Raw genomic sequence first — 143,471 nt, 5'->3', positions numbered from 1 at the left:
GAGTGGACGGAAAAAAAGCCATGCTGATCAGTGGAAATTTACTGATTTAGGCAGCAAATGGAGGGCAAAGACCGTAACGTTTTTTTGGCAGTTGTCTCTGAGGGCTCGAAGAAAAACGTAAATCGATTGTGACGATTTACCCATAGCCGTTCTAGATGTAACTGAGCATAGTAGCAAACGGTTTGCGCCTGCAAATGGGGAAGCGTAACATTTTTTACCGATTTGCTCTACTTTTGAATGAAATCTTAAAACTGAATAATCAATAAAGAGGGTTTAAAAATCATCAAATTTCTGGTCGATTTAATCGAATTAGGTTTATTTGCAAATCCAACTTGATGTTGACGACAATAAAAGAATGCCATTCTCAAAGCTCTAGTTTTATAAAATAACTGTCCGGCATCGATTTTTTCCCTTCAACATAGCCTTAACGTAGCCTTAAAGTTTAATTAATTTAAAGTCATGCCGATTTTGATGCGATTTTTGTGCATTGGTGAATAAAATTCGCCGGCGGGGGTCGGTAACAGGGGGGGTAGGTTACAATTCGGAAGCGCCTTGACCGTTTTCCACCAAACTTGACACACATGTTTCTTGATATAAGGGAATCAGCACTGGGGGGTTGACACAAGGATGGAGGGGGGAAGGTTCAAATAAGTGGAAGGGGTTGCGTTTCTCTTGCATTCAGACCGACTGCAGTTGCACTGGTGGCTAAGAGACAAGATAGTTAAGAGGAGGGGAGGGGTAATGAAGGATGGGATCCACTGAGGAAGGAAATACGGAGAAAAGGCTTTGTTTTTCTTTCGTTAGAGGAATTTCCAGAGATCAAACAGGTACATAATTAGCCAAGCAGCCATAACTCTGGAACGTCTGTTGAACAAATGCTTTTGACATAAAAGAATCAGCGCAGGGGGTCGACAAAAGAGAAAGACGGTCTCTTAAAAGTGATGTACAAGTGACTGAAAAAAGACAAAGGGGCCCCGAGTAAGATCAAGCAGTCAGCTAGTAATTCATAAATACTGATGCTTCAGACAATTTTTTCTCCTAATTTGAAATGCTACATTGACTAATGTATTGTCCTAATGCATGCATAATGTAACTAATGCATTGTGTTTAGAGCAGGGTGTCATTTTCTATTGACAGATAAAACAAATTTAATCAATAGAACACCAAACAGTATCGCAACATAACATTTGAATTTGCATTCTACAAAATTTGCATTCATTTTTTATCCCGCCCGGTTATGGATCCTCTCGGATTTGATTACGAAATCATCTCCACTATTCTATTTAATGCAGAAACTGATCCGTTTACTTTGCTTTGCATAACCAGCCAGCGCAGTGCAGGGTAGTGATGCATCATCATCCCACATCAGCTGGATAATTTATTCTGTTTTAGTGTCACCAGCGAACCAGCGTTCACGGAATGGCATAATTAAATAACACACCTTGTAAAAAGCAGGAAATTGCTTTTCCGTAAAATATTCACTTTGAGGAACAACATCCGACTAGTGTGATCTAATGTAATCGCAAAAACGGCACCAGAAAGCAAGGATAAAGAAAAACTGTACCGAGTGCCAGACAAGCTTCCATGCTGGTGCTGTACCGTATACGGGGAGATTGCACTAATACACACGCAAACGTTGTTGGGTGGTAAAAACCCAACTCAACCCTTTAAACCCGCAAACAAAAAAAAAATAAACTCACCAGATCCCGGTGCAACTCCTTGCTGATGTGCGGTGTGAGCTTCATCAAGCCGATAAATATGAAAAACAACCCGAGCAGAATGGATAGACTCTTCAGCACTATCGAGCCCATCCGCTGGGTGTTCTGGATGCTGGAGGGTGTCGTCGTTTGTGGGGCACCGGCGGTCGTCATGGCGGCTTCTCGTGAGTAACAGCGAACTAGCAAGCAAGAGAGCAGTAGGACTTGGTCTAGTAGAACCAAGTGAGGAAAAAAACACTTTTTACTGTTTTGTAACGTTTTTCTTTGCTGTTTGAATTTTTCGTTCAATTAAACTAGAGATCACAGAGAAGTAGGTGCCCTCGGCATTGCCTTTTTTCTTTCTTTCTTCTTGCAAACAGATCCAGTCATGCACCCATCATTTCGACACTTTCATCCTTCTACTGCACATGATTTGCGACTTCTCCGTGTCGGCTGATCGATTTTCCTCTCGTTATTTATTTTTAATCTTTTGCCCCACTTGAACACTTGTGAAATTAATCTCAACAGAGGCCAATATCACAACACTTACATTCAATGCCGGGAGAATGATCCCGTTATAATTATAGACACGTTTTGCGGCACAGAAACTTTTTTCGAAACAGCTGAGGAAACAATTTTGAAGAATGGACACTTTTTTCTCGACACTACACGTAAAAAATCGATATCCTAAACACTTTTATGCTACAGACCGAAGTCTTTTTCTTCCATCTACGCGCAACACGAGGGGAAGCAGCTGAAGATTGTATCCTGTCTGGTTTGGCTAGCAGGGTGACACTGTGAAAAAAAGCTATCTTGATTCTTGATTCTACGAGGAGGAGGCAGGCTTTTATCGTTTTGGTTTGGTTTGGCCGTAACGCTGCGACCAACAACCACTCGACCGGTCGTGTTTCTCGTTCCGAACTTTACATCACACTGACCGATGCGATCGGCTCGGCTCAGCAGACGATAGCCTGCCGAAAGAGAATGTACAGTGCAGCAGCAGTGCGCCCCATGAATGGGTGGCAATTTTCCTCCCACTTGCTGAGGCGTGCTGGCGAGCAGAGAAGATTTTCCTTCGTGACGCGAGCATGATGTGATGGGAGAGAAAGCGTGTTGATGTGTGCGTGTGTGCCACCCTAAATTGACGGTAACGGTTGTTTAAAATTTCCGATTATTCTTCCCAAGTCCGATGTCCTGTGCGTCCAAGTCCAAGTGTGTGCGTGTGAGGCCCGTATGAGTCAAGCAGCAAGAAAATCGAAAATAGGAATCCAGTGCTAGGTTGCTAACTAACTGAACGAAAGAAAGCTTGAATAATTAACGAAACAATGTTGTACAGTCAAAGCGCTGCAGCAGCTTTGAAAGCTTTTATGCTTTGTAGGGCTTTCAGGTTTCCGTTACGTATTTCTTGTTATTTGACGTGTACAATTTTCAGCTGATGGTACTGTAGGACCATTTTACAATGAACTATTTTCCGTTTATTCAAAAAAAATCACTAACAAGCAGCGCCATAGCGTGGCACAGTGGTCCAAAAGGGCGATAAGCGGAACTTTTTTCCTAATGTCTTTTGATTTCATTTTATCTTTTATGGTCTTCAGCACTTTTGTTCGTATGAATATCCCCCTTAATCTGAAACTGTCACAAGTTAGTAATTGCTTTCAATAATCGCCTAGAACCATATGCTCTTGTAAAATGCAATCAACATACGCTAAATATGAAAAACTTGTTTTTAAAGAATTTCCGAAGAAAGTGCTCTATAGCTCTGCACTCGATAAAGATAGAAATGTCATTTCATAAGCTAATTTGTTTACCTTTATATTTGCTATAACTTTGCCGAAGAAACCATGTGTCTATCTACGAACACAAAAAAATGGTCGTGTATCGAGCCTTTAGCGAACGCGAAACACATAAAACGTATGTTTGCCGTACTCTCATTTGGGTGGTTAAGGACAAGCAGAACCCATACAAGTTTATAATACTCGTCTTAAGCTTTAAGATGTAGTGCTGATTTCATAAATCCGCTTGCCCCATTTTACCCCATGAGCTAGTGAAGCTATGGAAAGCTTGAATATGCGATAACTCAGCAAGTAAAGGTCCAAGAGATTTGCAGTCTTCTGCAAAAACTTGTATTTTGAGAGCTTCGATAATTACCTAGAATATTGTATTCTTGTAAAATCCAACTAAGAAAAGCTAAGTATGAAAATTCAATCAGAAGTTTCAAATAATATGCCCTATAGTTCAGCACTCGATAAAGATAGAAATTTTATTTTTTCAAAAAAGTTGCTTGTTTTTACAATATTTACAACTTTGCCGAAGAAACTATGTCTATATTTCCTAACACAAAAAAGTTATTTTTTTATTTTCATTATAGTAAGTGACGATTAACTTTTAACAGCTTTTGATTAAATATTCATACAAACGAAAGTGCTGAAGACCATAAATGGTAAAATGCAAACAAAAGACACTAGGAAAAAACTTCCACTTTTCGCCCTTTTGGACTACTGTGCGTGGGGTTGACCAGACTGGCCCCCGCCCAGAGCGCTAGCTCTTGGGGCGCCAAAAAAGGCCTGCATTTTAGTAAAGCATTAGCAACAACATATGAATTAGAAAACTGGACTGGTTGTAGCGATTTTTCATGCCACATAGTCAATTAATTTGCATGCAACAGTCATCACGAAAACAGCCAAACAACTACGCTCGATGCTTTGTTCGTACTGCCAGTTCCATCCCGATACGAAAAAGTTGAGCACTTTTTAACTGCTGAATACAGCCAATCTGGCATTTACAACATCGTCTCCCGCGAGAAAGGCGAAAGCGTAGAAGGGAAGCCTGATTCGGGCCGCCCGATAGTGCAGCGCGACCGTAACGTGCAGCAGAAGCTAAAGATGAAGACCGAGAACAAGCTGGTCTCATCGTCCCTTGCCTTCCGTTCCTGGCTGGAAGGTTAGAGCAACCGGAAGTTGCCGCCTTCATCGAAAAGTTTCGTGGAAGGAGTTTTTTAGTCAAACCTGGCCTTGGCCCATCATGCCAAGAGATCAACAGAGGAAATGAACTGGCTGAAGTTAAACGTTGTACCGGCGGCATCCAACTGCGACTAACAGAAAATTTTTGGGCGAAGCTCGAACGGAGCATTTACTCCAATAATTTTGTGGCCAAAACGGAGAAGGCGCTGATCGCCAAAGTCACGAAAGAGTGGAATACTATGCCTACGTCTATCTTTTGATCGGTCATAGCGAAGGTTTCGGTGAACCTCTGTAAAGTCACTTGGTACGGCGTCGAAGTATTTTTATGAAAGGCCTAATAATCCTACGTTTATTAAGCCTTCTATAAAAATCCTTCGATGCCCTGCCAGGGGGCTTTGCAGCGGTTCACCGAAACCTTCGCTATGGCCGATCAAAAGATAAACGTTTGGCTAGGAAAATTAGTTTCATTGGATTGTCTTTTGTATTTTCTTTTATTGCCATCGGAAATTAGATCATTTTTCCAATACATACGTTAAGTGTAGTGAAGTATTGAATAAGGGGTGGATACGAAAAAATGATAAACCTAGAAGAAAGACTGATTTAGGAAACGAGGGGGCGCCAAATTGGGTTTCCGCCAAGGGCACCACAATGTCACGGTACGGCTCTGCTAACGAGGGCGAACTTTTTCGGCACTACTCGACCAATTTGAACAATACAAGAATTGGATGAAAAAATTTAACATGCCGTAAAAATTATATTTTGTGGCTCTCGTGAACAGAAGAAATGTATTCAAAACCCTGAATTAATCCACAAAACCTGGTGTGACCTGGCCTTTCTAGTGCAAAAATAATAGTTTTTCATTTCTCAGTATATGAATATCTATTAATATTAAGTTGACTATATTTTAAAATCTATCAAAATTCTTACTAGACAATAAAATTTACCAGAAATCACTGCATGGAGTAACTATATTTGGAAAATGAAATAGAAATTTGGAAAACGAAAAAAATCAAAGAAATAGTGCGAAAGCAGCGCCATAAACATGCTTGAGGATGGGGGAAAATGATCGTTTTGTCCAGCGCTAGTCTTTTTTTGCTTGCATAAGTAGTCCCGTATGCATTAAATTTGTTTGAAATTTGTATAATCAAAAAAGTACAAGGGTCCGTGCCTAGCGGCACGGGTGCAAGCTTGACGTAGGACTACGAATGTAGAGCAATTCGTCTCTCAATGCTAAAGCCGGTGATTTTTGTACGAATTTCATATATAGATGCCCAAGTTGTGCATTAAAGGATTATGTTCTTACATGTGAGAAAGTCATAGTATCAACTCTTCATCTATTTTAAATGGTGGACCTGAAAAGGTCCGTTTGTTAATTTCGAATTCTCAAATTTCTGACTCGTGGTGTCCATTGTCTACTTTCGTCCATCAGATAGGTTATTGGTGTGTGGATTAATGGTGGGAATACCGTTTACCGGACAAACGCTACTGGTAGGACCTGTAATCAAGATAGACTTTTATGTTTATGATGTTATGTGTCTCTAACCAAAGCCGCTGACAATGTTTTAAATAAAAACTTTAAAATGATGCCGCGGATGCGACTCGAAAGCTGCCTGCCCGATGTGTCGCCAACCAAAGCCGCTGACCGAAAGACGATGCGCAGCAAAAGGCAAGCAGGAGCAATGTTTCAAATACATATGTTTCCTGCCGATGTGTCGCGACCGAATGACGATGCGCAGTAAAAGGCATAGCAACCAAAATCATATCGTTCGCTGGCGGATGAGTCGATCTTGATGGATTCTTCGGTTTGTTGGCGTCTCGCTTCGTGAATTGGGATGTCTTCGTTGCCTTATCCGGGGAAGCAGCAACAGCTAGGGCGAAATTAAATACAATCATAAGGGAGCTTAACCCGTAGCTCATCTCTTACAGGTTTCTGTCATCCGTGCTAGGGAAGCATTGACGTGGGAAGACGAAAAAATGAAAATAATGAAATGATGAATAGTCGTTTAATATTTTCTCAATTATTAAACGTCTGTTAGGGAAACATCTAATCAACTGTGTTGTAGGATTTTTTGAAAAATTTCCAATCGTTTGATACCAATATTTCTAGAATCTATTGACGGATGACTGAGTTATAACCGTGCAAACTATAACCACTTTTCGTTACATGTTTCCTTTTCGTTTTTCTAAAGTGCACCGCCATATAGATAGAATAGAAATCAAGGACGTACCTAGTCCTACGACAAAATCAACTCGGCATTTTCAACCCTATAAGTCATATATGCTCAACCTTTCGTTAATCGCACCATTCGATTCATGGGCTAAAACAGAATTCACTCAAATACTAACGCCACTTGGTTAAAAATTTATGGAACTTTATCCGATTGAAAGATCTTGGTCTACTAATCAATTCGTCGCCAATTCGTTAAGCGTCTCGACACATGCAAGTCGGTTTCAACTTGGTCGAGCCACCTAGTACGTTGGGTGTCTCTATTGCTGGTGCCGGTGGGCTTCTTAACGAGAACGGATTTCACTGCACAGTCGCCCGGCATCCAGGCTTGTTATTTCCTCACTCATTGTGCAAAAAGTGCAACTTTTTTTGTTCCACACAATGAGCAGAACTGCTTTCAGAAATGAGAAGTAAATCCACACAATGAGAAACAGACTAAACACAATGAGAAAAACTGACGTGCAGAAAAATTTCTTAATGCGCTCTTTAAATGAGCAACTTTCGGTTTTGCTCCCGGTCCTCTCGGTAGCTACAGCAGTAAACCTGGAAACAAAACAACCGGTGCGCGTACAACAGCTATAGACTCAGAGGCGTCAAGACAATCAAAAGTCGTTATATTTTGAATCTTAGCGGAGAATTGCCTTTGTTTATAATGGGACTTTCCTGTTGGTACGCGTCAAGAAGCAAATGTATGGGAATTCAAATGTTGCCATATCTAAATAACATTTTTCGCACTGTTGCCGTTGTGACATGCCTAACCATATAATGCAGTTGCGTTCACGGGCAGCCAAACTCAACTGAATATACTAAATGTAAGAATCATGATTCAACTGCATTAATGGATTATTATTTTTCTGATGGCAATGACCGCTACTGACAATCGTCGTTTTTTCTCAACGCACTACCCATGTTAAAACTACCCGTAGTTGTCATACGTCAGCGCATCGCATCAACTTATTCAAAGTGTATTAACATTCTCCTCAATGAGTAGCACAGTGTGCGGTTGCTCATACAACTGCGTTCAGCAAGAAAGAGCACAGTTAAAATGAAACGGAGCAGAATAAATCGCGTTGAAGACTGAGCACAGTTTGAATTTTTCTCTTCTCTTTTTTTCTTCTGAGGAGGTGCCATCCATGCCGGCATCCATGCGGTTTGGCCGGCCCATCGTAGTTTCCCAACTTTCGGCATGTGAACGTTGTCTTCTGTAAGCAAAGTTACTGTCTCAAGTCCGTAGAGAACTACCGGTCTAATTAGTGATTTGTACATCGTCAGCTTTGTCAGGATTGTACATTGTAATACGAAGCTTCTTGCTCGTATTATTGTATCAACCACTTCATCGCCGTTTATAGTCATTGTCTGTGGGAAGCAAACATTACCTTCTCTGGAGCCTCTTCCTACCATATATTGCGTTTTTCGACACATTGATTTTTACCACTTTCTCCTAGCCTCCGTTTTAGTCTGGTGTAGATTGCCTCCGCCGTCCCAGGGTTCCTAGTAATGATGTTAAAGTCGTCTGCGAAGGTTAGGAATTGGCTATTCTTGCTGAAGATCGGTCCTCTCGGACCGGATCACACCCTCAATAGCGATATTGAATAACATACCGCAACCCTCTGCGCATTTCGAAAGGACTCGAGAATGCCCACGAAACGCACACGTAGCACGTCACTCGCTCCAGAGTAGCTTTGATCAGCCGCGTCAGTTCGTCCGGAAACCCGTATTCGTGCATTATCTGCCATAGCTGCTCTCGTTCAACTGTATCGTATGCTGCCCTGAAATCCACGAAAATATGATGTGTAAGCACGTTGAATACTCAAGATTTCTGGAGGATTTGTTGGACGAACTTGGTTACTTTCAGGATATCGAATTCGTCTAGGTTCAGTGTTTAAATAATAATATCGATCAAAGTTTGCACTTTCGAAATTTTATAAAATTGTTTGCCTTCAGGACTTCAATTTGGTTCAGGATTACTGGTAATGAATAATTTCTGTCCTGTTGGAAAGCAAGGGTTTGGTCACTTTTTTTAGAATCGACACAAACGAGCAAAAGAGTGCTTCCATGTGATTGACTGATTCGTTCGTTTTCGACAATGCCTACTTTTTATGCTTTTTTCAATAGTGATTTGCAAGTTATCTTTATATTTACAATATTAATCAATTTTTATAAAAATTTCGGATCGATTGATGCAAATTTCTCTAAAATCCATTGAAAAATGCGTGCAAATCATAACCATTTTTCGTTACATGCTCATCTCTCGAACTTTTAAAGTGCATCCCAATATAGAAAACAAAAACGTAGTTCTACGTTAAAATTTGATCCATAGTAGCACGGGCCCCCATAAAGCCCTAAGCCTGATACTGCCCTACGAATTCTCTTGCTATTAGGGATAGACGACGCAACAAAATCTGGGAGAGCACCTTGTAGGCAGTGTTGACCAACGTGATGCCGCGGTAATTACAACAATCTAGCCGATCGCCTTTTTTGTAGATAGGACTGCCCACACCTTCCATCCATTCCTCCGGTAGTTTCTCCTTCTCCCAAATCCTTGAAATTATTCAGTGAAGTGCCGTTGCTAGCGGTTCTTGGCCAGTTCTGCCGGGAGTCGGTACTTTACGACGGTTCTATTAAGGTGTTTGGCCCTCAGCGTCATTTGACAGTAAACCCATGGGAAAACTGTCGGAATAACACTGACGGCCACGTTGACGCAGCATTCTGTTTGGCCCTTTACTCTTCAGTTGACTTATATCTCGCCGGATCTATTCGAGATCGGATACCGGCACGCTGTTATCATTTTTAGGCACTCCTAAATTAACTTCTGTTGCGTCTCATCTGTTCTAACGCCGTTGAGTTATATCGTAGTACTGCTTCCACCTGCCGACTACCTGACGTTCGTTTGCGATTTGATTTCTTAAGGTGAAACGGTACTGAATCCAACGTGGCCGAATCGATGGCACTTATATCCTCACATGAACGCCATTTTTCGGCCATGTTGGGATTCAGTACCGTATCACCTTAACTCGTCCCTACATATGTCACGTTTCGCTGAGTAGCCCTTACAAGTTTGTTTTACCAGGCTCTTTTTTTTCTTCTTCATCGCTTGTTCTCCCTCAAACCAATCATTGCGAGCGTTCTGGATTCGCTTACCTAGCTGCGGGGCGGCCTCATTGAGGGCCAAGCGTATCCTATTCCATTCGCCTTCGAGAGTCGAAACATCTAGCTCCAGAGCTTTATTCAGTACGCGCCCGTAGTTCTCGGCATATTTGCCGAATGTTTAACCAAGGAGGGCGACTTTGTCGCGAGGTATAAATCGTCGATAGTATTAAGTGCACATGTACTGCTAATCCGAGTCGATATCCGCATCCTGTAGGGAAAGTACGTTGGTGATGTTCGAGAAAAACCGGCAATCGATAAGAATATGGTCGATTTTGGTTCGAAGTTCGTTGGTCAGGTGAACTCCAGGTGGCTTTGTGGATATCTTTGTGAGGAAAGAAAGTGCTTCTGAACACCAAGCCTCGGGAAGCTGCAAAGTTGATGCATCGCTGGCCGTTATCGTTCGTGTTCGTGTGCAGGCTATGGGGCCCGATCACCGGTCTTCCGGTGATTGACATTGCTTCCCTGTCGACCAGGGCGTTCATATCCCCGATGGCGATCTTGATGTCCCGTCTTGAGCAGCTGTCGTACGTTGCCTCCAGCTGCGCATAAACCGCTTCCTTCACGTCGTCGGGCCTACCTTCGTATGGACAGTGCACGTTTATGATGGCGTAGTCGAAGAAACGGCTTTTTATCCTCAACACGCACATCCTTTCATTGATGGTGAATCACGATCCAACGAAACCTACCTTACTAACAAAATTCAACTCCTTCCTGTAATCTTTGCGGGGATGCAGAGGTTAACACGGTCCCCAAAACAACAAAGATTACACTAACATTCCTCCACCTGATTGCAAGGACGTGGCCGGCACAATTATTGATCCTTTTCTTCATTTATCGAGTCACTGAATTTTGCACAGTGATAATGACCGGTCACTCCCAACCCCATTCGTTTGATTCATTGTGAAAATTCACTGATTCGGATCAATCACTGAGTGCAACCATTGATATGTGCAATCAGTCTAAGCTAAGCTAAGCTAACATGCACATCCTTTCATTGATGGCTTTCCAGTCCATTACGCGATCCTACATTTTGCCCGAACGTAATAAAACTTTCTGGTTTTAGTTTCAAAGTCACCTGCGTAACCAAGAAGTTTGCTACCTTTACTGGAAATCAAACCTTTCGTTTCAATATCTAATAGACATAAGCATGCGGGATAAGCTGCCTGCTTGTCTCGATCCTCGCTGCGATTCGAACGTATGGTATCCTATAGCCTTTCCTAACCGAGATTCGAACATACAATTAGCCTCAATGCCAATCTTCCTCCGTCTATTGCAGTCAAACCACCTGTTTACTAACCGGGACGACGAAGCTATGCAGGCACTTGCTACTTACAAGGTACTGCACGTAACATTGTTCGTCCCGCCAGTTCTATTTCCATAACATAATTGGATATTCGATTGTTATTCGGCGATTATTTCATGTAACTTTGCCCTTCAGGATATTACTCATTCGAATTACGTTATCTACTACTGTTATTTTTTACATACGACGGCCGGGACGAACTTTCTTTCTTGGGAACAATACCAGGAAGTTTTATTTTCAATTACCGTTTTCGCGGCCTTACAAATTCCACAAAGCACGTATTAGAAGAGCTCGTTAGCTGCATTTTATCATATTTGTACTTATGTAAATGCAGCATTCCTAGTTTCCCTAGTTTTTGTAAGGTTTACAATGTACTCGTTATGGTGTGCATATAGCTGATGGTTAATACCACTTTCGGATGTCGAGATCTTTTAAATAATATTCACGGATCACTTTCCTCACTGCACTAGAAATTGGTTTTACTTTTCTATTATTTGACAGGCATAATATACACACTTTTTCTGATATACTCATGATTATCCATGTTTATCGATTGTATGTGACAATTCGCACCAGTTTCGTAATAACTACGCATAGTAGACATGGCTGAAATTCAATGCTTGCTATTAGCATTTAATTTAATTTATATGAGCAATCCGCCATTAAAACTTTAAAAGGACAACTCGAAAAATTGTACAACCATTTATTTTTTTAATATGACTCAGAGGTGTAGTATGATGGCTTATTTTCGAATCAAATAATTCAAGCCACGCTTTTTTGTTTATAAAACTTTTATTCTATTTGTGTCGATTTTCTGCTGTTTTGGAATGTAATTTTACATTGTGTGCATTCGGAAAGACCTCCATGTCTATTCGGTAGAAAATTGTCGGCTTAAACCAGTTCTCAGCTCACCCGTTATGTTTGTAGAGATATGTAGTTAGTGGTAGTCTTATCAATCGAGCTTGGTCTCATCGAGGGAGGGACATGGTCACGTTTGGACGGAACTATACTATTATATTCCAGATATTCGCAATACTTAGTCATGTGTTAAAATTACGATTTCGATTCATTAAATTATAATGACATTCTGCTTTGCTAACAAAGTTTATCCTTATTTAATTTTGTCCTATAGTCTAATAGATTAGAGATTCGGCTCTCCATTCAAATCTTCTGTATAACCGCTCGCTAGCTCTACGCTAATGTTCTGTATGTTACATTCGTTTGAACAAAATACAACTTATTTACTTCGCCCTTGTTTACCGATTGTTGGAATGTTTCATCTCTTTAAACTTTGCCCTTAGGGATCTAATCCCGCTCAGCAATATAATTTAATCTAGAAATTGCTTTCGAATAAATTGTTCCATTACGCAAGCACACATGGCAGGGAAAGACCTACTTGTATTCTAATAAGAATTTGACCCTAAGGTACGTACTGTGTTTCATTTTTCTTCGTTACCCTAACTTGTTTTGTCGTTGTGATTCGTGTAAAGGGCGTGGCCAAAATTTATTTTATCGGAAAAGGACATATCACGAAGGGGTGATTGTCAGCCTAGAATATTGCCGCTAGCAGCGTGATTAACAGCAAGAAGCTCGAGGCGGTTATCGCGCTAGCATCGCCTCCGTAGTAATTTTGCCCGCACGCCGGTGGACACACCGGAATGACGGATTCGAACAGCTCGACCCGGGCTTCGGCTTGGCCAAGTTTGTTCGTTGCCCGGCAGTAGTAATCACCGTACTGCCGCTTCTCAATCGTAATGACACGCAGGGTGGTATCGGTGAATTCGTCCGCCGTGGCAAACAGCGAGATACCGTAGTGCTGATTGTTGGACAGCTGCACATCCTCCTTCACCCAAACGATCGCCGGCGACGGGTAGGCTTCCACGTGACACTCCAAGTCCATATCGTACTGCAGGGCCTGACTGAGCCGGGGTCTCGGAACGGTGATTACCGGGGCGAATTCGACCTCCAGATTGATGTTACGCCGGTCGCCCTTGCTGACGCCGTTGTCGGCCACGCAGTAGTACGTACCGCGGTCTTCCTTCTTGACGGAGTTGATCTTCAGTATGTTTCCGGTGTAGATTGCACCACCTGTGATAGGGAGAGAGAAAAAGGAAAAATTGAAATTAGAATTTATGGCACTGCCAGCACAAGACAGATAGAGGCGTCACATGGTGGATGCATGAATTTAGAGTAGAGCGCTTCCGGTTGCCCTGTTTTGCTTAGAAAAGGAAACGATTTTGCGGTCAAATGCATTCGTAAGCGATTTGTCAGGAAACAAATTCGACGGTCGTTGGAACCCGTCGTATAGATAGTGATAGAGTAGAGACCCTTTTCCTGTTGTGCCCGAGAAAAGGTGAAATGTTTTATTGTCCTTCGAGCAATGGGGTGAAATGTGTGCCTATGCATAAAATTTATATACATTTTATTGTTTTCTTGCTTTTGTAACAGTTGCTAGCAATTTGTTATGGTGATATGACGGCAATTATTTTAAACTGAAGTTTGAAGTTGGGGATGTTGAACTGGAATAAATTTAAATAAATCATTTTGATGTGTGTACGCGCATATTTGTATAAGTTCATACAAGTTAAATATAGCAGTATACTGCAATTTTTCTTAGTTACTGCACCCTTCTGGACTACACCTAATTGGTAAATAAATCCGATACCTCAGGTGTACGGGAGCCTGCCGACTAACATTGTAAAATAAATAAATTTAAAAATATGTAGGGTAGACGCTCCAACAACTAAAACGCAAGAATTCCGAACTATTCATGTCTGACGCGAGCAAACAAAATAGAAAGAAAAACAGCAGGTATTGTTGTCATGGTGATATTACAAACTACAGTAACTTGCCGAATTTTAGTTATTCAACACAAAGGCAGGTTCTTAAAGGGATCAAAATTGATTAAACCGAATATAAATGAATCATGCTGTTCAACTAATGCTCCCAACGCCTAACGATGAAATGGCCAAAAAATACCAACGTCTATTCACATTATTCCTCAGCCTCGCCTTTACAAAAGTGTTTCACTAAGAGTGCTAAGCGTTTAGTGCAATGAACGAAAGTTGACTTTATTTGATAGCAAATTAATACTAATTTCAATAAGATTAGTTAATTATTATTGAATTTCTGTAAGAAAATCTATAAGAATTCTCACTAGCGTGCCCACACATAAGCAAAAAGTGGGGTACCCGGTCAGAAATTTTTCACCCCCCATTCGTAATATCCGGTACTTCCGAAAATCCGGATTTACTAAATCTCCCACTCTGCTAAGTTCTCCATACCACGTCTTTGAACCTTACGGTCCGCAGTTCATACGTCCACCTGTCATACTCTCCTATCCCATCCCTTGATTACAGACCTCACGATGCCTCGCTTCAAGCTCTTCCGATTTTTACCGTCAACCACGAAAACTAAGTCGCCGTTTGTATCGGCACAGGTCACCGTTCCCCTTAGAAAGTAATTTGGGGTCAGCGCCTGCGTTTCCAATGAATCTCGCGGTAGGTAGGTTAGCGGGCGCGTATTGATCATATCACAGCCGCTTCCGCAAGAATTGTCGCCAGAATCTCCTCGGTCAGCCTCCTTTTATTGTTCAGTGCTTGCATTGCTTTCTTTACCGATCGTACCATGCGTTCCCAGATGCCACCCATATGAGGCGTTCCAGGAGGATTGAAGTATCAAGCGATACAAGGACTTGCCATACTTTGGGAGACATTCTCGGCGATCTAGGAAGGCACTCATTCACTTTGCACCATATGCATTCATCAGCTACCTTCTACACGCTGATTTGGAATGAGGAACCGCTGTCTCATTTTGTTGAAGACCGTTTCCAAGTTTGCGTCCCCGAACTGTTCATGGTAGTGTTGAATTAACCGCTGTATGATCACGTGTGATCGCGATAGGATGGTTGGATAGTTTTTGTTGAAAGGGAGTTCCTCGGAATTCATCGTCTATCACTGATGAACTCTTGTATATGCGACTATTCTTCTTGACCTTCTCTAATGGCTGCCCAGGTTGGCGTTGTAGAACGTTCATGATAATGCTCACTTCATACGAAAAACTGTCTCGTAGCCCATGATGCACTAGGATTTTTTCTGCTCGCTTGAGATCATCTTGCTTGAGGGGGGTTTGCACGGTTCCAGTTGGTGATCCCGCCGCATTATTTCTTAAATCAGTGCTCGTTCCAGGTATATTACTTTTACGTATTCGCCCCTTATCCAATACTTGGATGCACTTGACGTATGTATTGAAAAAATGAATTGATTTTGGATGGCGATGAAAAAAATTTGTAAGATAATTCAATGTAAAAAATTTGTTTCAAATTCTACGTTTATCAAGCCTTCTATAAAAATGCTTCGACGCCTTTGCCAGGTGGCTTTACAGCTATTCACCGGAATCTTCGCTATGGCCTATCAAAAGATAGACGTCGGCATATTATTCAACTCTTTAATGGCCTTGGCGATCAAGTCTTTCTCCGTTTTGGCCATAAAAGTATTGAAGCAAATGCTCCGTTTGAGGTTAGCCCTAAAATTTACTATTTAACGCAATTCGGGACGTTGGAAGAGCTGGTGATCATCGGTACAACCTTTATCTTCAGCCGGTTCATTTCCCCTTAAAGATCTCTTGGTTTGATGCACCTAGGCCAGGTCCGGCCAAAAGACCACATTCTTTGCGCGATACCTTTTATTGAAGGCAGCAATTTCCGGTAGGTACTTCATACTGTATCTTCGCATATCCTCGTTCACCGTAAACCTTGAACGAAATAACAGCGACTTGAACATTCTCTTCTCTCTGATCGTCAGCCACAGAACGATCTTCTTCGGGAACTTGGGGTGGAAGATATACTCGACGTCATCACTTACCTTTTTGGTGGGGGACGTACAATACTCGGTCTTTTGCCAGTCGTTGCATCCCGCGTGAAATAGTTTTCGTTGCGCATTATGACCACGACATCGTGCTTCGCCGGAAAGATGTTTTGCACCAGCACGCAGCACCTTCAGCCGTTCTCTGGGCGACTACCTGCTACTTAGACACGGCCAGCCTTGACTTACGCTTCAGCATAAAAATGTCCGTTCTGGTCAAGTACTTCTTTACCGTTTAGCCGGTTTCTCTGACCTCCCAGCCCAAGCCGCGGAACGATGAGGCCACCTTGCTCTCGGTCTTCATCTTTAGCTTCTGCTGTACGGTCGCGCAGGACTATCGAGCGGCCGGATCCAGGGTTCCGTACAGCACTTTCGCTTTCGCACGAACAAAGCATCGAGCGTAGTTCCCAAGTAGCACACGTTGTCACAATTGAGTCGCAGCGGCTGATATGCGACAAATTTAAATGTAAAACTTCGGTTACAGTAACCTAAAATATAACAGTTGTGTAACCGAAATAGCGCAACTTATGTAACTAAATATGGTTACATTAACAGTTACTCAATAACCAATATGTAACATGTATAGTTACAAAATGGTTACTATTGAAGTTACACATAAACTATAAATTGACTTTCAATTGGTGGCAAATTAGTTATCTTGAAACTTTTATTGCATAGCGAAAACAATGCAGCAGGTTTATTATTTCAATCTATGGCTGTCAACGTCAAGCAGTAAATTCAACTGTTGAATATAGAAGAGTGTATAAATTTCGCTTGTTATTTCAACACAAATTTTAGTGCCGTTTCAAATTTATGGTGAAATTCATTATTCTAGCTTTGAAAAAATTACGCGCTCTTATTTAATCTAGCTTTTCGTTACTTACTTCTTAGAAAAATTGATTTTTTGTAAAACAAATATGTACAAATATAAAAAATTTAATTTTAATTTTCTGATTTTTAAATTTATATGATTTTTAAATAATGAATTAGTGTAGCATTAAAAACAAATTGTTTTCGCTATCACTTAGGAAAATTCATAGCCATTTTGCCTTTGGTTTTAACTACTACACCATCGTCCTTGAAGTTTTGTATCGTTTTCGGCATATTGCATTAAATGATTTTAAGCAGACATTGTTCATAGATATCGGGAAAAGGTGTTTTTTAGTTATTGTTGTGAAAAGAAAGTGTTAATTTAAAGAATAGTTTCACTTTGAATAAAACAGTTTACCAGCAGTGTTAATCATAGAAGGTTACATTTCAGTTACATTCTAGTTGCACGTAACCTTAGCCTTCGACCTGGTTACGCTATCCGTTACGGCAACCAATATTAAATCTGTTGTGGTCACTTATTTCTTATGTCGTCATTTCTAAGTTACACTGTAACCTATTTTCATTGCCGGTTTCGTTCCGATGTAACTTGATCGTTTTGACGTTTGAGAATAATCAAAATTTGTTTATTTAATACCAATGCCTGTGCGGAGAAAATTCCAAGTACCATCAATTAAGTAAATAAACGCATTTACAAGAGCATTTTACAACCCGTGTACCAATTGTTTATCTTTACCATTAGTAAAATTCTTGAGATCTAGTTTTTGCTTAATCCGTTGTGTTTACAAGGAACAGTGAACAAGTTGTTGCGAAAATGTTACTAGCCGACTATTTTTGACTTCGTAACTGCTCGTAACGGAAAATTAACTGTTTTGCGACCTAGCAAGTTGATGACAGTTTGGAAAAAGGTTTCATTTGTGTCACTTGATAACTAATTGGTAACTCGTAACTGAAACGTGACTGTTTTGCGACGACCAAGTTGTTGACAGTTCGAAAAAAAGGTTTCAATTTGGTCATTTGGTAACTACCTGGTAACTTTTTGAGATTTTTGTCACTAGAAAACTTAAAAGTAACTATTTTTAATTTTATGTAACCTAACTCGTTACAAGTATCCTAAATGTAACTGCTGTGCAACCTTTTTGTATTTTTTTATTTTTATGATTAGTTACAAGTGCTACTTGGGATTGTCTGATGGTTTTCACCCTGGCTGCTGCATGCAAATCAACTGATAACGTGGCATGAAAATTCGCTAAAATCAGAATAGTTTTTAATGCTTTACAGTTTTTAATGCTTTAATGCAGGCATTTTTTGGTGTCCCTAAGAGCTTGCGTCCTTGGCAGGGCAGGCCAGCCTGGCCAACCGCACGCTACGGCGCTGGGTACAGGAGCTCCGATTCCTTGAACCCTACGGCATCGCTTTGAAGCGGCGGGCCCGTCGTCAGTACGTCCGCTACGTTGTTGAGTTTAGTCGGTATCCACCGCCAATCTGATACCCTAATGAGCTCTAGAATTTCTCCAACGCGGAATGCAAAGTCAGAGAACTTAAACTTATTAATAAACTTTAACCGTTATTCTTATTAGGGTTTTTTTCTAATTCCAGTCGTAGTAAGGAAAGCCACTCTAATTTTCGTCATTTCTAAGGTGGATTTAATGAATAATCCAAAAGCTCTGCTGCTGATTTGACTCAAACACACTTACCATCCGATCCGTACCCTTTTAATTCACTAAAAAGCGATTAATAAAGCATTTGATTGAATTTACGCAACTGACTTTATATCTTAAATTCGTTGTACCGTTGTAAAATCCGTCAATCAAAATTTTTCATCGTCCGAACTAAAAATCACAATAATGGCCACGAAGCTAGCGCGCATGTATATGTGTAGGACAGCATGACAAATGTTATTCTGCAAAATTTTGTGTGCAGAATAACAACATTGCGTTGCGTGAGTTATTTTCATTTTATGAATGACGGAAATTGAAACGATTAGTCGACATTTTCTTCTTCGTCGCACGAAAAAACGTTGGAAATTTGGCTGCTAGGAATTCTTTAATGAAAAAAAAGTATTTAAATAGATCTCAGCTCACTTTGATTGATCGCGTATGAGCAGCAACAAACTAAAATATTAGGGAATAACTAATTTTGCATTGTGTGTCATAAAAATCGCTGATATTTTTAATAATTTGTGTTGGATAGGACGGAAATAGGCAATTACGACGAAGCAGCAACATATACCCTAAATAGATTTGATTTTGTTTACTTTTAGTAGCATTGAAGTGCCAAACCAAACATTCGGTTAGAGTTATGATGTTTGGCACTTGTTTTCATTGATGTTGGTGTTAAAATCAGTACCGAACTATTGGTATTTTGAAGGATCAAGTGCTTCACTAGGTGAAGGCCAACTTCTCTGAGGATCAATACGTTATCCTACAACAGGATGGAGCGCCATGTCACGTCAAACTTGACGTTGGATTATTCGATTTGGGCGTATATTGAAGCATAACCTGGCTAAGCATTTCACTCTGATGTGAAGACCCTGAAGTCTGTCGTAACGTGCACATGGCACTTGATGTCGGAGGTCTATATGTTCGAAAAGCGTGTTCTTACTTCCCATGGAACCCGATGAATTAATGGGTTGGTGTTCTGCCAATCACCCATTCAAGTTTACTTTTCGTAAATTGACTTTAACAATGGGCAAAATGGGGCAAGGGGAGTAATGCAAAGCAAAAGAAAGGAATGAGTTTTAAATTACAGAAGAATTTCAAACGATATTTTCTATTGATGAAAAACACAGTGCAGAATTATGATTATTACAAACTTCACACCTCGAGTTACACTTGATACATCGGAAACGTTCCTATAATGTCTTATAGATAGTAGAATTAGTTGTACGCTGTGGCATGCGAATGCTGATAAATGCCAGCAACGTGCTAAAATCAGTACTGAGTAGGAAATTACGATTTACTTTATGATTTATAGCGTTCTGTTCACTAAGATAACCTTGTTGTATTGACGCCATTGACGTTTACTACCTTACGATATAATATTTTAACGTGATCTCATTTGAAGAGAACCGTTTATTTTTCAATGACTCTGCTGATGTCACGGAAAAATAACAGTCACGAACCGCAAGCCTTGCATTTTCAAGCCTTGACTTACATGAGTCACTAGTAATGTCATATTTGCAATAACGTGATTCCTGTGATGATGGCAAGAAATCTCGAGAGCAAAATAAGGAGGCATAAAATATTGTTTATTGACTTATGATATGATATATGACGTATTCGGTCCAGCCGGAGAAGACCTTGAAGACGCTGAACATGTTGCCTGGCCAAAAAAGGCTCACAACGAAGACAGTTTCGATTCGAAGGGTGTCATTCGTGAGAAATTTGTGATATAAAGTAGTCAGACTCAGACGGTTATTACAACTCAGGTATCGTGAATTATTTGTGGATTGACCTTCGAGCTTGACTAGAGTACCGAGTCCGGTAAGGTAATTAACCGATAATGTGCCAGCAAGCAAACCAAAAAACATCGTTAAATTTTTGGCCGAAAAAGGAGTCGTAGAGTATTCACCATATCAGGCAGCGGGTCAAAACATTGAGGTATCTCCATTGCTATCGTGCAGAGGGGCGCGACCAAGACCGGTTAACGATTACAGAGATGACAACCATTAACTTACTTTGTACTTACGAGCCTGAAACTTGCCTGTTTCAAACTCTCGGTTGCCACTTAGCCCGCATGTGAAGAAATTTGCATCAACCTGATAGGTCTGCCAATGTGCTAATTTTTCTACTGTTTAATACGGACAATAAAGTCTTTCACAAAAATAAAGTAAAAAATACAATGAAGTTATTTATGACTCTCAGTGTTGACAACTGATTTATTTTCTGCGCCTACTACCTTGGTTTTTAGCCTAAATGTAAATTCATCGCCAATTTCATCGCAAACATACAACAGTGTTCATTCAAACAATCTAAGATCATTTCTATATTTTATCCTGCAAACAAACCGGCATGAATTTTTCTTGGAAAACGTTACTAATTTCCAGTAGGAAGGTACGTACTTACTTCGAGGTTATCCTGACTGTGTACACAACAACCGCTAGACATACTCAACCCATTCAACCGTAACGCCATCCTCCTTCCCCTCCTGTTATTATTTCATATGCATGACGAACGACGAAAGGAACGTTTGAGTTGAGTGGGTTGGGTCGTCACGTCACGAGGCACGTTTCACACATTCCTAACCGACACTGCAGAAACTCGCTGATGTGTGTGCACCGCTACCTAGTACTGATGATGGATGCCAAACCTTCTTCAACCGCGTGGAACGATGCAATGATTGTAACAACCATATTGCGAGTGAAAAGGATACTCCGTACCTACCTATTGGTGGTTGGTGAGGAGCAGACAGACAAACCAAGCGCGATGGTTTCTACCAGGACCAGGAATGTAGGTAGGTACGTGGTAATTTATGGGTGCACACGCAAACACGGCCGGCGAGTTGCTGTTTATTTTCATCGGTTTCCGGGGCTTTTTGGTGGCTGGCTGGCACAATGTCGAATGGCAAGAGCCGGCCGGTCGGCCGGCTTTGATAACAGAATATTTCCGGAAAGGTGCAGAAAGAATGTGACGAAAGCTAATTTAAAACACGCTACCACCCTACGCATTCAGCCACTCCAGGTCCGCAGGGGCACACCCCGATCGAAGTCAGTTCACTTTCAAAAACCACTTACACGCGGGAGTAGCAAGCACTAATTTTCTCTATTGTCCTGTTGGAAGCTTTCACAGTTCGAACCGTATGGTTGCCTATACATATTGCCACCGGCCGGCCGGCCGGGGAACGGGTGTGACGTGATCTGTTTCCAAACACATCACATTGTAGTTTAGTTTGCTGATGTAGAGTGGATCTAATCGTGAGGGATCACAATATACCGATTATAATCACTATAATTTATCTGTTCCCATTTTGCCGATCCCGGGTGATTTTTTTGTGCTGCGAAAACTTTTAAATAGGCATAAAATTAATGCTCGACAATACATAGCTGCAGATGTTTGGGACCATCCGTCCTCTCTGATGATCTTCGCAATATCGTCTCGCAGTGTAGGGCAGGGCGCAGAGCCGTTCCGACATAAATGGGCCACGAAGGGCGCTCGCACAGTTTTTGTGGCTGAGGTTACGCTCTAAGTAGATTAACTCGATGCTCAAAGGACTGCATAGAAAAATAAATCAGGAAATGGGAAATGAAGCAGGCTTTTTCAGTGGAAAGATCGGAGATGCATTTCGGTGTTCAACGGGATGGTTTTTTTTTTCAACCGTCTGCCTGATTTAGTGAGAAGAGCGACTGGGTTGGGCGCATATGCCGAAGGTCCACTTCCATACTGTCAATTAAGGCACCAAGTGGATTATGTCACATGTCTTTCGACCAGCCTATTTAATCCCGTTTGAGTTTTGTCGGATTATCGACATTGAGAAAAGATTAGCAGAATTTCAAACAGCGCAACCCCAATGCACTGTTTTGTAGTTCGTCTTAAGAATTTCTTAAATATTTGCCGCAAATTTTGTCCTAAATGTGCGAATAAAACCCCTCATTGTAAAAGGTGCTAATCAGCATGATTCGTCACATCGCAGCGCAGTTTGAAAGTATGTTAATTACTGAGCAAGCACCACTGCTACAGCAAGGACACACCGAGGGACCCTTCCCAAACAAATTCAATTGAAAGGATCCTGCTTCGAGCAGCACATTTTCCTCTTGCTCTCATTGCAATGTAACCAATATGCTTCAGTGAAATCACGAGAGACGATTTGAAACCTGGCAATTAGCAATGGATGAACTAGTTTTGATTGAGTGGAAACGGCTTCACATCGTGATGACGGCTGCAATAAGGGAGGAGCTGCTGCTACTTGATGTTGCCGTGTAGAGTAGAGTAGCTTCCTTGATGTTTTACCCCTTCGAACTTGAATTCGAAGCGGACCGAACGGCGGCGACGGCGGCTGCTATTACAGGGATAAGAGCACGTCGTAAATGAGTACTTCCGGTCGGTGAAATTAGCCATTCATACGGCAATCAATATGTTGCATTCAGCATAGGGAGCAGTTCACTCAATATGTCATTTTAGGTCTTTACGTATGAGCATGAAATAGATTTGAACACTAAACTATGACATAATGTGAAGATTGTAGAAATATTTACATCGATTTTGTAATCTAATGTAATCTGTAAGAAAATCAACTACAACTATAAAAATTCAACAAAAGATGGTTCAAGCTTAAACCACCTCTATGTTTTATGACTTTACTCTAAATGTGGCACTCTAGTACGGTTGGAACTGGTAATTCCATCGGTTACCACGGTTACCACCAAGCAATAATGAACGGGGACCTACATGAACTCCCCAAAAGCTACTACGCTCTGGAACAGTCGGTGGTAGAGATACCATCGGAGGACAGACGTGCCCGGGAGATTTTCGAACGGACAACCCACATACGAGTAGGTGAACGTTTCGAAACCGGTCTGCTGTTCAAATCAGATGCAGAGGGAGGATCCTTTTGGCTGCAGCGGAAGAGCTGACCGGATTTTCACCCTTCGAGGTCTGGTATCTTCCACTCAGTTTTGTACAAAACCCCAAAAAACCTGATAAGGTACGCTTGGTAAGCACGAACAAAATTGTGCACGGAGGAGCTGAAGATATTGCCAATATATGAAACGGGATGCTTTGTCACCTTTTAAGAAGAGTTCTGTTGGAGCGGTAAGCTGGCGTAAACACTACGTGATTGGTGGAATCATTACCCAAGCAGCAAAAGTTTTATTACGTTCCTCTAGTTGGGTTGGTAAATGGCTGGATAATGCGTAACATCGGTTCCTCACGTACCTGCAAGTATAAAATAGTGCCCCATAGCGGTGCTTATCTTCTTATCCAGTAATAAAGCAACCTTAACGGAGATCGGGTAACCAATCCCGGTGGAAACTCATATCGTATACAGACAGGGAAGGAGGCAATTGTGCGGATGCTGAGCGTAACAACGGGGAAACGCCTTGGAGCCTTCGAGGGCTCGACGATTCCTCAGCCAAGTTCGGAGCCGGATTCGGAGCAGCAAACGACAGCTTCTGATCCGAAACAGACCCAGGTCGGAAGGGACAAAATGTATACACCGGTGATAAGGCCCCATAGCTTGTAAACCGATACGAACTATAACGACCAACGATGTATAAACTTCGCAGTTTCCTGAGGCCTGATGATCCGAAGCACCTTTTCCCACGCAAAGATATCGTTGGGGGCGCCTATCGTTGGGGCTGGCACCTCTTCCTCGTTTGTTGCGCTTCGAAATCGCTTTCCCCGCCGCCATGGTTCTCTGCCTGGGCGCCATTCAGGTGTTCGTCGAAGTGCGGCTTCCACCTATCGGTCACCTCTCGATCGTCCGTCAGAATACTGCCAGTCTTATCCCGACACATTTCGGCTCACGGCACAAAGCATTTGCGGGATCCGTTCAGTTTCTTATAGAACTTTCACGTTTCCTGAGAACGATGCAGCCGCTCCAACTCTGCATATTTCTGCTCTTCCAGGTAGCGCTTTTTCTCCCGAAAGATTTGGTTTCTCTGCATCTTCTTCTGTTTGTGTCTTTCCATGTTCTGACGTGTGGCACTGCGCATCTTGGTGCAGTGTTCTCCTCATCCATCACCCTCCTACATTCATCGTCAAACCAACCGTTCCGCTGATTCCGGGCCACATGCCCGATGGAGCTCTCCGCTACACTGCTGATGGCTGTTTTGATAGTGTTCCAACAATCCTCGAGAGGGGCTTCGTCCAGCCCGTCCTCTTCCGGCAGCGCAGCTTCGAGTGAATGCGCGTAGTTTGCGGCGACGTCTGGCTGCTTCAGCCGCGCGAAATCTAACCGAGGCTAGCGTCGGTACCGAATGTTGTTCACAATGTAGAGTCTTGGGCGCATCTTCACCATCACTAGGTAGTGGTCCGAGTCAACGTTAGCGCTTCGATAGGGTCTGACGTCGATAATGTCTGAGAAGTACGGACTGTCGATGAAAACGTGGTCGATCTGTGATTCTGTCTGATTTGGTACTTGTGATGGAATCTGTGCTGGAAAAAGGTACTACGTACGGCCATGTTCTTGGAGGCGGCAAAGTCGATAAGTCTTATGCCCATTTCACTGAATTTTGAAACGGTTGTTCTTTTACAATTGACGAAGGGACGGTAGAAGAAAGTAATGAAATTTAGAATGAAGGAGAAAGATCGGAAAGGAGAGAGGGGGGTAGTTATCAGTAGCTATGCTTAAGAAGTAGTTGTTGTGACTCCTACCTTTTGTCCAACGCTGAAAGGTGCATGGGTCGAACCAAGCTATAATCTGGGATTATAGTATTGTCCCACTCTGTTTGGATACTATAAATACCTTTGTTTCATTATTTCTATCGTCGCCTCCGTCGATTGTAAAAACTACCGGTTAAAATAAGTTAATTAAATGCATGACCTCATTATAAAGATCAAGACAAAAATATGATGTTGGACGGTAAGTATTTTGAAGTGAAAACAATTTGGGGCTTCCTCTTTACCCAAGTATACTTTTAAAGTGTAAAATTTAATTGTAATCTGAAGAAAAAATAAGGTGTACTCTGCAACAGAAGATAATTGATTGCGTTTCTCTAAAAATATACTTTGAAAGGGCGTGGTTGAATATACCGGGCAGAGGAAAATGAAAGTTCAATTATTAAGAGCCAGCGCTACAAGCCTGTTGAACCTAACACTATTTTTCAACCGATTATCGAGCGTACGACGGCAGACTTGTTAGATCAGGTTAGCTTGGGGGCTGACTATAAAATTGAAAATATTATCGACGAATTTGTTGTTGTACTAAGCAATATTTTTCCTTCGCTTATGAGCTCAAACCGTTGTACTGTGGTCTCCCTAACTGTAAAAAAACAGATCGGGTGCAACCACCCGAGTAATGCTAATGTTACGACGAAGAGCTCCAGTAGTAGTTGGCGGCATAACTCTTCCTGTTACTCAATCAAAATGTAAATGTCCCTTTCACCAGACCGCAGAAATTGCCTTAGCACCCTTCGGGTTTGATAACCCCACTGACTGTCTCCAGCAGCGCTACGGTTGCATTGGATAAAAACCCCAAAAGCAATGATCTAGTAATTTCACGCTCCCTCGCGCAAATAATTTTGAAGATTAACTTTTACAACCACCACAAATGACTGTCCCATACCCATTCCATACCACTGCCACCGCCGGAGGGTGCGATCGAGTCTCGTCTGCGCTAATTAGAGGCAATCTAAATTGTTCGGCGAACTAGACTGCGGCTAGAGTTGTTAACTTTTTTTTCGCCGGTTTTCTTACCACTAGATAAATGTAGAAAAAAAGAAATAAATTCGTCGATCGCGTGACTAATCTCGCACGCATCAAATAACTGAATAGTGGGTGGTTTGTCACAGAACAGAATAGAACATGCATATAGTTCGTGTCATAAACTACCCCGCGAGACCGTACCTACTAATGCGTATATGTGTCTAGTCCTGTCGGCGCCGTGACAAACGAGGACCCGGAGGGTTTCGGTACTGCCGGCCGGCTCCACAAGAAAGGGCGTCGTAATATGCACTCCTTAGGTTAGGTTCACTCCCCGTTCTTTATATATTTTATGGCACCATCCATATGCCAAAACAAAACAGTTGCCAATGGTTTCACTGGTTTAGGTTAGGTTTTGCCTTTTGGTCAAGCAAGCAGCGTGTGCTGCTGAAAACAGAACGAACTCCCACAAAGGAGAAATATGTTAATTTGTTTGTTTGATAGACAGCAACCGAATGCAGGCGAATAAATACCGTAAAAGTTAAACAATAACAATCATCATATCGAAGCATTTAATGCGGACGGAAAGGTTGTAAACTTGTCGCTGGTTGATATTACGTCATGAAAAGAAATGAGCAAATCAACTGTCATATCACAGACACAGAAGGGAGTTGGTGCGCGCACTGTTCTAGGGTCTCTCGGTAGAGGGTTTTTAGATTGCGGTTTGCTAATCGCTCCGATGCGATGATGGGATGGCCGAAGTTTGCGGTACGCGGAAACCGGTCGTTTCCCTTCGGCAATTTAAATATAAAACATAACTCCAGCTGAATGATATCTGGTAGGTACTGTAAAGGTGTAGGAAATGAAATGGGAAAAAGGTAGAATAGCTTTCGTCCAATTAACGGAGCATTGTGTGTTTTTCAATGTCATAATTTCTTTCTTACTCGTCTGAGAGTGTACTACGGCCGTTTAGGGCGTCGATATATGTATAACGACGTATGATTCCGAAGGTAGAAAATGAAATATGGAAGAGCGTGCCGGGTAGAAAGAGGGGAATTTCACACTACGGTGATAACGAACAACTGCTTTAGAAAAAAGTTTTAGATAAAAGACCCATCATTGTTTACTCTTTGCCTACGGACATAATGATCGAATCTCGCCAAATCATTCATCAAAAAAGTGCAGCTGAAAATCGAAAAAACCCTTGAAATAATATTTGGACGAAACTAATGCGTATTTTTTTAAAGTGAACTCAGCGGAGCGATTTGTGTCAATGTTTTTTTTTTCGATGCAAAAGCAATGAAATAGAAATTCACAAACCCGTGACCAATTCTGTCTGGAAGGTGATGGGATAAAAGTTCACTTGGATAAAACAGGATAAATTAAAAAACTGTGCAATCATTTGTTGAACGTATTCCAGAAACTACTGTTTACACACGCTTATTTGATGAAGACATCGTCAGAACCGGCATCCAATGCTGTGTAGCTGCGAATTAGCGAGTGTTTACTGTACGAAATGAGCAAAATAACGCAAGCGTTCGCTTTGTTGAATTACTCGGTCGACCCAAAATTAGAATACAATGAAAATGAATGAGAAAATTTCCAGCTCTGCCACTGGCATAGAATGGTGGTGGCGTAGTAGGCTTGCGTGATTCATGCGGGCCTACAAACGTGCATCCGAACTTCGTTGTTTTCTACCGTCAAACGTCAAACCACCTAATCGATCAGCAGCAGAGTTCTAGTGAGTGACTGTCTGCTGGAAATCGGATTGTATGATTAACAATAAAAATAGGAGAAAAGCCGATTTAATCTAAAATATTCACGTAAACTATAGCTTGATTCAAAAAGGACGTGTCGTCCAGTGTCGAAATTACATTTTATAACCTCTCGATTAAAGTGGTTGGTTGTAAACAACCACCAGAAAGGTGAGAAAAATGTGCTTGTAAAGATAACCTCAAACGACGCACTGCACCTAGCCGGCTGCAAGCCAATGGCCTTTCCTCTACGGAGAGGAATACGGAAAGCTACAATTAATAACCATTTAGTGTAATTTGAATAAATTCAACCTGTCAGAACGGTGAGATAATCATTTGCGTTTCCTCCATGGCAGGTTTTATACCTGCCCAGCGAGAGACGCGCATTAGTTAAGGCTAAAGGTGCAGTTTAGAATTTTATTGTGCAACGAAGAAGACCCTAATGTTCTCTTCCATCGGTTGGGATTAAAATGTTCCGTAGAAAATAAGGGACATCCCGACGACGAGCTGCTGCTAGACAAAAACCCATGTCTTGTCAGGTCCTGCATCGAAGCCAATCCCGCTAAAACCACACGTTACGCAAGGTGGAACCGGACTGCAATCCATCTGGCATCTGACGTGGCAATTTCGTTAGGCTATTTTCTCTTGTTGTTTTTAGAAGATAAACTGCTATGTATAAAAGAGAAATGTGAAATAACAAATGGATAAATAATCGATGCGAGGAGGATGAAGCAATACAGCAAGTTATACTTCACACGGCTCGACCTGGCCCAACGGGCCGACGAAGGTCTTTAAGCAAATGTCGTACCTTTCGCCTTGGAAAGGATAGCCTTTCATTATGTCGTAAAGGTACCTGTGCCTGGATGCCGGTTATCTTTACACGGTGAAACAAACAAAGGAGGGTTCTAGCAAACAAGAAGAAAAGCTAGATGAGTTATAGCGGCAGGAATGCAGTTCAAAATCAATTGTTTATTTCTAATTTCCTAAGGAAAGTAGCAAAGTACCAATATGATGTATTCGATGCTCTGGGAGTTGTTGTTATTGATAGCATAAAATGTTGTTACCACTTAAACTGCCAGCTGTTTTTATGATGGGAAGGGGATCATCACTTCAAACGGCCAGCGGTTAAATAGCAGCAGCGAGAAAAACGTCACAAATGGAAGCATAATTTAATTGCCTCAATTAATGACTGCTTCTGACTGTCGAACACTCCAGATGACTGCGCAGCGCCGTTTGTTTGTCGAATTGGTTCATTAAAAATAAATTTACAAACAAAAAGCAAAAAGGGAAAATACAGTTCTCGATAGCTTTAGGTTGGCGGAAATACGACTTTAGATAATAATTGGAAACAAATACACTGCGTAAGCGATATGATAAATGAAATGATACTAAATGTAAGAAAAAAATTACTTAAATTCGTAAAAATATACGATTCCCACTGCTGAACAATTTGCTGATTCCCTTGCCTCAAGAACATGCATGCCAAGTTTGATGAAGAATGATCCAAGCGTTACGAAGTTATGGCGAATGTATGTATGATCCTCTATAATTTGCAACGTTTGGACGGGTTTTCATCCAGCCCATAGGCCATTGGATAGCATTTTTGCTTGCTTCTATCTCTTGGGCCTAAGCCTAAAGAACCAATTTATCACCTGGAATTTAAATTTTATTTGGTCATAAAAAAGTACGCACCACCAATATTGTGAGTGCGCAACGCCGCCTACTGCATACGAATAGTTTCCTCGCCATCAAACTGTAGCGAAGTGTCAAAACAAATTGTTTGTTATTGATTATTCATTACTGATGCACGTTTTAATCCGGAGCAATCGCAACAAAGCAAATTTATGAAGATATGCGTAAACTCGTTTCTCGAATAGAGAAATTGCTCGAAGATATGAAAATAGTGAGGCTGGAGTACGAAAAATATGCAAAAAAATTACGTACTAACTTAAAGAGCTTGGAAGCGTGAAAGACCGGACTGGAAGCGGAAGAAAGCAGAGGATTACAACCAGTGATGATTGCCGAATTCGTCGAGAAGTGGCTACAGATTCGTTCCCCATCAACCGTGTAGTTCTAGGAAATACAAAATTAAACATTACCGAACGAACTTTACGTAGAAGACAGCAGCAAATGGGTTTTAAAAATGGATTTGCCCAGAAATCAGGAATCATCAAATCATATCATATCAAATGAAATGAAGTTCCATAATCACACTCACAAAGATCACAAGAGTAATACTCTGCACGTTGAATAGTGGCCGTATGATAATTGAGTTTACAGTGGCCAGTTAATGCTCTAACAAGAATCTTGATATTTTGCTTAGAAAATTTTAATAAATTCTCTGAAAACGCTAAGTTAGGCTCTGCCAAAAATACTTTAGTTTGACGACATGTTTCAGAATTTTGCCAACAATAGGAGGTGTGTTCAGCTGAAGCCCAGCAGCGAATCTTTTGCTTCCAACAGCATCCAACAGCAGAAAGTAGGCAAAGCTGGTTCCGGACCAATGAAGTCGATTTCTACTCCGGCTCTTGCTAGTTCGTCAGCCAATTCATTTCTAGATATACCAGAATGACCAGGAACCCATAAAAGGTAAACAGCTAAATGCTAGATGCCTAAAACTTCTAGTTGAGTGCGACATTCAACTACAGTTTTCGATTTCGAATTTGTCGCATTTAGTGCTTTGATAGCAGCCTGACTGTCAGAACAGAAATAAATTCTTTCAGTAGATGGAACTCCATGGTTTTGTTCTGCTTCTAGTATAGAATTGAAAGATACGTTATCGAAAGCTCCTTCGATATCGAGAAATACTCCTAAACAGGAGTTTTTGTGAGAAAATGCTTTCTCGATCTTGTACACAACATTATGTAACAGAGTTACAGTAGATTTTCCACGTTGACATGCATGTTGCATATCACGAAGTGGATAATCACTCAAACTAACATCACGAATATGGTGATCAATTATGTTCTACAGTTTTGAGGAGAAAAGAACTCAAACTGATAGACCTAAAACTTTTCGCTTCTTCATAAGACGCGCGACCACCCTTGGGGATGAATTTCACAACTATTTCCCGCCACGGTGTCGGGATATAACCAGTGGCAAAACTGGATGTAGGTAATAATCTTTTTCAAAACATGTTTGAAATGTTCATACCCTTTCTGAAGTAAAGCAGGGAAAATTCCGTCTTTTCCAGGAGTTTTATACGGAGCAAAACTCTCGATTGCCCATTTAATCGATTCAGTTGTTACGAGTTTCCTGGGCTAATACCCAAGACTCGTAGTTTGCTGAAAAGACTTCACAATCAATCGTTGGAGTTGGCTCCGCACAACCTGGAAAATGAGTGTCAAACACTTAAGTACTTCATCTTTATCCGATGAGTATTCACCACTAGCAGTTTTTAGTGGATTTACATTAAAATTCTTTGTCTTGGAGAGAATTTTATTAATTCTAGATGCTTTGTTTGTAGTCGAGACATTAGAGCATAGGTTTTCCCACCCAGTTCTCTCAGAGGCCTGTAGCGCTTTTTTGTAAGCTTTGCGAGCTAACTTGTAGGCATCCTGGCATCCTGAATATACAAAAACGGAATTACGCACAGCAAATCAACGAAGCTCTTTTAAATGTTCAAGAGGGTATTCTAGAAATGCGGATCCTTACGTTTTCCCAGGCAGATATTAAAAGTGCGATATATAAATTAAAATCATCGTGGCAACCTGGACCAGATGGTGATCCGCCTATTATTTTCAAGAAATGTTATGATGCTTTCTGTGCACCTCTCACTGCTATCTGCAATCAGTCTAAATCGCAATCGACGTTTACAGATGTTTGGAAGGAGTCCATCTTATTTCCGGTATATAAAAAAGGGTATCGTGCGTGGCGACGTGACCAACTACCGTGGAATTACCTCCTTGAGCAGTGGCTCTAAACTACTTGAGATTCTTGTGAGATTCTACTCTGAACGATCTACTATCACTAATCTGGTAGAGTTTACATCATACTGCATACTAAACCTTGAAAATGATGTTCAAATCGACCCAGTATATACGGATCTGAAAGCTGCCTTCGACCGTGTGGATCACAACCTGCTTTTAGCCAAAATAGAACACATGGGTGCGGCATCAAATTTTGTAAACTGGTTAAAGTCATACCTGGTTAATCGTCGTCTCTCGGTAAAACTAGGCGTTGTCTCCTTTAGCGAGTTTTGTAATCATTCTGGCGTTCCACAAGGAAGCAACCTCGGACCGTTATTGTTTCCTTATTCTTTAACGACGTTTGTGCTGTACTTCCACGAGGATCCAGATTGCTGGATGCTGATGGTCTTAAAATGTTTGTGCCGGTAAAATCTATTGAAGACTGCTGTGAACTATACAAACTAATCGACATTTTTGCGGACTGGACTCGCAAGAAAAAACCCATTATATGGAACTAACTCTACAGCAACAAAGTACTGGACAGATGATATGTAATCAAAGGCTTGAGAGTTTTTCTCGATACGAGCCTCTGTTTTCGGGAACACTAATCATATATAATCTCTGAAGCCAATCAAAATTTGGGCTTCATATTTAGGGTGTCCAAAGAATTTAGAGAATCATATTGCTTACGTGCCTTGTACTTCTCTATTGTGCGTTCAATCCTAGAGTATGCTGCTGTAGTTTGGATTGGAGCCCCTACACTGGAATTTAGAAACTGGAATTTGGTACTACACTTATAGTACATTAGTAATGTAGTAATGTAAAGTTTTATTCATGTAGACGTTGTGGTCAGATGAATTAATGTTAATAAATGTAAATGTAAGTAGGATCGTTGCACTAGCTCCGTAACTGTCCTGTATTCTAATAGCCGGCTGTGAAGCCTGTCGATAAAGTAGGGTCAAGTCTTAGAAAGATGTTTAAGCTCAAAGCTTTGCTTTCATATGGAGAACAGCAAGTAGCCCCAAAAGCGGAAAACCCTCGAAAATGTATAAAACTATCCGCAACCAATAAGAAAAAGATTATAGAAAAGTTTAAAAATCAAATATCGACTTAATTTACCACTTTGAAAAAACGGATGCAAATGTCATTACTTTTAGTTTAAGTTTAAGTTCCTAGTGCCACTTAAGAATTTGAGATCATAATAAGTCGATCATTTTTATCGGAAACTTAACCATCAAACATGATTCAGCCACAGTCAGAGAAGTCAGCTAATGTTGTCAACGGTGATCGCGATTGTTTGACAAAAATCGCTGTGCGGATGAAATTGGAGCCGCTTCACTGCAATGAGATGGTCGGTGCAAGCACAGTGCTCCAATTACCCAGCAGCAGTTGTACCAGCTCCCAGTTTGATCACGCGATTGAACTAGTAGGGTAGAAGTACCAGTATATTGTCTTCAATCCAGAACGGAGAGCCTGTCGTACAAAGACAGTCTTCGCATAGAAACGATATACAGGTGTGATTTAATTGCAGCAGTCGATTCTAATATTGTGAATGATGAAAATTACTTACAGCCGAGGACCGAACCGAGTCCCAGAAAATTTACAGATTACATGCGGCCCTTTGTCCAAGCTGAGTACCATTTCAGAGTGCCACAGAGAACCAGGCGAGTCATTGACCCAGTACGTGTGCTGCGCTGATTGTTGACTAGTTCCGTCCGTCCCTCTGCTCGAAGCACTGTGCTCTGGCGTTGGCCATAGAGGGAGCAACCGAACGATCGTAACTTACTAATGGCTGTTTGCGATTGGAAACACGCTTTGGTCGATCATGTACGACTATTATAACTAGAATAGGCACATGATCTCGATTATGCTTTGCCCCAACTTCGCATTGTATCTGCGGTGAACGCTCCGAGTCTCCGTCCGACCATTGTAATCCGAAGATGCCACAAAGCTTTTCCAGCTATCCAAGTAGCCTAGGCTATCTGATGTGCCGTTATCGCTTATACATAATATTTTTGACTGCTCGGAAGAAGAATGTTGTTTATGACATTGGATGACTGGAAAACCATTGCATACATCATCCATGTAGGCTGTTAATAATGGGCTATTACTCGCCTGCGTACAAATAACATCTAGAATTAAATTGTGGGTAGATTGACCAAAACACATTATTATAAATCGGTGGTAAATTTTCAAAATGTAAAAAAAAATCACTTTTTTAATCAAAAATAAAATACACTTTTTTGGAGAATTCTATAATAGAAATCTGATTTCACGCGACGATAATCGTGTGGAATTTACAAGCTGGGGATTATTAGTTTACACCCAAAAAAGGTGATAACCTTCTTTGAACCTCCACGAATTCGACTTGCATACACATTTTATATACCACTGTGTTATTTCTACACCTCTGCCAACGCAAACCTAGCCTAGGTGATAAATTTCATCTGTCCGTTCTTTTTTTCCATCAGAATTATAATTCTAACTTTCACCTTCACACCTAGCCAGCCAGCCCCATGATACGAGTAGTGGTCCTACAACACACCTACAATCAAACCGGCTAATGGCAGCCTTTTCGTTCGCCGTTATTCTCCTCCTGCACGCCATGCCAGGCCACGCCACGCGAGGCAAAGCAGCCGGTTCGTGACGTCCACCAGAACAGAACCAAAACGCGGCATTTATAACAGACCTTTACCGGCGGAGGAGGCCTTCGAGGCCTTTTCTTTCCATGCAAGGGCACAAACCACAACAAGATGATGACGGAAATCGGAGAAATATTCTGGTTTTCTAGTCGACCCGCTTAGCAGCAGATCGGCGGCAGCAGCAGCAACAGGCAGGCAGCATAGTAGTAAAGGAATTACGTTGAATGCAAAACCGGTTCCGTGCCCAATGATGCAGGCCGTCGTACGGTCAAGCGGTTGGTTTTATGTGCGCACCAGTACTGGTACCGTGGACTGTTACCTATATGCTCAGCTCGTATATTGTTGCATTTTCATGACTAAGCCCCAACAGAAAGGGGTCTCACTGCTGTTTCTAGGAACGGCAAAACATAATATTCTACAGCGGTTCTTTTACCTTTGTTTGGATGTAAAAATAAGCTTTACGAAGAAGATGGTCGTTACATTTTATTCATGTACGAATAATTTACTATTCAGTAAAACTTGATGCCAAACCCCATGTTTCTTAATTTCAAACTTTGAATATCTAGATCAAAACTGTCTCTTTAAAAGAATTGTAAGCATAATCAACAGACTAATCTGCAAATGGTCGGTGTTAAATCGGACCGTGAGTTAACAACAACAAACGATCAAGAATTTTCTAAGCTACATTTTACTCCAATCAGATTACATAACCCAACAAACACCGAAGCTGAATTAAAATGCTACTGATTTGGTCACAGCTAATTTAACTCTGAATACAGGTGGTAGACGCTGAATAAGTTTAAGCAAAGGCCTATGTATTCTATAAGTGATTAAGCAGCCAACGAATGCGCTGTAAATCAGCTGCTTCACATAATAGTGTCACAAGCAGATCAGGTGCATCTTCAACCTCTCCACAACCCGTCAATATTCTTGATAATTGTGCTATACTAGCTGAATAAACGATTTGCCATCTTAATAAACAGCCCTCCCTCGAATCATTTATGCGCTGATTAAATATTTTAGCAGCCATTATTCAGCCACAGCTGAATATGCATCGAATAAAATTTATGTAAACAATTCTACAATACTTATTCAGCCGAAATTGAAGAACTCATACAACCTATTTCGTTTGAGGCAGAAAAAACACTTGTTAAGCAATTATATCGCCCTTTATATAACCTTTGTGCGCCTTGTTTCCAGCTTTGCGCAAATTGGTTATTTAAAAACGCGCAAAGGCCTCTATTAAGCTCCATTGCAGCTTCGAAAGCAGTTATTGGCAAGCCCAAAGCTTGATAAAATCACCCAATTAACATGCTTAGTAGCTGAAAAACGGATTATATTTCTAAAATTAAACCATAGTTCAGCCACAGGTAGAATAAATTCAGCTATAAAAGCTTTTGATCAGCCTGAAATTGTTACTTGGATAACTGCTTAATAGAGGCTTTTGTCTGTTTTTAAATAACCAATTTGCGCAATGCTGTCAATTTTATTTTTAGAACGAGAAATAGTTTTGCAATGCTTTTTCAGTCGCTTAATACACGTCTCATTAACTTTTATGCAGCCAAAAAATAATCTATTTTTAGATTTCAAAAATGGAACGCGTCATATTTATTTTGCTTTGGCGTCATAAGCTATATTTTAAATTTCGAATAACTTGCAAGCTAATTAAAAATGCAAGTCGTCGTCTTTCGGGAATTGAACCGCCATCTTCTGAAATTAAAAATTTTCCAATTAAATTCTGCTATGTATTGGTTGCTATTGCTATTTATTCGTGACAGATACGTAATTCGCCTACAACATGCAGGCTTCATCAGTGTCTGTTTTTGAAAAATCTTGTACACTGGATCGCCCTAAACCAACTCGTTAACAGCAAGAGCAATTGCTGTTTACGAGTTGGTTTAAGGCTATCCAAGCTGCATAAAGTAAGCACTCAAATGGTGTTTGACCAAGCGATGTTTAAGTTTTTCCAAACCAGATTTCCTCCAAAGCTGAGCGGATTTTTCTGACAACAATAAACAATAAACAATAAACATAGAACCGTTTTACGGTTGCTTAAAGGTGTTAAAGTGGTTTTATAAACCAGTACAGCAGTGGTGCCCAGGCATAGGCATGGTGCGGGCCAAATCAGATCGCCCAAGAATGCCGCGGGCCGCAATAACCTCTGTGCAGTGTACCATGTGTTCCAGTGCATAACAAAATGTAAAATATGCGACAACAAAAACCAGTTTCTAGAAATCACCCCAAGATTTAAACCGGAAAGCATTCCAATTCACAACATTCACGAGGCATTACAACTAAACTGAGTGACTACTATGTCATCAAAAAATTTTCTCATAAGTCTACCATCTCTCAAATCAGTCCGCGGGCCGCACGAATCATCCTGAAGGGCCACATGCGGCCCGCGGGCCGCGGTTTGGCCATCACTGCAGTAGAGGCTTTCATTAGGCTCACAGCTTTCAAACTACTTTAAAGCTGCTTAAGGGTGTAAAAGTGGCTTTACAAACTAATATCAAGCTTTCATTCGATTCACAGCACACATACTGTCAGATCATAGAGTTTCGCAATTCGACTGGCAGCGAAAATATATGTCAGTTATCGACATTATCGGTTGCTTCAAGTGGTAAGATATTTTCACTGTCTGTTCTGCAGATGCAGATGGGGCGGATCATACGATGAGTGCTTATGGATCAGAAGATGGCGGTTCAATTCCCGAAAGATGACGACATGCAATTTTAATCAGCTTGCATATACGAATTCAAGTTATTCAAAATTTAAAACATAGCTACGACGCCATAGCAAAATAAATATGACGCGTTCTATTCTTTTTTAAATTTAAAAATAGATTATTTTTTGGCTGCATAAAGGTTGATGAGACGTTGGTTAAGCCACTGAAAAAGCATTGCAAACTATTTCTCGTTCTAAAAATAGAATTGACAGCATTGCGCAAATTGGTTATTTAATACACGCAAAAACCTCTATTAAGCTTAATTGCAGCTTTGAAAACAACTACCCAAGTAACAATTCCAGGCTGATCAGACGTTTTTTAGCTCAATTTATTCCACCTGTGGCCGAAATATGGTTTAGTATTAGAAATATAAACCTTTTTTCAGCTCTTAAACATCTAAGTCAAGCTTCGGGCTTGCTAATAGCTGCTTTGAAGCTGTAATGTAGCTTAATAGAGAGTTTTGCGCGCTTTTAACTAACATATTTGCGTAAAGCTGGAAGCACAGAGGCGATATAACTACTTAACAAGTGTTTTTCCGCCTCGAATAAAATAGGTTGTTTAAGTTCTCCAATTTCGGCTGAATAAGTATTGTACAGTTGTTTATATAAATTTTATTCGATGCATATTCAGCTATGGCTGAATAATTATGGCTGCTAAAATGTTTATTCAGCGCATAAATGTTTCTTGGGAAATGTTGCAACCAGCCAGAGGTAAAAGATGCTATCGAACGATTAATATCTGTAAACTATACAGAGTAGTAAACTTTAAGTTCGTTTTTCTCGAAATCAGAATTTTGTCACTTGGTTCGGTCTGACTTAACACCGACCAAATAAAAGTAGTTGAAAGTAGTATCGAAACATATCGCCAGAAGTCATCCACAGGGATGACTTTGAAGCAACAAAAAATTACGATTTTACTTTGAAAACTCCAATGCTTTGCATCGATAGATCGGTTAACAGTTTGAGCAGCATCAGACTACCAAGTGGGAGGATGGTGGCGGTTGGAAACGTGGCACAGCAGATCTGAAGAAGGCCATCGGGGCGGTAGTTCGAACGGCAGGACCAATTGAAGCGTGAAAGATAAAAGCTTAGATTTGTTTTATGCCAAAAAATATCACGTTCAGTACAACATGTGTACCAAGTTCGAAAGCCCCGAACCGGAATAACGAATAGAACACATTGGCCAAAACTCGCGCAAGAAAGCTGTACAGGAAGTAGCCTACAAAACCATTCTGCATTTCACATTGCGATGGATAAATAAACCTGGATCAAGGCCGACACTAGACACATCCCGACACAGGCAACGTTACTACCTCTAAATTTGTAGTTCTCTAGTATGTTCTGTAGTATGGAAGAAGCCACTGCGTGACAGTCTACTTATTGTATTTATCAAAATGGGCCCGGACAAGTTGCCTAGTTGTTTGCATCAATCGATTGTTAAGATTTGGGATACTGAACGACTGCCGGAGGAGTGAAAAGCCGGGATTATTTACCCTATCTACTTGAAAGGCGATAAGCTCCATCGATTGTCGCCAATAGCCTATAGATTCGTGGGAAGTTATCAGGCCGGCCTTAGGGAGGGTCGGTCTGCAACGAACCAAATTTTCTTCTACCAGAAATGCCGTAAATTCCGAGTTCAATGCCCAAGCAACACACTTTTGGCACTTTAAGTTGAAGAAACTTATTTACGACTGAAATTGGTTCTAAATCAGTTGCCACAACTGCTTTATAACAACTGTGCTAGTAGGGTGTATAAATTGACAAAAGCTATGAATCTTGGACAAAAACGACTTTTCAGGGAAGTGCCTACAATGAACGAATCCAGTGCTGTGTGAAAATATTAGATGGATTGCCGGACTGTCGGCGAATTTTACAGGGGACTTCGACAGGGAGATAATGGCCTTTCAGACCTGCTATTCAACATTGCGCTTGAAGGTGTTACATATAAGAAGAGTTGCGATATTGACATGCGGGGCAGGATTTTTAATAAATCCAGTCATTTTGTCTGTTTTGTCGACAACGTGGATACTGTAGGATTAGGTCTACAGTGCACCAAATTTAAGGATATGCTATTGAATTAAACTCCCCAAACGCCGCACTGTGGGATGAAACCCAAATCTAGGTGGACAAAAGTAATAACGCTAAAACCGTTAGTCCTAGGTATATAGTATATTCGGAGTAAATTTGTTATTTTAACTTCCGCATTTTTTGGTTCACATGACATTAGGATGACCATCATAGTAAGCGAGTGCATAATATAAACTTTTTTATGGCTTAAGATAGCTGAATAAAATGTTTAGCAAAGTTAAAGAACATTAAATTTTAAGTAACTTTGCTGAAGAAATGAAAGTTCTATCTCTTATGGTTGATGGGTTGGAGCTATTTGAAGTTTTTTGGTCGGGGTGGACCTATAAAATCCGTTTTTCCTTTATATATTCTTTCGTGTTTATTTCTCTCAAATCATGTCTTCTGAGCACTTTCACACGCCTGGAAAACGCACATTTTGTTTGAAGGAATCAAGTTGCTATCTCCTTCGGTTCCGAAGCTACAGGCATTTTTGCTAAAAAAAATGGTTTTTTTTTCAAATGTCAATAACGTGAAAACTGCTCAAAAGCAGCAAATCAAATTTTGTATAAATGTTTAGTAATATATTGGCCTCCGAAATTAAATGAGATCACATCGGTCCAGGTCGGCCCTTTTTTGCTAGACCGTATTGAATATTGAAGTAAAAATTACCGTTTTACTTACCAAAATCACAATTTTTACGTAAATAGAATGGATTAAAAAAGCGAAAATAAGTCTAAATGCTTGTTTTTATCTTAATTATCTGTATTCAGCTTTTAACTTAGGGGATGTGAATGCTTTAACGTTAATTAACTGTGGTCGCCGAAAATATAACAATAATTCTCGTTGAAACCGGGCTACTACTGACACGTAGTCTTCAAATATTGAAATTTTTGTACTTGATTGGTTGAAAATTATTAAAAAATGAGAATTAAACAGAAGAGGCACAGGAAGCAATTACCAAGATATATAGGCAAGTTAGAGAAAGACATACACATAAGTTCTCGAGAGATAACAACTATTAATTTAGTGAGTATACAGTACTCGCATTTGTTAAAAGCAAACATTAGAGGTATTCCAGTTTTTAAGAAACTTAAATCGGCCTGAGAAGTTATACCATTATTAATTTATATTTACTTGATTAAGATAAATACAATCATTTAGGCTTATTTTCGTTTTTTTTAAACCATTCTATTTACGTAAAAATGGTGATTTTGGTAAGTAAAACGGTAATTTTTACTTCAATATTCCATACGATCTAGCAAAGAAGGGCCGACCTGGACCGATGTGATCTCAATTAATTTCGGAGGCCAATATATTACTAAACATCTATACATAATTTGAATTACTGCTTTTGAGCAGTTTTTACGTTATTGACATTTGAAACGAACATTTTTGTTTGGAAAAAATGTCTGTAGCTTCGGAACCGAAGGAGATAGCAACTTGATTCCTTCAAACAAAATGTGCGTTTTCCATGCGTGTGAAAGTGCTCAGAAGACATGATTTGTGAGAAATAAACACGAAAGAAGATATAAAGAAAAAACGCTAATTTTAGGTTCGCTCTGACCAAAAAACTTTAAATAACTCCAGCCCATCAACCATAAGAGATAGAACTTTCATTTCTTTAACAAAGTTACTTAAAATTTAATGTTCTTTGACTTTGCTGAACATTTTATTCAGCTAACTTAAGCCATAAAAATGTTTATATTTTGCACTCGCTTACTACGATAGTCACAATGCTGAAGAGTCGTCGAATTAATAGTACAAATTTTTGCGAAACTATCCAAAGGAATGGGAGATTCTCTTCGTTCCTCCTCCTTTTAATCTGTTGCCGACGTCATTAACTAGATAGTTAATAAGAAAACTTACATTGAAATGCAATTATGTTGCCGTGATAATTGGAAGAGAGGGACACCAAAGAGAGTCTCTCCATATTTCTTGGATCCTTTTGAAAAGATACGCGAGGATTGTCCAATATGGACTTAACATTTGCGTATGTCGCCTTGGTTACCTTTTTCACAACATAAACAAATTGCTTTCGGGTCTATTCAAATTAATTTTGACCATCATTGCAAGTGCACTGGAGTGATAAAATTGTTAGATTACATTATTGTTTGTGCAAACTTCAGCTTTCCCGTTCATAATAACAAGGTTCGTATCCTGATGTTATTGAAGTCACTGCTTTATTCGTAAAACTTTTTATTTAGAAAAAGATTAATTACCATTTAAGATATCTTATATTATTATTAGAACAATTGGAATTTTAGTTTTTTCGAATAACAAAAAAAAACTGGATAAATTTATGTTTGTCATTATTCTGGTAGGTAGCTGTTTTTAAGATAAATTATTTATTCTGTTTACACCATGGATTGCTTAGTTCACACGCCACAATTTCCATAGTTTTAAAGATTTCGGTGTAATTTTTTACGTTTATTTCTTATCAACATTAAAAAATCGATTGATTGGTCAAACTTAAAATGTAAAAAAAAAGATTTCATCAATAATTTCTACTAAGTTTAACATAATTTTTAACCATCCAAAATGTTTTTTAGTTGTTCAAACACAAGAAAAAGTGCAATGTTTAATAAAATATTGACAAAAATGTTCTCATTCTGAGAAGCAAACAGCACAACCATACCAAAACCATGTTCCCGTCAACAGACTGACTCAACCAAAAAAAAACTAAAGGTATACATCCACATGGGATGTACAAAAAGTTAGCGTAGGACCACTTATAACTAGTTTATCAATTTAATAGAACTTAGAATTTTTCGATTCCTATTTGGTTAGTGGGCTGCCAGTTCAACGATCATCTCACTGCATTTTGCAAGTTTGTTATGCAACAACAGTGCTACCGAAAGTTTGCAGACTTATTAACAGTTAATTGATGTGACTAAGTAATTGTAACGTCCATAATCAGTTCCGCGATAAAAGAGTTAGCAGGCATGATCAAGTATGATTGCCCGCTTGCTGTGTTGCATTCAACTATTTGAAATAACCGTGACAGTGCGCAAATTTTATAATTCAGTACTCAAGTTTTCGCACGAGACTTCAATTTTGATTCAATTGTAATAGAATATCGTTCCAAACTGTTGAACGTAAGTGCAATGGTTGCAGTTTACGAACACATTTTACGTTCAGGACATCGAATTCGTTCAGGTTTCAGTTTGGGGCGGAGAGGTTCTGTCACTATTTTCAATAAAGAAAACGTCCCAGACTTGGGATGCAAAAATTCGTATCTTTCGAATTGGTTGAGAAATGATCGAGTTATTAGCGGTCAAAACCTATCATTTTTAGTGACGCAAGCATTTCTAGATTTTTCGAAACGACTCCTCTACCTTCGCTACCTTCCAGTAAGACGTAGTCCTACGACAAAAAAATACACATTTGAACGCTCGCGTGTGTATGAATCATTGCGCATACATCGCTCGTTGCTTGCTGCTCGCTACCTCAGCGAATGGGAATGATTCAACGACTCATCAACGCTTCTCAATTAAAGCCACTTTGGTGTGGTGGAGCTTGGCTTTTGTTCTGTACCCTTTTCGCAGTTTCTCTATCTCTCTCGGTCTTGCTCCCTCCAAATTGGGCTGCCTTGCCTGTCTGTCGCATTGGTTCACGTACAGACAGATCAAAGCAGAAATGGATTGCTATCTTGTGGGTACTGGTATTCTGGGTTGGGTAACGTAGTCGGATGGGAAAAAGAAGCTTCGTACTGACCTGTTGGCAAGATAGCGTTGTTCTCCCGACGCCAGGTAATCTGTGGTGGCGGGTAACCGGACGCGTAGCAATCCATTTGCACCGATTGGCCTTCCGAGACAACCAGCGACTGGGTTGAATTGTCGGAAATAATCGGTGGTCGCCGGACCTGCAATTCGACGTCAGCCGTAATCTTGTTGGTCACCGACAGGACTACCTGGCACTGGTAAATGCCGGCGTCGGTCTCCTGTATGTCCTTAATCTGCAGGATGTAGCTGGACGATGACGGATCGTAGCGTAATGCAAAGCGGGAATCTTTCAGAACCAGGGCACTACCGGTCGAGAGGAAAACAACATCTGACCGATCGCGACCAGTTTTGATCCAGTGAACGGAATATTCTTTGGCATATTGGACAGAGCACTCCAGCTCCACCGTTCCACCGATATCCTTGATCTGTTCCTGCGTAATGTACGAAATCGAAGGGGTTCTTTGGGCGACGCAAACAAGTGGCAGCAGCACACTTGCCAACGCGTACAAATTGATTTTCAAACGATTCATTTTCACTTCACTTCTAAACTATTTTCTACATGCAAAATCTATCCTAGCTATTTAAACCACAAACTCTTCAATTCTTCAGATCAGTGTTACTTAAATGGAAAACTAGTGCTTATTCAACACGCACCACACCCTAGTTGGGTCGCTCATAGGGGGACCAGCTCTCCACAGCTTTATTCAAGTGTACAACTCGCAACCTCACGACACCACCGGAGCTCCGCAGCTAAACAATCCGAACGACACGAACTACGAACAGCTAATGACGGCACTATAAAACCACTACCAGCAGATCGGTGCTGGTGCTCGTCGCATCGCAAAAGCGGTATGTTTGGTCACTTCGCATACACTCGCACGCAAACATGTCCAAAAGCCTTTCCAGTGCGGATAAGTCGGATAAGTGGTTGCTGAGTGCGAGAGAATATATATACACGACTATGAACGATGAAAAAGAATGGAAGATAACGAACAGCAAAAGGCTTTCTACATTTCGCGGCCATTGCATCACATTGCATGCTGGTTGCGCGCTGGCGAAAACTTGCACGATACGATGCGCATGTAGCATACATGCGGGGGAATGGTTGTGAGCTTTTGAACAGAAGTTTTTTTCCATGAGCCAGTCGGTGCAAGTGAGAATGCGACTGTCTGCTGTAGGATGTCGATTATTTACCGAAAATAGAATTCCTCGACTGGCAGGTTGTTGCAGGTGTATTTTAAAATTATAAATTTTCCAACCTTTTGAACCTAGTTTTGAACGCGGTGAAAACCATCGCCAGAATAGTCGAAAGCGCTAATGTCGTTTATTTTATGCTGGTCAAAATTGATGCAGTTTTGATTCCCGAAGGTAATGTTTACTTTGTTAGGTGTAATTCGCAGTGTTGAAACCTCCCATATATTTATTTAAAATAGATCCGAAAACAGACAATAATGAAGCCTGCAAGTCATAGGCGAAATATGCCTGTCGTAAAAAATGGAATTGAATCATGAAAAAGTTTTCTTTCATTAAACAGATATAGCGCAATTTATCTCCCATTCTTAGCGATTCATCTCCCATACGAATTTGTCGCCTTCCACTCCAGTCAGACGAACGACGCCAATCGCATGAGGAATTTTCCTTACATTTCTTCAAATTGTCTTGAAGTTCTTGTTCTTCTTGAGTTTTCTTCTCTCTCTATCTCTCTCTCTTTCTCTCTCTCTCTCTCTGTTATTCGTCTCCTTTTTGGTTTGACTTGTTATCTGTTCTGTCCTGACCTTCATTAGTCTCGTTTTCTTTTCCTGTCCCATTTTTCGCCTTTTCCAATTCTAATGTTCCTTTTGGTTTTGATTTTCTGCTCCGTTTTTCGCATTTGTTCCACCGTTTTTCTTCGCTTTCAGGCCCGTTTTTCCTCTGTCTTCTCGTTTTCTGACCCGTTTCGTCTTTTTTGCATTTTCGGTCCCGGCTTTCGCCTTTTATCCGTTTCAATTCTTTTTCCATTTTTTCGTTTTTATCTGTTCCGTTCTGTTTCGCATTTTGTCCTGCTTTTCGCCCTTTCCTGTAACGTTCTGTTTTTCTTTGCCTTTATCCGTTTTGATTTCTATTTCCATTTCTTCTTTTCTGTTTTCGTTTCTCAATTATCCTTCTTTTGTATTTCCACTTTTCTTCTTTCTTTTAGGGGTTTCTCCTTTTCGGTCCAGTTTGTCCTCATTTTCTCTATCGTATTTATCTTGAATAGACCAAAAAATACTTACATTTTCCGAAGAAAGTGCTTGCTCAATGCTGTTTGGTTCATGAGTTATGAATTTTTGAATCATCTAAATATTCGGGAAAACCGAGGTGAATCTCGGCTGCCTGATCTCAAAATCGAGCTTTTGGGCAGACGGCGGAGCCACACGACCTTGTTAATAGGTAAGTATAAAATAAGTTATTTTAATTATTTTTTTCGTTTTAGCTTATGGAGCACCTCCTGCTATATAGTGAAAACTTTGGCCAATACGATTGTTAATACAGTACCCCCCTCGCTAATCCGACACCCAATAATTCGACGTCTCGATAGTACGGATCTCGCTAATCCGGAAAATTCCGAATTAAAAAGCATTGTACATTGTACTTACTTCATTCAACCGAACACTGCCTTTAATAGGGGTCTTCATTTGGGTCAAGATGTTACTCATTCCAACTACAACTAAATGGAAAGGGTAAATGGTGCTCCTTATAACTGCGTTTAATTTTGCCTGGAGCTCCATTTTTCATCCGTCTTTTCAAAAGATTAACGGCCTTGCGCTTATTTCTAAGCTAAACAAGAATTTAAAGGTATTTTATAGAATAAATTGAGTATTTCTTAGTTCAACACAAATTTATTGCGTATTTGCGACACTTTTTTCGGAAATTTTCGGAGTTGTTTACGTCTGGATGTAAACAACACGACATTTCAAAACCCCACTGACGTTAGTTTGACTGCCGGATTATCGAGTCAAAATTCGTTAATCCGGCCATGAATTTGTCGGATTAGCGTGGTGGTACTGTACTGCACATGGATATTGGAAACCAGAAGAAAAAATTAAACTAATTATTAGAAGCACTTATGGAAACTAAAAGGACGCAACTCTATTCCATTCGAAGGACTGCTGGTGAGATTGTTCTATTTTTACCCATATACAGCAAAGTTTTGTTAATTGGGCGGTTCGTTAATTGGGTGTTCGCTGATTGGGCTATGTGACAACTTGAATGTCAAAATTGTACGGAATTTTCGAGTTTAGAAATTTCTAACAACTGTCCGTCAGCCCAATTAGCGAATCAGCTGGAGTGCAGTCGTGTCCCAATTAACGAATTCAGGCTGTATATCACATTTCATAAATAAACTAGAATCGGGAAGAGAGACGGACCATCAGAGCACTTGTTTAAAGCGGTGGGCCTAGGGAGAGTGGAACAGTCAACTTTCTAGGGTTAATCTTGGCCCGATTAACAACACATCGTGGATAATGAACGGACTCTTCTCCCCACCTGCTGGAGTCATTCTGTGTTATTCGTGTAAAAAACCGCGTAAATTCCGAAATTCGCGTGAAAAAAACCGCGTAAATTCCGAAATTCGCGTAAAAAAAACCGCGTAAATTCCGAAATTCACGTAAAAAACCGCGTAAAAAGCGACTTCAGAGTATTTCGTACTCTGCTGTTACCAAAAATTTTATCCACTTTTATTGTCAATTGCAAGGAAAATTGTACCATCCAAAGTGCGATATCGCTCATAAAAGTGCTATTTTGCATTAAATCGTTTCGGTTTCTTCGGCGCACTTTTTCGTTATCTTCCAAGCAATAAGTGCGTCGAACGTACCGAAACGATTTAATGCAAAATAGCACTTTTATTAGCGATATCGCACTTTGGGTGGTAAAATTTTCCTTGCAATTGACAATATCTTCGTGTTAATATTGCTGTTGTAGTTGAAAGCCGTAATAATCGACGTGCGACATTTGGTTTTCACAGTTAAAACGTTGGGTAAAATTTTACCGAACTCTGCGCATCCAAACGTTCGGTAAAAATGTCGGTGGAGCCAATCGATGTTTACGGATCATTAGTAATGTTTGGCATCATAAAAGATTTTTCCGAACGTTCTGCTGCTCCGAGTTCGGTAAAATTTACCAGTAGAACAAGCCAGTCGAATCTCGGCTGGGACGTGCCGCTATGGAGTCAGTAGGATGGATTTGCTTTGCTTTGTGTGTCGCAACTACGTCGCACGTGGTGCGCTGTGATTGCACTACATTGATGCGCTATACAGCGCACCACGTGCGATGTAGTTGCGACACACAGAACAAAAATAAAATCGAGTGTCGCACGTCGATTATTACGGTTTTCAACTGCAACAGCAATATTTCTGAGAACGCCAATCACTTTTTTAGGGGGTAAGACGTCATTTTCTTACAATATTGTTTTTCTTCCACACCTGCGCTTGTATTCATTGAACTGTCATCCTCCAGTCCTGTCAAAAATAAAAACAAGTTGAACAAAAGAAACATCAGCCAGCCAGCACTTCGACAAGTCGGAAAAGTTAAAAAATGGTCAACACCAGATGAGTAATCGAATACCTATTCCTGCGATGATAAGTGGCGTTATTGTACTATTTTAATAAGTGTTGTGTTTTCGTCGTTTTATTTCGAATGGTCAATTTTGTAGCAGCACGCACAGAAATCGTCATCAATCTGTACCGCACTCAATCCGAATTTGTTTACGAAATCAAAACATTTTTTGTAATTTAATCACAGTCGTGAGGAACCAAGTTCCAGCCTAGCCCGAACCAAAAATGACGCGAAAGCGTACGTCGAAGGAACCGCTCGTTCACAGAGCGGCAGTTTCTCCGTTTGAAGACGATAGCGATAATGTCAGTCGTGATACTAATTACTATCAGACTTCAAACCGTCGTCGATCAAACGCCAACGTAGGCATCGGTCTGCAGTGCAGCCACAGATTGCCCATTAATTTGAATTTGTATAATCTGAGTGTCGTTCTTCTAGGATGAGCTATCCGTAAATTTAACTCCGTCTGAGGAGGAGGACGACGACGACGACGAGCCATTATTCTGCGTTGGACCTAATAATAAGGAAAAGTCCAAGTATGAGGTGAGTGAGTGCAGCTGCATTTGCACGATGCATTTAGTTCGCGAGGTTAGGTTTATAAGAGATGGATTGCATCAGCTTCTGCGTATGAAAAACAAACATACGGCTCTGCCGAAACTAGATGTGCCCCGCGATAAACCGATTCAAGCAACCAAATAAAGGGCTAGTAGTAAAACGCAAGGTTCGTGACGAACTAATACTCTCTCCTAGTTAAGTACCAACTAGTGTGTACTGATCGACTGGAATTCGTCGAAGAGAGCATTGGATGAGTCAGCCGGTTAGAACTGATTTTCCTATAAAGTCAATGTAAACCACATTCAACAGAACTGATAAGGCGCGCGCGAGTCGAATCGACGTTCGCCTCACGCCTTTTCAGTTCTAGTTATAGCGTTCGTCGTCGCGCAATGTCTTATCGGACGCTGAGCGTAGAAACATCTGACGCGCAAGAGGTTTCCAAACAGGGGATTGAGAAAATATAGCACTTTCTAATTTTGATGCATTTTCTTTTTTTTTTCGCGTTTCACAGAGTCTCGATTATGATGTGTGCGAAAATGTCCTATGGCAGCAGGAGCATGGTAAAATCGAGCCGTGGTTCACCGTGCGGAAGGACTTTGCCCGCTGGATAATCTCGCTGCAGATCGGCGTCGTCACGGCGCTGGTAGCTTGTGGCATCAATATCGTTATAGACGAACTGTCCCGAATTAAGTATACGTTTCTGAAGCAAACGGTCGATCAGAATATCATAAGTGGGGACCTTAGCATTCCGTACCTCTACTGGGCACTAACCAATGTGGTGCCGGTTGTAATTGGAGCGACGTTGGTAGCGTACGTTGAACCGGTAGCGGGTGGAAGTGGCATACCGCAGGTGAAATGCTATTTAAATGGAGTTAAAATTCCTCGAATTGTAAGGATTAAAACATTGGCTGTGAAAGCGGTGGGAGTAGCCACGTCCGTTGTTGGAGGTCTAGCCGGTGGTAAGGAAGGACCCATGATTCACAGTGGCGCAGTGATAGCTGCCGGCTTATCGCAAGGAAAAAGTACAACTTTCCGCCGGGATTTTCGTATCTTTCGATACTTTCGTGACGATCACGAGAAACGGGACTTCGTGGTCGGTGGGGCGGCTGCTGGCGTTGCGGCAGCTTTCGGTGCCCCAATAGGAGGAATTCTGTTTTCGTTGGAGGAAGCGGCCAGCTTTTGGAATCAGGCGCTAATTTGGCGAACCTTCTTTGCCTCCATCATTAGTTCGTTCACCCTCAATCTGGTCCTGTCGGCGTACAATGGTCTGAGCAGCTTCCGCTATCGAGGTTTGTTCAATTTGGGAGAGTTCGAGCCGCTTTCGTTCGAGTACTTTGAATTGCCGATATTTATGCTGATGGGGGTCTTCGGTGGACTTTCCGGAGCTTTCTGGAACTGTACTAACACGCGAATTAACATTTTTCGAGCACGTTTTATACAGTACCGATGGGCAAAGGTGCTGGAGGCAGCCTTTGTTGCAACTGCCGTAGCAACGTGCGGTTGTGCAATGGCTTATTCGATCAATGACTGCAGACCGTTGGGTAATGATCCGACGGAGACACCGGTCCAGTTGTACTGTGAGGATAATGAGTATAACGCAGCTGCTGCGCTGTGGTTTCAAACGCCGGAGGCGACCGTAAAAGCACTGTTCCACGACCCACCCGGATCGCACAATATTCTAACGTTGGCTGTATTCGTCCCGATTTACTATGCATTGTCCTGCGTAACGTACGGTTTGAGTGTTTCGCTGGGTATTTTTATACCTACGTTATTGGTTGGTGCCGCTTGGGGTCGACTGGCGGCTACCTTTGTCGTGCTGGCGTTCCCCTCATCGAGTGTAAGTCTCATTTTAGACCATAATAGTTCCATTCTCACAATATTTTCTAATGGCACAGGTCTTTATGAGCCCCGGCAAATACGCACTGATCGGCGCAGCCGCTCAGCTGGGAGGAACGGTACGAATGACGCTCAGTTTGACAGTCATAATCCTGGAAACTACCGGCAATATTAGCTTCGTATTACCCATTATCGTTACGTTGATGTCGGCCAAATGGTGCGGTGATTATTTCAATGAGGGTATCTACGATACCCAGATTAAAACATCCAAAGTTCCTATGCTGCCGTGGCATGTGGAGCCTGCGCTGGAGCAAAGCTTTGCTCACAACATTATGAACAAACCGGTGGTTTGCGTACGAAGAAAGGAGAAGATCAAGTACATTATTGATATTTTGCAAAATACCACCTACAACGGATTCCCTGTCGTAGAAGATGATAATAAGGTATGAGTTTTGTCGAAAAGCGATTTAAATGGGTACCTAATAATGAAGGACTTATCAATTTTAGCACACCCGTGAAAATGGCAAGTTGATCGGTATTATATTGCGATCTCAGCTGGTGGTAATATTAAATCGAAGCTTTTTCGAGGAAACCAAACGCCATTGGCAGAATTCAATCACAATTGAAGACTTTCGCAAGGAATATCCGCGCTATCCTAGTATTAAGGTGATTGGTTGTTGCATTTCTACTAGAATCCCATACTTAACACATATCTTATTTAATTTTATAGGATATTCACATAAGCGACGATAAAACTATCGCAAATTGCACTGTCGACATGACAATTTTTATGAACCCATCTCCGCACAGTGTCAATCCGGAGACGTCGGTACCGCGCCTGTTCCAGCGATTCCGCGCCCTAGGCCTGCGCCACCTAGTGGTGGTAACGCTGGAGAACCGCGTTCGCGGTATCATCACACGAAAGGACTTTCTAAGAGATCTTTGATCAAATCAAAATGGATCGCGGTCATTTTATTTGCTCTTTTATTTGTGCCGTTTTAAGGTAAGCTACTTAGGAGAGAACCCAAGCAGCATGCGATGAATTTTTACATATTGAAAATAAGTATTGTTTAGTATTAAAGAGTCTCACTCAAAGAAGACGCCCATCATATTAGTCGATCGCTTGAAGAATGCTCCATTCGTGCCGGCAGCAACTTGCTTTCGCTTTCGAACCGTTGCGAGAATCTTTTCCACCACAAAAACGCCCGCGGAAACGCCGAAGCCCCAACCGAGTAGCATCAGTGCCGGCCAAACATCGACAATCGAAACCGGGATGAAGCTACTTCCACCGGTGCACTTCGGTTTCCGCGTGTAGAGCATCGAATGTTCCCGATCTTGGATGCCGAATTCACGCAAACGGAACAAACCCAACCGGACGATTTCGCGGAAGGGCGAATTTTTCTTCACCGCATAGTACGGATCGATTATGTTGAGATACTCTATCTCCTGTAGGCCGCACTTTTCATCCTCCTGGTAGGTCTCGCTGATGACCTTGAAACGATAGAAGAAAAAAGCTGCCTAAACGGACTTTTGTCGGTTCTACAGGTATTCTAACTTAGTGGAAAAGCAAAGCCTAGGTGCTACAATCCGGTTGACTAACAGTCTCTCCCAGATGACTGGTTTGTTAGACCAGCGGCGTACCTCGAGGCCATCCGGGAGGTTTCTTTACTAGAGTGCAGCTACTAAAAAGTCTAGCGGTGTAACTACTTACTCTCCCTATTCTTCTTGGTAATTTGTTCGACTCTGAAACTGGTGAGAACCAGAACAAACGATACATTTACGAAACCAAAAAAAATTAAACCAAATGGAAATGACATAAATGAACCACATAATGGGATTGAATTTTAATTTCTCGTCATCTATTATAGTAGATCGTAGTTGGCATTTGTCATACGTAACAACTGTCTTGCTTAAATTGTGCTTAACAACGTGTTCGTATCTGTATCCGACGGCTCATGATGGTTCGCAAAATGGCAGAAGTACAAACAATTAGTGAGAAGTTCCGCATCAAGAGGCGCAGCGTGGTTTTGAGCATCAAGGAAGAGGCACAAATTGTTGAAGATTTCGTGAAATCGGCCGGTGATACGCAAATACAACATGCCGGTCGACCGCATATGACATACGACTGGCTTCTTTGACCAGTATCGTACCCCGATGCTTACTGGATAGAAAAGGTAATAAAGAGCAAATAACCTTCAGGCCATGCTGTAATGCACATAGGTCATTCATAAGGCCCAGACACAATGCATACGAACTTTACTGCGTTGCGGCAATTTGACAGTTTTTCCATGGGTTTTCTGCCAAATTTCCGCAACGTAGTAAAATCCGTATGCATTGTGTCTGGGCCTATACTACCACTCATAATGATGAGAATATCGAAGAGAACGTATGTGTGCTACCAGCACTTCCCATGGACCTTTCCCCACTGTGTTCCTCCCTCCGGGCACTACCGCGATACTGCATCCTATGAATCAAAATATTCAAATGTTGAAAACCAATCTGTCGTCCCGGCGAATTTGACGACAACATCAAGCGCATCAATGTCTTACTTTTTTTAAGTGGCTTACCGTCCTAAGACAAAGCCTGCTGAACAAGGTTTCTCCATACAACTCGGTTGTGGGCTACCGCTTTTCAATTCCTTGGACATCGAGTATTCTCCGCCAGATCTTGCTCCACCTAGTCGACCATTTGCCCGCTGCGCTCCTGGTCGTCTTGTTCCTACCGGATTTGAGACGAACACCGTCTTTGCAAGGTAGTTGTCCGGCATTCGTGTTCGTAGAAATGCTGCTTCTACTTATCGGTCACCTCACGATCGTCCATCAGAATACTACCATTCTTATCCCGACTCCCGTTTGCTGTCAATTGTTCTTGTGAATTGTGAAAATTATTCAATCATTCAATGAATCAGGTCATTGATGATTTTGGACCTTTAAAGTAATTAAACTATAGATGGGTGTACTGCCAATACGGAGAGAATAAGTCATCAAGCGTTCCTGATATGTATTACTAGCCATAAAATAGTTACCAGCACCATTAGCGGATGTCGATAGGCTTAAAGCTAGCAATTCAGTCGTTCACACGGAAGCAGCTCTTGCATACTAGGCGTCCTGCCATGAAACACCTGAAACCCAGCTTTCGGAGGAGTCTTCAATGCGTCATTGTCAAATTCAACCGGAAGAGTTATTTAGTGGTGGTGCCTAATGATCCTCCTCAGGTTAACGAAGTTGCCCCAGTTCAAGGATATGGAAATCTACATTGGTTCTGGCCCAGTCGATACACCAACAGATTGCAACGGGGTGACAGTTGGATGTGTTGGTGGCGGTGATAACCAGAATAATCCGTTCAGCTCCTTAATTTGTGTGAGGCAAATTCAGTGTGCCAACGGTATGTGCAGCCGAAAGCTTGTATCGCTTTTGTGTTCCTCTTCCTGCAATCATCAGATCGATCCGTTTCGAGGAGCTCTCTTTGCGAACAACATTCGACGTCAAAGTCAACTCAAACGGCTCCGGTAGGGGAAGGGCGGTAAAGACGGACACTGCGGGAAAGACGGACACTTGTCATATTTCATAAACAATAATTTTTTGAAGCAAATCAATGATGGGAAATGTTTCTATAGACTGAATTAACACTTTTGAATTAAACTGCTGATTTTTAGCAGCGCAGCTGTCAAATTTATAAGCAAAACAAAGAAAAAATACGTATATACGCTTACCGATGTAATTTTGTGTGTGATGAAAATAGCTACTAAATCGTTAAAAAATAACATAATCATGCTAAACAGACGACATTCCGTTAGTTTGATCCTTCACTGAATATCCATTGGAAACCTGGTAAATTTTTGAATATTCAGTAAAAAGTTATTGAAGTTTGAACAAATGATATCCAAGTCGGGAAAGACGGACACCCAAAGGTAGGGAAAGGCGGACACACAGATTTTGAACCCATTTTGCCCAACAACTATTTAACATTGCAAATACTTAAATATTTTATAAGTAAAAGTAACCAGAAGTCATATAGCAGTTGGAATAGGCCAACTTTTAGAAACGATTAATTCGTCACCAATTAAAATATTGAAGGGAACCATTTTATTTTCTCGCTCAAAGGGGGGATCGGGAAGGGGGTTTTCCCAAACCAATTCTTTCCTAAATACATGATGAAATATGTTAATCTTCCTTAATACTGATAATTCGACGACGCGTGACACCTTTTTGCGAGTGTCCGTCTTTCCCGCCCTTGCGCAGAAACTCTGATTTATACATGATGTTTATAATATTAAAAAAAGCATAAATTTTGGAAGAAATTTTCCAGCGCACGTTGTAACTTTATTAGACAGAGACTTAAAGGTTCAGTTTGTGCGAAAATTGCGATCAATACAGTTATATTTGAGTAGATATTGAGTCTTTACCTTAAGGTGTCCGTCTTTACCGCCCTTCCCCTACACCGTCGACTCCGAGACTATGCGCAACATCGGACTCTACTAAAGTAAGAGACGAATCTTCATCGAGAAAGGCAAATGTATCGAAGCTGCGAGTCCCGTGATAAAGCGTTATCGGCGCTATGCGAAACAAGATGGACTTCACTGTAGCGCAATGAGCTTGGCACTCTGCTTGCACAACATTCGCGGACTGCTCTCGATGTAGTAGCGGATGGTGACGAGCCCGACATTCTCCAACATTGCAGTGGTATCTCGATCGGCAGGCCCAATTGCCGTGGTCAAACAGGCACACTTCGCACAGTTTGAACTGTTCTGCTGCTTTTAGGCGGTCGCTGATACACATTTGTTTAAACTGCTCGCAATTGTGTACTCGGTGGTCAAGCTTCAAACAAATCGGGCACGGTTTCCTAGGCGAAGATTCATATATCGGAACGGTGCTCTCGTTATGGGCATGAACGTAAGCTTTCTGGTTCTGCTTCCCCTTTTCCAGCTGATCACTCCCCTTGGGCTGTATAAGGGTTGTAACTTCGCTGGCCTCCTCCACCAACTGGTCCATAAACTCCCCAAACTCCTTCAGCGACGGCTACGTGAATGCTCGTTTGTATCGCACCCACTCGAGCTTGATAGTAACGGGTAGTCTTTCTACGAGCTCCTCCAGTAGTGTCGGGTTGTTCAAATGACTACGCAGGCTCGCCGCCTCAAGATGATCACACAACTGTTGAACAGCCATGCCGAAGTGGATTAGGGTATCAAGCCGTTCGGGTTTCGGCGCCTCCAAACGCCGTACTTTTCCCAAAAGGTTCCTCACCAGTAATTCCGGCCTACCGTACAACCGCCGAAGTGTTTCTATTACCGACGACGCCGCGGTAGGAAACATCAGTTTTGTAACTACCGCATCTCGAGCCGGACCTCGAAGACATTCTCTCAGACGAACGATATTCTCCACTGGCGAATATCTCTGATATCTCCGGATTAGGCTTGGAAAATCTTGGTTCCGGCAGTGCTCTCGCTTGATTCAAATCGTTGGCCCGATCTTCGTGTTCTCTGATTGAGTTTTCCGAAATTGACCATTCTACTGTACCCCTGCGAATAGAACCGCTTCGAGAATGTTGATTATTTAGCCATTCTCGCGCCTTTGATCTCCCATTAGAGGAGATGCACTGCGAATGAACGTCGTCTTCGACCAATTGTTGCTCTAAATCCTGCTTTTCCTCCAGAAATTTTTCGTGTATTTCCAGCCTTTTTCTGGCTGTAGCATTCTCGTGCTCTTCTATCTTTTTCTCCTTCTGCAATCGCTGTTTTTCCTTCTCCAATCCTTTTTGCTGCAACTCTAGCTTCTGCTCTTCAATCTTTCTTTTCTCCTCTAACCGCTGCAGGGCTAACTGCGCTAGAGCTCGAGAGCTGGAAGTACTTGATTTCGCAGATCCCCCCAAGGTATTCGCTCGTTTCTGGTGCGCTGGATGTTTCTTAGGAGTGCCAAGATCGGCCGAAGACGCACCACCCAACGGTAAACGCTTCGCAATATCGCCGGTCCTTGGTACCTTCTCACTAGAGGTACCGCATCGTCAGACGCCAGTGCCGTAGCACGCGATGTGCCACAATCGCCAGAAACTTCGCCACCGGGCGGTAAACCTCCGGCAAAACAACTGGAAGTCAGCGGCTTACTTTTGCTTTTACCATCGCTAGTCATCCGCCCGTTCCTTGAACTGGATACGCCTGCAATTTCATTCGATTTTTCCAAACCCTGGCTGCTAGTAACAGCTTCACTGCTTTGGAGAACACCGGATTCATGAATTTGCACACTAATGGAACAAACGATGGAACAAACAGGAAATACCGGTGAGACAGTTTTGGTTTCTTTGTTTGTCATGAAGTTCATTGGAAACAATAACTTAAATGATTTTGCTTTCTACAAGAACATTTTGTTATCTATCTGCTTTTTCGTCATCCAGTAATTTCATTATACAGTAATTTTTGTTACTTTATTAAGTAATACGAATAATCTATACTATTTACTACATCTTTGGTAGTTGGGATGTTTCATCTATTTGCAGAGAGCGAAATAAAGCGCTGGCCTATTGCAGCCGGACTTTTGGCCTAAATGCTATAAGTTCATCCTCGAGGGTCCGAAGTTTATTTAATCTTTACTAGCTGAATACTCCCAACGAAACAAAGCTTAATAATTTATCAGAAACGGTTGGTACGAGACGTCCCCGTTTCTTTTTTCCCTGCTAATTCTGAAATATATGTATGTATGAATAACTTATTCACACAAGATACATATCACAGAATCGTCTTTGCGGCAATAATTCATAGTTGGCCTGGCCGATTTAACATTTGCGATGTATCTTGGATGTTTTCCAAATGTTAATACAGACAAGAAAATAATTTAAAATATTTCTATCATTAGAAAAAATTAAAATTATTTTCAGGAATCCTTTATTGTGGCTGTGATGGTATTAATAAGAAGAGTAAGAATAAGATAAGAAAGATTTGGTTTCGCTGCATCTTCTGTTTGTGTCTTTCCACGCTCTGATGTGTGGCACTGCGCATCTTGGCCACCCGCGCAGCGTTCTCCTCATCTATCACCCTCCTACATTCATCGTCAAACCAATCGTTCCGCTGATTCCGGGCCACATGCCCGATGGAGCGAATGGCTGTTTCAACAGTCCTCGAAAGGGGCTTCGTTCAGCTCGTTCTCTTCCGGCAGCGCAGCTTCGAGTGAGTGCGCGTAGTTTGCAGTGACGTTCGGCTGCTTCAGCCGCACGAGATCTAATCGAGGATGGCGTCGGTACCGAATGTTGTTCACAACGGAGAGTTTTGGGCGCATCTTAACCATCACTAAATAGGTAGTGGTCCGAGTCAACGTTAGCGTTTCGACAGGATCTGACGTCGATAATGTCTGAGAAGTGCCGACAGTCGATCAAAACGTGGTCGATCTGTTATTGTATCTGACTTGGTGACCTCCAGGTGTATTTGTATAGGAGTGCTGGAAGAAGGCACTACGTATGGCCATGTTCTTGAAGGCGACAAAGTCGATAAGTCTTAGGCCCATTTCATTAGTCAGCTGGTGAGCGCTGACCCCCCAGATTACCGGCTTGTATTCCTCCTGCTGACCGACCTGAGCATTGAAATTCCCGATGACGATCTTCTTAATGTCATGTTTTGGGCGGCGGTTGTATTCACTCTCCAACTGCGCGTAGAATTCATCCTTGTCGTCATCGGGACTTCTGAGGTGAGGGCTGTGCACGTTGATGATGCTTATATTGAAGAACCGGCCCTTGATTCTCAGCCTGCACATTCGAGGATTGATTGGCCACCATCCAATCACCCGTTTCCGCATCTCGCCCATCATCACTATGAAAGCTGTATTAAGCTCGTGTGTGTTGCCGCAGCTCTCAGCTTTGCTCAGCACAGCTATGAACCACTGTAGGGTCTTGTCGTGTCCGTCGGTTATTTCCAACCGAGCCCTCCGGAATACGGAACAACGTCCGTCAAAGTCTACGTTCGTCCAAAAACTGACTCTTGTTTAGAGTATGCTATATCTTGCCACAGTATGCGTAACTCTCCTATTGAACGACACATTTCTCTCCTTATCTCTTAACGTTCGTATGACGGTATTCTTCCTATGCAAGGGATTTCAGTTACACTCAAGTAAATAATTCAGTTTCATCTAACTCGGCTCGTTCCCTACATTCACCCCCTCTTCTACTCTTCTGATAAATTATCAAAAAAAAACTCATGGCCGTTATCATTTTTGACAACATCATCATTTTCGTCATTATCACTATCAATTTCGTCATTACCGTTGTCATTTTCATTATTACCATCATCATTTTCGTCATTACCATCATTATTTGCATGTTTACTATTTTTTTCTTCATTACCATCATCAACATAATTACAATTATCAACATCATTAAAATGTTCAAAATCATCATCATCTACGCCATCAAAATAATCAAATAGTCAACATCATCCACGACACCAAAATCATCAGAAAGATCAAAATTATCATTATCCATGTCACTAAAACTAACATTAAAATGACCAAATCGTCAATGTCATCTACATAATTTTCGATATTGCCGTCATCATTTTCGTCATTATCGTTATCATTTGCATCATAACTATGATTTTCATCATTGCCGTTGTCATTTCCATCATTACTATTGCTATTTTGACATTACCATCGTCATTTTCGTTATTAGCATCATCGCTTTATCATCACCTTCATCAGTTTCGACATTACAATCATCACTTTCATCAGATTCGTCATTGCCATCGTCATTTTCGTCATTATTATTATTATTTTCATCATTGCAATCATCATATACGTCAGATTCGTCAACATAATCATTTTCTTTATTTTCATCATCATTTTCGTCATTACTATGATCATTTTCCTCATTGCAATCCTCAATTTCAACATCACCATAATCAGTTTCGTTATTACCATCAATATTTCCGTCATTACCATCATCAGTTTACTACCTCTGTGGGGGACCATCGCACACTAGCGATCTTCTACAGCCTTCCCAGAGGCGATCAAACTACGCATACCAGCGTGTTTCAGTAAACCATTCTGCCTTCCCAGAGGCACGCGAATCATACTCGCAAATCACACACGCAAGCATGTGCAAAAAAAAACAGCCCTCACAGAGGCAGTTCCGAAGACAACCAGATGCGCACAAGCATCTTTTCGCGCACACCAGCGTATTCCAATAAAGTAAGACGCACACAAGCGAGTTACTAAAAGTCCCTCTCAGGGGAGCTATCGTACACAAACGATTTCGCACAGCCTTCCCAGAGGCGATCAAACTACGCATACCAGCGTGTTTCAGTGTTTCTGCCTTCCCGGAGATACGCAATCACACACGCAAAAAACACATATGTTCAAAAAACAGCCTTCACAGAGGCAGTTCAGAAAACAGCCAGATGCGCACAAGCATCTTTTTTAATTATCTCGAACAGGCGTTTGCCAGACGCCACTATCATATTCAACTTAACATACTCACAATTTGGAAGCACTACGCCAATGTCGTGTCCGTCGGTTATTTCCAACCGAGCCCTCCGGAATACGGAACAACGTCCGTCAAAGTCTACGTTCGTCCAAAACCTGACTCTTGTTTAGAGTATGTTATATCTTGCCACAGTATGCGTAACTCTCCTATTGAACGACACATTTCTCTCCTTGTCTCTTAACGTTCGTATGACGGTATTCTTCCTATGCAAGGGATTTCAGTTACACTCAAGTAAATAATTCAGTTTCATCTAACTCGGCTCGTTCCCTACATTCACCCCCTCTTCTACTCTTCTGATAAATTATCAAAAAAAAAAAAACTCATGGCCGTTATCATTTTTGACAACATCATCATTTTCGTCATTATCACTATCAATTTCGTCATTACCATTGTCATTTTCATTATTACCATCATCATTTTCGTCATTACCATCATTATTTGCATGTTTACTATTTTTTTTCTTCATTACCATCATCAACATAATTACAATTATCAACATCATTAAAATGTTCAAAATCATCATCATCTACGCCATCAAAATAATCAAATAGTCAACATCATCCACGACACCAAAATCATCAGAAAGATCAAAATTATCATTATCCATGTCACTAAAACTAACATTAAAATGACCAAATCGTCAATGTCATCTACATAATTTTCGATATTACCGTCATCATTTTCGTCATTATCGTTATCATTTGCATCATAACTATGATTTTCATCATTGCCGTTGTCATTTCCATCATTACTATTGCTATTTTGACATTACCATCGTCATTTTCGTTATTAGCATCATCGCTTTATCATCACCTTCATCAGTTTCGACATTACAATCATCACTTTCATCAGATTCGTCATTGCCATCGTCATTTTCGTCATTATTATTATTATTTTCATCATTGCAATCATCATATACGTCAGATTCGTCAACATAATCATTTTCTTTATTTTCATCATCATTTTCGTCATTACTATGATCATTTTCCTCATTGCAATCCTCAATTTCAACATCACCATAATCAGTTTCGTTATTACCATCAATATTTCCGTCATTACAATCATCAGTTTACTACCTCTGTGGGGGACCATCGCACACTAGCGATCTTCTACAGCCTTCCCAGAGGCGATCAAACTACGCATACCAGCGTGTTTCAGTAAACCATTCTGCCTTCCCGGAGATACGCAATCACACACGCAAAAAACACATATGTTCAAAAAACAGCCTTCACAGAGGCAGTTCAGAAAACAGCCAGATGCGCACAAGCATCTTTTTTAATTATCTCGAACAGGCGTTTGCCAGACGCCACTATCATATTCAACTTAACATACTCACAATTTGGAAGCACTACGCCAATGTCGTGTCCGTCGGTTATTTCCAACCGAGCCCTCCGGAATACGGAACAACGTCCGTCAAAGTCTACGTTCGTCCAAAACCTGACTCTTGTTTAGAGTATGCTATATCTTGCCACAGTATGCGTAACTCTCCTATTGAACGACACATTTCTCTCCTTATCTCTTAACGTTCGTATGACGGTATTCTTCCTATGCAAGGGATTTCAGTTACACTCAAGTAAATAATTCAGTTTCATCTAACTCGGCTCGTTCCCTACAGGTCTATTTTATGCCTACACGTGCACAAGGCACCGACGGTACGCATTATTCAGCCGTTTACCAGCTTGTACTCCAAGTTAAGAGCGGCTTATGACAGTTAAACGTAGGCAATCCAGTCCGCGCCACTCCAAATCTAGCTAAATCTAGGACCACATGTTCCGGCGTTTCTTCAGTGTCTACACACTTTAAGCAAAACGGCGATGTTGCGTCCATGTTCAAACAGAAATTACGTCAGGTAGAAATTCACCTCTCCATGGTTTCTATTCATCTAAATTGGCAGATCTGGAATGAGCTTTGGGTCCATCCTCCTTTATCCGGTATATTCCATTCTTGTTGTTACTTCGCCATGGATTCAATTCTAGCAGTTTTTCGATTTCCACGAGTCTCCTTTGTAAGTTATAGGTTAGCCTCAGCCGCGAGCGTTGCTGAGACTCCCTGAAACAAGCCTCAGGTTCAGCACGCTTATCCTGGGTTTTCGCGCAAAACCCGGGAAATGCCTGAAATAGCCGATGGAAAACTCCCGATCTAACCTATCTAACCTGTACCTTTCTTCGACGGGGCCCCGTTTCTTCACAATCGCAGCCTTCACCACCGTTTCCGGTTTCCACCAAACGCTGTTGCACGTGATCGCCGCTTCCGGCCTGGTTGTACGTAGATCTTGTCCACCAGCGGCTCTTACTGCTTCTTCTGCGCGGATAAAAGGTCACTCTAACGTCTTGGTGCACGGCCTTTACCGATCCGCCAAAGAATTGTTGGCTACACCGAAGATTTAGTGGTTGAATTTAAACGAACACTGCGGGGTTCTGTGATCCTAAAGTCACACATTCAATGCTATTGTTTCACAGCACTTTTAATAGTATATCTAATTTTCAGCTTTGTGCTGATACTAAGGCACTATATAATCGACCGTTCAGTTAGAGGTCCTCTTTAGCAATGCTTTCCGAAATTTGAACATTTCTCCATAAATAAGCAGTTTGTGACCCGTCATTGCCCTATGCCAGCGGCCAAAGCCCTTGCCAAGCACATAGACAAACCTTCCACCCGATCGTTTATATCTATTAATCTGACACGAGTCCTGTCATCCGCGCGGCCCCCAAATTGGTCTGTTTTCCTCTGGTGGTAGGATATGGTAGGTGGCAGGCTGCGTACTTAGGGTTGATTGGATAATTGTTAGATTCTTATGTGGGTGGCGTTGGGTGGTACACAGAGAATAACCATTTACTATGAACAAACATTTCCTATTTTTCCTTTTACATACGATTTAAACGAATGATAATCACATAAAATCTTATAAACCTTCTAAGCGAAGGCTGCCAACGTTTACACCTTTTACTTATAGCATTCGCTAGCCTCCACCTGATACCAATTGGAATCATTCCGGCGATTACACTGCTTCATATGAGATAGTTCTGTATATGCTTGCGATTCGCGTAGCCATGAGCCATTTGTTCAGTCTTGATCTGTTCCGCTGTTTTTCCTATTACAGCATACATTTTTCCTCGTGCACTACCTGCACGATAGTAGACCTCACGATATGAAAGACGCGCTGCTGGAGGCACCGTACGACAGCTACGCTTGGATCCTACCCAAGTAACAATTTGGGTTTTATTACACTCTTATGATGGTATTTAAGACCAAAATTGGTCATGAAAACCGCCATAAAATACAATAAAACTCACATTGTTGCTTGGGTATAAACAGCACTACCAACGATGTATAAACTTCGCATCTTTCCAAGGTGTGGGGATCCGAAGCACCTCTTTCCCACGCAAAGGTATCTACCACCTGGAGCCACTTGGAGATCACCTGACCGGTACAATGAAACAGATTGATTGAACGACTATTCTGAACCAATGATACGCGCAAGTTTTACGAGAACGACGAACCAAACTCTTAAAGGCTACGCACCGAAACCTGATATGTGTAGAGACGAGTGAGGGAATCTGACCATCCATGAGCGCAAAGTGGTCGACAGGTGGAAGCAGTTCTTTGACGAACACCTTAATAGTGAAATTGCAGAATAGGACAGAACGGAAGTTAACTAAGGAGTCCCCATAGAAGACAGTAATGTCCCAGCATCTGGTCTCCACGAAGTCAAACGAGAAATCGGGTTGTGACCGCCTACCAGCAAAGCTTTATAAACAGACCGAAAACGCTGAAAATGGCTCTACACTGGATTATTTCCAAGATTTAGAAGGAGGAGAAGCTACCGGAGGAATGAATGCAAAGAGGGGTTTGTCGCATCTGTCGGCAGGCTTTATGGGCTCGCGCCACTACGGATGCAGTTTTTATCATCCGACAGATCTTGCACAAATGTTGAGAGTGCAATGTGCCCACGCACCACATCTTTATTGACTTCGAAGTAGCATACGTTACAGTCGATCGCGACCAGCTATGATGGATAAACATGAGCACGCTTTCCCGGATAAACTGACGGGACTGATCTCAGCTACATTCAATCAAGTGAGAATCGAAGCTCTGACGAGCGGGCATCGAAACGAGAGGCACGATTTTATAAAGAAATTAATGGACTTAAAACTGTGACGCTGCTCACAGAGGACATACGCGCCATTGCTGTGTTCAAGCGAAAAGTGCTGCGGAGTACAAACGGGAAGCGGAGAATGGCGCAGCCATCTGTACTACAACCTGTAGCTACTACTTGAAGTAGTTGGCGAAAGTTAGTAGGTTATGGTGGGCCTGCCAAGTGGCAAAGATACCGAACCATCGTGTGGCGAAGTCTGCAAATTGGGTCACAAGATTACAATCTTCCAATTTAGTTGCATACGTTCACTTGTGCAGTTTGTAAACTATGGCATTGGCATTGGTGCTCTTCTAACATTAAAAAAAGATAATTACCTTATAACAAACCCCAAGTTCAACATGAAATGCATACAGGCCTTTGCGTATTTTTTCAACTCCCTTCTCCAGTGGAATAAACGTATCTTCTCGATCCTTCATTTTTCGATCGAATATCGCCTTCCTGATCGGTTCCGTCTCATGCTATCATTACCAATAAAAAATAAGATGATTTGTTCTGTTAAGTATTAACTTATTAAACCCACCGTAAAATAGTACTTGTTATAAACGGTATCCTGCGCTCCGGTCGCCAGCCGAGAGTTAAGAAGATCCTGCAACGTTCGAATCTTACTCGACGGTGACTGAATCAGTGCTACGATATTGGCCGAGTAGCTGGCATACAGAAACATGAGCACGATCAGGCTGAGCAGGATGAGACACCTGGCCGGTAGTGATTTTGGTTCCAGGTATGAACCCTGCTGGCAGGAAGCTCCAAACATGTTCATGATCGTATCGAGCAGATTTGGTCGCACGTGGCTTCCGTAGCGAACAGTGGTGTAACTGAATTCGACCAGCATTATGACCAGGAGAAGAACAGCCGACAGGAAAATGAAGCTTATAATGCAAAGCCAAACGGATCGCTTGAAGGGTAGCAGAAAAACGTTATCCGTGATGGAGAGTTTAGGTGAGCGAAAGATGAACTTAGCCCTGGTTGGAGTGGTCATTGAAAGATAATCAATCTCCTTGATTCTGTCGGCCGTTAGGAACAGAGCGGTCCCACCGAGATCGGCCTGATCGCTCTGTAGTTCACCAATCATTCCGCTAAAGTGTCCGGTTTGTGAGTTTCGGTAGCCCCAGGAGTTAACGTAACTGAATTGTACGGTCGCATTGAGGCTCTGCACCAGGTACAGAGTCAGGAAGTAATTCTTTTTCGTGATGGTGTCCACTTGCTTCTCACGGTAATCGGCGAGATGATTTATCGTGTCGTTGTTAGTTATCACCAGTGATGCTCTCAGTTTGAAACGATTCAAGTTCTGTCGTCGGTTAGCAGTAACCGAGTTTGTTCGTAGTTTCACTACCATTCCTCGGCGCCAATACCCGAAGGGTTGTTCTTCAACTACATCGGAATTCGATGAGTAGCGATAAACTAAAATCGAAGCAAATAAACTCTGAATTCATACGAAAAATGTGCTCCAAATGGGTTACCTTGCATAATTGAAAACTCATTCGCTTTCTTTGCTGCGCAAATGTAGTAAATCTCATTGCTGATTAAAATTTGAAGATCACTCAAAAAGAGCAACATTTGTATACAATCTGAATTTTTACTGTTCACAAGGATCCATTTCACGCGGTAGTACAGCATCTGACCGGAATCCTTCAGCAGTTGCTTGGTTCTAGAGCAAGAAGCATCAACTACGATCATATTTTGCTGCTGATTGTGATCATTCCAAGGTAAACTTGTTGGCTGCTCCTCGCTGAAACGTATCTGTCGATGAGTACCAATTTCACGGAGAAATTGTAACTTTTCAGTTACATTCCAACAAGTCGGTGCAGTTACGCGCACCGGATACTGAAGGCAGTGGATCAAATCGGCAATGACTGGGAATAGTTGGCCATCACAGCCGAAGGGCACCACTATGAAAACCACAAAAGCTAGCACTTTGAACCGCATTCCTTTGGAGAATGTTTTGGGCCTTTCAAGTACCTCTATTTTATATTCGAATGCATTCTCTGAATTCCAGAAATGCTGAGGAATTCCGTGCATGCCGATGAAGAGTTCGGTTCTTAAATTATGAATCTTGAAATTCTTCAAAGCTGAATACAATATCTTAAAGGGTTGAGTAAGTTTTCTTCGTACAGCCGGTGGGATCGCAACCTATCATTAACTGAAGCAGCAGTCGCGCTGAACGGATGAAGACCAAAGTGCATGTCATGTCCATACATTTTACCAATTCGTGACGAGACATTGCGCAATACAGCAGCTCACTCGATCGGAACTGACCATCCTTGACCATCCATCTGGTGGGAGGGTAAGCCACGACCTCATTAGAAATTCTTTCCGACAAATATCCGACGATGATTCTCGGGGAAAACAGTCTAGTAAATCATTTATCAGCCAGCACGGGCGGCGGCAGAATCTGTGTATGAAATCATGCCCAATTAGACTTGATAATGAAGTTGGAGTCGCGTCTAGAAACAAAGCTTGGCCACACAGTGCTGCAGCACTGTGACCGGATCGGGGGTGGGTTACAATAAAGCGGTTACAATCAAAACATACAATCAGTTGAATCATTCATTGGCATGAAATTGCATACGCCTCTCATTCGCTGATGACGAACGTAACAAAAAGGCAACCATTAGCATAAAAGCGCAAACTGGCTCAAATATTTTTAATAATGCAGCTTTAATTGTCTCAATTGATTATCTGTACAAATACCTATTTACATTTCTAGAGATCAAAATGATCTACTTTCCGCAAAGCACCTACTGCACTAACCTAGAACAAAACACGTAAATAAACTGAAGCGGAACAATTTTAGTATTTTACCTCATATGAAATAATTTTTTATCTGTTGTTTAAAATGGCTTAGCGACATAAACCTGCACATTTAACAAAAAACTCACATAATTTATGAAATATCTTGTCACATTTTGTTAACCAGAAACGTGCATTGGACGGATTGCTTTGATGTTTTAGTTTCTATTGACGGACTCTCGATTGGATTTTTTCAGGATACAAGAATTAACCCTTAATTAAAGGCAGGCCTCAGCGTAATTTAGCAATTATAGAACTGAAGGAATAAAGCCGTGTAAATTTTTGACATAGTTTATCACAATTTAATACAAATGTTTATGCAGGTAGCAGTCAACAGAGAGGGTAGCTAGTTAATACCCCACAGCTGCTGCTCTGTTTATAGCGATGAATCGATAGTGATGATGATGCGCTAATCAACCCTATAGGTACTAAAGCTGCCCAGAGCTTATTAATACGACCCCTTGGCGGGGGTTTCGACGCAGTTCTGAAACAGAAACCTTTGAGCGAACAACGAACAACAACGTCGCGCGCGTTCCGGGCTCTCCATACGCAATACGCAAACGGTTACATTACAACACAATCATGTTTCGCGGCACGCGACGGATTTCGGAATACTCGTTACTGATCGTACTTGTGCTATCCATCCTGGATTCGAATCACGGATTAAAACTAGCCCGAGCGTTGACGGACGACGTCGAGTTCATCACACCCAGCGCCATTGGACCACCGGCCTTCGGGCCGCTAGGACCACGTGGTTTTCGGGGAATAGAAATTTTACCCAGAGTAAGATTTAGTGCTTAATTCGGAGTGATTGTCGCCCATGACAAGAGGCGGATATTATCTAAGCCTTCAACTAGTCTACTAGCTTAAAGTTTGTGTACCTTCGAATCTGATTAGGTATATGATTGCCTGCCCTGGTATTGACTGTTGCCTAACGAGGCGCTGGGAAAATCTTGCAATGCATGCATTGTTCTCCAACTTGGCTTTAGGTATCGTGCGTAACTGATCAGACATCAATGTCGTTTTCAGGGAAAACGGAACTGAACTGAAGTGGTTTCCTCTCCGTGTAGTACAAGTACAAGTTCAAGTGCATTTTGTTTGCACCTTTGAAGTTCGGGAAATGCTTGTGAGGCACTTGAATACGCAAATTTCTCGAACCAGCAAAAAAGTCCAGGATCTACAGACTTTAAAAAAAGCACCGAAGTCGGCAAAATTTTGCCGAGCTTTGGATGCCCCAACCGAACGCTCGCCTGTACAAATCTCGGCAGATTTGACGAGTTTTTAAAGTATGTAACAAAACGTCTTTTTAACGTTCAAACACGCGTAATTGATCTCTGGGACATAAAGAGCAGTTTTTATGCTCAAAACAAAAGTTAACTTTTGTTTTGACCATAAAAACTGCTTTTCAGAGACGCGTCTTTGAATCTTAAAGGCCTCATAAACTGACATTTTGGCGATAAGCGTAATCTGCACTAGTAATTTAATCTCAAAGTTTAAACACATTAACAATAAGTTTATTCGAATCTCAAAACTAGTCAGTAATGCTACTATTCATTCGATCGAATGAGGGAGATATTCTCAAATTCGCTTGTAAAATTACATGAGCTGCTGACTCGATCGAATCAGATTCGAGCGAAAATAAGCGTTGGGTGACGTTCGTTTACGTTCCCGTCATAGGATAAAACAGCATTAGATAGAACTAACTATGGTATTTATGGATTGTCTCTTCATTACCGACAAAAAATAACGTACAGTCAGTCCACAATCATCGGTCACACACAATTATGGGTCATTCTGTTTCTGTTTCTGTTTGCAGCACAAGGTGGGGCAGTTAGAGCCAAGTCTGTCCAGGGCTGAGATAAGGTGGTTGTGATAATGTTAAAAGAATCCGTGCGGATTACGCTAGCTCCATAATGTATTGGTGATTATGGATTAATGGGCGGAAGAAGAGTGACAGAACTTGGCTTGATATAATTGTGTGCTTGGTCAATATAGCATAAGATGGCTTGTACTTATCTTGTTTTCTCCTTCCTTTGTTTGTTTCCTCATCTTGTTCGTAGTCAATCTTGATTAAACCTGAAGCAGGCTCCACGCCGGCCGTCCTCTCCATCGTTGTCACCAGTGTGGTCATCTGTGGCTGGTCTCTTGCCTCCCCTCACAGCAACATTATTGTTGCCGTGAGAAGAAGCGATAGAGATCAGGCAGAAAAGAAAAGAAAAGAAAAGAGGAATTTTTTAGTCAACATGTTGATTGCAATTTTCAAGTTAGTAATATCACGAGAATTCTATGTCTGTCCATCACCTATGCTACTACCGACTAACTACTCGCTAGGCTGGACGCTACTCATCTCCCAAATACCCATGTCATCACGATTGACCCAGCGCGGTTCCACAACCTATGCTCATTAAAAGCCACAGCCGCCTCTTTATCTCCCATCTTTGCAGTATTGTAGCTGATGGCGTAAATTTTCGAATATTTTGTGCGGAATATTATTCAAGAGCAATATTATCGCTCAGAACTATCGAAAAACTACTTGAACTTCCGAAAAATAGAGCAGATGCGATGTAATGGGGACTGGTACTCGCTCGTATTATTCCCGGTGGCATTAATTGCATATTTGTAGCGGTAGTCAACCGATTTGTCGGTATGCTCTTTAGACCGTGGTCAATTGAAATGATTCTGTAACTAAGAAGGGATGAGGTGGATCAAAAAGAACTTCACTTGGAGATATGTATATATGCCGTGTTAGGTCTTAAGTGCAAGCTGTCACTAAAGCAAGACTTAATAAGATGTTAACGACGTTGATAATTCTGTGAGGATGGTATTGAATCGAAAAATAAATCCTCATACCACGGCCATATATTATGTACTATGACCCCATTTTAGGAAGTGGAAATGATTGAGGACAGCCCTTCGTTATCGCTTGAATCAGCCAGAGAATCGAATACCTGTTTTTACTTGAAGAAGTTTTAACTCTAAAAAGATTTAGTTAGAAATGGAATTTCAGTTGAAGTCTGCCAGCATTGGGCAATGGACAGAACAAGATATATATCGAGGCTATAAATCTTTTCGAGTGATCCACTAAGTCCGACCGCGACGACAGCCGCAAGAATGGAGAGGAGCAGGCCGCCGGTGAGTTGCCACCGTTCGACTTGATGGACTCTCCGACAGAGGCTCATCAGCATTAGGAAGGCCCTTGGGAGACAAACAGCGTCATACATGATCATTTTATGTTGTTAGTTGAATACCGTTAACGCGGTTAGTCACAAGACATGCAAATCATTCTAATAAAGGAGGGAAATAAAATAAAATAAAAAAAAAAAAAATTATAATTACATCCAAAACAATACAATAGAGGTGACAGTAACAGCAACGATAGCAATATTAGTAATAATAGTAATAGCATAGGAAACTGATACAGGAAACACAGCTACTGACTATAACTTCCTGCCCATTAATAATTGTAATTTGGCAGCATAGGTATAAGAATTTCCGACTCATCATAGAACACTCAAACATATATTCATTCGTACCTATACACCCATGCACACTCATACATGCATACACATGTATACATGTACGTGTGTGTATATTTTCAGTGCTGTGCTGTCCATAATCGCATAACAGCCACAAATTCTATGGCAATCTCATAGAAAATGTCTCGATTACGCAAATAAAGACATCACATCATTTTTGAACACTCGTTCGTTCTAACTAGCGATACATTTTAATTTTCATGAGTAAGTCAAAATCTCATGAATGGTGGGTAGGATTTGGTTTCAGTTTTCTAGAGAAATTTCTGTGCATACCAGCAATTCATCTAGGGAACCGAGTAAGCCCTCCCGGTGCTTCGGCCCAAACGGATTGAATTTAAAATCAAATCCGTTCGATTTCGCTCCATTCCGCTTTACGAGCTAAATTATACACATAAAGCTAAATTATGCAATACTACATACTACACATATATCCAACTTAAACTATAAACATTCTACATGCGGAACTAAGAATTTTTAGGTCGTTTGGCCGAAGTACGCGTCAAACCACCTACCCATGGGAGGGGGTCACACACAATTATGGGTCATTGTAGATTTATTTGCCAATTAAGGTGTGAATATTATACTAATTGATTGACAAAATTATTACTCATAAGTAGCACTAATAATTTGATCAATCATTAGGTGATATTCAAACGGAAATTAGCAGCTAAAGCAAAAATGATCCACAATTGTGTGTGACCCATGATTGTGGACTGACTGTAACAAAACACAATTTTTTTCCAAAATCAGAGTACCTCTTAATATTCCTACCAGTTTGGAATATGACGACGAAAATCTGTTGATCGGTCAAAGTAAAAAGCAATGCTACTATAGGTATTCCGCTTTTGAAACTTGACCCTCTGTTTTTATTCTACAGACTTCGCAGTCAGCTGTTAAAATACAGGAGAATTGCGGGGCTAGTGCTACGAATCAATTGAATCTAATAGTCCCAGCTTAGATTCGAATATACGAGAGGACAGTCCAGTTATAGCATTGAGAGGATGGTTGGACAATCAAGGCTACCAGTCAAAATTTTGTGAGCCGTTTGAGCCATTGTTTGCTTTCGTCGTGGTTCGAGTGTAGCAATACCTAACAGGAGGCAAAAATTAGCGTATGGTGGCAAATTGCCGGGGTTTCTCCATGGCCGTGTACGGGATATCCTACGAATAAACTGTTTCTGTATGCGCCCAATTTCGCAATACGGGTCCCACACAACGCAGGCTGTCTCTAGCATTGAACGCACCAACAAGCTCACCAATTCTCAGAATTAAACCAAGTTGCCGATATGCTTTGTTGACAATCATAGAATAGTGTTGCCTAAACGTTAATTGAGCATCCAGTACAACTCCGAGATCACAGATCACATCGCAGCGTTGAACCATTTCCCATTAATACGACAGTCAAACATTAAGGGCTGTTTTTTACGATGGAAGCTAATTTCAGTACACTTCATCAGTCAGAAAACAAATCGATCAGCGTTGGAAGTCTAGTGCAATCGTCGTACGAAGTAATAAGCTTATAAATCTTGGAGTCATCCGCATATAATAATCGTGTGCCAAGTGGTGATAGTTTAGTAATTTCGTTGATAAATAGCGAAAATAGTAAGGGTCTCAAGATACTGCCTTGAGGAACTCCTGAATTGTTACTAAACCAAGTAAATTGAAATATACTCAACTTTACAGCAATTTTACGGTTGTGTAGATAGATTTCTGGAAAATTTGGAACATTGAGCCCGCCTGGCACCGCCCTACGAACATCTCTTGCTATTGGAGATTGACGACGTATTAAGATCTGGGCAAACAGCTTGTAGGCAACGTTGGTAATTATGGCATTACAGCCGTTCGGCCTTTTTATAGATAGGACAAATTACGTCTTTCATCTACTCTTCCCGTAGTTTCCCTTCCTTCCAAATGATGTAAATTATTCAGAAAAGTGCTGTTGCTAGGAGTTTCTTAGCATTCTTTTAGTGTTCTGCCGGAAGTCAATCCTTTCCGGCTGCTTTATTAATCTTCAGTTGTTTGATTTTTCACCTTCGTAATCGAGAACCGAAACGCTATAATCGTTTGTGGGCACTGCTAGGTTAACTTGCGAGTCGTCTCCTTCTGTTATGTCGCCCTTGAGATGCTAATCGAAGAACTGTGATATGTGATGCTTGGGCAAATTGTATTTCTGCAACATTTCCGCTAGATCCGTCAGTTGGTAAAAATTTGATTCGAGAAAGCGCGAGCACCCATATAACTTAATTACTTCCTTATTGGTCCATATCCGCCGGAACAAAGGTATAAAATCAGAGATCTCCTCTGTCGACGCTTACCCGTCATGGCTCTTGTCCATTAATTTAAACTTTTGTAGTCGTAGGTTTAGCAGCGTCGCCATGAGCCTCCGGGTCTTCGTTGTCCTTTTTCAGTTCAGTCGTTTTTTCAGTCGAGTGCTAAATCTGTTTCGTTCGTGCCTCTCCTCAAGTTGTTCCGATCCACAGATATAACGGTTAAGTTGAAAATTCGGGTTTCGGCATACCAAAACCTGGTTTGAACGGCAAATGTAACGCAGATTTGCAAAAGCGCCTCTGGCTGGTCATAAAACGAAGCCGAACGGATAATGGACAATTCCAGCACTTGATGACATTCCTTCTGCTCTATTGAAAAAAATGCTGTGATGCACTGAAATCGCAAAACACAACGCAATAGCTAAAAGTTCCCTGAAACCTGGAAATCGTCGTATATATTTACTGTGTTTTTAAAACGCAACAAGCAGAATGTGAAGCACTATCACGGAATAACTGTCTTGTGCGGTTGCTCAAAAATTATTTATTTATTTATATTTTATTTGATACATTCATCTGACAATGTCTTAATGAAGGTCATACAAACTCTTACAAAGCATCAATTCTTGACAATTTTTTAACAAAAATTCGAGAAGGCTCTCCAAATTTGTGCAGTTCTTCAACCCGAGTGAACATCCGGATGCATGACGTCACTGGTTCGTGGTACCCAAACGTGGTTCGGTGGAATTCCGTGTGCAATAAAGCCGTAGTTCGCAGAGATCTTTGAGATGCTCGAAAATTCACTTTTGAAAGCAGCGTCGGCAAATCAATGTCGTTGTTCAAAATTTTTGCTACAAACGTCGCCTGCTGAACTTTTCTGCGCCGTTCTAGTGTGTCCAAACCAAGCAGAAGACAACGTTCACGATAAGGAGGAAGATTCCCTGGGTCTCTCCAAGGCAACTCTCTGAGGGCAATACGGATAAATCGTCTTTGGATGCGTTCGATTCTTAGAATCCAGGTGAGCTGGTGTGGTTGCCAAATTACGCAGGCGTTTTCAAGCAAAGGACGGACTAGTGCACAGTATAAAGATTTCAAGCAGTGAGGGTCCTTAAAATCTCTTCCGATTTTGGAGATAAATCCTAGCTTTGGAAACAATAGCAGAACGGTGAGCGTTAAACATAAGTTTGGAGTCGAGTAAGATGCCGAGGTCGTAAACTTGCTCTACCCTCCGGAGAGTATTTCCATTTATAGTGTAGTCAAAGATGATAGGGTTTTGAGTGCGATGAAACGTTATTACCTCACATTTTGCTGTGCTCACTAACAAGTAGTTGATCTTACACCAATTCATGAAGCCACCTAACAAATTTTTAGAGCCGACGACAGTCGTCGATGGAGCGCACGGTAAGAAACAGTTTAAGATCGTCAGCGTAGATAAGTGCGCATCCGGTTTCTAGTAGCATAACTACATCGTTGAAAAACAATATGAACAGCAAGGGTCCCATATTGCTTCCTTGAGGAACACCAGACTTATGAAACAGTAGATTCTAACTTGACTTGCAAGACTCTATCGCGTAAATATGATTCAAGCCAAGCCAATAGCTGCTCTAAGGCTCCCAAACGATGCAATTTCCGTAGAAGGATGCGATGATCGATCCGGTCGAATGCAGCTTTTATGTCAGTGTAAACTGCGTCGACTTGTGCTTTTTCTTCAAGTTGCGTGATGCAGAAGGAGGTAAAGTCGAATAAGTTGTAGGAAACCGATCGGCCAGGCATGAACGCGTGCTGGTGGGCTGATATATAATTTTTGGTACGGTTAACCATGGCAGTTCCTAACATTCCGACGATCGCCACTCTTATGAACGGGAAACATAAAGGATCGTTTCCAAATGCTAGGAAATTTTCCTTGTGCAAAAGACTTGTTGAAAATACAACAAAGTGGTACGGATAACTCAAATGCGCAGCGACAAAAATAGCGGCTGGGATTCCATCAGGTCCGGGGGAAAATGATCGCTTCAATCTACGAGCTGCTTCAACAATCATCACTGGAGTAATTTCGAAAGTGTCGAGGTCGACGCGTCCTTCGGGAACGTTCCCTGCAGCCAAACCAGCCTTCTGCGTCGAAGGCGAACTCATTTGCAAATAATAAGAAGGATGCAAACATTTCGCAGGAGTATGTAGTGGAAAACGATTCTGAGCCATCAAGATATGCGTTGGCGGGAATAGAATTGCATTTGCGTTTCGAATTTCGAACGTTTTAAGCCTCGTAAACGATTAATACCCAGGGCGGTGTGGAACGTTGCTTAACAAAAGGCAAATTTGATTGAAGCCACCGGTTAATAGTGTCACAGAATAAATTGACCATGTCATCCACTTCGCTCATTTCAAGAAGATTCTCTTAAGTAAATATTCCGAGAACAATCTATTTTGCGGTAGTTTAATTTTCGTCGTTCCTTTTCTGAAGGTGTATGATTCGCGGGTCGGTCATTTAAATCGGGTAACGAAATCAATAATGGGGGGTGATGAGAGTCAACAGGAAGTAATGGTGCAACGCACTCGTCAATGGGTATAATGTGGTCAACAGAATAAAAAACTAAATCAAGAACCCTTCCGAGATGATTACGTTTCAAGTTGGCTTGTTGGAGGTTGAGGAAATCCATTCCGCCAACTAAAACCGCACTCGCAGTGGGAAGTTCCGATGTATTAGTATGATTTATCATGTCATCATTGTATTCCCAAACAATGCGCGGTTGATTATAATCACCGCAAATGAGTATAGCATCAGTTGAGGGTTTTTTTTTCGCACAATTTACGAATAGAAGAAACGTGCGATTCAATAACAACAGGATCCTGGCTTTTGTCGGGAGGAATGTACACAGCACCAAATAAAATTTTCAACCCATGAATATTCACGGTAATACAGACTTGCTCTAACCTACTTGCTTGTGCTGACGTGAGGGCAACGTAAGGGTGCTGCCGGGCGACAGCGATCAATACACCTCCAAAGCTCCGCTTATCACTATTACGGGACGAACGGTCGCAGCGAAAAACGTTGAACCTTTCGCCGAACAGCTGCACAGAGTTAATGGAGTCGTTGAGTCCGGTTTCCGTCAATATGATGACATCAAAACAGCAATCACGAGAAGCCAAGAAGATATCGTCCACTTTCGTCCTCAATCCCCTAACGTTCTGATAATAGACGACGATATCGTTGGAATACGGGTCACAGTACTGTAACATAGAATTACTGTACACAGCGGGAACGTTGCCACCGTCCACCAAACATCGCGTTGTATTTAATTCATTGCAACAGCATCCTCCATTCGTGAAGCAACAGGTTCCAGGCGCGAGTCCAAGTTTTTTGACTGATCAAATGCAAACTATCGTCTATGATCGACTGTTGTTTTGTGCAAACAACTATATTCTTACGTCGTCACATGGTTTTTATCCTGGCCGTTTTATTTAAACCAATTTATTGAAATTTATATCGTTGCGTCTGTCTACGATGGAACAGGGCAACCAAATCGACGCCATTTACAATGATTTGAAAATAGCATTTGATCGAGTCGACCATCAAATTCTTTTAGCCAAACTTGACACATTGGGAATTTTATCCAGCACGCTTTCATGACTAAGCTCTAATCTTCGTAAACACATAATTGCCGTTAAACTCGGTTCACGGTGGTATAACTTGCATGTGTCATTAGTTATTCTAATTGTACACGATCTCTATCCTCGTTCTGATGTATGCCAGGATCGTGGTCAACTGTTTCCATGCTCGTCGGTATTTGGCTAAGCTCACCCTAGGGACAATGTTTAGCTTTTTTTTTCTTTCCATGACTTGTTCGCATTCCCCGTCAATCCATTCATTTCGGCAACTTACGGGTTGTTCTGTTGCCAGATGTTTAACCGAGCACTTGACAACTTTTCGTTAACCGACCTCCAATCTCTCACGCATTCCTGCATTCTGGCCAACACGACAACCGTTCCCAGCTCGTTGGTAGTGTCACGCTCGAGTTAAACTGGACCTTTACTGCCTTGCAATAGATTACCTGCAGAGCAACGATGCCGCCCGCTTCGGATCATACAGTGGCATGGGTCACTCCTACCATGGATACTAGACTTACTTCCGTACTTTAGCAGCCGAGAGCCGGGGTGGCTCTTGCCGTATCAAGAATTCCTCTCCATTGTACTTGGTCCGGGGCTACTCGTCGCCAATTCATTGCACATCTCGACACACGCAAGTCGGCTTCAACCTGGTCGAGCCATCTAGCACGTTGGGCCCCTCTATTCCTGGTGCCTGGTGGGGTTCTTGAAGAGAACGGATTTCACTGCAGTCGTCCGGCATCCTCGCGACGTGGTCGGCCTATCGTAGTCTCTCCACTTTCGCCAGGTGTACGATGTGGATCTCTCCAAATAGTTTATTTGTTTATTTATTTGTATTTGTTCATCTGACCTCTGCGGGTCTCAATGAAACTTGGGAGTGGGGAAAAGCCCTCTTGAGATCGACCCTCAAGTGCGCGTAAAAACCCCACTATCTTTTGACACTATTACAAATCTGACGTACATACTACATACAATTAAAATATTAACTTGGTACAACTTAGCTTAACATTGACACATTTCTAACTTAGCATATTACATTATTTGCCTCAGTCTATTTTTAAAACTATACCTCGATAAATCGAAGTCAAACAATTCAAATACGTTATTAAAGACGGCACACATCGCCCTAAGGGTTTCGTTTTGGCCATAATCTGTGCGGTGGAATGAAAGGCGCAGGAAATCACCGGATCTTAGGTTTCTGGAGAGCACATTCAAATCGATTTCGGATAGTATATTGGGAGCATCTATTTCTCCAGTTGATAGCTTTCCCACGAAAATTGATTGAAAAATATTTCGCCTCTTTGCCAGTGTGTCGATTCCGAGCAGTCGACAACGGTCAGCATAAGACGGCAAATGGTTGGGGTTTTGCCACGGTAAAAACCTCAGAGCGGAACGTAGGAATCTGGCATGTACTGCTTCAATCCGGTTGCTCCAAATTTCGGTATACGGACTCCATATTATGGCCGATGTCTCCAGAATGGAGCGGACAAGTGAGGAGTACAATGACCGCAGGCAAAACGGGTCGGTAAATTCTCTGGCAATCCTTATAATAAAACCAAGGTTTCTATTAGCACGTGCTATGATATGAGAATAGTGATGTTTAAAGTAGAGTTGGGAGTCTAGTAATACACCAAGGTCCTTAATGTGACTCTTTCAAGCATTTCTCCAGATATTGTATAGTTAAACAATATCGGAGTTTTCTTACGTGTGAAAGAAATTACGGAACATTTTGACACACTAATACAGGGTGGCAACTCGAAACGCAAAATAAAATTCCCTGATTTTTCCAGGGTTTTCCAGGTGTGCTTAATAAAATTCCAGGTTTCATATTGCGATATAATTTTAACTAGAAACGTCTTTCGCTCATTCATATTTGAATTATTTTTCAATCAACGAGGAAGTGAGAAAAATTGTCCGAAATTTTCTCGTTTAACTTACTTCTATCTGTGCTTTCACATCCCGTATCTTCTACTAGAGCATTAGTAGCTGCTGTTCCTCTGCAATCTTGTTGTTACGAATTTCGTTGTCTTGAATGACTATTGAATGTACGTTTCTTGCTTTCAATACAAGAGTCTTTAAAATGTTTTTCGACATTCTGAAATGACTTACATTTTCACGATCAAGTGGTTTCGGGCCCTATTCTCACAGTCATCTCACCTAACCTCACTTCTTTTACGTGCCCTATTCTCACAGTCACCCTTACCTCACCTTACAGGTCACCCAGGTGAGCGGAGCGACCCAAGTGACTCTCAGAATAGCAAATTGTCACCTTACCCAAAAAATTTCATACCTGACGAAGTGGCTTAAATTTCTCTTCTTCGACTCTAAAATAAAGGTTAATGTGAAAGTTTTACATTTTTTCCGTGTGCCAATCATCCTGCTAGAACTGTCAAGAACCACTCTCGTATATTTTCCCCATACAACGAGTTTTAACCCAACCTACCGAAATGGAGAAAGTTCCCCACTTACTCTATTTCCCTAGGCGGGTTCTTCAATTACACTCCGCGCGTGAGTTCCTTATTCGTGCCCAAGCGGATGGTGAAAAATTGATAAACAAAATTGATTGCGGAGAGTGTCGCTCGCACTCTTATCTTCTCGCAGCACCGAATTCTTTAGCGCCCCTTGCGGCTAACTCTAGAACCCGCCGTGGTGCTTTTTTACGCGAAAATGTTCATATGTTTGATTTTCGTTGTCCGAGTCACAAGTCATGCGGAAAAAGCTGTTTAATCGAGGTTGTGTTTAATTATAGTTTCGCTGCGTGCCCTTGGTAAACTGGGCCGCGCTTTCTAAGAAATAGTTTCGCTACTAATATCACCGTTGGCCGTTCTACTTTCTGACCAACGCGCCTTATTTTACTTTACATGTGTTGATCGGCTTTTACTTCTCTGGATCCAAAACAGATTCTAAAATTCGTACACCCGTATTTCGGTTACAACTTGTAATCTTCATCAGCTAGTTTAAGGACTGCCGTACCGTGAGACAGTGGAATTTCTCCTATATTTTTTTGATTCATTCAGATCATTTTATATTCCCTGACAATTCCAGGTTTTACAGGTTTTTTCAGGTAGTTACCACCCTGTAATAGTCAATAAGTTTCGCAAGCACCAGTCAGAGAAAGAATCCAAGAATCGTTGCAGTTCAATGCAGTCCGTCATAATTTGGACGACAAGAAATAATTTAAGATCGTCAGCGTTAATGAGTTTACAACCAGGCGGGATGATAAAGCTGGTGTTGAGGCTCCGAGACGTTCAATTTTAGCTACTAAAATAGTGCCTGTAGCTCGCGATTCTTACGCCACTCTTTCTTACAACGCTTTCCGTTTGTGCTCTACCAAAAATAGTCCGCAACACCTTTCGTTCAAATACGGCTAGTACATGTATGTCTTCCATAAGCAAAGTCACTGTCTCAAGTCCGTAGAGGACTACCGGTCTGATTGGCGTTTTGAACATCGCCAGCTTTGTGCGGCGGCGTATGCTTCTTGATCGAAGCGTCTTGCGGTCCTTGCGGAAGGAAAAGTAGACTCGGATACTAGACGTAAACGCTCACTAGGATAAGCAAATCTTGTTCCACTTTGCTGTGGAATCTTCGTCAAGAGCCGCCTCTGACTCTGGGAACAGAGGCTCAAGGACAGCAAGGCTATAACTTGCTTCAACACTCAACACGAGGTTACCCGTATCCCGGCTGGTACCACAAGAAAGTAGGTATGGGAGTTTCTGTAACTTAAGTGGAGGTACACAGCGAGTTCTCAGGTTACACAGCTACCGGTTTTCAAATCATGCTAGTAGTCGGTCAAGAGCAAGAAAATTAACTGACTAGGTTAGTCGAACAATCATTCCGCACTGCACTTCATAAAGAAATTCTTTTGAGGGGTAAAAAACTGAGAAAGACAAACATTGTAAGCAGTTCAGTAGTCATGTCCATGGGCCGACAGATAAAGGAATACTATCAGGGGTAAAACTTTATGCGCTAATCGTTTAAGTTTAACTCGTTTAAGGCAATTTTTAATATCGATTAATTTAAAAGTGAATACGTTTCTTTTCGCACAACAGCCGGAACCATCGTGGAAGGCAGGTGCCACCCTGGTAGCGGACAACCCGGAACAGCAAATAATGGGAACGATCTCGTTCCGGCAGTGGGCCCCGGGTCACATCGAGACAAACATCAATGCCACCGGTTTACCGGTGGGTAAACACGCCGTACACGTGCACGCTTTCGGCGACATGCGCGAGGGTTGTAAATCAACCGGACCGCACTTCCGCAGCAGTATTGTGAGTGAAAGAAGTTTCTCCGTGGATTCATGTTTACTCAAGTGTTTTTAAACCACAGATCGGTAACATTGAGGTCAAGGAGGACGGCAATGCGATGATTGATTTCCCCAGTCCGTACGTCAACCTGTTCGGTTTCGCTGGCATTGTCGGTCGGTCCATCGTGGTCCACGAGAAGGCTTCGGAAATCTACCGGTTCCCGGACCTTTCGATCAACAACCCGGTGTCGTTCCAGGGCGAAGAGGACACGGTCGGGGCAAGGATTGCCTGTGGGATTATAACGATTTTGGACAATGTATCTTAGATCCAGCTATCTTGTACGCAATGTATTATTTTCTAGTTGTGATATGGAAACCTCTATTGATTAATAAAAGATTCGAAAGTCAGTCAACAATAATTTCAAACCCCACAGTTTTACGTCTCATCAAGCACAAGCAATTTGTATTAAATTTAATAATACCTCTGAGAAAATGACTCAATTTCCAGTCGTTTCAATTGTAAGATATTATCATCAGTCCATATAAAAACGCGGTAAGCCCTTATGCTTTAGGTCAGTTCTTAGTGAAAAGCCCAACATGTTGAACTTCATACGAATGGTACTCACCGTTTTGATTGCAGTTTCTTCTGTCCAGGGGGACTCCGCCGCACTGATATTGGATTTGTTGCTTCATTGGAAACAGCCATTGCAGGTTGAGTTGAACACATGCTGGACTGCTGGAAAACTTCACAACTTCATGGAAATTGCTGCTGCTAGTAATAAAGTACATTTCCATACACGGAACTCGGTGGTTGGTAATCTAGAACATCGATCAATGGTTGTATGGGACTTGAACTGTTATGATCTTAAGCACGTTGTGAATAGTTTTCTTCCAAAAATTCGGCACATCCTGTTCAGTGATGCAAATAGCTTTAACTTTAATGGTTCAATGTTAAACTCAACAAACATCAATGATGTGACTTACGTGGGAAGGCTCAACGACCATGGAAAATATGTCATAAAGAAAATCTACAAAAAGTTAGCATCCAAACAATGTGCTGAAAGAATCGTTGGTTATTGGCAAAATAAATTATTTTTTCCTCGATCAGCTATTATGGAATCAGCGATAGATTTGAATCTTCAGGGAATCACACTAAAGGCTGCCATCGTCTGCAGCAGCTCTGAACATAACACAACAACAATGGTTAACGTCGCTCTAACGGACAGTTTGATCCGTTTGTTGAATGCTACGGTCAGCTACCATTGTGTCGACGATTGGGACACTGGAATACGACGCGGTCTGGAAAACGGCACGCTCGATCTAGGAGTATCACCAAGTTATATGACGGCGAAACGTCTGAGGCAAGTACAGTTCGTCACCATGACGGCGCCGCTGAGATACGCGTTCATATTCCGCTCGCCCAAACTTTCCTACACGGGCAATGTTTTCATCCTCTCGTTTCACAAGCACGTCTGGCTGTCCACCATCGGGATTATGTTGCTTGGAAGCTTTCTACAGTTAGTGATAAATCACGTGGATGAAACAGTTTCTGTTAAGCCCAGCTCCGACGACGAAACGAACAAGCTGGAAGGCATTAGCGGAGCGTTGTTGAACATGATAAGCATAGCCGCCCAGCAAGAGGCACTCGCTCGGTTGAAATCTTTATCCTCCCGGACGCTGAACATCATTATGCTAATCAGTCTGATGGCACTGTACATTTGCTTTTCCGCCAACATTGTAGCGTTGATTCAGTCACCTTCGCGCGAAATTCGCACCGTGGAAGATCTGCTGCATTCCGGCGTACAGCTGGCAGCGCAAAACAGTTCCATCAATCGCATTTTTATGCCCGTAAGTACCGTTACTTTTTTTGGAAGTTTTGACCTGACGTCATTTTTCGATGCAGAACCAAACGGATTCGGTACGGAGAGAAGTGTATGCCAGAATAAGGGAATCGAAGGCGTTCCTACCGGTGGCTGCCGGAGCTGAGCGAATACGGCAGGGACTGTTCGCGTTTCACGCGGATTCAAATCTCGTTTACCGTTACATGCTGGAACATTTTCAGGAGGAAGAAAAGTGCAACCTACAGACGATTCGATACCTTGAACCGCTGGATGGATATTTTTCAATTGGAAAGGATTCGCCCTTGCTAGAGCATGTGAAAATTGGGTATCTTTTTTTTCGGTTGGGGGAGAAAGGAAATCTGTCAACTTATTTAAATACTTCATTTTAGGATGATTAAACTGCAAGAGTTCGGAATGCAAGAGAGAGCCATAGCTGCTCATTACACAGGAAGTCCACCGTGCATTGGCGACAGTGTTTTCGATCCGGTTTCCATAATAGACGCACTGTTTGCCGTGCAATTGATGGCATTTTCACTGGTTTTGGCTGCTGTAATTCTCGTACTGGAGAGAACCTTGAAACGTTATCGCGTGCAACAGTTGCTGCTGACAAAACTTGATGCTTTCGTCAAACGGTGCCTAATTCGAATCCGCGATATTTGGGCAGGGTGGCGTCATCTCTAGAAAAACGTTATCATGGACCTTTTGTATAAATCTGATTTTAATAATTGTCTGCAGACTAAAAGGCAATATAAAAATATTAGTGACGCTTCTTTTCTCTTGCTTTCGGTTGTTAATTTTTCATGGCTTTTAGCAGTTTTATTGCCTTCTGATTAACGCTGAAAATAGTTAAAATTTGTATGTTAAACTCTACACTGCGTTTTAAGCAGGCAATTCTAAGGATTAAGGAATATACAACCGATAGTTTGCTGTGCTTGGAGAGCATACAATTCAATAGGTTCACTAAGTCAGGTGTTGTACACGTGTCAGAGAAATAATAAAGTCAAATGTGATCATTCTGTGGTTACATCCTTTGTTCGGCAAGTTTATGTACTGGCAAATGGCTTTCACGAACCTTCGACGAGCGTGTCCATGTTTTCCTTGTTTTCGTCGCAATCTGCTTCGGTTCCAGCCTGTAAGAAGTCGTTAACGGTCACGGTTTGTATTAGTATTTTGATTTACATTTACATTGATTGTTTAAACCAAGCGGAGCAAGCCCGGAGGAAGTGCAAAAGCGGAGCAAGTGGCGAACTGACGAATCCCAGACAAATGAAATTTCTCGATACGATTTTCAGCAACAGAATAATTTATTCGCAAATATAAATACGGGTTTGCTTTTGAAAAATTTTGAATGACAAATTTGTCTAGCGACTAGCTCGCCTAGCCTGCCGGCTGGCAGAAGCCGGCCGACATCCCACGGGACACGATTGATTTTGCACACTACTACGACGAGCTGCTCGACCGAAAAACCTCCTGGGGAAGAACACGTAGCTGGTAGACCGGGCCATCGTAACGTACGGTGCTCTCGCCTCCGGGGTCATCTGCCGCCATTGCGCAGCTCCCTGCCGCACTATTTCCACTGCTGCCATTGCGCAGTGCTGGCTTCTGAACTGCCGCAGAAAGTTGAGGTATGGGTTACGGGTTTTCTTTCCACCGGAACAGGTTCGCTGGGCTGCGGTCCCCGTTGGACACACGCATTTCGAATCCATATTGATAATTCTCGAGCTTGAATAAGGGTTTACTTTTGATCCGACAAGGTTCGAAAGTTGAATGATAGCTTTTTTTTCTAATTCGTATCTTGTTAGTGACATTGCTAACTAGATTGCACCAAAAATGGTTTTTCGCTAAAGTTTTTTTTTCTTGCTAATTTTCAAGTTCGTGGTCTGATTCTAGTAAGTTTAGCACCTACAATAGTAACTTATCAATAACGATACTATGGCGAGAAAATAGTTTTGTGACAAACGGCTCTTAGCAAGTGTAGTTTTAGATGCTGACCTCCGTAAATCCCTGAGAAATTGAAGCCCTTTCATCAATCCTTACTAAACATGCAGTTTCGAGGGATGATCAAACACAAGCGAGAAATATAACAATCGCGGGCTGTGAGGGTCCGTGAAGTTCTCCGTTGTCCGCATGATAAGCCGGCAAACACCGTTTTCCAGGAATTACCACAAGATTAAAACCGGAAAGCATTCAGATTCACAACGTGCACGAGGCGTTACGACTAAAGTGACTGACACATGTGTCTTCAAAAAATTTACTCATAAGTCCACCATCCCTCAAATCAAGTCCGCGGGCCGCACGAATCATCTCGAAGGGCCGTTTGCCCATCACTGTTATAGAGCATTTTAACAATTACAAAATAATTTCTGAAATCCAGAAGTCAGCAGTTTGTAATTCATTCTGGTACCTATTCAAATCCAGTTATAAATTAAATTTCAATTTTAGTTTCAAATTCAATTTTAATTTCAAGCCCAGTTTCAACTGAGTTATGACCGCAAGAACTGCACAAGTTCCTGATTTATGACCGCAAAATTCGGTTTTACTGGATATTTCCCTAATTTAAAAATTCTTGTTCATAGCGCAAACAGTTTCTTATGAAAATTTAAATAAATTTGCTTAGCATATTCACCATAGAGGCATGGGATCAGTCCATCTCCTCTGCTGCTCGCCAGAAAAAGAAGCATGCAAGGAAAAAATGAGACAGAAGGAAAAAACGGAAAAGAGCACGTCGCGTGTGGTAGAAGAAAAACTAGAATGAAAACAACAGTAAAACGAAAGAAAAAACGCGACAATAATAGGCAAAAACAAGGAGACTGGACCGAAAAAAGGGCAGAGAAAGAAGAAAAATGTGCGAAAAGAAAGAAAAATTAAGAAAACGAAAAAGAAAATGGACAGAAAAGAAGAAAAAACGGGATGAAAAAAAAGGAGCAAACGAAAAAGAGAAATTCAGGAGAAACGAGAATGGAAAAAGAAGATGATTGAAACAAATGAGAGGGAAAACGGAACAGACGAAAACGAAAAAATGGAAAAGGAGTTAGAAAGGGAAAAAAAGACGAAACAAGACTAAAAATGACAAGAACCGAACAGGAAAAGAAAAAAAACGAGGAAACATCGGGATAGAAAGAGAAGAAAGAGGAACAGCGAACAGATAAACAGGAGAAAAGGAAAGGACAACAGGGTAAGTAGAGGGAAGGTACAGAAAAAGAAAAAAAAGTGGGCCAAAAAAGGTGGGAAAACGAGAGAGGGAGAAAATGAGACAAGGGAATACTGAACAGAAAACAAGAGAAACCAAAAAGGAAAATCGTGAGAATGAAAAAAGGGAAACCGATAGTAGAAACGATGAAAACGGGAAGGAGATCGAACGGCGTATAAAAGGAGATATATGGGACATAAAACGGGAAAGAGAGAGAAAAAGAAGAACTGTAATTTTCCAAAACAAAAACTGAAAACAGGAGAGAAAAAGAGGAAACCTATGAGATAAAAAGGAAAAACCGGAGAGCAAAGGGAATTGAAGGAGCCCAAGATAGAATAAATGTGGTAGAAAAAGAGAAACTGGGCATCTAAAAGAGGAAAAACAGAACAAAGACGAAAAACGAGAAAAAAGCAGATCCGCATTGATCACAATTCTCCTGCTTGTAAAATATTCTGTTAGAGCATCCAGACTGTGCAGAGTCTGAATTACAGCCACATAGAATCCCCCTAGTCTTGATTGTTTAGCCAACTGAATACGACTGACTGTGCTGAGCAGTCAGGTCTTTGAACGCGGTCGGAATCTAGACGACATTGATGATTGCTGACACGACGATGCACCGAACTGTTTAGACAGTTCATCGCGTCGGCAGCCCCCCAGTGTACCGCTGCCGAGATGGTATATAGCGCGAAGCATGTTCTGATGCTGGGATAAGCGATATTCTGTACGAGGGGCATTCCCCCCACACAGACCTCTCTGAAGCTTGCATGTTGGGGCACGTACGACGCGACCCGCGTACATGATTGCTGGGTCGTCCGCACACTGAAACAATACACAACCGTCTGGGAGTGGAGAAATGTCAGATGTGTAAATGAAATACAGAATGGACCCAGATACTTCCTTGAGACACACCTGCAGGGATGTTAAATGTTTGCGAGCAGAAACATTCAGATACCTGGAATGCTCTGCCAGACGGATAGCTCTTGACAACACATTATCGAATGCCTTTTCGATATCAATGAACGCTAATGCTGGCGTCTTGGATGCCGACTTATTTTGCTGGATAATGTTGGCAACTTGATGGAGTTGATGGATGGTGGACCTTCCCTTGCGAAACCAATACTGTTCCTCTGGGAAAACGCCATTCTCATCACATCAGCGAACGAAAGGTGCCGGCTTTGCATTGACTTCTCAAACAGCTTAAGGCCCAGACACAATGCATACGGATTTTACTACGTTGCGACAATTTGACAGTTTTTCCATGGGTTTTCAAGTTTTAATTTTAATTTATTTCACCATCTTCGACTACGTCGAACAGATTGTTTACTTAATAAGTAATTTAAGCTTCGGATTCGATTACTAAACACATTTCTAGACAGAGTAAAATCGAATACATTACAAACGTCGTTGAAGGAACGCAAGCAGACATTAAAACAATTATTCACACCATAATTTGTTCTGTAGAATTGGACGGCCAATAACGGTGGATTCCGAAGCCGACGAGGAGGTATCTGGTACAGGAGCTCCGGGCAATCCACATTGATTGCCTGTTATAAGGTCGAATATAAATAGACGCTGCTGTTTGACGTGCCGAACTGCGAGTGTATCCAGGCTAATCAGTTGACAACGGTCTATGCAATTGGGAAGATTGACTGGATCATTCCACGGTAGCTGACGTAAGGCGAATCGCAGTTTTTTCTGAATTCACTCAATCGCAAGGATCTGTGTTACGTGTGCAGGAGCCCAAACCGGGGAAGCATACTCCAAAATGCTGCGTACGAGAGAGCAATATAACGTCTTGAGGCAATAAACGTCAGTGAATAAAGACGCATGGCGTCGCATAAAACCAAGCACGGTGTATGCTTTAGCAGTGACTCTACTTATATGCTCGTCGAACCCCAATTTAGAGTCGATAGTAACGCCTAGGTCGAGAATAGAGTTAACACGTTCCAGACAATCCGTTCCAGACATTGATGAAGAAAAACGGTGTTACAGCGACTGTATGATTATTATGATATTACTTTACACCTATTGCTGTTAACACGCATGCCGTTGTCACTGCACCAGACTAGCAAACGATTAATATCCTCCTGTAATGCGACACAATCGGCAGGGGCAGCAATCAGCCGAAAATTTTTTAGATAATCGGCAAACGATAGTTTCGATGATGACAGCAGCTCGACCAGGTCATTAATATAAATTGTAGCGGGCCAAGCACACTGCCTTGAGGGACACCAGACAATATGTCAAATGTTCTGGAGCGCACGGAGTTTATTGTAATGAATGCTTTGCGATCGGATACGTATAAGTAAAGCCATTCGGTAAACCATGGGGGAAATCTGATGTAGTGCAGTTTTTCAATAATGAGATTGCTCAAAAGCTTTCACAAAATCAAAATAGATCATATTCACTTGCCGCTTAGCTTCTAGCTCACGTGATATCGCTGTGACGTAGCACATAAGATTTGATGTTGTCGAACGATGCTTCATAAATCCATGCTGGCTGTTAGAGATGATCGGTGCAACTGACCTGTATATAGTTGTATGGAGTAGTTTTTCGAATACCTTGCTGAGGCTGCAAAGTATGGATATGCCACGGTAATTGGTGACCGATTTGTAACTTCCGGACTTATGGATCGGCACGATGGACTTTACCAAATACGCCCTCGAAAAACGTAGCGAAAAGATTAGCCGATTTTGAGCTCGAGTGAAAAGTTGCTCGTTGTTCCTTCGAAGTTGACCGACGGAGGAATATTGTTGCCAGTTTTACGTTTCTTAACAAAATTCCAGAAACAGGAGGGGTCCTGTTTAATGGCAGACTGAATCCTTTGCAAATAGTTGTCATATGATGCGGTAAGGACAGCTTTGTACACATCCTCACGCTCCCGAAGTTTAGCTCTATCAGATTCACTTTTGGTAAAGAAATATTGGTTGCGCATTTTACGACGGTTGTTACGAAGGTTTCGAAGCTGAGGGGTCCACCACGGTTGCTTGAGGTTGGACCAACACTTGTCTATTTTTGGGCATATGTCTAGTGATAACAGCTAAAAGTGAATCATAGACAGCAAGTAGCATCTGGTCAACTGAGTCAGTGTTAGAAAATCGATTGTCCCACTCCATAAAATAGAGTTCAACATATCATAGTCACATGCAGAGTAGTCAAATCTGATCTGATCAACTTGTTCGTCAGGTATTGACGCGTCCATCTCATCAAGTAATAAAATGAATGGCTCGTGATGATAGTCGACAGGCAACAGTGGAGAGGACGGTGCTACTATATCGAGATATTCTGGGGTATTGGAAAATACCAGGTCCAAGAGTCTACCATTCGTGTTGACAATATGATTAATTTGTCTCAAGCCATTGGAAAACATTGCGTCTGTAAAGTGTAACTCAATTTCAGCTGAGGCACTCGAAGAAATATACCCATTAATATCATCGTCGGCCTTCCACCTCAAGTCAGGTAAATTGAAATCGCCTATTGACAAGATTATGTCCGATTCTGAAAGACAATCCAAAACAAACTGTGTTGCTCTTACGTGAGCTGAGTATAGCTCGGTACTCGAAATGGGCGGAAGATATACAGTAGTTATGTAGAGTAATCAGTCCGCAGCCACGTCTCCGTAAAGACAATTATGTCTCACAACTTGATAACATTAAGCGCAGCCGAGCAATTTTAGTCCGTAATCCTCTGACGTTCTGGTAGTACACAGAAGGCACGCGATCGGATGCACGCGTCCTTACGATAGGCACACCAGTCTGCGTCGTGACACTGCTGGCCGGCTTGAGTTCTGAGCAAAACCGACAGGCCCTGTGTATCGCAGATATTCTTGAACCTTTGAACCACAGCGGACTGAATAAAAAGGAGGTTCTACAACCTCCATCTTAAGCGTGCGACGTATTTCGCCAACACTGGCGGGTTGAGTTATTTTCAGCCACAAATTATGCCTCCGTTTATTGTAGTCAAACTACCGAATGAGAAGTTTAATCTAACTCGTTTTACTGACGGGACGGCGCAACTGTTTACAAGGCACTTGCTACTTACAACAAGTCACTGCACGTGACGTTGTATCCTTCAATGACTCTTCCTTACCTAATTTTCCGCTTTTTCCCCTTCCGACCTTGACCCGTTCTGTTCGGATACTATCAACCCTTTTGTTTAATTACTTTCTTCTACCGTCTCTTCCGTCGATTGTAAAAAACTAACGTTAGAAAAAGGACTTACCTTGGCCAGAATGGTGCTAAGCTGCAGGTCCTTGAATCGTTTCTGATCCTCGTCTAGTCCGTTGTGCCGCATGGCGAGCGGAGTGGAATTGCGAATCTCAGCCGTATCCAAGCTGTTGCAAAGCATACTAACGTTCTCGTTGTCCTGCACGGGAAAACGGTAACGATGATTTTAAGCTACAATATGATGGTCCAGTTCACAAGCAGTAAAGCTAGCTTACCTCGTTGATGATATCGGATACATCCAGATCGAGCATACCTCGCTCGCGCCAGAACCGGCGAACGATTCGATCGTGCGGGGAAGTCATCGCCAGGTCCTTCGGGTAGCTGATCGTTTTCCGCACCGGAGTCTGTCCGGTAGGTTGGTAGAGCGTCAGTTCCTGCCGGTGGAACCGGTCGACTTGGTCGCAGAGCTCCATTAGGTTGCAATCGCTTGTATGCTGGTGGGATGCGATGTTACTTTGCAATTGTTTGTTTAGGGAAACGGCGGTGTTCCGGAACTCCGATTGAGCGCTGTAGTTTGAGTTTAGTTCCTGTTGCAGGGCCTGCGTTTGTGCTGCGTGACCGTTGGAATAGTCCACTAGATTGTGCTCGTGTTGGACGGCGTAATCTTCCCATCGAACGCGGGAAATTTCTTCGAAAGCTTCGAACAGTTGCTTTTGCTGGGGTACGGTTTCTTTGAGCTGCATGGCCACAGTTTCTACCGGTTGAATGATCTGATTCTGAAGCCGGCCTTCGATAACGGATTTAGATTCCTGGCGCATTGTATCCAACTGTCGAACATCCAGTTCCAGTTGCTTGGATTCTTCTTGTTGACTGCCGAGATTTCGACCAATTGCGTCGGCATTGCCGGCAATGGTTGATTTGAAGGATTTTTTTCCAGCTTCCATATCCTGTCTAGTGGCTTTTAACCGATCACGTTTCTCTTTCATAACAGCTTTCATATTTTCGAAAAGTTGGTTCAGTTGGCCCTCGAACATTTCCGATGTTTCCACATACTCATCGAACGGGGTCTGACTTTCGAAGAACTGGTCCATTAGACCGTCAATCTCTTTCAGCACTTCCTGTTGAGTTGCACAAAATCGAAGGTTACGTTCGTCGTTGCGTCGGCATATCTGCAGGACACTTTCGTGCTGTTTCCTGTATTCTTCTTCCTGCTTTACGAGGGTCCTTTTCAAGGACTGCACGTTGGCGGTCAGTGTTGTTAGCAAATTTTCGACAGCCCTGTTAACACCCTCGGTGTACGTTTCGACCTTTCTGATTTGCTCTACGTTGCAGTTGGTTTGATCAGCGCGAAATGTGGTCAGCATGGCCGATTCCCTGGACAGCATGTTTTGCGAAAAGCCCTCCAGAGCTGATAGTTTAGCTTGGGCGTCCTGCTGGAATCGTTCCTGCCTTTTCATGTAAGTTTCTGTGAAAGACAGAGAAATTTAAGTCCATATAAATAGTAGCTGTAAAGTATTAAACTTACCCCAATCGTCAGCAAGAGCATTGTTTATCTGGTTAGAAGTCTGAGTTAAATACGCTGCATCCGTTTGAAGCATTTGTACTCTATTTTTGATCTGTTCGACAAACTGCTGACAAGCAGTTTGATTTTTCACGTCCGTCTCTTTCCTGCGGTCGATCGTATCGTGCAAACCGTTGGTATCGCTCTGTACCGTTTCGACCACCTCAATCAGCTCCTTTGCCTGACCGGTCAACATTTTTTCCGTTTTGACGTGTCGTTCTAGGATTACCTTTTTCTCCGCGTAGCGCTGTTTCGTTTTGCTTAAAGTGCGCTTTGTACTGGATAGCTCGTGCTTCGTAACACACAGATCGTCCTCCGTTTTTCGCAGCATCTCTTCCCTCTCGACGAGATTGAGGCTAACCTCCTTGAAAATTGCTTCCTTCTTAGCCAAATCGTCCTTAAGCACCTTGATTAGGACAACTTTGTCGTTCAATTCCTTGGTGGTCGCATCGGCCTTGTAGCACATTTCATTGTAAGTCTCTTCAGGTAGATAAATGCCATTTTTGTCCCGAGTGGCGGTTAGCTCTCGCTTAAGTCGATCGATTTCTTCTGTGTACTCTTTAATAACAGTTTTCTTGGACAGTTTTTGATTCGCCTCTGGTTTATTTTGTATGTTCTTCGCTCGATGCGCATACTCCAGTGTACTCATGGTTTCCTCGAAATCTTTATGGCCAGGAGAGATGGTTGCGATGATTGAAGTCTTAGTACGACCTCCCAGCGATTCCTGAAGCAACCGAGTAAGCTTCGACTCCCTGTAAGGCACATGTGGTGTTCTCTCAACTAGTGCCGTTATGACACGACCTAGCGTCAACAGCGACTGATTAATGTTAACAGTTTCTCGCGTTCGAATACCCTTTTCGTTCCCAGCTTTGGTAATGTTCTCACTGCCAGCCAAATCGACCAAGTTAAGTTTGCCAATCTTTAGCAACTCCTCTCCTTCAATTCCGTTCTCCTTAATGTGAACAATGATCGAAAAGATGGTATGCGAACGAGACGACTGAGCATTCATAAGGGTTGACGCCGTACGGCGTCGCTCCTGGCCCTTCGCCAACAGCTTGTAAACGTCATCCTTACTATGAACAGGGATTTCTTCCAAACCTGCAACAAAACTAGAGTTAAAACACCACTTCCTACAAATCCCTCACCCAAACGAACCCTGTACAATAACGGATCCCTTCTTATTAACATCATCGTAGATACGAATCTTGACCGTATCATCGTTGGACAGCAAATCACACAGTTCTTCGTTATACAGCTCCAGGTACGAAATGCGCATCGAAAATTCTAACTCTGTCATACGCAATTCGTCGAAAAGATGATTTAGCGCGCGGGGAATCATTCCAGTCTCGGTATCGTCATCCCAGCCGGCACTCAGTTCTGGTTTTTCCTCACCAACCATTGTGTACGTCTTGCCGGTTCCAGTCTGCCCGTAGGCAAACACCGTACAATTAAATCCCGCCAGGACTTCTTCGATATACGGCGCAACCACCGCATTGTACACCTCATGTTGCTTCGAGTTAACATCGAAGGCACGGTCAAAGGTAAACTTCTTCGCGTTTCTCGTATCAAGGATCATCGGTTTGAGCAGAACTTCTCGGTTCGAGACTACCTCGATCACATCCTGCGAGCGGATTAGCTTTTCCCGCACATTCGTTGGCCTAAAACGGTCAATAACAAAATAATATCAAAAAGAACCGCCGTGCCTAGAGGAACTAGACTTACCTAACCCGAAGATACACTTGAACGTTTTGATTGCATTTCAGTGGCTTGCCATGGCTGGAACTATTCCCCGTACTGGCGTTCATATTTACGGTTACCGATTACGCTTACACCTCAATCGATAAGCACGTACACGTTTCTTAACACAGAAAACCAAACAAAATACTGTTTCTGTGAATAAATTATGTATAATTTTACTGTGAATAACCGACAAAACAATAAACTTTTAACAATAAATTATTCCAGCAATGCGTAAAGCTTCTTACCCGATTTCAGTGACCGTTTGATTTTTTGATTGCGAAGATGAACCCCTTTTTCTGCTGCTGGCGCACAGCGAGATGAACAGCGAACGAAATCGTTTCGTTAAGTTCGTTCATTTCGTATTGCCAACTGCACGGGAACGCCGCGGAGATTTCGGCAGTGCTGTCAAACATATAGAATGTGTTTTTCGTTAACGAAGAAAATTACAGGCTTCATTCTCGGTTTTTTGCTCAGTAGATGCTCATAGGCGAGTTCGAGCAAAACTAATAGGCGAGTTCGAGCAAAACTAATAGCAACCGTTCGCTACCTGGTTGTGATTATTGGAACTACAAAAAAAGTGCAATTCCCAAAATGCTTGCTGGTACCTATATGGAACTCGACTTTAAATGTAATATTTTATTGAATTACCAACAGTGGGAATGATGAAAATGGATAATAAAGGTAAGAAAAAGTATTACCTTTCACTTGATATATATTGTTTCTGCTTCGGGAGATTATTAGAGCTTCGCAAGTGAATTTATGTCTACGAACTGATAGGTTATATGTTTGGTTCTTGGCGCAGATTATGCTAATCACGAAAAAATATTTGAAAACACATTGGAAAACACTGAAGACTGAAAATAATTGGTGATTCTCTATCCAGGATATGTAAACTTTACAGCTGACTCTATGTACTTTTGTTTCATGCGGTACAAAATCAAACATTAACATTTCTCTGCCATAAAGTTAATTAATTCGAATATTTTCACTTGCCTTAACGTAAATAAACAAATTTCTTCCAATATTTCGCTATCTAAAATCCTGACAATTGAAAGGGTTAATCAAAAACTGCATTTTATTTCACCTTTTTTCAAAAATGTATGGAGTTTGACAGCGATTTTACTTTTCATCACTTTTTTTATGCAGCGCCTCTAAGCGGGCGATAGCTTGTCAAAAACGCCTATAGCAACCGTTCGCTACCTGGTTGTGATTATTGGAACTACAAAAAAAGTGCAATTCCCAAAATGCTTGCTGGTACCTATATGGAACTCGACTTTAAATGTAATATTTTATTGAATTACCAACAGTGGGAATGATGAAAATGGATAATAAAGGTAAGAAAAAGTATTACCTTTCACTTGATATATATTGTTTCTGTTTCGGGAGATTATTAGAGCTTCGCAAGTGAATTTATGTCTACGAACTGATAGGTTATATGTTTGGTTCTTGGCGCAGATTATGCTAATCACGAAAAAATATTTGAAAACACATTGGAAAACACTGAAGACTGAAAATAATTGGTGATTCTCTATCCAGGATATGTAAACTTTACAGCTGACTCTATGTACTTTTGTTTCATGCGGTACAAAATCAAACATTAACATTTCTCTGCCATAATGTTAATTAATTCGAATATTTTCACTTGCCTTAACGTAAATAAACAAATTTCTTCCAATATTTCGCTATCTAAAATCCTGACAATTGAAAGGGTTAATCAAAAACTGCATTTTATTTCACCTTTTTTCAAAAATGTATGGAGTTTGACAGCGATTTTACTTTTCATCACTTTTTTTATGCAGCGCCTCTAAGCGGGCGATAGGCGTTTTTGACAAGCTATCGCCCGCTTGGAGGCGCTGCATAAAAAAAGTGATGAAAAGTAAAATCGCTGTCAAACTCCATACATTTTTGAAAAAAGCTGAAATAAAATGCAGTTTTTGATTAACCCTTTCAATTGTCAGGATTTTAGGTAGCGAAATATTGGAAGAAATTTGTTTATCTACGTTAAGGTAAGTGAAAATATTCGAATTAATTAACTTTATGGTAGAAAAAGGTTAATGTTTGATTTTGTACCGCATGAAACAAAAGTACATAGAGTCAGCTGTAAAGTTTACATATCCTGGATAGAGAATCACCGATTATTTTCAGTCTTCACTGTTTTCCAATGTGTTTTCAAATGCTAACGGATTTATTTTCGTGATTAGCATCATCTGCGCCAAGAACCAAACATATAACCTATCAGTTCGTAAACATAAATACACTTGCAAAGCTCTAATAATCTCCCGAAACAAAAACAAAATATATCAAATGAAAGGTAATGCTTTTTCTTACCTTTATTATCCATTTTCATCATTCCCACTGTTGATAATTCAATAAAATGTTACATTTAAAGTCGAGTTCCATATAGGTGCCAGCAAGCATTTTGGGAATTGCACTTTTTTTGTAGTTCCAATAATCACAACCAGGTAGCGAACGGTTGCTCTTAGTTTTGCTCGAATTCGCCTATAGCTTGTATGAAGTTTTTATGAAGGGTATAAAATGAAGTTTTTGATTAACCCTTTCAATTGTCAGGATTTTAGATAGCGTAATATTGGAAGAAATTTGTTTATCTACGTTAAAGTAAGTGAAAATATTCGAATTAATTAACTTTATGGCAGAAAAATGTTAATGTTTGATTTTGTACCGCATGAAGCAAAAGTACATAGAGTCAGCTGTAAAGTTTACATATCCTGGATAGAGAATCACCAATTATTTTCAGTCTTCAGTGCATTCCAATGTGCTTTCAAATGCTAACGGATTTATTTTCGTGATTAGCATCACTTGCGCCAAGAGCCAAACATATAACCTATCAGTTCGTAAACATAAATACACTTGCAAAGCTTTAATAATCTCCCGAATCAGAAACAATATACATCAAATGAAAGGAAATACATTTTCTTACCATTATTATCCATTTTCATCATTCCCACTGTTGTTAATTCAGTAAAATATTACTTTTAAAGTTGAGCTCCATATAGGTGCCAGCAAACATTTTGGGAATTGCACTTTTTTTGTAGTTCCAATAATCACAACCAGGTAGCGAACGGTTGCTCTTAGTTTTGCTCGAATTCGCCTTTTGACGGCAGCGCCTCAACGAAACAGAATTCGAAAATGTAGTGCAAACGGCAATTGTAGAGCTAATTATTATCTACATTATTGTCGAAGAAAGTATAGTTCTATCTTTTGTATTTACGGCGCTATGCAATTGCTCCCCGTTAGTAGCCAAATGAGCGCTCTTTTTGCTACCAACGGGGTAGCAGCCCCATAGCGCCATAAATACAAAAGATAGAACTATACTTTCTTCAACAATAATGTAGATAATAAGTAAATTTACAATTGCCGTTTACACTACTTTTTTGAAATCTGTTTCGTTAAGATACTGCACTTAAATGAGCATCTACTGAGCAAAAAACTGAAAATGAAGCATGGAAAATTAGACAATAACTAAATATTTACCAAGTAAATTTAAAAATCCCGAAAAAAACTTAAAAATTTTGTAATTAAAAACAATATTTATTGAAAACGCTCCAAATTCTAAATTTAAATTACGCATAAATACACAAACAGAAGAAGATGCAGTGAAACAAAATCTTCCGGGAGAGCGCTACCCGCGGCGCTACCTGACAGATCAGGAATATGCAGAGTTGGAGCGGCTACTTCGTTCTCAGGAAACGCGAACGTTCTACCAGATACTGCACGGATCCCGCAAAGGATTTGAGCCGCGAGCCGAAATGTGTCGTGACAAGAATGGCAGTATTTTGACGGAGCAGCACTTTGATGAACACCTCAATGGCACCCAGGCGGAGAGCCATAGCGGCCAGAAAAGCGATAGGCGAAATTAGCGAGACCATCATGCAGCTAAAGAACATTAAATGAGCTGGGGAAGATGGTATCGGAGCGGAGCTTCTTGAAATCGGATCGGGGAAGCTGGACGTCTGAAATCAGCGGCTGATTTTAAAAATGTACCCACAGAACAGCTACCGGAGGAGTGGAAAGATGGGGTTATCTGCGCGGTCTACAAAAAGGGCACCAAGTTGGACACTCAGAACTATTGAGCAAGCACCGTTCTCAATGTCGCCTACAAAGTGCTGTCCCAAACCATTTTCCGCCGACTATCTTATCAAGCCGGCTTCGTTAAAAAATGTTCTACAACGGATCGAATATTATCCTGCGACAGATCCTCCAGAAGAGCCGTTAATGCAGAGTTCCCACGCACCATTTGTTGACTTCAAAGCCGCTATGATACTACCGACCGGAAAGAGCTATGGACGAGAACAGCTTCCCCATGTAGCTTATTAAACTGATTTAATCTACGATGGGTGGTACACAGTGCTGTGTACGAATTTCGAGTGGATTCGTTCCGAGTTCATTCGAATCACACGGAAATGCCCGCTATTCAACAGAGCGCTGCAAGGTGATATGAACCGAGTGGGTATCAATACGCGAGACACGATCTTCAACAAATCTAGTCAATTCGTCTGCTTTGCTAATGACATGGATATTATCAGCAGAATAATACACCACCCGAAAACAAAATAACCTTAGCACGAAGATAAAAATTATGGTAACAGTAGGATACAAAATACAGTAAAAACAATAAAACTTATCGTCAGAAACGGTAACCAATCCATCAAACTTATTGTAGTCCACCATAACTTTCATAGTTTCGAGAGATTCTACCATAAAAACGGGTTGTTAAGTATCTTAACAATAAAAACATGTATTCGCGAACAAAAATATTCATCTACAGTAAAAGTTACCGTACTTTTATGGTAATTTTTTAAGCGAAAAAATACAATATTAAAAAAGCAGTAATTTTGTGATGAAATATGGCCAATTCTTTTGAATAAAATTAGAAATAATAATATGAAAAAGTTGTAGATGATCTACTTAGGAGTCTAGAAGCTGAAGGTTTCGAAGTTATCGGCTTTGCAGATTACTTTGTCATCATGGTGAGAGGAAAATTTGATAACAGTTTTGGAAAGAATGCAACAGGCTCTAAGGCTTACCCAATCTTGGTGTAAGAAGGAGGGCTTAAGCATTATTCCGAAAAAAATCCTAATTGTCCCTTTCACTAAAAGGAGAAAACTCAACTTAAAGCTTCTCAAGCTTGAGGGAAAGCAAATAAAATTTAGTGAACAGGTAATTCTTAGGTTTAATTCTGGACGCAAAGCTAAACTGGAATGCACATCTCGACGTAGCGATAAACAAGACAGTCAGTGCATTGTGGCTACGTTCAAAAACCATCGGAAGGAAATGGGGCTTAAAGCCAAAAATGATAATGTGGATCTAGACATCTATTATAAAACCTAAAGTTACGTATGCTTCGTTAGTCTGGTGGCCAAAACAAAGGAGGCTACTGCTGAATCAAAGCTTACAAAACCTCAACGACTTGCGTGGATTGCAATAACCGGAGCAATGCGTAGTACTCCATCGAAAGCATTAGATGCAATTCTAAATCTGCTTCCTTTACATGAATTTGTGCAATTGGACGCAGAGAGATGTGCTCTGAGGCTTAATAAATTAAAAAATGTTTCATCGGATCATTCTGGTCACATGAGCATTCTGAAGTACTTTAACCCTCTAACGGGTAAGGCCGTCTGTAGACGGCCTTCACTTTTGGAGCTCCAGAGCCGCATACGAAATTTGTTTTAAATTGACAATATACAAAATGTGTTCAGAACAGATTTCTTGACATTTTGATATTAATATCACAACATTCTGACTATGCATACAAAAGTTATCATTTTTCAAAAACAAAAATTCCGAAAAATTTCAAAAATAATTAATGCACGAATATTCCCTTTTTTACTTTTGATGAAAAAGCACATCTAGAACGAAATGATTGACCTTAAAATTTTTCTATGAGTAAGTTTCATGCTTTATATCAATTTTGCAATGTATTTGAATTGAAAAAATATCTGGGTAGAGCGTTAAGCGGGGTACGCTGCTGAAAAGTAATGGGTAAAAAGATAGGACAAGAAATGCTCAAGAAATCGATTTCTTTTACGATTTCTTAAGCAGTACGCACTTCATAAGAAATATTATTTCACGTTCAGATGGCGCAGTTTTACATGCAGGTGAATTAAAACGTCACTTTTCCGTACGGAATAATATCCGGCGCAATTATTACCACAAGAAAAAATGACAGGTGGTTGCTTGCATTGGAGTTGTCAAAATTTCTTCGGTAAATAGCAAGATTTTTTCTTGAGCTGTTTTCTTTCCAGCAGCGTACCCCGCTTTAGACATGAAAAACGAAAAAGAGAAATTGGACTTTTTCTAACCTGGCGCTCCTCCAGATAATTATTTTTGCATGAAAATCAGAACTTAAGGTTCTTTTGAGTGTACTTTCATGATAAAACAGTCTTTAGCTTGATCGCATCGTTTTTACGATGTTGCCCGTTAGAGGGTTAAAATAGGGCCTGTGTTAAGTATTAATGGAGATTGGATAAAACCTGAGGATAACTATGACACTCCCCACAAAGTGTGCGGAACATCACGCCACGATTGGGAGATTGGAGTTCCTATGGTTCGTCCAGGCTCAACGATATTTTTCACTGGTGGCTCAAAAATTGGTTCAAAAACTGGTGCTGGAATCTATTAGCGAATTTGTTTGCTCAATCCGGGTTGGAACCGGATGAATTTTTTGTGTTCATTTGCTCCTATCTGACAGATGAAATTCATCCAGTTCCAACCCGGATTGAATAAACAAATTCGCTATATGGCTCTGGAACAAAAATATCAGTAGCAATGGGAATATGGCCAACTGTGTTTCAGGCGGAGATTTTTGCAATAATTGAATGTGTAACTGTTTGCTTGAGGAGGAAATATAAACATGCAAATATTTGCATCTTCTCTGATAGTCAAGCAGCACTGAAGGCACTAAGTGCTTGTAAATGTACTTCTAAAATAGTTTGGGATTGCATTCTTTCTTTGCGACGTCTATGTCAAATGAACTCAGTCAATCTGTATTGGGTTCCAGGACACTGCGGCATTGAAATAGCAGACGACTTAGCAAAGGAAGGCTCTAACTCACAATTTATTGGTCCGGAGCGGAATATTTGATATTGCGGAATATCAAATTACGCAATAAAAATGCAAAAAGTGACAGCCAATTGGTTGGCAGTCAGAGGATGTAACCAGTGCAAAAGATTTATAACTCCTAATGCAAAAACCACCAAAAAGCTCATACTAGATATTTTAAAAACATTGGTCGGGTTGGTAATGATTCTGTCGCTTTTGCAATCTTGAAAGTGAAACATCGGAACATCTGTTATATGCAGTTGTGGTGCGTTATATACGAGCAGATTTAAATTTCTCGACAAGGGTTGTTTATCTCCCGGTGAGCTTTGGTCTGCTAATCCCGGGAAGGTTATTGGTTTCATAAACCATATTATACCTGACTGGGAACGTGTAGCGGCAAATGACCAATCACTTGTATAATGGTGTTTGGTTTGCCTGACACGTACAGCAAATAAGGATGTACTACAAAAATTCAATTCAATAGACAAAGTAGTCTAAGTCCCCCTAACGGGCAGACTAAAGCGCGAAGCAGAAAAGATTTAGTTAAAGGTAAATACGTCTACAATAAAGTACATGCTGACCAGCGGAACCGAGGCCGACCGCCACCACTTGGGCAGTAGTATGATGATCGAGAGCTTGAGGAATTCGAGGTAGTTGACGAATTTATCTACATTGGCTGACTGGAAACGACGGACAATGACACCAGCTGTGAGATTCGTAGGCGCATTATCAGAAGAAATTGTGCTTACTATGGACTTCATAAGCAAATTGCGGTCGAGCAGACTAAGCCCCCGTATAAAGTTACTCTGTAAAAGACGCTTATTACACCGGTTGTTCGATACGGGTATGAAACATATGGACAAAGCTCGAGAATGACATGCGAGTGCTCAGTTTTAGAAAAACAAGTTCTTCGTACAGGAGAACGGAGTATAAAGGCGTGAGATGAACCTTGAAATCGCACAGCTCCATGGCGAACCCAGTATCTAAAGTGTGGCTAAAGCTGAACGGACACCATTTGCAGGGTATGGGTTGTTGTAAGAATGCCGGAAAACTACCCTGCAAAGATGATGTTTGCCTCAAATCCGGTAGGAAGAAGATGACCAGGAGCTACAAAGACTACAGATTACAGAGGCGACAAGGCACTCAAAATCCGCCAAATTTTGAATGAAAGCAGAGGGTTACCTTTATTTATAATGCAGAGATTTAGCCCCTCCAAGAAAAATGTACATGGCCGACCAAATAAAAGGGTCGAAAAAAATTACGGGGGCTGTAGCCCCCCCTATAAATGTGCACTAGTTCCGCCAATGTTTTTGTACCAGGAGTGCAGCGAACAAAATGCTTAGACCAGGTGGAGTGAGATCTGGTTGAGAGCCCTCGGTATTCGAGGAATTTGAGAGTGGGGGAGCCCGAGTAAATTGGACGAACCACAGAGAACAGACATTTATGCTCATATAAAATATCATACAAATGGTGTGTAAACTTTTCAATAAGAAACTAGCGACATCTCTCTTGAGGTACGCCAGTTGTTCAATACCCTCGTTGCCAAATTTAATATATTGTCTTGTTATATTCTGCATATTCGGAATACTGGCTACTCTGATATAAGTTACTGTAGCAACGACTGTAACTTTGTTTATGTTATTTATTGAACCTGGCTAACAATCAAGAATAGAAACGGCTCAAGATTTTGTTTTTTTTTGGTAATTACCGGTAAATAGGTGTCATGTTTAGAGTTTTTCAATAATTGAACACACCATTCGTACCGTCTGACACCATCGCGGCGGAACCTGCAGCAGCCTTTTCAACTTTGCTCGACTTCCATAAAACCTTACCTCTATGAAGACTTCCGTATATAGACGAACGGGTGCGGAAAGCTACACAGAACCATTTTGAACCAAAATGCAAAAAAACTTGGTTTATTTACGGAAACATAATTTTACGGAAGGATTAAAAAGGAATAACTCAAGAACTACTATTTTAGATAAAAGTTGTTTACTTTTATTTTTGGTTGGATAAATTGCATAAACAACACGCTAGTTGCTGTAGCGACGCCTTGGTGAAAACGTGAATACTTTGATATGCATTGACAGACATTGAAAATCCAAATCAATCCTCTTAGTGATGTGAGCGCCACGTAGCAGGAGCATTACCACATACTTTTAAAATGGCGGCTGAGCTTTTACACATGTTGTGAAATTAAGATGAATGTCTGTTCTCTGTGGACGAACCTTGTTCATCAGGCTTGGTCTTAGGACGGAAGTAAGTAAGTATGGTTACCACAAACGTTTGTTTTGTGTTGCTCTAGCCATTTATTAAACCAACATCTTCAACGAAGAGTTAACAAAATGAATACTTGTGAAGGGAATTTGGAAAAATCGTTCGCGTGGTGTCTGCTACCTACAGTTTGCAGTACGACTTTCTTTAAAGAATTTTTGTCAGTGTCTACTTCTGTAAAAAGCTCCGTTTGGCAACATTGTCCGCATCCAAACGCTCTTTCGTTGTTTCCATTTTCCACCTTTTCCTTCCATCCAAAGTTTCGGCAGTCGTCATAAAGTGTTTGGCAGGCGAGTGAGCGAAGTGTGTGTGCGATTAGTAGCATTGGGCGATACTGCGAAAAGCATCGATATTCCAATATCGATACAATTTTTGTAAAGGTATCGATCCCGTTGAAATATCGGGCGGCAAGTATCGATACCAGTGGTATCGATATCGGTATCGATACACTGACAGGGTGCAACGAAAACCACACTTTTGTTTATTATTAAGCTTAATTTTTTAGAAAATTATATGCGTGTGCTTTTACTACTGTTGATTCTCTTTCGTTCTCATATGAAATCTCGTTAGGAACGAAATAATAGCTGAGTCGGACTGGTCAGGCCTGCGGTTTTAAACTCTTTTGACCGGAAACTGCAACGAATTGCTCAGGATTGCTACAAAATTTATTAGAAAATCTAGTGGAATGATGGAAATGAAAAATAAATTTTAAAAATCGGACAAAAAGTACAAATCCGTTTTTTTAAGTTGGTAAACCGACTTTTTGCCAGATTGATCGGTCACCGGCTTTGCAAGTGAAAAACCGGCCGGGCCGACCAGAAATCGACCACTCAGCCAAGCGCTAGCAATTGCTTTTATATTTTGCATACGGTTTATGCTCCTTGATCGAAATGACTTACGAAGGGAAAAGTAGACCTGACTTAGCTAGAATGCGTCGTTGAATCTGCTTACTCGTATGATTGACGGCGGTTGCCAGAGATCCCTAATTTATGAATTCATCAACCCCTTCCAGTTCATCTCCGTCAAAAGTTATTTCATGCACTCAGGGTTTCTTCACTTAACAACGCAGTTGCGGCTTCATTGACGGTCTAGCGTATCCAACCACATCCATCTTCGAGTGCCAAGACAGCTACCTCCATTGAGGAAAGCAGAGCTTCACTCAGCAACTTGTGAGTTGTCTAATTGCATTTGAAATTAATTTTAAAATCGGAGCTGGAATTGCACTTGAAATTTTACTTAAAATTGAACCTGAAATTAAACTTGACATTGAACTTGAAATGGGAACTGAAATTTAACTTAGAATTGAGCATGGCATTATGCTTAAAATTGAACTTCAAATTGATATTGATGAACAAATGATATTGGACTTCAGTTTGAATCAATTTCAACTTGAATCTTTACTTTAAATTGAGCTGGAAGTAAGACTTTAAATTTAACTTAAAATTAAACTTGAAGTGGAACTTGAATTTGGACTTCAAATCACACTTAAAATTGGACGCGAAGTTAAACTCAAGTTCGGACCAATTCAGACTAGAATATATAAATTGGACTTGAAATTACACATGAAATAGGACTTATAATGAGACATGAAATTGAACTTGAAATAGGACATAATAAAGAACTTAAAATTTTACTAGTAACTAATAGTGAATTGGATGTAAAATTTGACTAGAAATTATACTTACAACTTTGCCAGAAATTGGAGTTAAATCGAACTTATACTTGAACTTGAAATAGGATTTGAAATTGAATTTGATTTTTTTACATCACCCAAGAAATCCGACTTTAAATTAGATTTCAAATTGAAATTGAAGTTTTACTTAAAATTTGATTTAAGACTGGAACTGGGAATGCATCTATTTTTGCAGAGTTAATTTATCGAAAAAAAAATTAGCTGCCGCATTAATTAGGTACACCTCTTATTTTAATTTCTACGAGTTCGAGGTGGTCGGATAACATCTGCAGCAGAGAAATACGCAGAGGTATTCTTGCCGGAAGTCGTGCTTACTACGGATTCTACAAGACCCTAAAATCTGGCAAGCTTCATCCCTGTACCAAATGTACCATGTACAAAGCGCAAATAAGACCGATAGTCTACGGGCACGAAACGTGGACAATGCTCGACGGAGACTGATCACTTTTGGACGTCGTGTGCTTAGGATCATCTTTGGTTGTGTATGTGAGTACAGTCTATGGAGGAAAAACATGAACCACAAGCTGGTGCAGCTTTTCGGCCAACCCAGCATTCAGAAAGTTACTGAGGCTGGAAGAGTACAATGGCCGGGACATGTTGTGAGAATGCCAGAAAACAATCCCGTAAAAATGATGTTTGCCTCGAGTTCGGTTGGTACCAGGCGCAGAGGTACGCAGCGTGCTTGACGGTTAGACCATATAGAGCAAGTCCTGGAAAGTGTGGGACATTCGAGAAATTGGAGGCGGACAGCTATGGATCGAGTTTGTTGGCGGAACATTGTTATGCAGGTGAAATCCTAATGGACATTGCATTAGGATAAGTAAAGTATTTTAGTTTCTCTAGCATTTACTATAAAGGTATCGATACAAATATCGTCGTTTTAGCATCGATACTGGCCGGTATCGGGACGCTCAGTATCGATCCAAAATATCGATGTATCGGCTCAAAAGTATCGATTTTTTCGATACAGATACAGTATCGCCCAATGCTAGCGATTAGCACTGCAGCGCAATCGGTTCGGTTCGAGGAGGAGTATTTTTTTGTGCAATTGGAGTGCAAAATTACCGTGAAAGAGTTCTGAATCAAATCTGAAGCAGCAAAATAGTGCAGAATCCTAGCGATAAAATGGTGTGGGGCTTTGTGACGTGCGGTCCAAACGAGGCGCTAGTGGTTTCAGGTGCGAAAAGTTTTTTTTCTTTACCGTGTGTTTCGGTCGTGAAGAAAATTTTCAGCCTGATAAAATGAATGAAAAATCGGGCGAGAGGGATGTGGTGATTAATGAATCATGATACTGCTTGAGTGCTGCTGCAGCATAGTTGAATCGGGTGAAATCGGGGGTGGGTGGTGGTACTATGTTTATTATTCTCTTGCAATGTGAGTTGAAGAAAAGGGAGGAAAAATAAAGAAGAATCTTTTAAGAAGCCGCTATCCCAAGACAAATGTAAATAAAACATGACATTGGGAGTTAAAAGCCAAAAAATGGATTGCCCAGATTATCAGAAAATAAGTGAAGATATTTATGTGAAGAGGTTTTTCGTTTATATTAGTTAAATCTAACTTTTCTTTTACTCAGGTCAATTGACTTCATATCAATTTATATCATATTTAATTTCTGCTTTGAGCCTATTCCCTCTGGAGCTTATCTGTAAGCAAAAATGAATGGACATCTGCCCCTGCATTCCTACAGTTTCTGGCTCAACTTCGGGCGGAAGTAATGTGATATGTCCGTTCTATTTTGCTAAGTCGATAGCAACACAGAACATAGCTTTTAACGGAAGCCACTACATCGGGATAGCTATCCACTGACTCGTCCTAAAAATGTCACAATGATATCGATTTTTGTCTGGATGCCACCTTTTTCGTCACGCGTTAGTTAGCTGGGGTTGCTAGTAGAGCCGCACATAAAGTTGCTTCCTTCGCTTCCTCGCCTGCTCTGATTGAACATCATCAATACGCGTGTGACGTTTTATGTTGTGTCTTTCTGTGCAGAGAACGTGGCGTGTCCTTGCGCGTTATTGCCGGATAACAAAGTTAATTGTTTACTTGTTTATTCTTTTCGCTGAAAGCTAATTTTTTCTTTCAGCAAAATATAAAACGACCAGCTTTCTTAAATTTTGCGGTTAATATGACGCACACCATGTTAGTTTGGCTTTAGTCAATCGCGGTTCGCTATTTCGGAAAATGAGCTTCATTGAATTTTTTATTCACATATGGACGGCACGGCCTACTTGTCAATCAGATTAATTGATAGGACGAACCTAATTTCCTTTCTTTTTTTTGCTGCCTGCATCACACAGGATGTTGCCACATGAAACCACTTCTAGTCCCTGGTGGGCGAGCATTCGTTTGGCCCTCGATCCAGCGAGTTCAACGGTAAGTGAATGTGGGTTGCGGTCTATGAATTTTGCAATTAGCAGCGTGGCTCCCATGACGGTAGCTATTGTAATGCGTTTCTCTATTTTTAGCATTTCCCTTAACACCATGACACTGCAGGTGGAAAGCCCGACCGTGTACACCAGCCAGGGAGTGCCGATTTCGGTGACCGGTATCGCTCAGGTCAAAATACAGGGCCAAAATGAGGACATGCTGCTGACGGCTTGCGAGCAATTCCTGGGCAAAAGTGAAGCGGAGATTCAGCACATCGCGCTGGTTACCCTCGAAGGTCATCAGCGAGCCATCATGGGTTCGATGACCGTCGAAGAAATCTACAAGGACCGTAAGAAGTTTTCCAAACAGGTCTTTGAAGTCGCCTCGTCCGATCTGGTCAACATGGGCATTACCGTCGTGTCGTACACGCTGAAGGACATTCGCGACGAGGAGGTAAGCTAGCGGGAAGCACCGCCCAGTCCACAACACCCTAGAAGACCGTCTCTCGCGTTCACATTGTATGTCGTTGTCTCTCCTTTTTTCTGTTTTTACCAACATTTCGATCGAACAAGCGCTGTTTAACTAACTTATCTCCTCATTCTGGTAGGCTGTTCAGCTATTTTTACACGCGAATTGGCACATTTATTTTCTTTTTTCGTTTTCGTTTCTATGTTCTGTCGGACAGGTAATCTGTGATAACTACCCAAAGATACGCACCTTTGTTTCTTATCGCTAATCAATGGTTCAAATCGAGCTCAATATTTACCCACCGTAATATCATTGAAGCGCTAAATTTATTTCCGCTCCGCTATCTCTTATCAACTAGGGTTTTAAACTTGAATTCCTTCACTCTCTATTTAACTACTAGTCACTTTCATTATGTTCCTTCGTTTGTTAATTAACTTTACTAGGTCTTGTTCGATGGCTGAGCTGCATTTAGGCGCTAATATTTTGTTACGATTCACATTTATCATCCGTTGGTAGCGGACGAGAACAGGATTCACAGTTAATTAGAGCTTCTTCTTTATTCCAAATTTAAAGAGGAACATTACAAGAAACCTTTTCTCGTTCTCCACCTGTATTACTTCACCTCAGCTTGAAACTCTCCTCCTAGTTTTAAGGCAGGCTCACAAGCGACATCAATCAACCTCAATCATATCGAATAAGTAGTTGAAAAATCGCGACTCCACCCCCCTAATTAATAAGCCTTATAATAATGCTACACCCCGCCCCGCCCCGATCACCTTTCGAAAGACACATCGTTTTTTCTCCAATGTGTATTTTTCTTTCTTTCTTTTTTCTTCGTATATTTTTCCGCTACAATTACAATAATTTGAATAACAATGTAAAAGGGTGCTAAGGTATGTTGATTAACCCTTAGGGACAGCAGATAAAAACTGCAAAACTACCAACTTGCCTCTCATACAACTTCGCTCTCGCCTCTGTTTCTCTGTATGTCAAAACTACTATGCGCAGTAAGCTACAGTATACAGTACAAAAATGACACTTAACACTAGTCTCACGGACACGGACTACTAACTCATTGTTCTTAGCATTCATTCATGGTTTTATCATTGCTCACTCGTGCACAATTAATCATGTACACACTCACACAAATGCAGGAATTGGAGTTGATTTTCTTTGGCACTTTTACGAAGCAAATAGATGTGTTTCATTGAATAAAATACTCACCGGACAGTTTTGCACTATCACAAAAAACATCATAGAAGCTAACACTTATTTTGCGCATCATTTCATTCACACTCCCACACACAGAGAAAAAAAACAACAGAAACTACTATACATACCGATATAACACGCCAACACCAGGACGAGAACTATCATATAGCGGGCGAACTGTCTGCCGCCTGAGTTGCTTTCATTGTGGCCTTATGCAATCCTTGTTCAGTAACCATTAGCAATGGTTGAACTGTTAAACTATTCAACGTTTACACACTTTATTGCCTTTACGTTTTCCTTTTTTCTTTCTTGTAATCAATTTTCGCTTGTTGCTGGATTATTGTCTCGTTTTTCTTTACTCAGTACTCTTTATTATTCTGCTCGTTAGTTTATTTTTGCTGCGTTAGAACTAGCTATGTAAACTTTTAGAATATATAGTGTGTTAGTCGTAACTTCAAGTATCAGATTTCAGAATTTGTGGCTCGGCACGAGCAACACGTTCCTCATGATTGTGTGGACAACTGGTTGAAAACAATTTTTACAGTGCCTTTGATGTGGAAAATCTGGTGACAGCTCAATGTGTCTACCTAATAAGTATTTAGAAAAAGCAATTCAAGATTAATTTTTGTCCATTGCTATGCAATGTGTTAAAAGTCGGTTGCAAAATCTGCATTACATTTACATACTTTTGAATGGTTTAACTGGAATGCAGGATCTAAATCCTTCAAGTTATTTAGAGATCATGAATAACTGCGTTCTGATTATAGAGTCAACACCATAAGGTCGCCATTCACCATCACTCACTTTAAGCATTTGACTATAGAACGGGCCATAATGAATTACAATTGGGAACGTATTAATTCAGCTCTCAGCCAAATTTGTCGAAATATCAGAAAATAAGAACGAAAATGTATAAAGCACAACGTTACTGCCTGCCATTAACTTCTTATTAGTTCTCAGGTGGCTTCGCTGTACAAATCACGACTGGGAGGGGCAGTCTATGCCTATTGTAGGGGGCGCCTTTTGTGTACTGTCAGAACGGCAGAGGTTTACTGTCATCCAGTTGTGATATAGGCTCACTATGGCTACTACAGGCTACTATGTTCTATTGCGAGCATTATGATTTGTTGCACCTGCATAAAATTGCAAAATTATAACTTTTTGTCTGACTAATAACAATACAGGCCGCATTCGACTTGCACGAGTAATCTTGCACGTTGTGACCTTCTGTTTCTGTTTCTGGTAGGCCCTTTGAAGAGAAACTGTTATGCCGCACTCTCGTTCGGCATCCTTACGACTAATGCGGTTGTTCGCAGTCACCAGCAATCCGGAATACACGACCTTCTTTAACCCTTAGCTTATCAAGGTCATCATGATGCCACGGTCAAGTTCATCAGCTCTATCTACCAGCAGGGTTTACTAGACTGTCATAGCTTTGTATCGCCCTCTCATATTGCTCAAGTACTTACTTACTTCACTTATTTAGCTGGCCTTTTGTCTTATGACAAGGCGTGCGCAATGTACTTCCTCTATCTAATTCGGTCCATGGCAGCTGATCTCCAGTTTCGCAGGCACCCAGTGCTCGCCATATCTCGCTCCATCTGGTCTTGTCACCTCGCTCGCTGTGCCCTTCTTCGTATTGTTCCTTCCGGATTCGATGCGAAAACCATTTTTGCAGGATAGTGGTCCGGCATTCTAGCAACAGGTCTTCCTATAGAGGTGTCCACGTTTCGTGCCCGTAGAGGACAACCGGTCTAATTAGCGTTTTGTACAGGGACTCAGATTGTTCGACCGCAAGTGTTTGTGGAGTCCATAGTCGACACGACTTCCGGCTTTTAATCTCACGACTGGTCCTCTGTTGTCAGTGAGCCAAGGTATACGATCTCGTCAACCTTCTCTGCTTCGCATTTTATCCTGGTCTACTGATCTTCCACCGCATCAAATCTTCAGCCGACAGCCCCCGAAGTCCCCTGCTAGATTCGAATGGGTCCGACAATCCATCCGAGATTCTCACACAGCTCTAGACTCCGTTCATTGTAGGTAATATAAGTCGTTTTTATTCAAGGCCAAATAACTCGGTATTTCCAGTACTTTCCAGTCGTTCCGTATCCCAAATCTTAACAATAAGTTGATGCAAACAGCAGGCAAACTTGTCCGAGCCCTCCTTGTGACTCTCTTCCGGCAGCGCGGCTTCGAAAGAAACGCGTAGCTTTCGGCGACATCCGGTTGCTTCAATCGCCCGTATCGTATGTTGTTCACAACAGATAGTTTTTGACGTAGTTTTTGAAGAGTGGTCACTAGTAGTCCGGAACAATGTTAGTACCCCGATAGGCCCTGTCGTCGATAATAAGCATAAGCATAAGCATAAGCATAGGATACCGCCCGTGTGCTGCTACTCCGTTATTGACCAGGACCGATGAAAATTGCAAAATGATGGCTGGAAAGAGCATACTTGGGACAGCACGCTATTCCTCATTGTGCAACCTTATCAGGTCCCTGCATGCTGATCAATACCGACGCCGGCCACGTCCGAATGCGGGTCCTGGTGGTATTGGAAGGAATGTTAGTCCAATACTTGTTGCTACTAAAGACCAGGGAATCCTCTGCATCTTCACAAGTATTTCGGGAAAGGAATTGTTGTTAGTAGATAGGGGGAGTTATATGAGACTAACCTGACTATTCAAAAATTTTCTGGTAAAGCCAGTAATTACGAAAATTAAGATACCTCTTAATAAATTTAATATAATGCCATTGGTGCTCATATACAACCATAATTTGATAATTTACATCTAAAAATATTATGCACATGCGAGATTTAAAGTGACTCGAAAACCTCGTGACAAATTTCAATTTATTATACCTGAAAACAAAAATCAGGCATAATGAAACAAGCCAATATAGTTCCTAAGTTGATAAGCATTTCCTCCTATCAACGCTAATATGCAGAGATATAGCGCCCTACACGCTTGATAGGCCCTGTCGTCGATAATGTCTGAAAAGTGCCGACCATCTTTTAAAACTTACTACGCATGGTCATGTTCTTGGATACGGGAAAGTCGACAAGTCTTGGGCCGCTGTCGTTCGTTTGCGGGTGTGCCGAACTGCACCGTCCAATCACTGGTTTAAATTCCCCCTTTTGACCAACCTGAACATTATCGTTCCCGATGATGATTTTGTCATCATGTCTTGGGCAGCCTTTGCTTTATTTTTTTTTGTGTTGCTGGCTTGTAAGGCCCGCAACCAACCCACAGTATCGCCGGACGTCCAACGTAGCTCGAAAGAGCCCTCCTTCCCTGTCAGCATACGACCTTGGTTTTCACCGGGGTTGATTACCAGATCTCCACCGAGGTTGCTCGTACCACGAGGATTAATGGATAGGAATTGCTGGTTAAGAGGTACCCGTTTCAGGAGGGGAGGGGCTCCTATACAAATGATATACAAATTTCCTCATAACTCGAGAACTAATTAATCAAATGGAACCATATTTGGCATGTGGGTGTTTTTGGAGGCAAGAATTTTTTCTATGATGAATTAGGACTCCTTACCTTTCTAGGAGGGGGGGCTCCTATACAAATCAAATACAAATTTCCTCATAACTCGAGAAGTAATCAAGCAAATGGAACCAAATTTGGCATGTGGGGGGTTTTGGAGGCAGGATTTTTTTTAATGATGGTTTGAGACCTCTGGATAAGGACTCTCATACAAATAAAGCAGAAATTTTTGTGTTACTCAAAAACTAATTGAACTCGAGAAATTTTAGACTCTTTTTAGATTAGATAATTCAGCGCGAGACGGCCACAGGCCGCGAGTGTTGCCGGCGACCTGCCGTCGGAAGCGCCGGCCACTACGGGGGGCAACCCCCCCCACGCAGACGCAGAGACGATTCATTGAAATGAATCTTGTGTGAATAAGTTATTCATACATAGATACATTTCTGAATCTTCAGGGGTAGAAGAAACGGGGACGTCTCGTACCAACCGCTTCTGATTAATAATTAAGTTGAATAAGTTTTGATTTTCGTTGGAAGTATTTGGCTAGTAAAGGTTAATTAATACTCCGGACCCTCGGGGATGGGACAAGTATATTTACTTACTTGCCCTTGGTAAAAACCAAGGTTATAGCGCCTTTGGTCGCTCTTAATTGCTACTTCGGACCCTCAGGGATGAACTTATGGCATTAACCACAAGCCATGCTGTAGTAGGCCAAGATTATAGCGCATTATTTCGCTCTTTGAAAGTAGACAAATCACTATCTACCCACATACAGAATATATATAGAATCGTTTTAATTAACGGGTGGCAATTAAAATTTTGGAATTTTTTCACGGCTCTTATGCTCAACAACAAACGAGCTCAGAGAGAAATGAGAGTATGTATGTGTTAGCTCTCTCTCTCCTCTTTTTGTTAATATGTTTTGTTTTGTTTATGCTTGCTCAGTTTCGCTAAAAATGGCGTCGAAACAAGAAGCATTTCGGGAGCGCGTTGTACACTTCTACGAACTGCAACAGAAATCTCGGCAAAAAGTATACGGTACAACATTTAAAAAGCAAATATGTTGCGGCTTCGACTGTTTACCATATCCTAAGATGCCCAACAACTATTCGCAAGCAAGGTAGTGGAAGACCAGCCAAAATTATGGACGCAGAAGGACATCGTTCTCTTTCTCGTTTCTTTAACAACAAGCCCTCTGGTTTGGCTATCAATTAAGATACACTAGACGAATGTTTTAAGAAAATTTTAATCCCGTTTCTACAAAAACATCATGCAGATTGACAATACGTGTTTTGGCCGAATAGAGCATCATCGCATTACGCCAAAAAAAAAAACTCAACCGTTCCTGAATACCCATTCGATCCTATTTTTACCCAAAAACCACGACCCGAAAAATCTGTCTCAGTGCGCCCAATCGAAGATTTCTTCGGGATTTTGAGTTCCTTGGTGTACAAAAATAACTGGAGAGCCACGAATTGCAAACAGTTGATTGGTAGAATCAAGAAATGCATTCGCAAAGTTGTCATGACGGCCGTACAACGCTCCTGTTTCGACGTCAAACGAAAGCTTCGTCGAACAGCCGATTACGGACCGTTTTCAAATGTACACTTTTTTTTTAACAATGGATAATGTATCTTTAATTTCGGTAAATCAGATCTTCTTCATGTATCTTTGTCTTTTTTTGACAGCTTGAGAAAAAAAAATCCAAAATTTTAGTTGCCACCCGTTAGTTACTCCAAAGAATCAAGATTTAAGAATAATAAAATATATGAATGAAAGAAAAGCAAACAAATAATAAGTGAAGTTATAAAACGATCGCACCCGCATTTATTTCTTTGTCCATTCTATTAGATTCCGCCAGTGAACAGCATTTTTTATTGAATTTGCGACACTTTTAAGACCCTCTTCGAAATTAAAGGTTTTGGGAGCTCCCAGGGCAGGACATCATAAACCACAAAAGTCTAGCGTAAATATAGACGAGCAATTTGGTCGCCGCCAGCAACTTCGTCAGCATAATTTGTTTGTCACTACTTTCAAGGCATTTTTTCTATACCGACAGCTGTCGGCCGATCACGGAACAACTCTTCATTAGTTTGATTATCGATTGACGATCGTAGGGTAACCAACGTATTTTGGACCCCCTCAGCAGCTGTACATAATTTGGACACTTACAGCTAAATCAAATGCAAGTGTCCAAATTATGTACAGCTGCTGAGGGGGTCCAAAATAGGTTGTTTACCCTACGGCACCAAAAATCCGTTTTATTGAATAAATTTTCCACAAATTGTATCAAAAATTCGACAGCGAAAAATTTTGCCGCCGACCACACGCACTGCTTACTGCGATCCGTCTCAATATTAAAACACCCATGCCCTCCCCAGAAACTTGCAAAACTCAAGATTGTGACAAAGGTCATCCGAGATTCACGATTTATGTACAACACAGTATAATTTGTGGCAATACGAAGTTTGTCGGGTCAGCTAGTATGTATATAGTTGAACGTTCACTTAGTTACTAATGAGGTACCAGCATTGTAGCACCGTAACTACAAAAGATATAGTGAAGCTTTATTCAGCAAAATTGTAGATAATAACTAGTTCTATAAATGTCCTTTGTACAACTTCGTCAAATTTTGCTCGACTGAGACGGTACAGTCAAATGAGATAAAATTGAGTCAAAGTGATCGAACCATCCCTGCTGCCAATGACGCGAATCAGTTGATTTAGTGAGCGTTGCTAGTTTTCCTGAATGGGCTCATAGTCATCACTGCGACCATCGTATCGTTGATCTATTGTGATATCGCCCGGGTGTTTGCTGTATGACCCGCACTGCATTTCGTAGCAAAAAGCAAAGCCTGGGTGCTAATTTCGTTATCGAAATTTGACCTTCTGTTTTTATACGACAGACTTCGCAACCAGCTGTTAGAATACAGGACAGTGCGGGGTCAGTGCTACGATCCTATTGACTCTAAAAGCCTCTCCCAGCCGAGATTCGAACAAACGACGACTGGCTTATTAGACCAGCGTCTTACCTCGAGGCCAACTGGGATTTCTTAGCTATAATCGCTATTGAGTGAGCGATATGCTTATTGAATTTCATGCGTGCTTGTGTGTAATTGGGTTTTACCCTTCCTTCAATGCTTTCTCTACTTTACCCACATCGTTCCACATGATAGCGCTATCCCCAATTATAGTCATCCCTGGCACAGCTAACCAGTGCATTTAACTATAAGGGTCTCAGTTTTGCACTGTCAATAGGCCTCATCGGGATACTATAGAATTCAACATGCGTCAGAGTCAGGGGTCTGCGGCCTAAAATCGCTCAGCAAGCGAATTCGTAGGGCAGTATCGTGCAGACTTTATCAGATCAGATTTTCACTCTCAGGCAAATTGTCCAAAAATGTCCGCAGTACACCCCACGCATCATATTTTCGTGGCATTCAGCGCAGCATACGATACAGTCGAGCGCGACCAGCTGAGGCTGAGGCTGATCAAAGCTTCTCTGGAGCGAGTGATGTGCCACATGCGTGTTTCGGGGCAGTCCTGTATGTTATTTAACATTGCTATTGATGGCTGATGATATGATCCGGCTAGCGGGCATCGAAAGCGTAGGAATAAGCTTCAACAAAAGTAGCCCTTCACAGACGATCTCGTTGTCATTACTAGAATTCTTAGGTCGGCAGAAGCAATCTACGCCAGCTTAAAAACGGAGGATAGGGCTACAAATCCGACGAATAATGACTATTGACGGCGATCAACTGAAAATCAAATGAGCTGCTGAGACTGGTCACCGCCAACAGTAATACGAGCAAGAATATTCAACGATGCATTAAAGCTTGAAGTCGAACCTAATTTTTCCTCCGCAAGACGCTTTGATCAACGAGTATACGCCGCCGAACAAAGCTGACGATGTACAAAACAGTAATCAGATCGGTACTCCTCTACGAATTTGAGGCTGTAACTTTGTTTACGAGAGATTGGGCTAGAGATCACCTGTAGCGTTAATTAATTCTGTAATAGAAACGAGTTACGCCAAAACCCCGACATTCAGCGATCGATGCATTCATCTCCTGAGGTGAGCAAGCGAGACGAGTGCTAATGATAATTGGTTTGAATCAAGACCTAGAGCTCACGCTAGGTTTTCAATTAACTAAAGATCAGATCGACGATCGGGAGGTAAATAAGTAACGCCTAAACTATTGATGCGAATAGGCGAGCAAATCAGAACTCTACCGTCACGGTTTTCACTGCGATGATTCTGGGCGCACCAGTAGGTACCCGATAAAACAGTTACCTAACAGCTGCACAGAGTGAACTCAACACGCAGTCACATTCGGCGGCCGTCAAAAACAAGTCGTCAGCTTTATTCCACATTCCACAGTCCACATACGTTCTAGTAATACACTCGAATTCCGACGACCAGGGCCACATTAAGCGAGAACTGGTGATATCATCGTGATGCGCAGTACAAGAGGGCCCAGCACGGATCAATGGAAGAACGGGAATTACTGATATTGTATTTGAAGAAATATTTGGCTTTTGGGTTCAAAGTGAGTGGTGGGTGGAGAGGCCTACCTTGTATTCTGCTGCGACGGGTGCAATGCAGTTTGTCAGACAATTGCACTCGTCCACATACACTATAGTTAGTACTTCAATAATTTGAATAAAACAAGTGCTACTATACTGATTGGAAAAAAATCTGCAATGCTTTTATGAGTAGCAGAATAATTCAACCCATAAAATGTAATTAAAAATCAAAGTTCTAATAGAGCTGCAGTATTTTTTTCCTAGTATTTTATTTTGATTGTGTAAAATTTATTGGTTATTTTTTACTGTTTTAGTGGCGACAGTTATGAATACAATCCATTCTACCTATAATCTGTACAAAACCCGCATCTTCTTTTTTGTTTCTTATAAAGTGTGATTAATGTGTGTACTTGAGGCACTTGTACCACGAGCATAAACATTCTGTTTTGCCCTTACACCGTACTCTATACTGTTTGAACGTGCCATACTTGCGGTTGTGATTTTTATTCATGTTCAGTTGCGCCACGACCGACGTTCGCTTAAACAGGTTTTTCTGTTTCTCTTCCCATCACGACTGTTTGGCGAATCCATTTTCCTCCACTACAGGGTTATCTGAAAAGTCTCGGAATGGCCCGTACGGCCGAAGTGAAACGGGACGCTCGGATCGGCGAAGCCGAGGCTCGTTGCGATGCTGCCATCAAGGAAGCTATTGCCGAGGAGCAGCGGATGGCTTCGCGTTTTCTGAACGATACCGAGATTGCCAAGGCGCAGCGTGACTTCGAGCTGAAGAAGGCCGTCTACGACGTGGAAGTTCAGACGAAGAAAGCCGAGGCGGAGATGGCTTACGAACTGCAGGCAGCGAAGACCAAGCAGCGCATCAAGGAGGAACAGATGCAGATTAAGGTAATCGAACGTACGCAGGAGATTGCCGTTCAGGAGCAGGAGATGGCTCGTCGTGAGCGCGAGCTCGAAGCAACCATTCGTCGACCGGCTGAGGCCGAAAAGTTCAAACTCGAAAAGCTCGCCGAAGCGAACCGTAATCGGGTCGTTCTGGAAGCGGAAGCTGAAGCCGAAGCGGTAATTGCTAAGGGCTATTGATTAGTATGGTGGTTTTTCATTAACAGATTGTTTGGATTGCAGATCAAGGTCCGTGGAGAAGCAGAAGCTTTCGCAATAGCAGCTAAGTCGAAAGCAGAAGCCGAACAGATGGCCAAAAAGGCAGAGGCATGGCGCGAGTACCGTGAGGCCGCCATGGTGGATATGCTGCTGGAGACATTGCCAAAGGTAACGTTCATTTCTATCCATCGAAATAGTCATTGTGTTAATCGATTGTTATTCTCCTCCACAGGTTGCAGCTGAAGTGGCAGCTCCACTGTCTCAAGCCAAGAAGATTACGATGGTCTCGAGCGGAACCGGCGAGGTGGGCGCAGCAAAGCTAACCGGGGAAGTGCTCCAGATTGTCAACAAGATACCAGATTTGGTCAAATCGATTACTGGCGTGGACATTTCACGGGTAAATCAAAATCACAAGTACATCTAAACAGGGCTTGCATGTCATATTACAAACTAAAACAATGCTGCTTTTAGTCGAGCCATTGTTTTCACACATTTACTCATTTAGCAAACATTTAGTAACGACATTGGCTACACAATTCTAGTACAAAACGTACTAGACAAATCGATTTTGCATACTACTAATTGTAGAATACTTCTAGTCAGTCGAAAGTATGGCGTTTATTTAGTTTACTTAGAACTTAGATGACGCGAGATAGATTGTTTCCCTTCCCATTATACGTACTGTTTGTTCTGTTTGGCAGGCCATCTACGACATGCCTTCGGATGATTTCATAGAATGACATCCTGAAGTGATCGTTTAATATCTACTACTAGACTAGCCAAAAGATCTCCGTGCTCCATGTGCTAATTATCCTGCGATTATCCATTCCTGTGTAGAGTTTTGAAACATACTATTAATGGGACCATACCAAACAGCATCGCATAAAAACCTGGAACACAATCGACAACATAACCTCACACAACTCACTACGCCCCCCTAAAAAAGACGACAAACCAATATATACTCTTCCCTGTTCGGTACAACACAAACCGGATTGATTTGTAAGTTTTTTTACTTCTAACAGACGAACCTTCGTAGAGATCATAGGACTTGATAGTAGTCGTAGCAAATAGATAGTGATTAGAACGCTACGGTCCGCTTTACTAGTAGGTATATTAGAGGCTTAATCGGATTAAACAGCGAACGATCTGCATAAAAAATGTATACATCAGAAGCTCAAACACGAATGACGATCTCTGTTTAAAATAAGTCGAATCATTCTGTTCAAAATTATTCGTTGCCTCATTGATTCTACAGAGATCCCTTGTTATTTACCACTAAAATTTCTAAAACCTTGCTAACTGAAATCACGCTACTAAATTTAGATACCATGTTTATTAGTTATCTATTTAAATTTCAATTCTTCATTTCTTCAATTTAAGTACATTTCTTTTAATCCTTTTTGTTCTAAGATAGACTTTTATTACATAGTATTTAGTAGCAGATAGAATTTTCAAAATAGCTTTTGACGGTAATAGTTTTAGCAATTGGGGGCGCTGTTGTTCAAGATTCTCACGAAACGTTAGTGTCTCCCTAGTCTCTTGGCTCTAAATTTTCCAGAACAAACAATCACAAATGAACTAAGAGGAACTTTCAGACCATCGGATCAACTTCTCAAGGCTCGACAAATTTTATTCTTCATCTCCTGGCATTTCTGCACCGTCCTCAGATAATTCTGCAGAGTAAATTAAGTACAGTGCGACGTGGGCGTTCGCGGTAATCGACAGAAACTATAAACTGTAGAGTCGTACCCACCAACACCCAACCCTCGAGACCAAACAGCTCCGCTAGTGCGCAGTCACTGCAATGAGAAACGGCCAACAAACCCCAAAAACTTACCGCTGTCCCCGAAGTTAAAATTTGCGACTCGGGTAAGCCAAGTTAAAGGTAACGTCGGTATGACCCACCAGAAGTGCTGAAACAAAAGGAACAAAAACCAGAAATATGATTCGCAAGTTGACAATGCTCGACGGGAAGTTGGAAGCTCTGCCCGTTCTGGAGCGTCGTGTGCTTAGGACCATCTTTTGCGATGTATGTCATGTGAGAATGCTGTACGTAGCAGAAGGATGAACCACGAACTGGCGCAGCTCTTCAACGAACCCAGTATCCAGAAAGCTTGCTAAAGCTGGAAGAGGGTTCAATGGGCGGGACATGTTGTGAGAATGCTGGACAACAATCCCGCAATAATGGTGTTCGCGTCGAGTCCGGTTTTTGGTACCAGACGGAAAGATGCGCAGCTGCAGCTCGATAGTTAGACCAACTGGAGCAAAAGCTGGAAAGTGTAGGACATTCGAGAAATTGGCGACGGACAGCCATGGACCGAGTTTGTAGGCAGAAAGGAACATTGTTATGCAGGTAAAATCCTAAAGGAACGTGGTGAAACGTTCCATCAAATTGATTCAAAAATACTTTTGGCACACCTCGTCACATTTGGCATTACCAGCGTGCATTTCTCACTTGTGTAACAATACAGACCAGCCCTGGGACCCGGCTGCAGTTCAGCGGTCCACAAGGTTATGCCAAGCCCAGGGGCCAGCGTGTCGAAAGTCATCACGAAGTTAACTTTCATAAGTAGCCCAAAAGTGCTTGACAGAAAAAGTTTCTACTCGATAGGGGAATAAGTATTGTTGCTGTAGACAGTTCCCTACAGCCCCTAACAAGAGGAGGAATCGCATATTGTAGGTTGGAAGGCTGGACACGGCCTCGAATCGAATGACAATCAGCAGGGAGTTCATTGCTGAAGTCTGTTTAGCTGGGAGGATTTGTTTGGGGTGTGGAAGCAGCTCCGAAGGAAGTCGTGTTTAAGAAGCCACCAGCAGTGGTGGCAGAATTGTTGGATGTCTACATCCACGGTAAGGTTTGACGATGTTTACCCTGCGTCAGTTACTAGACATGTTCCGGGAGTACAACTTACAGACTCATCATCTATTTGTGAACTTTAAGGCGGTGAACGGTTCAGTCAAATGAAATGGACTGAAGCAAGGCGATGCACTCTAATCTGCCAGATTCGACGTTGCCTTGGAAGGTGCACTACGGAAACGTGGAATGGAACGGGACTATCATCACGAACGAGATCTCATATGCTTCTTGGTTTTGCGGATGATATCGATCGATCATCGGAATCAACCGTAGATCAGTGGAAAATGCCTTAAGGCCTTTTAATTTGGGAGTTTGAGACTTACCATTAACACGGCCAAAACGAAATACATCGTTGGTGCCAGAAAGCCCAAAGCGTGGGAGCCCAAAAATGATGTGCGCCCCAAGGTGTAGCTGGATGGAAGTAATGGAGCAATTCTTATACCTTGGTTCGCTCGGCACATGTGATAACGAGGAAGCCGCGAAGCAAGACTATAGGTTCCTATAGATTGCGTAGCCAGATTCCCCCAAAACATACGCTCTACAGAACACTAATTCTTCCAACGACTCTTTACGGACATGAATCATGATGGATGCTAAAGGAAGCTGATTGACGAGTGCTTGGAGTTTTTGAAAGTAAAATTCTGCGATCAATTCTTGGTGTCAAAATAGAAGATGGTGTATGGTGCAGGCGTATGAACCATGAGCTCTCTCTCTCTGTAGTATATAAATATGCTGATATAGTGAACCAGAACGCCCGATGAAAGAGTAACCAAAGCTGTTTGCATTAGAGAACCAGCAAGTGGCCGGAGACTCCGGGGAAGATGCCATACCCGATGGATGTGTGCTATCGAGGACAACGAACGTTCAGCTAGTGTTCGAGGAGGTAGGAGTACCGGAGGACTATAATTTGATAGACGCAGGGTCAATAGCGGACATTATATCCCCACTGTAGGGTGTCAACTCAATTGGTGATTTCAAATTCCTGGTTTTTCCCCGGTTTTCCTGGACGATTTTGGAAAAATTCCTGGTTGGTGAATATAGCTTAAAATTAGCTACAAGAATAGAAAAATCCAAGTTTTTTTCGACGAACACCTGAATGGCGCCCAGGCGAAAAGCCATGGCGGCGGGGAAAGCGATTTCGACGGTGCAACAAACGGGGAAGAGGTGCCAGCCCCAACGATAGGCGAAGTTAAGTAGGCCATCATGCAGCTAAAGAACAACAAGTCAGCTGGAAAAGATGGCATCGGAGCGGAGCTTATTAAAATGGGACCAGAAAAGCTGGCCGTTTGTCTACAGATGGGGTTATCTGCCCGATCTATAAAAAGGGCGACAAGTTGGACTGTGAGAACTATCGAGCGATCACCGTTCTCAATGCCGCCTATAAAGTGCTGTCCCAAATTATTTTCCGCCGTCTATCACCAATTGCGAATAGATTTGTGGGAACTTATCAAGCCGGCTTCGTCGAAGGTCGGTCTACAGCGGATCAAATATTTACACTGCGGCAAATCCTTCAAAAGGGCCGTGAATACAGAGTTCCCACGCATCATTTATTCGTTGACTTCAAAACCGCGTATGATACCATCGACCGCAAAAAGCTATGGAAAATCATAGACGAGAACAGCTTCCCCAGGAAGCTCATCACACTGATTAAATCTACGATGGATGGTACACAGTGCTGTGTTGGAATTTCGGGTAGATTGTCAAGTTCATTCGAATCACACAGAGGGCTTCGTCAAGGTGATGGTCTTTCATGCCTGCTGTTCAACATAGCGCTACAAGGTGTTATAAACCGAGCGGATATGAACACGCGGGGCACGATATTCTACAAATCTAGTCAATTTGTCTGCTTTGCCGATGACATGGATATTATCGGCAGAACATCTGTGGCGGTGGCTGAACAGTACACCAGACTAAAGCGCGAAGGAGAAAAGATTGGGTTAAAGGTAAATACGTCTAAAATAAAGTACATGCTGGCCAGCATGAAACATGGACAATGCTCGAGGAGGACCTGCGAGTGCTCGGAGTTTTCGAACGACGAGTGCTAAGAACGATCTTCGGCGGCGTACAGGAAAACGGAGTATGGAGGCGGAGGATGAATCATGAACTCGCCCAGCTCTATGGCGAACCCAGTATCCAGAAAGTGGTTAAAGCTGGACGGATGCGATGGGCAGGGCATGTTGCAAGAATGCCGGACAACTACCCTGCAAAGATGATGTTCGCCTCAAATCCGGTAGGAACAAGACGACCAGGAGCGCAGCGAGCAAAATGGTTAGACCAGGTGGAGCGAGATCTGGCGGAGAGTACTCGGTGTCCGAGGAATTGCAGAGCGGTAGCCCTCAACCGAGTTACATGGAGAAATTTTGTTCAACAGGCTTTGTCTTAGGACGGCAAGCCACCTAAATAAGTAAGTTTTTTTGTGTGGAATATTATGCTGGAAAGTGTGTCGATTTAGCAATTGCGCAATTGCGATTTAGATAAAGCAAGAGCCCCGTAATTGCAGGGCAGATGCGCTGTACTTTCAAGTTCAAGTTCGGACGGCAGTTTTCGGATCATCCGATATTCTTTAAAAGATCAAAATGATGATATAGCGACTATTTTTGGGGGTTTTTGGGTTTATATTAGGCCCGTCTTGTAAGCATAATAACATGATGGTGTTTAGAGCTGCTAACAAACAACTTGACAGTACTGCGTTAAACTTTTCTCTGACGATAAGTTCTACGTTGATAGTTTAAGCAGTACTCTTAGAACAGCTTAATTATCAGGGAGAGAACTCCTTATGGACATCCTTTGATCACCGAAATCGTGACCGACGTATCTTCCAATGATGTTGTGATTTCTCTGCTCTAAAGCATTGATTGAATCTAGCTCATTGAGTGTGGTGAATTGCGTTTTGAAAAAGAGCCGTAATAATCGAAATGAACGACGTGTAACCGAAAGTTCCTTCAATATCAAGGAAAGCACAAAGTGCCGTCTCCTGATATTTTAGTGATTTTCTGCAAAAAAATGGATGGAATGCCATCCGGACCTGAAGATTTCATTGGTTCAAAAGATCTAAGTGCCCATTTGATCGAAACCTCTGTAAACAATCGGCGTACAAGCTGAGCCGAGTCGTTTGGCACTTTCATCGATTTTTTCTTGGCACTGCACTCTGCAGTTAAATAAAAGAGAAAAGAAAACAATGGAAATCATGCAAATATATTCTGCATAGCCAATTGTGTTGTATACCAGCGCGAGGCTCCTCCGAAGCGTTAGACTCTGTGCGACCGCACGGGTTTGCCGGTCTAAACGCCGGCTCTGAGGGAACCTATCTGACGGTGGGAACTAGGGCGGTATCATGGTGCTCTGTATCACTCATAAAGTACTCTGAAAGGTGATACTCATTCGAATCCAGAAAAAAACGATGCTACTTTTCGATAGTGCAAACTCTAATTTTGGGGAAAAAATTAACCAACTTTGACTACTTGCTACCGATAATTGAATTATTCTCTGTGACAAATAACGCACTTTTAAGTTCCTACTACCGATTTTGTGGTTGAAGAACTACTCAAAATCTGAGTTCTGAGCTGTCTTCTTCTAGTGCTTGTTGATTTCAAACAAGCATTCGACCGACTAAATCACGAAAATATCTGGGGCGCACTAAGGTGTAGAAGAGTTCCTGGTAAGCTCCTGCCGGGTTTCTGCAGGAGTGAGACATGGTTACATACTTTCGCCGCAACGGATCCTCGTCATTATTGACGAAATTTTAATTGGAGCCACACGCTATGTCCGAAGGCATTTATTATTTAACTTTCATGCACCTCAGATTTCTCTTCACAGGATGTTAGTATTGGTTTAAACAATTAATTTAAAAAAGGTTTTAAAATATTCTATCTTGGGTTTTTCGAAAAAATCCATTTTTAAGTATATATGCGCGTCAAGGAGACGGTGTCATTACGGCACAGATTTCCTCTGTGTCATTTAAATATGAAGAACGTCCAGCTGCACGTGACCCATGCACTATGCGGTGAAAAACTGCGCATCAAACTTCACTTCGCATTAACTTCAAGGTACGAGTAAGTCCAACAAGCCAGCTATCGTACCTTCGTATCTTGGTTGCTTGCTGCTGCTAGAGTCAGTACTGTAATTGCCCTGTACTCTAACAGCCGGCTCCGAAATCCGATAAAAAAGGGCCAAATATTTAAGATATTTAAGCCCAACGCTTCGCTTTGCTGTGCATGAGACAGCCTCCTGGATTCCTACAGAGCAAAAATTGCTCATTGACCTTCGATTTACTAACATAATCCGTGCTTGTAATATTTTAACAGCATTGTTGACATTTCAGTAATACATTACACGTTTCTTTGGTTTTACCGTGTCGGTTTTCATCGCATTGTCGTTCGGCATCCTTACGACATGTCCGGCCTACGATGTACGGAATCTCTCCAAGCAGCGCCTGGTATCTTGTGATTCATACGCCTCGGCCACTCTCCGCTTTTATTTGTACATAAAATATCAATAGGCCTTGTGATTCAAATGATAGACCTAACCTAAAAATTACGTTCTATTGACAAAAAGCGATTTTTCAACACGTTTCGGTTGACGGCAAAGTCGACGCTGGAACGAAAACGGTTAAAATGGCGTTGCAGACTGGTAATCGTGCTGAAGCTGCTGTAGTTAGTCCGTCGGAGCGGCACGTAAAGAAACTGGGTGTTGCGCAAGGTACGACTCCGGATGTGTATGTCAAGGCTTTCCCATATAGACGGACAATCCGCTCGCGAGGTCAACAAAACGAAGACAATCATCGCTCTATTCACATCACGACGAATATGCAGGTGGTCTAGTTCAATGAGTCTACAGCGTTGTGCGTAGCTTGGCAATTAGAAGAGGTTATTCCACGGAAGTCTCCGAAGAGCAAAACGAATGAATGATTAGCTCCATTTTCAAACAGTAAACATCACTGAAGTTCTTGCCAATGCGCACAATAAACCGAAGATTTCTGCAAGTCTTGTCCACGATAAACGCGATATGCTATTTGAAAGTAACTTTAGAGTCGCGAAGTATAGCTAGAACTTTGACGCAGTGTTCGCGAAGTACTGGCATATTGGACAGTCTGTAGTCAAAAGCGAATGAGCTCTAGCTTTCTAGTGATGTGATGACTTCACACTTGTTGGCATTTAGCAACATGCGATTGTCGACACAGAATTTAGCAACGGTCAATAATTCCTCCTGAAGAACAGCGGCATCGGATAGGTTTTCAACTTTTGATAACCAATTGAGGTCGTCTGCAAACAAAAGTCGCGGACTTTTAAGCAGGTAATTGCCGTCGTTGACGTAGATAAGGAATATTAAAGGATCAAGATAGCTGCCTTGTGGGATTCCAGAGTGAGCAGAGGACAATCCTGAGAGATCTTCAGGTGGCTGTGGCGATTGGACAAAAACCCATGTTGGTAATCAGAGATGTACTGTTTGAAAAATGTAAATACCGGTTCCAACACGGCAAGCTCAAACAGTTTCGAAATCGAGTTTAGAGCAGCGATTCTTCGATAGTTATCTACGTTGTTCCTGTTTTCCTTTTTATGCACAGGAAACACAGCTTTTAGTTTGTACTCCGCTAAATATCATCTGCAGTACCTTCCGCTCGAACACGTCACGGCTTCAAGTCTACACAAAACTACCGATCTAATAAGGGTAAGGGATCTAATAACCGTCAACGGTTACAGTTCGCGAAGGTGCGCGTTTGTTTCTTTTCAGTCTCTTCCTTTCATGTATTTATTCTTCGACGCATTTATTTTTAGCCCAATCCGCCAGCGCTTTAAGTCTGGCGTTGATTGCCTCTGCCGTCGCAAAATTCCTGGCTATGATATTAAAGTAATCGGCAAAGCCTAGGAGTTGGCTACCCTTAGTAAAAATCGTGCCTCGTTTCGATGCTCGTCGGATTACCCCATCAAGAGCGATGTTGAACAGCATCCATTATAAGCCGTCACTTTGTCTCAAAGGGACTCGAGAGTGTTCCCAAGATCATCACTCGATCCAATATAGCTCTATTGAGTCACGTCAGTTTATCCGGAAAAAACGTATTCGTGCAATATCTGCCATAGCAGTAGTCTCGATCGACTGTATCGTACGCTGCTTTGAAATAAATAAAGATGTGATGCGAAGGCACGTTGAACTTCCGACATTTCTGCAAGATCTGTCGAATACTGAAAAATTTAGTCCGCAGTGGCGCGAACCCCCATGAAGCCCGCCTGATAGTTCCCTACGAAACTTTGTGCTATCGGTGACAGCCGGCGTAACAGGATCAGAGACAGTACCTTGTAGGAGGCGTTTACCAGCGTTATGCCGTGATAGTTGCAGCAATCGAGCCGATCACCCTTTTTGAAGATGAACAATTCACTCCTTCCATCCATTCCTTCGGTAGCTTATTCTATACCCCAATCGTTAGTTTCGCAAGAAAATTTTTGGGAATAGTTTAAAATAAGCAGTTTGGCTTACAATCTCATTTTCCCACAATGACACTCCACGTTTTTTATATGGGACAGTTATGCTTTTATTACTGCGCACGGGGATTCAGCAACTTGTGAAAAAAAAGCAAAGTAACCTAGTTTGATCGTTCATGTGCGAGGAAGCGGTAATAAGTAACCATAGTAACTGGCAGGAAAATTTATTTACAGCTGCAGTAATTTTTCGAATCGAAGAGTATTTTTTAAAACAGCTCAGATTAAGTATTTATTTTATAAAAGATCAAAAGTTTAACAGCCGTATGTATTTTCTGTAAAAGACCATTCTAGAGGAGGGTAAGAAATAGAATTATTTCAAATACTTGTGCAGATATAAAAACGTACACTAGGTAAATGACTTTGAATAAAATAGAATATCATCGCTAGATAAAATAACGCCACAATTCATTGAAAATTTCAATTAGGCATAGCTCCAAATGTGCTCACTCGTTATACTAATTTCAAAACAACCTCACTCTGTTTCCATCTGTTTCCCTAAAACAAAGATCATTATTAATTTTCGTTTTCCTTTAATTTTCTTTTCATGTGTCGGACGGTGGTTTTATCACGAAATTACGAAACCCAATCCGCATGATCCGCAGTCGGTACACGCTGGTTAGAGCCCCAAACAGGCTGGGCATCCGCTGCCACTACTAGTCTTGTTTTGAGCCATAACGATTTCGAATCCACAACAACTACAACAACAACAACCAGAACCATTACCAAAGATCGTTCGACTGGCAGACGCAGTAAGTTGTACACAGAACGGACACGTACATACCAGAACAACAGACCATTTTCCCAGTAAGAAGAGTAAGAGAGGCCAGCAATACCAGGATCGGATGCCCGTATCCGTTTTGATTCGTTTGTATATTTTTTTGTTCGGTAAGTTTTGTTGCTTTATTTTGCGTTTTTCTTATCGGAAATCCTTATATTTTGTATATATTGTTTGTATAGCTTAAGTTCTGTCTATGCGGAGAGAACCAGATGTGCCGAAAATTTATAATTAAGTTTTTCTTTAAGGTTTTTTAAACAAAAATTTATTCAAGTCACTCGTTTTGCAATCACATTTGATTTCTACCCTGAATTCTGGGTAAATTTTTTGTTCCCCCACCAGTCACATTCGAAAAACAAATTGCATCGGGTCAGCTTCCGATCGTAGACATCATCATCAAATTTACATTTTCCTCTCGCTATATGTATTGAATTTATGTGACACTGCCACTGCGTAAAATATTTCGGAAAACGTACGAAATCAATCACGTCTCTGGAACAAAGGCGAGCACAACAAAACAAGAACTACTTTTCATAATAATATGTTAAAATTGCACAAGCACGAACGAATGATTGAAGCTGACTTGATATTTTTACGTTCGCTGGGATGTCGTAAATGGCGCTAGCCCTTTTTGAAAGTACCCCAAAACCATGTACACAAGGTTCGAAAGTGCAAACTCTGGATGCCGCATTTTCGAAATCGTAAACCCGGTAGTTCACAGTCCATCCAGACGTTCAACCTTTACCCTTTAAATGAATGATTTCTACCATACTTTAGTGTGTAGTCTATTAATACTAAGAGATGATATTATATTGGAGAAGGTATTCTACTGGGTTTTAAGAGACAATGTAATAAGATGTGCGATTGCATGTAGTTTTAAATTAAAGGCGGCTTTTTTCGAAATGTTCATCTAACTCTAGTGCATTTAACTGATATTTTCATCCCAAGAAGTATTCTACTGATCGTACTAGAAACTACTACTCGAGCAACCAAATGAATCTAGACGTACAGTAACTGTAGTCGTTAGGAAATCCGTCGCCATACTTTGATTATTCACTTCGACATTGATATTAACACAAAACCTGATTGAAATTTTGAAACACTCATCAAATGCACTCATATAAAAAGAATTAAAATAAATACAATATTTATCGAAACGCAAAAAAACGAAAGATATATTTTGTACGACATTTCACGAATTACGGATTTCAGAGAAAGAAACAAATTAAAGACAGAACCAGACCCAAATAACATTTAACGATTCAGCTAGTTCACCGGTAAGTGGTAGAACTTGGCACTAGGTTAGAACAACATAAGCACCAGCAGTTAAGGGATCTAATATTTCTTTGTGTTTGTTTCACATATACCATCACAAAACAGAAAGCGTGCAAATAAAAAACCAAAACTAAAATGTAGTAGCTCTCGAAAACTCCGAGCAACACGGTTTCAATTGCGAAAGTTTCATCCACACAAATACCTACATCATTTCAATTCACTTTTAAACAGTCATAACAAAATATAAAAAAATTGATAATTATCAACTCAGAGCAAACACAACAAATGCGCTTTATGAATCTCCCTTTGTTTTTCGTCAATCCCCACAACTTTACCTAAATGATAAATATAAACTTCAATTTGATATTACTTGTTCACATACAACACTACACACTATCCTATACATCGACACGTTAGCCTATCAGTTATCCGGTAGGATTTGAAAGAATGCAGTCCAATCAACAACTAGGTATAAACATTCCTTCTCTAATCTGCAATTACAATTTGTAATCGACAAAAATTAATTTTTCTGTATTTTGCAGCCCTATTTTACGTTAGGAAAAGGCTATTTCAAGCCTAAATCTTTAGAAATGGGTTCAAAAGTCAAGCTTAATTTATAATTTCTATAGACTGTGCTTAGTAGATCATCACTCAGCCAGTTCCGTTTTTCCCCAAATTCAGCAAGCTATGATTTTTCAATAGCTTGTTGATAGATGACACAGCCATTAGAGGATTAGAGAGAAAACTGAAAAAACTACAATCGAGTTTAAATCAGTGTGGATAGTCAGTTATTCGCAGATTGAGTTTTTAAACGCTTTAACCGTATAAAAGCCAAGCAAAATCTTGGTGATACATTCTTCGCAGCCAGCTGTGAGAGTATAGGACAATTACGTGGGCTAATGCTACGATCCCATTGAGTCTTCAGCATCTCCCAGGTGACATTCGAACCTGCCCAACTGACACGTCCTAAACTCAAGGCTTTTAACCGTACATTACTAACTACCGTGGACCCCCGTTCGTTTGACCATTTTTAATCTGAACACTTTTTAATCTGAACCCCGCTGGTTTGCACGACGTGCAAATTAAAAATGGTTCAAATGTCATTCTCAATATAACATCATTTGTTTATGCAGACAATGCACATAAACACGATTTGTTTGTACTGACCTAGCATGTTTAATCGGTTTCACATTTCGTTTTCCTAACGATTAAGATAGAAATTCGATCAGAAAATGCAATATTCGCACTTGCAACTGCCGACTAAAACAAACCACCAAAACAATAACAAAGAGCAGGGCGGCCAGTTCACAGCGGTTTCAACATATTTCGGGTTACCAGTTGTTCAAATTAAAAAGTAACCCCGTTAGTTTGCATGAGGAATCGTTCAAACGAACGGGGGTCCACTGTATATTGTTTCCCAATAAAAAGGGGATTCTCTAAACCTACAAAAGAAAAACAACATTTTAGAACACATTTACACAAAATCGTAAACTGAATTTATTGTTTGGAATTCGCTTAGGTATCTTGCACCCTCCTCATCATTACGCACGCACATTTCGCAAAAATAATAATAATAATAATAGTAATAATTCGTCCACGTCGCCGTCGAACCACGCTACTAGGTACCGTTCACTCATTCACTCCTTGGATGCCATCAGCCACATCAGATTGCCGGTGAACTTTTCTATTCTCTTCAGATCGGACAGGACTTCGGTTTTGAACTGCACGCACTTGGTGTTGTCGGTCAGCTTCAGCACCACGGTGTTGCGGTTGTGGGTGTACTTCATCGTGAACCGGCAGCTGCACGGATTTCCTATGTACATGTTTTCGGCAGCGATCTCGAAGTCCTCCCACGATTTGGCAAACACCATTGTTTTCCGTTTGTTATTCTGGGATTTTCACTTGGCACGGCAGTAGTAGACAGTGGATTTGCACTTCTTTCAGATGATTATTCAAAAGGCAGTGAGAATAATTTGCGAGTGGTTGGAATGGAATTTGGAAAATTGTTGCTGCGCTCTGTATTTTTTGATATCCTTTTTCGCATTCATTCCAGAGATGCCAGATGTCTTCGAAAAGTTACTTTAGTAGCTTTTAAAGAATCAAAGCATTAGTATGCGAATTCGGACGAAAGTTTACAAAAATTCAAATGGATTTTGAAACAATTGCATACGTCTAAAAATTATAATATAAATTTGAAATCACTTTAGAAAAATTGCAAAATGCAAATGATTTTTAACTTTTGGACGAACCATCAGTGCATCTGGTATCACTGCTATATTCAGTGAAACGTCACAACGTCACCATTAAACACTGCTAAGGCGTCGTAGTTAATTGTAAGGTTAAATTTACTTTCTAAAATCACGATGCCCGTGACGACGCCTTAGCGATTGCCGAATTTATAGAAGTGCAGAGTTGTAGAAGGTTAAAAACATGGTTAAAATATACAATAAATCAGTGAAAAAGGTGGAAATAATTCTTCGCTAAGGGTAAATCGCTGAGAACATTCCGTTCACATCATTCATAGAAATTTTTTTGTGTGCCGCCGAGGTGCTGATCGTGTGATACTTGTTAAACTCGCCTGCGCCCAGCCAGACTCTTTTGATCGTTTTTACAATGACCGGCAGGCCTGCTAATTTCTAACATTCTAAAAAAAGGTGGACCACAGTGTGCCACAAACTGCTGTTCCTTAAATTGCGCCTGCCACAATGTTCTAAGCGACTTACCCTTGTTCTTCACTAATATTTCGCGGAGATTCCATCTAGAGCTTCAATGACATTAGACGACTTTTCGCGGAGTTTCCATCTTGAGCTTCAATGAAATGGATTTCGGATTTTGGGTTTTCACTACCGAAATCCGAGCCCGTTGGGTTTCTGTCGGGTTGGGGCTAGAAATGTTCAACAGGTATCGGGTTTAACGAAAAAATAAACAATTTCGGTTCGGGTCGGGTTTAGGCTTAGCGCAAAAATAAATCCGGCTTCGGGTTTGAGTCAAAACCTATGTCACAATCTCGAGTTTTGCAAGTTTCTGAGGAGCTCAACCTTAGATGTTACGTAACTTACAGTTACAGTTGCAGTTACGTAACCATGAAAGCATGGGTAGTTTAATATACACTGAAGTCGCTTTTTACGCGAATTTCAGAATTTACCCCGGTTTTTTCTACGCGAATTTCGGAATTTACGCGGTTTTTTACGCGAATTTCGGAATTTACGCGGTTTTTTTTACGGAATTTACGCGGATGTGCTCAAAACGTCTATTTTTTCGCGTAGTGTTCAAATCCACAGTTTTTTTACGCAAAATTTTGGTTATATTTACGCGAATTTTGGAATTTACGCGGTTTTTTTACATGAATTTCGGAATTTACCCCGGTTTTTTTTACGCGAATTTCGGAATTTATGCAGTTTTTTACGCGAATCTCGGAATTTACGCGGTTTTAATTTACGCGAGACGTATCCTTCGCATGAAAAGCGACATGAGAAATTTGGAATTCTTCACAGTAAAGTAGCAAACAACCCCCCCGTGGATTAGCCAGATAAAATAAAGCGAATAAAACTTACATATTCGCAGTGATAGTATAACATTTTGCCGAATACCATTTCGCGAAAAACCTTATGCGGATGTACCTTATGTACCGCGTATTTCACGGAAATCTTTTCGTGGAAGGTACCCGGTCGGATTTGTCCATTTTTTTATTAACACGACTGACTTAACTGCATTTTATCTCGTCTGTCACAAAACAGATCAAAGTTGAGGCACTTCAGATTTTTCTCTCCTATTTTTCAGAGTTCTGGGGAGCTTTGATGCTGTTCTCTCTTTTTTTCACGTTACTCTCACACGATATTATATATCATAGTCATATAGTCCATCTCTTTCTATCTTGAGCTTGAAACTAGGCATATGTACGCTAATTCGATATTACCAAATTTGGCTTATTAAATTATTATTAACTATTCACTTCAGGTATCAGGTATCAGCATCTTTGGCTCGAGCAGCACGTTCCTCACAATCATGTGGAAGATTTGTGCCTTGTCCATCTTGCCCGTGTCATCATTTACCTGATGAGGACGGGAAGGAAAACAGGAGGAATAGGAAGGGGTGGATGAGGAATTTGGACAAACACAAACATATATATACCGAGAGATTTTTGTACCCCCGAGGGGATACTGCAATCCTTGGTAGTTAACTTATCAAAAGTACACCCCCTGGGGGTATACTCATGATAAATAAGAGCTTATAGCTCGATACCGCTTTCGGTAAGAAACATCAAAATGTCTCGTAATTTTAGTTTCCTAAAATCCGATTCATTTAAGACGTAGGATCCAAAGATCCTATGACGCAATTGTGGTACTGCAGGACAGTTGCAAATTACGTGATACGGTGTACCGTAGTCGGATTCACATAAATTACAATGAAACGATTCAGCTCGCTGAATCGTAGCCATATGATAATTTAATCTGCAGTGACCAGTCAGTGATCTGACAAGAATACTGCAATTTACCTTTGAGTGTTGCAAAAGAAATTTCGCAACCTTCTCACAAGGCTTAACAATGAAACTTTTCGTTTGACGACAAGTTTCAAGATTTTCCCAATAACGTACATGTTCAGATGAAAACCAAGATCGAATCTTTTGTTTTATCCAACATGCCGCAATTGGTAAAGCAGGTTCCGGTCCGAAAACCGACTTTTCTGCTCCAGATCTTGCTAGTTCATCAGCCCATTCATTTCCGGTTATACCAGAATGGCCAGGAACCCAAACCAGATGAACGGCATTTAGAATGCTTAGTTCTTCTAATTGGGTGTGGCAGGCGATGACTGTTTTAGATTTAGAATTAGCCGCACAAAGGGCTTTTATAGCGGCTTGACTGTCAGAACAGAAGTAGATAATCTTGCCTATCAGTTCTTTCTGAAGTGCAAACTGAGCTCCGCACATAATTGCAAAGATTTCAGCTTGAAAAACGGTGCAGTAACTACCCAACGAATAGGATTCCTCCAATTCCAGCTCACGGCAGTAAACACCAGCACCCGAGCGACCTTCGTACAAGGAACCAAATTTGGTTTATTAAATTATTATTAACTATTAACTTATTATTAAATATTTTTTAAACTAAAATATAGCAGAGATAATACCTTTTCAAATTATTAATATATATTACCTACAGGGTGATCCTCTCCTTACTCGTTGTCGCTCGTTCGGACCCAACTGAAGGGAAGTAATAGAGGTCAGTAGACCTAGAAAAACCAATTCCTGCTTCCTAAAACCCCCACTTGCCAAATTTGGTTCCATTTGCTTGATTAGTTTTCGAATTATGAATTTGTATTTCCTTTGTATGGGAGCCCCCCTCTTAGAGGGGAGTGGTCTCAATACACCATAGACAAAATCAGCGAGGTTGTATACAAGACACGACCCAAGAGGTGTGTCACTTCGCAATTTTGCATTAGCTTTTTACATCATTTGCATTCATTGCAAAAATGCAAGCGAGATTTTTTTGCTGCAAATTTTTTTTATTGGCTGCAATCGTGGATGCAAAGCGATATTTACAGTGATTGCAGCATTTGCAGTGAATATATTTAATATAAATCTAGTGAGACGCCCCCAGCCACGACCGCATATAGGTGACGCAGAACTACGTAACGTAACTACGTCTCTTTGTGGCGATAGTAGCATATATCCATGTATGTAATAATGCGATTCTTCATGTATACATTCTACATGCTTGTTGAGACTGCAGGCACAGAACAGAAGTAGAAGTCCGAACGATTCGACGATCAAAACTGGTAACAGTCTTTTTTGTTTTTATTTTTCTTTGGGAAAGTTTTCGCATGGAAGCGGACCACAGAAATTCGTATGCGTTCGTGTGCTTTCGTGGAAAAAAGTGACTCGCTACCGCCAGGTTCGCTAGTATCTGTAGGAAGTAGCATGTACGAGTTTGGATTTCTACTTCCACTTCTGTTCTGTGCTGCAGGGTTTGTGGAGACTGCAGGTTGAGAATATTCAATTATTTTCGAATGAATGTTAATAGCGCCTCAAATCAATTAAATGTAATGCTTGACTATGCAAACTATGTAAAGAATGGTCAACAACTAACTGATGCAAAGCAGCAAATGAAATGTTCAAAACTATTCTCGGATAAGAGAGTCGCTGATTTTCTCGCTGTGAGAATTCTGCGTCTCGTCACATGCACAAATGCAAGACAACAGTTTCGAACAAATTCTTGCAGTACCTATATGGGTACAATCTGGCAAAAGGAAAGGATGATCGCTCACTTTTCGATGACGTTTCACATTCAGGACATCAATTTGGACTAATTCCAATGCTAAATGTTAAAGACGGTTGAAGAAAAGGGGTGGTTTTATACTTTAAGAAAATTGTTTACCTTCAGGACATCACATTGGACTAGTTTTAATGCTGAAACGATAACATCGGTTGAAGAAGAGGGATGGTCGGATGGTTTTGCACTCTGAGGTACTTCCCAAGCACAGACATTAAATTGATATAAGTTTAAGCGCCGTAAAAAATCTTCGACCTATTGGTGCTTATTACCAATCTCACTCCACGGTGAAATAAATTTCACTTCCAAACTCACGTCACTTTTTTTGACCTATTCCCGATTCCACGTAGAGTGAAGTGAAAAAAAATTTCATTCGTGAAGTGAGATTGGCAGTGAAGTGAGTTGCATAATAACCCCATTGACAAGATTGACGGAATAGCGTCGGATTGTTTCATTTGCCTACTCATGTGAACTTGTGCAATAAAATCTACGGTCCCTTATCAATGGTCCGTGGAGTAAAAGGGATGCCCTTCTTATTTCCCTTGCCGGACGGACGGCCTGTGCTCAAAGGCTAGTGCTAGTACAGTATTGCACATGTGCCATATTTCCATCTGATTCTGCATCATCCTTGATTCTGCATTCCGATCGGGCTCGTTCCGATCAGAAACGTCCCGATCGACGTGTGTTATAGCATAGGATGTATTCCGATCGAAGCGCAATTTCTGATCGGATCCGACTCCTATCGGCATGTAGAATAGAGGTGTGTATTTTAATTTTAGCTTGGCCAGCTGGGACTTGAGACACGGAGACATCAAATTGGACTTGAAATCATACTGACCAGACGTGTTGGATTTTGCGGGACTGTACCGGATTTGGAAGGTTTGTTCCGGATTATCATGTGTCCCAAAAATGGTCCCGCATTGATTAATTTCTCTATCGTGTCAGTTGAATATTGAAACGCTACTGTGAGTTATAGGAATTATTCAAAAAATTCTCTATAGGTATACGAATTATAGTTGAAGTAAGTTCATTTAACTGAAAAATTTATGTAATTTTGTATTAAACTGCCTTTAAATAAATTTATTATATACTACTGATCAAATTTAGCAAACAATCCATTCAATATGTCCTGCTGTCGTCGTCATCAGCATCAGAGAACCAGGGTAGCTAATCAAGAAGTCGTTTCCATTCAACTCGATTTTGGGTCATTCGTCGCCGTTTTCTCAAGTCGCTTTCGACATGGTCGAGCCATCTTGTATATTGGGTCCCTCTGTTCATGGTGCCGTGTCACATCAATGGGTTTGTTTCGTTCTACCCATTACGTCTAGTCTAGCGTCTAGTTACGTTCTAGTCAGTATAAACGGATGCCTGCTCGTTGACGGCGTGTCGCAACGTGGCCCTGGAAGCCACGGAGAGCGCTATCAACAGCGGTAAGGCATCAGCCAAGCGTCTGAGACAGTCCCCGGGGGATGGCACCCCTGGTGGACCAAAAAAAACGCCTGATCGGTAAAAGCCCTCAGGCTAGCGAGTTGGTGGAGCCCATCGACCAAGCAGTGGGAAACACCAAGACAAGTGGTCCGTGGATCGAGGTCACGGCCAAGCGGACGAAAAGAGGAAGCTCCACCAAAAACAAAGCTTCACCTAAACCGACAGGGAAGCGAGCGAAGAAGGGCGACGCTCTTATCCTGAAAACCGATGGGTCGAAATACTCGGAGGTTCTGAAGGCCATGAAAGGAGAGGCCCTACTCAAGGACCTGGGCGCGAACGTGCGGAGCATCCGCCGCTCACGCACGGGCGAAATGATCCTTGAGTTGAAGAAGGACGCCTCCAAGAAGAGTTCCGCATACAAGTCGATAGCGGAAGGAGTGCTCGGGGAGGGAGTGCAGGTACGTGCTCTCACATCAGAAATGACTCTCCAGCTTAAAAACCTGGATGAGAACACCGATGTGTGTGAGGTCGTACAGGCCCTCAAAGAGCAAAGTGGAGTGGTGATGGCAACCGAGGCGGTCCGCCTGCGTAAGGGTCCTGTCGGGACCCAGGTAGCCACCTTACGACTTCCGCTGGCGGACGGAAACGAAGCCCTGAAAGCTGCTAGGCTGAAAGTGGGGTGGTCGGTATGCCCACTAAGCGTGCTGAAGCAATTGGAGGCTTGCTTCCGATGCTTCGAGCACGGGCATAAGGCCTGGAACTGCAAAGGGCCAGATAGGAGCCAATTGTGCAGGAGATGTGGCAGTGCTGGCCATAAAGCAAGGGACTGCGCGGAGCCTCCCCAGTGCTTGATCTGTACCGGTAAAAGGGACGCAAAGCACGTAACGGGAGGTCCAAGGTGCCCGGCTGGTGTGCCGGCGACCAAGCCACGATCATAGTGCAAGTGACACAACTCAACCTGAACCACTGCAGCACGGCTCAGCAGCTGTTACACCAAGCAGTTTCCGAGTCGGCAACGGACATTGCCATCATCTCGAACCCATATCGCGTCCCTGCCGGAAACCGCAACTGGGTGTCGGATGGGTCCGGGACGGCGGCTATATGGACGACAAGCAGGTTCAAGAGGTTGTGTCAACCGCAGACGAGGGATTTACGGTTGCCAAAGTGGGTGGAGTGTTCTACTGCAGCTGTTATGCTCCGCCGAAATGGTCTATCGAGCAGTTTATGCGAATGGTAGACCGAGTATCAGTTGTGCTGACTGGTCTAAGGCTGGTAGTTGTGGCGGGAGACTTTAACGCTTGGGCGGTAGAGTGGAGAAGTCGTCGCACGAACCATAGGGGTCGGATTCTGCTTGAGACTCTGGCAAAGCTCAACGTAGATTTGACCAACGTCGGCACCACAAGTACCTTCAGTAGGAACGGTGCGGAGTCTATCATCGACGTGATATTCGGCAGTCCTGGTCTGATAGGAGGCTGGAGGGTAGACAATGGCTACACTCACAGTGACCATCAGGCGGTCCGCTATAGTGTCGGTCAGATAACGAGGCGGCAGGTGGCGAGTAGAGCCAACACTCCAACCACTCGTGGATGGAAGACATCATACTTCGATCCCGAAGTATTTGTGGAAGCGATCCGAAGAGAGTGCGGTGATCGCGGTATGCCCGATCCGAACGCTGATTATTTGGTTGAGGTACTATCGCAATCGTGTGATGTTACCATGTCTAGGAAAGGTCGACCTAGGTATGGCTGGTCACCGGCTTACTGGTGGACAGTTGAAATTGCGAAACTCCGCGAAGCGTGCTTTCGTGCGAGGAGAATTATGCAAAGAGCTCGTTCGGACGAAGGCAGGGTTGAATGTCGAGTAGTACTTGTTGCTGCACGCGCAGCGCTTAAGAGTGGGATAAAAGCTAGTAAACGAGCTTGCTTTGAAAGGTTATATGCTAGTGCCAATGCGAATCCGTGGGGTGATGCCTACAGGGTCGTAATGGCAAAGACCAAGGGCGTGATGGCGCCCGCAGAGTAATCGCCAGAGATGCTGGAGCGGATCATCGAGGGCCTCTTTCCACGCCACGAGCCAAGGCCCTGGCCCCAGGCCGCTGAGTCGTCCCACGGCCGACGTTTCAGTATCTCAGACCATAGCGTAGGATGGTCGGCCTCCCAGCCGAACATCCAAAGTAACGTGGGCGACGGCGGTTTGGAGGTCGGGGAGGAAGTGACGGTTACGAACGAGGAGCTCATCGAGATCGCCAAATCCCTAAAGGTGAGCAAGGCACCGGGGCCAGACGGTATCCCGAATATGGCCTTTAAAGCGGCTATTCTAGAGGCTCCCGAATTATTCGGGGCAGTAATGAGTAGATGCCTGGAAGATGGCCACTTCCCGGACAGATGGAAGCGACAGAACCTGGTCCTATTGCCCCTCGAGCAGTAAGTGGCAAACTAAATCTTGATGTCGCTGCCATCGCTGCGCCAGAAAAACTCTGAAAACTGATTTGAGAAACTTCCAGCTGACAAATGACAGTCACTTGCATTTGGACGATCACTACTAACAATCGTTGCTCTCAGCCATCGGCACGCTCAACATAGGCAGGAATTGAATATCGACGTCGACGTCATGGTTATTCTGCCTCGATGTAGATCGTGATCTTACAGTTCCTACTTCACTGATGTCACCGTTGCTGTCCAGGAATTGATCGTCCTCGTCACTGTCGTTACTGACAGCACCATTGCCGTTGGAATGAGTGCTAAAGTCCAGTGTGTCCTGTAGCTGGCAAAAGAACGACGGATTAGAGAGAGGTTTGGCCTTCTGAAAACAGGCGGCGTAGGCTGTTTCCAAAGTTGGTTTGGGGGAAAAATGTTTCTGCGAAATTCGCACTAATGCATGCATTATCTCATTGAGAGATTCTTCTGCTGCTTGAGTTGCACGGTGTATAGTTCCGGTCCATTTTCGACAAGCGACACGTAAACCTGATATGCTGAACAACGTGGTGTAAACTTCCTTGCCGCTATACCGCTGCTGGCATGTCGTGTCGTTTAATATACCTATCACTCTGAACGGATTGGTGCTGCTAGTAGGAATTAATTTGCACTAAAATTACCCGGACCGTGACGATTCTGTCCCGTCGTATTGACTGTTTTGATCATAGTTCATTAGTCCAAAACGGTCCTGCAATAGAATATTAGTTGCAATTAGCTTTTGCCATATTATAAATACTAAAACCAGCCCTCTGCTGACTAATAAATCGATAAAAAATTGATAAACCAAACTTACCTTTTTTCGTGGAATCATTTCACCATCTAAAAACCAAGTGGAATGTTTTCACGCGAAATGTCATTTTTTTCGATTCCACGCAGGTCGCATGACATTGGGAATAACCCTGATTTCACGGGAGGTGTGTCTTGTCACTTTTCATCTCACTTGCGTGACTTTCGAAATAGGGCCGAATTCACTTCACGTTGATTTCACCGTGAAGTGAGATTGGTAATAAGCACCATTGAGACGGGGAGTTTCTGTCACTTTTTTGCGAAAAAACACGTGCAAATAAAGTTGACGTCTTTTCTTCGACCAATCCGGATGCGAGGATTTCTAGTTGGACAATGCTTCATTATTTTCAGTTTTTCAATAGTGTACACTTACGAAATAATAGCGTTCTTCATTTGAGAAAATTCTTAGATGTTCCGACCGATTGGTGCAAAAATATTGAAAAACGATCGGGAAACCGCTAAGCTATTAGCGTTCAAAACTTGACCACTTTGCGAGAAAGATTTTTTGAAATGACACGCTATCCAGCCAAACCTACGTCTAAGTCCTACGTCAAAATTCTTGCCTCTAAAAACCCCCACATGTAAAAATTCTCAGTACACCATAGAAAAAATTCTTGCATCCAAGGGCCCCTCATGCCGACTGGGAAAGTAGATTGCAAAACTATTATTTCTCGTTCTAAAAATAGAATTGACAGCATTGCGCAAATTGGCTATTTAAAAGTGCAAAAAAGTTTCTATTAAGCTTCATTGCAGCTTCGAAAGCAGCTATTAATAGCCTGAAGCTTGATAAAATCACCAGATTTAGATGTTTAAGAGCTGAGAAAAGGTTTTCATTTCTAAATCTAAACCATAGATCAGCTACAGGTTGAATAAAATCAGCTATAAAAGCGTTTGATCAGCTTGAAATTGTTACTTGGGTAACCAGCGTGAATATTTATTTAAATTTCACCTAGAATTACTCAACCCTGCATGCATTACCAAAATTCGAGTAGTTCTTACCTAACGTTGAATAGATTAGCTTCAATTTTCCGTACAAAGGACGTTTCCAAAGGGTTACATTTTGACAGCACAGTGCAGTGCTAAAAGTAAACATAACCGGTAGGTGGACGACGATTCATTGCCATGCTGTTTTCAGTTTCTCGCATGGTAAACAACTAAGAATTTTGTGTGCTGTGCTGTAGTAATTAAAAAAAGGGCTTAGTTTCGCGTAATCGCAAAGAACCAAAGATGATTTCGAAATCCAAATCGGGACAGTGTCGTTTACATAACGTGCAGTTCTACAACCTTCTTCCGCGGGGCATAAACTGTTTGGCGGTGAACAATGGTAGCAGTAAACTGGCTCTATCACGGTTTGTAGCGATGAAAATTGGTGTGTTTATTTTGCTAATTGAATCATAATTGCAGAGATGACGGAACGATCGAAATTTGGAACCTGTCGGCGGCACCCTTTATGGAGAAGTCAATCCCCGGCTACGAGAAGGTATCCGTCGAAGCTTTGTGTTGGGTCGGCGATCGGTTGTTTTCCGTCGGGTTGGCTGGATCGCTCATTGAGTGGGACTTGCGGTTGCTGACGGTGAAGAATACGATTCTGTTAACCGGTAACGCGGCATGGTGTATGGACGTTAGCCATGACGAACGACGGCTAGCGGTTGGAACCGAGGGTGGCTACATTAGTGTGTACAATGTGGAAAACGATGATATTCAGTACGAAAAGATTCTGGACAAACAGGAGGGCAGAATAGTTTGCGTGCGGTTCGATTGGAGTGGTGACTTTTTGGTTACTGGATCGGTGGATGCGGTTCGAGTGTGGGATTTGAAGAAGGGACATGCCATTCACAAAATGACAACGGGACGTTCGGCGCGGGATAAGGAGACCATAGTTTGGAGTCTGTTGGTGCTAAAGGATTTTACCATTGTGTCCGGGGATTCCCGGGGTAAGATTATGTTTTTCGATGGTAACTTGGGCACCGCAATCGACAGTATTACGGTTTCGAAGGCTGATATCCTTAGCTTGACCATCGATAGGGAAGAGAAGTTTCTCTATGTGACCGGAGTGGAACCGATTATAAGGCTATATCAGCGAGTTGAGGTCACGAAAGCTAACGAGAAAGTCAAGAGCTTTGTCCGTACCTTGAACCGCAGGTATCACACGCATGATATCAAAGCACTGGATATGTACCGAGACAAGTTGGTATCCGGCGGAGTTGATGGCTCGATGATTATCAGTTCGTTTCCTCCGTTTGTAGTGGACACTTACCATCCGCTTCTGGAAGCTCCCAGTTCCGCAGTAGCACAAGACGCTCGGATTGTTCTGCTGAAATATGTTAACTATCTAGAACTGTGGACCCTGTCCTCACCTTCGGTAGAAAGCCGAAAGGTCCTGCAGATACGCAGCAAGTTGGATGAACACATTGTTGCGGCTGCTATTTCTCCAGATGCTAGATGGATTATTTATTCGAGCGAGGCAACCATTCGGCTGTTCCGCTTCGAGCATCAGCAAGGCGGTGAAAGTAGGTTGATTCCGATACGAGCGGTTCCGGAACAGTTTGAGCCATGCTATGGGGTGCAATTTACCAACGACTCGAAGGGTGTTTTTATCTTTAAGCGGGAGGGGGTGATAGAATATTTCGGCTTCAGCGAAGAGGAAGATTTTGATCACAAGCAGACGATTGAAACAGCGAAGTGTAAGTATTTTTTTACTATACAATGAGCGATATTTCCTAACAATTTTAACTTTTGATAGGGTTCACGGAAAAGATTCACCTAACAACGGTTTCCCAAGACAGCAACTATCTGGTATGTGCTAGCCTGTGTTGTGCCATCGTAGTTTTCAAGCGAGAAAAATTTGGCCGATGGAAGCGACTGACTACGTTGCCGAAGTACAAACTTCCACCGACAGCTATTTCGATTCAACCGAATTCCCCAGTGCTAGCGGCTGTATTTTCGGACCACAAAATATTCCAGTATGATTTCAGCGACTACCGGTTCATCTTTACGTCCTACCTGAAGCTAGAGAAGATGAAAGTTTCGACCAACAAAATTGTTAGCAGCATTGTGTTCGACCCTCGGAACGATGATTGCATGATTCTGCAGCACGATTCGTGTGTGTTCGTTCTGCACTTCGAAGAAGACGAACAGCCATCGCAAACGCCCCGGAAACGTAGAGATTCTGGGAAAGTCGGGAGCGCTAGTAATGAGGAATCCGCACCCGTTAAGCGATACAGCTTGTCGGCACTGAAGCAATACAGCCGATTGGTTAGTATTTGTTGGCTCGGAACCGATGAAATGGTCGCCGTCGAAGCAAATCCACTGTCAATGGTGGAACATTTACCGCCGGCGTTCAGACGGAAGGTGTTTGGGAAGGCGTAACAATGCGGAAAAAATTTACTTTTAAGAAATCTTGATCAAATAAAGCTAACAGTTTTTATGGTCACAAAAATATGGATTTTTTCTATGTTTTCTTTCACATGACAATCTGAATTATTCATATGACATCAAAATCTTAGGAAAATATAAATTTTAAGTTTCCAAGATGTAATTTTACAAAGATGTTAGATGATTATGCTGTAGTTACGTCAACTATGACTTTTTGGTTATATTGGCTTTTACGTCAACTATGAATCCATGGGCAGTAGTATCCATGGGTTGAAAGTTTTGAGCGCACAGTATGTGTGCGCTCAAAACTTTCAACCGTATACCTGGATGCAATGCTGGTGCATGGGTCGAACCAAGCTATAATCAGAGATTATAACCGGATTCGAACCCACAACACCAGGGCATGTGGCTCGCTGGTACTATGTACTTTTGAACTATAGAGGCGCTGGACAAAAGGAGACTGCACAACCCCCTATATTAAGCGAGCAATGTATCTGCAAACTCCACCGTTAGGTGGATTGAGTTTATTTATAAACACAAATTGTGCCTCACCTTCGATCTATTGTAATCGAACCACCGAATTGAGAAGTTTAATCTAACTCCTTTTTATTCACGGGACGACGAAGCTGTACATGCGCTTGCGACTTATAAGACTTTGCACGTGACGTTGTTCGTCCGTTAGCGTGTTAGCCGCGATTCACGAGGTTAGTCTATTCACTGCATTACTGAGAAACGTACGTAAGAGGGTGTGAGTTTATTATGTCCTCCACATTGATGATTGCCAGCATTTCTTTCACCGAGCGGACTAGGCCTTCCAAAACTCCCCCCATGTGAAGCGCAACGGGAGGACAGAAAATCCAATTTGCCTTCGCATTAGTAATTTGATCAGCACATTCGTC

General features: G+C 41.7%; 11 protein-coding genes across 12 annotated transcripts in view; 5 read left to right on the top strand and 6 right to left on the bottom strand.

The window, feature by feature from the left end:
- LOC128737987 (novel acetylcholine receptor chaperone) overlaps nt 1–1,871 on the bottom strand; it is a 26,970-nt gene extending 25,099 nt beyond the window's left edge. Inside the window, exon 1 of the mRNA XM_053832780.1 lies at nt 1,701–1,871. Coding sequence (XP_053688755.1) covers nt 1,701–1,871 — 171 coding nt within the window. The remainder of the gene's footprint in view (nt 1–1,700) is intronic.
- A 10,254-nt stretch (nt 1,872–12,125) lies between these two features.
- Nucleotides 12,126–43,915, bottom strand: LOC128737985 (lachesin). The gene is made up of 2 exons (XM_053832778.1): nt 43,136–43,915; nt 12,126–13,425 (listed from the first exon to the last, which is right to left on the bottom strand). The coding sequence occupies exons 1-2, from the start codon at nt 43,671–43,673 to the stop codon at nt 12,887–12,889; spliced, it is 1,077 nt and encodes a 358-aa protein (XP_053688753.1). The 5' UTR covers nt 43,674–43,915; the 3' UTR covers nt 12,126–12,886.
- A 3,739-nt stretch (nt 43,916–47,654) lies between these two features.
- LOC128734651 (H(+)/Cl(-) exchange transporter 7) lies at nt 47,655–51,185 on the top strand. The gene is made up of 6 exons (XM_053828938.1): nt 47,655–48,074; nt 48,151–48,255; nt 48,779–50,104; nt 50,163–50,546; nt 50,611–50,769; nt 50,834–51,185. The coding sequence occupies exons 1-6, from the start codon at nt 47,940–47,942 to the stop codon at nt 51,047–51,049; spliced, it is 2,325 nt and encodes a 774-aa protein (XP_053684913.1). The 5' UTR covers nt 47,655–47,939; the 3' UTR covers nt 51,050–51,185.
- Nucleotides 51,186–51,189: 4 nt separating this feature from the next.
- On the bottom strand, nt 51,190–71,426 carry LOC128736830 (uncharacterized). The gene is made up of 5 exons (XM_053831324.1): nt 71,209–71,426; nt 65,179–65,756; nt 64,239–65,119; nt 64,033–64,176; nt 51,190–51,594 (listed from the first exon to the last, which is right to left on the bottom strand). Exons 1-5 carry the CDS (start codon nt 71,424–71,426, stop codon nt 51,190–51,192), a joined length of 2,226 nt encoding a protein of 741 aa, XP_053687299.1.
- A 3,390-nt stretch (nt 71,427–74,816) lies between these two features.
- Nucleotides 74,817–80,479, top strand: LOC128736829 (superoxide dismutase [Cu-Zn]). Its single transcript, XM_053831323.1, has 3 exons — nt 74,817–74,870; nt 79,960–80,178; nt 80,237–80,479. The coding sequence occupies exons 1-3, from the start codon at nt 74,817–74,819 to the stop codon at nt 80,477–80,479; spliced, it is 516 nt and encodes a 171-aa protein (XP_053687298.1).
- Nucleotides 80,480–81,266: 787 nt separating this feature from the next.
- On the top strand, nt 81,267–82,675 carry LOC128736828 (uncharacterized). Its single transcript, XM_053831322.1, has 3 exons — nt 81,267–82,001; nt 82,057–82,319; nt 82,384–82,675. Exons 1-3 carry the CDS (start codon nt 81,267–81,269, stop codon nt 82,673–82,675), a joined length of 1,290 nt encoding a protein of 429 aa, XP_053687297.1.
- A 680-nt stretch (nt 82,676–83,355) lies between these two features.
- Nucleotides 83,356–83,700, bottom strand: LOC128736827 (protamine-like). Its single transcript, XM_053831320.1, has one exon. It carries the CDS (start codon nt 83,698–83,700, stop codon nt 83,356–83,358), a length of 345 nt encoding a protein of 114 aa, XP_053687295.1.
- A 487-nt stretch (nt 83,701–84,187) lies between these two features.
- Nucleotides 84,188–92,716, bottom strand: LOC128736826 (kinesin-like protein Klp61F). The gene is made up of 7 exons (XM_053831319.1): nt 92,634–92,716; nt 92,067–92,569; nt 90,876–92,009; nt 89,626–90,815; nt 89,406–89,549; nt 85,934–86,093; nt 84,188–84,321 (listed from the first exon to the last, which is right to left on the bottom strand). The coding sequence occupies exons 1-7, from the start codon at nt 92,714–92,716 to the stop codon at nt 84,188–84,190; spliced, it is 3,348 nt and encodes a 1,115-aa protein (XP_053687294.1).
- Nucleotides 92,717–104,674: 11,958 nt separating this feature from the next.
- LOC128733560 (flotillin-1) lies at nt 104,675–128,654 on the top strand. Of its 2 annotated transcripts, XR_008411937.1 has the most exons (8): nt 104,675–104,854; nt 105,975–106,050; nt 106,143–106,497; nt 116,348–116,818; nt 116,882–117,025; nt 117,090–117,254; nt 126,796–127,078; nt 127,151–128,654. XR_008411937.1 is itself a non-coding variant. In XM_053827219.1 (7 exons), exons 1-7 carry the CDS (start codon nt 104,803–104,805, stop codon nt 126,811–126,813), a joined length of 1,281 nt encoding a protein of 426 aa, XP_053683194.1. In that variant the 5' UTR covers nt 104,675–104,802; the 3' UTR covers nt 126,814–128,654. The 2 variants fall into 2 exon arrangements, 1 of the variants encoding a protein (XP_053683194.1); XM_053827219.1 differs by having other exon boundaries at nt 126,796–128,654.
- A 1,060-nt stretch (nt 128,655–129,714) lies between these two features.
- LOC128737560 (signal recognition particle 9 kDa protein) lies at nt 129,715–130,294 on the bottom strand. The gene has a single exon (XM_053832229.1). The coding sequence runs from the start codon at nt 130,112–130,114 to the stop codon at nt 129,881–129,883; it is 234 nt and encodes a 77-aa protein (XP_053688204.1). The 5' UTR covers nt 130,115–130,294; the 3' UTR covers nt 129,715–129,880.
- Nucleotides 130,295–140,308: 10,014 nt separating this feature from the next.
- Nucleotides 140,309–142,605, top strand: LOC128735106 (U3 small nucleolar RNA-associated protein 4 homolog). Its single transcript, XM_053829598.1, has 3 exons — nt 140,309–140,546; nt 140,602–141,881; nt 141,941–142,605. The coding sequence occupies exons 1-3, from the start codon at nt 140,425–140,427 to the stop codon at nt 142,564–142,566; spliced, it is 2,028 nt and encodes a 675-aa protein (XP_053685573.1). The 5' UTR covers nt 140,309–140,424; the 3' UTR covers nt 142,567–142,605.
- The last annotated feature ends 866 nt before the right edge of the window (nt 142,606–143,471 follow it).

Source organism: Sabethes cyaneus, chromosome 2, assembly GCF_943734655.1.
Source record: "Sabethes cyaneus chromosome 2, idSabCyanKW18_F2, whole genome shotgun sequence".
In the NCBI taxonomy this organism is placed as follows: Eukaryota; Metazoa; Arthropoda; class Insecta; order Diptera; family Culicidae; genus Sabethes; species Sabethes cyaneus.
The sequence above is the reverse complement of the archived record's forward strand: the minus strand, read 5'-3'. Positions and strand labels throughout refer to the sequence as shown.

Bases quoted from the DNA above. Each gene is read 5' to 3' on its own strand.
- LOC128733560 (XM_053827219.1), top strand. From the start codon at position 104,803: ATGGTGTGGGGCTTTGTGACGTGCGGTCCAAACGAGGCGCTAGTGGTT. The intron at 104,855-105,974 runs GTGCGAAAAGTT...TGCATCACACAG, and splicing joins CGAGGCGCTAGTGGTTTCAG to GATGTTGCCACATGAAACCA. The intron at 106,051-106,142 runs GTAAGTGAATGT...CTCTATTTTTAG, and splicing joins TCGATCCAGCGAGTTCAACG to CATTTCCCTTAACACCATGA.
- LOC128736826 (XM_053831319.1), bottom strand. From the start codon at position 92,716: ATGAACGCCAGTACGGGGAATAGTTCCAGCCATGGCAAGCCACTGAAA. The intron at 92,570-92,633 runs GTAAGTCTAGTT...TGACCGTTTTAG, and splicing joins CAAGTGTATCTTCGGGTTAG to GCCAACGAATGTGCGGGAAA. The intron at 89,550-89,625 runs GTAAGCTAGCTT...TTTCCCGTGCAG, and splicing joins TATCCGATATCATCAACGAG to GACAACGAGAACGTTAGTAT.
- LOC128736827 (XM_053831320.1), bottom strand. From the start codon at position 83,700: ATGGATTCGAAATGCGTGTGTCCAACGGGGACCGCAGCCCAGCGAACC.
- LOC128736828 (XM_053831322.1), top strand. From the start codon at position 81,267: ATGGAATCAGCGATAGATTTGAATCTTCAGGGAATCACACTAAAGGCT. The intron at 82,002-82,056 runs GTAAGTACCGTT...TTTTCGATGCAG, and splicing joins TCAATCGCATTTTTATGCCC to AACCAAACGGATTCGGTACG. The intron at 82,320-82,383 runs GTATCTTTTTTT...ACTTCATTTTAG, and splicing joins CTAGAGCATGTGAAAATTGG to GATGATTAAACTGCAAGAGT.
- LOC128736829 (XM_053831323.1), top strand. From the start codon at position 74,817: ATGGGGGGTGATGAGAGTCAACAGGAAGTAATGGTGCAACGCACTCGT. The intron at 74,871-79,959 runs GTATAATGTGGT...TTCGCACAACAG, and splicing joins TGCAACGCACTCGTCAATGG to CCGGAACCATCGTGGAAGGC. The intron at 80,179-80,236 runs GTGAGTGAAAGA...TTTAAACCACAG, and splicing joins CGCACTTCCGCAGCAGTATT to ATCGGTAACATTGAGGTCAA.
- LOC128737985 (XM_053832778.1), bottom strand. From the start codon at position 43,673: ATGAATCGTTTGAAAATCAATTTGTACGCGTTGGCAAGTGTGCTGCTG. The intron at 13,426-43,135 runs GTCAGTACGAAG...TCCCTATCACAG, and splicing joins CAACGCTATCTTGCCAACAG to GTGGTGCAATCTACACCGGA.
- LOC128734651 (XM_053828938.1), top strand. From the start codon at position 47,940: ATGACGCGAAAGCGTACGTCGAAGGAACCGCTCGTTCACAGAGCGGCA. The intron at 48,075-48,150 runs GTAGGCATCGGT...TCGTTCTTCTAG, and splicing joins GTCGTCGATCAAACGCCAAC to GATGAGCTATCCGTAAATTT. The intron at 50,547-50,610 runs GTATGAGTTTTG...TATCAATTTTAG, and splicing joins TCGTAGAAGATGATAATAAG to CACACCCGTGAAAATGGCAA.
- LOC128735106 (XM_053829598.1), top strand. From the start codon at position 140,425: ATGATTTCGAAATCCAAATCGGGACAGTGTCGTTTACATAACGTGCAG. The intron at 140,547-140,601 runs GTTTGTAGCGAT...TCATAATTGCAG, and splicing joins AGTAAACTGGCTCTATCACG to AGATGACGGAACGATCGAAA. The intron at 141,882-141,940 runs GTAAGTATTTTT...AACTTTTGATAG, and splicing joins GACGATTGAAACAGCGAAGT to GGTTCACGGAAAAGATTCAC.
- LOC128736830 (XM_053831324.1), bottom strand. From the start codon at position 71,426: ATGGTTCAACGCTGCGATGTGATCTGTGATCTCGGAGTTGTACTGGAT. The intron at 64,177-64,238 runs GTGGGTTTAATA...TGGTAATGATAG, and splicing joins ATAACAAGTACTATTTTACG to CATGAGACGGAACCGATCAG. The intron at 51,595-64,032 runs GTAATTATCTTT...TATCGTTTCAAG, and splicing joins AACTTGGGGTTTGTTATAAG to GTCATCAGCGAGACCTACCA.
- LOC128737560 (XM_053832229.1), bottom strand. From the start codon at position 130,114: ATGGTGTTTGCCAAATCGTGGGAGGACTTCGAGATCGCTGCCGAAAAC.